Source organism: Tauraco erythrolophus, chromosome 18, assembly GCF_009769465.1.
Source record: "Tauraco erythrolophus isolate bTauEry1 chromosome 18, bTauEry1.pri, whole genome shotgun sequence".
Taxonomy (NCBI): Eukaryota; Metazoa; Chordata; class Aves; order Musophagiformes; family Musophagidae; genus Tauraco; species Tauraco erythrolophus.
This window is the reverse complement of record NC_141482.1, coordinates 9,037,864-9,182,042: the sequence shown is the minus strand read 5'-3', so window position 1 is coordinate 9,182,042 and position 144,179 is coordinate 9,037,864. Positions and strand designations below refer to the sequence as shown.

Below are 144,179 nucleotides of genomic sequence, written 5' to 3'. Positions count from 1 at the left end.
GCCTAATAAGTAGTTCACTTTGCAATGTCATCTTAATCAAGCTTGAAAATTCATTTTTGTAACTGTTAATAGCACTAACAATACTTGTTTCTGGCCCACTACAGATGTGTAGATGACTAACAAAGTAGATCTTAATCGAGAAGTAAGACAAAAGCTGTCAGCAGTTTAACCACATGAAAATTATGTGAGTATCATGAACTAAACATTGTATCATCTCCTTGAAAATGCTGAACAGAAAACCAAAACAAAGATCCCAAGATTTGGATGTGTGCAAGCGGTCTGACTTATTGCAAATCATAGATAACTACATACAGAGAGATGAAATTGATGGAGTGATCATGTCAAGGGAGAGGTGTAGGAAAAACGTTATCTGAACAGTGAAACTGAACAAGAGTTTCCCATTTTTTTTTTATCTTGAAGACAGAAAAATATCACATCGATATTTTACTGCCAAAATGAAGGAAGGGGATGAGGGGAAGCTGTTTTAGAGTCTGATTTAGGAGTGTCTTTTACCTTGACAAGAGAAAATTTTAAATAATCTGCCCAAAGAGAATGTTACTCACTTTACATCACCATGAGGCTCAAGTGGGACAGCAGATACTTACAGGTCAGAAAGGGGCTTAACTCCTGAGTGCTCTCTGCTTCGGCTTTGCAGGCTTCCTCTCTCTTTGCGGGGGGGTGAGTAGGGAAGCGTTTAGCCTACAGAGTGCAACTTTAAAACCTCTCTTTGCCCTCAGGGATCTGAAGCTCCTCCTCCCCATCACCAGGACCGTGACAGTGCTGTGCAAGATCACCACTGTCACCATCCTGATTGGGCTAAACAGCCAGATTCTGGTAACTAACCGCACGTGAGATCCTCCAACTAAGCATCATTCCACTTCAGCGCTCTGAGCCTGACAGTCACCAGCAGGCTCGGTTTCCACAAAAACCAGTAACATCCTAGCAGCCACAGTCGTTTTAAAAAAAGAAGCATGGAAACACTTCTTGAGCTCTTCGAGAGCTCAACAGTAGCTCAACTTTATCCCACACTGCATCTCAGACACGGGAGACCTGAAGACGCTCCTTAGCCAGAGGGAACGCGAACACCCCGCTGCGTCCAAAAATACGACAAGGATCACGGGCAGCGGGCCAGCCCGGAGGGGCTCCTCGCACATCCCCGCCGAGCCGGGCTCGGGGGACAGGGGCAGGAGCCCCCGAGCTGCTAACGCCTCGGCCGGGGGAAGCGGCCCCGGCAGCCTCCGGCCGGCCGGCGGGACGCGCGAGCAAAGGCTGGCTGCCTCCGCGGCGGCCGTGCCCCGTCCGCTGGCAGCCCCCGGCCCGGCGGCTGAGCCGCCCCTTCCCTCCCTCAGGGACCCCCGGGCCGCTGCCCAGCGAGGCCGAATGGAACCCGCCGGCTTCTCCCCCTCGACCGCCCCCTCGGGCCGTTACAGCCGAGCCCGCCCCTCGCTGCCCGGCTCACGGACCGCCCCCGCCGGCACCCCATCCCCTGCGCTTACCGCCTCCGCGGGCGGCGGGCTCAGGCAGCGGGCGAGCCGCCGAGCTCCGCTCTCCTCAGCCGCCGCCCCTGCTGAAGGTTCCGGCGGCTCCTCCGGCCGCAGCATCGGCGCCGCGGCAGCTCGCCGCCGGTGCCCGGCTGGGCTCAGGGCAGCCGCCGCTCCGCCCCCGGCTGCCGCCCCGCCCCTCGCCCGGGCCCGGCGCCCGCCCAGCCAGCGGCTTCCCGGGGCCGCGCCGCCCCAGCGTTCTGCGCCCGGCGACGCCCGGCGGGCCCGGGATGCTGCAACCGGCGTCCTTGTGTTCTACGTGAAGGTCTCTCTCCCGCCGGGCGGGAGTGAGAGCCATAACGCCTCTCTTTGAAGAGACAAGGGCCAAAGGTTTATTTAAACAAAAAATTTAAAGTCATGACCCTTCACTCATGGAAAAAATGATTCAACAAAACTAGCACCAAGTACCACACCACAGACATGAAGCTTCCTCTCCTATTCCATTTGCCATGCTTGAAATCAGGTTTTTCTAATAACACATTGCTTTAACAAGCCTGTACTGCAGCCTAGAGGACAGAGGCTAAAATATTCAGCCATCAGATGCACCCAACTCAGATGTCTAATTTTGAATCACTGTGAAATTTAAGGCTGCAGCTGAAAACAGCTTTAAGGCGCTCAGAATTTCTCTATGCCTTCTCAGCAAGCTGAGTATTTAAATGACTTGAGGTTAGAGACATTCAATTTTATATTAGGTAGTGCAGAGCTGCTGAAACAGTGCTCAAGTCACAAAAATATCCTGTCCTCTCTTAAGATGGAACTGTGAGAGACTCACTGTGGAAGCCTGCAGTTAAAGAGACTCTTCTGGGATGCTTCTTCACTACAGAAGATGCTCTTCATGCAAGATACCTGCATAATGACACTCAAACCAAAGCAACACTTTAGAGGAGGACAGATGATCAAGACAGCAGTTAAGAGTTGAGACAAAAATAACCATCTCTTCCCAGTTCATTCATTGTTCTTCCTCCTCTAAGCAGGAAACAAGACCTACTTCATAACTAATGATCAATCAAGGACTGGTAGATAGAATGGGAAGGATTTTTCAATAAGTGTGTTTCTTCTCAATAACAGTGTTTGTTTTTCTCAGTTGGAAGAGGTCAGAAGCAGCCTGCCATCAAAAGAAGTTTGGCCCTTGCATCTTGTACTCCTACTCGGGTCAAATGGACTCTGTAGTAGTGGGGACAAAGCAATATGCAGTGTTTCCCACTAATCAGTTGGAGCCATTATCTAATTTTAGAATCTTACACTATATAAAACTACTTTTGAGTGCTTGCAGAGCAGATGGCCACAACAGGCCTGCAGTGTCATCCAAAGCTTTTCTTGGCTTTGGATAACACCAAATTATTGCTGAATAACAGGAGAAGTTTAAGGTTGGCTTAGCATCCGTAAAAAATTGCCAAATTTATAGTCTGTGGTTTGCTGAGAAGATCAAAGCAGCCAGGCTTATAGAGGTACTTGAAGCAACAGAAGAAAGAGCTGATAGGTTGCAGGGTTTCTCCAAATCTTTTCTCAAGAGTAGGGACATAGTGATCTGAATCTAGTCTATGTCATCCCGACCATAGCACCAGACAGACCCTTTTATGCTATGCTTGTGGTGACTAAAACCCTCCTATCTGAAAAATTGTAAGGTATTTGCAAAGTCTGATCTTCCACTGACCAGCACTGCACAGAGGAGAAACACACTGCATCTCTGAGCACTTTATTTCTCATTTCAGTTGCAAGCTTGCCAGGTCTGGGCAGCCTTCTCGCTGTGTATTTGCAGAGTTAACAACAGACCTGTTCTCTGCTGTGCTACTCAGGTACCATGTATGCAGTAGATCCCAAGGGTTTGTAGTCTGTATCTTTGAAAGAAGTGTTTCTATCAGTCAGAAAGATACACCATAAAACTTCAGTGAGATTTGGCAAGAGTATTGGGGAAGCTTTAACAGATCAGAACGAAGTATTTCTAACTTCTTGTATATCACAGATTAACTGTTACAAAATTAAGCTATCACAGGAGGAAGAGCATGAAGAGGTATGTTAAGAAACACAAGGAGCCAGGGAGAGTACTTTAAGTGCTTTAGAAGCGTAACACCAACTTAGATTCCTCCTGATTACTTCACATAGACTATGCCATCCCTGTGAGCTTTAGAACTGGCATGAATTATTCACTGTAGAGGAAACCTCTCAAGAGAGAACAGTGCTAAAAAGAGCCGATCACGCATTGTACGCGCCAAATGGCTTTATGACCTCTGCATCTCAGCTGTAAGGTTAGGATAACCCCTCTATCTTCACTAGGCTAACAGTTTTATCAGTACGAAGCACAGTCGAAATACAGGGCAAGACACATGGTGAATTACTTTTTTTTTTTCAAGATACTAACTTTACAGGATGACTCCAAAAAAAAAAAATTTTCTACATTATACAGATCCAGTTACTAACCACCTTAAATATTTTTGAAAGACTGTTAATAGCATTTCAATGTTTACTAAAACGTCCACATTGTCTTTTGCAAGTAGGTTTTTTGCATGAAGCTTTAGCTCATTTATTCATAAGTTTGCAAAATACATCTACTTTTTTCATTTTACAGCACAAGATAGAAAGTATGAAGGGCAGACATAACGTTAAGGGTTATTTAAGCTATTAGGATTTAAAATTTCTGAATTACATGTGCAAGCATTTTATGTAGCCTTATGCAGCATTCAAAGTCAGAGAAATCTATGTTTATATATTCAATACTTTCTCTTCAACATTTTAATAACTCCAAATCATTTGCATTCTCCAACAGAAAGATGAGAACCCCACTTTTTTTTTTAACTGCATTCACAATATCTAGAACAATAGCAAAGCATCAAAAGGAAAGAAAAGGCCTCACAGGAATTCCAGTGTCTCACAACAGGAATACCCTTTCCGTACCTAGAGGTTATTGTTACAGCTATGGAGGGTCTAAAGGGAGAGGCCAGGCTTGCAGGCAGAGACAGTATCTTTTATTTGACCATCTTATACAGCTTAATATAATAGACAAACTTTTGGCTATTGCAAAATTAAATATTCCCTTCTGCAGTATGCCAGGACTCTTAACTCCTTCATTAGCATATCACCTACTTGCTTCCAACATTTTATCCTCATCTCCATTTTGTCTAGCAGCTGTGAATACCTAGGCCATTTATTTTCAGAACTGATTTAGACATGCCATATTATGATACACATCAGCTTTGTTGCAACCACACAAATAAAATGTGTTTGTTTTTGTTTTGTTTTGTTTTTCATACAAGCATCAACTCCTGCAACTGGATCATCTCCCTACCTTCTCTAGCTCCTTTCACATTATCTGCTGTTCTCATCTGTCCCTCAAACTCTTGCTCCTTGTTTCTGAGCATCGCCAATGCATCTATGATTACAAAAAAAAAGCTGTATCAGTAACTAGGTATTACCAGGTGCTCAAAAGAAAGCATTCTGAAGAAGTCATTGCACGAAAGAACCATGCTTTCCTGTGGAAAGCAAATATGGGGCAATAAATATGCTCTTACGTAATTTCTTAAACGTAACATCACAGAGCCTGATGCAAGTCTTTCACACCAACGAAATGCAAGGTATTTCCTTATACTAACAGATAGTAAAATGGTAGTTCAAGTAGAAAGGAATGTTAATTGGAAGGACAGGAAATTATATCTTATTAGTAACACTTCGAATTGCTGTAATAAGAAATGCTGGTTAAATAGTACAGCACTTCTTCAAATCACTTTGTGCTTCATATTTCTAAAGCACTTTTAAAATCAAATATACTACATTAAAGTCCTCAGAGACAAATTTATCTCCTATTTGAGTGGGAAAGTACACAAGTGATCTATCGTAGCTGCACAAGGAGTCTGAATTCCTAAATCTTGGCTACAATCTCGCCTCTCCAAGAACCAGCTGTACCATTTCTTGCATACTTCTACAGCATCCAAGAACAATATTGTTACTGTCCAACACATTTTTCCTCATGCTAGCATTGGAAGCCATTTATGAAGCTACCTTGAAGCTGATTATTCATCTCTAGCATTACCACACCCAACTACTACATAATGGTATCTGAATATTGATACTTGTATTGCCAGAAACACATCCATCAGAAGTAAATGAGGCTAGTCTGAAACTAGAATGCCACAGCTAGTTTTAAGATTAGAAGAAAACTACAAACAAGTATTTAGCACTAGTCTAAATCTTATTCCTATTGTTACACCAGGGAGAGGATTTTCAATTGATTACTTATGAAAATCCCAGGAAGCCTTTGTATCTGCAATCATACATGAGTTTTCAATTTCATAACATGACTGAAGTCTTAACACCTTGTTAAAAGCCCATCACCTTGATAAAAGTTAAGTACTGTTGGCATTTAAAGGACAGACATGTTATTGCATGGTATTTAACAGTTGCATTCCTTCCTCAAGGAGGCAGCAGTAGGGAAAGTTACAGTCTTCCTTTACAATTCTGTTTCTTAGTTTAGGAAAACTACCAGTAGGGATTACAGTCATTTGTAGAAACAGGGTTGCTGACGTGCATGAGTATGCATTTTAGTCTCACTCCCTTAAAGCATCCCAGATTAGCTTCTGTACTGTGCCTCCGCTGCAGATTCAGTCCAGGTCAATATTAGCATCAGGCTCCTCTTTCAGTTCTTGTCCAATCTAAAGTGCCCTATCAAGCTTACTTTATCCTCATGGATAACACGCGTTTCTGAGGACATGTTCCTCAGTTTTTGCTCCTGCAATAACCCACCCCTTTGATTCTTACAGATTTTACTTAGGACAAGTTGTCTCACATATAGAAGTTTGCTGGAAGGCACAGAAACATTAATGGATACTAATTGCCCAGCTGAATAGTCTGTACTCCTGCTGCAAAGAGCAGGTCCTGCCTCAGCGAAAGTACCCCCACACTTGGTGTCAGTCCCAGGCCAAGGAACATTGGAGGAGATGCATTTGCAGAGAGTTCAGGTCAACACCAGACTAATTCCATGGAACTGTACCTTACATGAAATAGTGTTCTCTAGATTCAATATATTTTTGACCTCCCTAAAAATGACTTCTTAGGGACGTAAAATGCCATATGAATCAAATAACTCAAAGCTGGTAAGTGGAAATTATATTCAATCGCACTTTTTCAATCCATCTGTTGATATTAGTATTCCTCATACAAAGCTGTTTACACACAGCTTTATTGCTTTTTACAATCTTTTTCAGGCTCATCAGTCCTCTACTACTTAGTTTTGTTATACTAAAAACATCCTATGATGCAGATGATGTTTTTATCAGTCTGGTATCCTTTTTGAAAATAAGCAATTAGAACAGCACACTATTAAAAGCATTGCTGAACCACAGTTTTATACAGTAACATTGTTATCAGTTTTGTGCTTTATTCCTTTCCTAACACAGTTGTTTGTTTTTATGCTAGCAAGTATGGGGTTGATATTTTCACTAAACTATCACAGCCCAGGATGGGCTCCTGAGAGCCAGGTCTGCTTGGCATTCATCATTACATAAGCAAAATTAAGACAAGATTTTTCCCCACACATGCACACTTAAACTACACTGAATTGTTTGCCATTTTATTGTCTAATCTTGCAGTCTGTCTGCAATCCTTCAGATTTTGTTCCTTTCATTTTTTCATATCCGATTTATTCGAAATATCCAATATCTGAAAAATTTCAGCAGCAATACCAGAAAGATACTCTCTCCCACAACAATTCACATGTTAAAGAGGAGTCAGTAACTTGGAAATCTCTCCCTGTTTAAGAGCTTTATGCAATTGGATAGAAGTTCCGAAGTTAGAAAAACACTACACCTGAATTTTACTACAGGCAGGATGACTTTTTAAGCCTCACACCATTTCAAGAATACCATACCAGTTTCAGCATTCCTTTAGGAAAGGAGTGAGCCATCAGTTTCTGTGCAAAGTAAAGAAATTTCTTCCAGCTACAAGACATTCAGGCTCGAGTGCACAGAATAGGTAGGCTGGGTTCCTTCAGCTGCATACCAATATTAAAATACTGTAGTGCTGTTCTCAGCCTTTTTGTCACCTCTCCATAACTACACAGGCAAGTATGAAAAGTACTGAACCATACAAACGAAACTAGCCATGCATATATGTAGGAAGGTATAGAAGAGAAGTCATATGATTGCCCACAAGACCTGACGTCACAAAAGGGCTAAACAAAACTCAGGTCTTTTGTCACTAGGTAAATGTTTACAAGAGCTGCCAAGGTATTAGATATGGGAGAAAACATTGGCAAATGGAACGGGTCCAAAACTTAAATATTTAAAACTTTAAATAAGTTAAAACTTCTATACAGACAGTTACACCAAACACTTACAGTAACAGTGAAAACCTTCACATCACCAGCAGCACTTGATAAAGGTGACGGAGGATGAGGAACCATCTCCCAGGCCTCACGACCTAAACTTTGCTACGAGCAGTCCTCAGGCAAGCGACACAATTGAAGATTCATTATTCACAGCTACTGTAGGAATAAGCACATCACAGGTTAGTCAACAGGAGTGAAGGACAAATGTTTTCAATCCTTGCATACTTTCCACGTATAGCAATTTGCTCCAGAGAAGGGAGCAGAGGAAGAAAATGTTTAAGACTGCTATGAAAATAGAGCCCACTTAGCTGTCCAAGAGAAAAAAAAAAAAAAATGAAGCCCATCTACTTTCACACTTGAGAATAAGATATGTTCTTCCTCATTTTTATTTATCCGACAAAGTAATTGAGAAAAAATCAGTTTATTTCTATTATCCATTTATTATTCCAGTCTGTAAAAATATAAGACTAATATACAACTACATCTAGCTTGATTTTGTAAAATCAGTCTTCATTCAGTGAGATACAATGTACATTATACATTAAAGTTGTAAGAAAAATACTGATATTTGACATTTTAAACAAGTTCATTCATGTAAAAATCACGTTGCAAGTAAAATTTAATTAGAAAATACATAATATTCACAAAAATACACGTTAAAGACAGCTTGTGAGAACATTGTCCTACATTTATAATTCAGCTGTGGAAAAAAAAAAAATGTGATTCACAGTTAGGCTTGACTTATCCAGTACCATAGCAGAACTTCAAAGTAAATGCATCTTAATTCTATTAAGAATTTGTTCTTTTTCCTATTAAGGTGCACTTAAATCTCCCAGCCACAAGTAAGGAACGAATTGTCCCCCCACTGTGCATGTACACAACATATAACACTAGTCAAAGGAATTTTAGTTTTCCGTTCCATTTTGAAATAATTTGGATATCTATAAATTATTTTATAAAATCTGGATTGAAAATACAATTTACACATACAGGATACTTCATACACAAAGATTACATTAATAGCAGCATAATATTGTCAATCATGCGTAGCATCCTCACTGTCACTTTTGGATTTTTTATTTTTTTAGCTAAAGATAAAATTTATATAAAACAGTCAAGCCTTTAAGTATTTTCTTCCAGGGAGAAAATTGTAAAGATGTTAAAAATTTAGGAGGTAGTGAATGAAAGGCTAACAATACCAGCATATTTTAAAAAACCCTATACTGAACCCCACAGTGTCATTTATATATAAAATTAAGTTTAGCCACTCATAATCAACCATTGATCATTCTGAAGTAACAATTTAAAAATATTTCATAATTAAAAGTGTATGCATTAGTAAGATATGGAAGAACTTGAGAAACTTTATGGTAACTGCAGCATTAAGCAACTACATGCTGTGCAGTCTGTCATTGTAACTGTAAATACACACTTTTAAAACCCCATTTTTAGGTTTATTCTTTAACATTTTTACCAAGTCTCAACTGCTTAGTTTTACTACATGTTACCAAATTTCTGTACAACAGAACGTGATATGTGTCAAAAAGAATATTATCTCACATTTAGATTAATTGGTTTGCAGGAAAGGTCCTAAGAGATGACTTCTCATGCAATTTAGAATAGGACCCTAGTTAAATTTCTCCAAGCCCTGAATACTGGCATACATATTGAAAATATTCATGCATGTGTTGTCAGTACGGACTAGGTGACACACTGAGTTTGTCAGCACACTCACCTTGGGTGTTGGCAGCTAAGCAAGAAGTTACCTCGCAACACTAGCACTCTCAGACCCACTCCTCCTGTGTAAGTTAACAGCTCAAAGCTACTATCTAAGCTGCAAAATACTCATGTACCACATTAGGCCCATAATGTATTTCCACTGAATGAAAACACGACACCTGTATTAAGTGCACTACCAGTTCATTTTCTGTACCTGTGGACCTCATTTCTCTTCTCATCCAAGTGCCTTTATTATTTTGATTATTCACAATACATTCAAGTAAACAAAAGGCACAGAAGTGCAAACCAGCATAATAAAGGAAAGTCACCTTCCACTGATTATTTCATACAGGAAGGAAAGTCTTTTGATAAAGGAAAAAAAAAGACATTTTAAAGTAAACAATCTTCCTTAAATAAAGGAAGCTTAGAGCAGCACTGACAGAAAACATGTCTATGTAAAATCTACATGTTGTCGAATGAACTTTTCCTCGTTTCACACTAAGTGGATGTAATTACTTCATTTTTAACAGTTATTACCAAAATAAGTAAAATACTTCAAAATTCTTGCTCATGTTGGAAAAGATTCCAGGGCCTCTCCATAGGCACACTGAAAAAGCCATAAATAAATCTGACAAAGCAGAACTATAACCTGTATATGCAGAGTGCCATTGTCTGTTATGCCAACTCTCCATAAATCAAAAAGGGCATGAATATAACCTTTCTTGACATTTATGAGACTTGAACTCCAATGGTACTGAAGGCTTGAAAATACTACTGCTCATGAGACATGAATTTAAAATTTGCACTTAGTAAAATTAACCAGCAGTAATAACTGAAGCAATTTTGTTTACATCATTACAAAAAAAAAAATCTTAGATACAGTTTTAGCTTTTGATATCCTATAAAGACTTTTACAGATGCCTTAATGCTAAACTTACAGTTAGTATTTTGTTAGTAAAGTTACCAGAGGTAGATGTTTCCCCAAGATAGACTAAGAGGAAAATAAGGAAGTGGTTGGTCTCCTTTCCCGCTCCTCACATGTTCCCCACAAGGTAGAACACGCTTCCAAGAACCCAGCTACCGGCTCTAGGAAGCACAGTACCACAGGACGGAACTGGTAGCATGCTACTTCTTTCCTAGAGGTTGACAGAGACTGCTGTATCTCCAGTGAAAGCTCCATCCATCCTTCTCCCTGACCCTGTAAGTAGCTGTCTTATTTTCCTGCCACAACTTATGCTGCCATGGAAGGGTCAGGTTGGGAACTGAGTGCCAAAGTGGTAAAGCAGCAGATGCTAAAAGAAGAAAGGGCAAAAAGGATGCTAGCAGCCTCTCCTTGCAATTCTCCTAGTCATTTTGCAGCTGATTACACTCACCCTTATGTGCTTGTAGCATCAAGACCTGTCATCAGTATTCTGTTTTACAAATAGTAACTTTGTCATATTCAAAACACCCAGCCAGTGGTACACAAAAAGACCAGCATTTACAGTTTAGTTCATTATAATGAATAATTTAATATCACATGGCTCAAGTAAGTTCTAGTAAAGCCTAATTCTAATTTAAAACTTAATTTTTTTAATCCAGGGATTTAATTTCAGCTGTTCTAACTTGTTTAGGTTTGAAGAAAGTAACTTTTTACAGAATTCAGACTCACTACCACAAACCTTACCTAGTAGAAATGTTTACAGTTTCTATTAGGACTGTGATTTTAACATAATTATGTTATATTATTTCCATAGCATTAATTTTACGTTCGATTTCTTTCAAATTTACTGGGATTATAAGTATTGCAAACTAGAATGAGAACAGGTCTTTGAAACATAAGTGTTAAGACTTTCACATTTGAATTTCAAAATCCGTCATTAAAAGTAAGCTTAGCTGGCCATGACAGCCAGCAAAGGTGCATGACTAATGAGCCTGTGGTTGCACATTCTCTTACAAAGGAACAGTCAACTTCAGAAGCCCCCACCTTCAAATCCTGACTGTTGTCAAGTTGCTGACCACTATCAGTATCACTGTTGCTCAATGTGCCAGTCAGGGAGCTACACCAACCAAGAACAACTCTTCTCACCCCATCTACTGCTTATTCTTCTGTTTCCTCATAACAGAGCCGCACAAACAGCTCTACCAGCTAAACAGCAGTACAGAACGGGAAAGAAGTGGCTTAAGCAGCTCCATCATACCTAAGCAGCACTTCAGATGAACGTGAAACCACAGTACATTAGATAGTCAACCTCACGCAATCATGGAAGTTTACTTCTATAGAACCAGTAGTATTCTACATTAAAAAAAATATCAAGTACCCTTAAAAGAAAGCTCACAGCCATCTCTTAGCTATCCTTCATTTTCAATTTAAGTTTTCTTCATTCCATTTCAGTCATTTATCAATTATCTTCCATCTTTGTGAAGTATTTACATTGAAGTGCAGAATTAACCGAAGTTAGTCAACTTACATAATTTTTAATTTCTTCTATTTACTTGTTTCCCTCCTTTTAATTTAACTGCAGTGCTCTGTAGATGGAGAGGTATAAAATGTATTACATATTCAGCCAAATTAAAACATGTATGGCATCCTTACTTAATACAGAGTACATCAATGTAACTTCATAGAGTTATTATAGTTCCATCTTCTTCTAATGGCTTATGACCTGGATCTTGTACTTCACATTCCATGCTAATGCTGCCTGCTGAATGATTCAAGTTCATCTCACTGGAAGGCAGGAATCCATTTTGCGTAGACTCAGGAAGGAGTTCATTTTGTGTCAACGACTCTAGGCTTTCACTGGTAGGTGCGGCTTTTGGAATCTGCTGTGGCTCACCACTATCTTCAATAATAATGTCCTCTTCATCGCTCTCCTCTTCTCCTTGCAAGAAGTTTGCTAAAATATTTGGCGTGCTACTTGGAAGGCTAGATTCAGTAGACTGACCGGAGCTGCCAGAAGTCCGACTGTTCCTCACAACGTTATTTCTCTGGTTTGCTGGTCTTACTGTAATGATCAGGTTACGGCTGTTTGCAATCATCATGTCTGTAACCTGATCGAGGCTTTTTCCTGAAACCTCTATTCCATTCACCTCCAGTACTTCATCATTAACAGCCAGTAAGCCTGTGCTTTGAGCCAGACCTCCAGGGACAAGCCTAGATATGAAAATCCCTGGAACTTTCTCTAACCCATGTGGTGTTACTCTGACGCTAGAGCCATCTCGTATATAGAATCCAAGGGGTTTGTCAGTTCCGTATTTGTAAAGTCGTACCCTGCGATGGGTTTCTGGAAGAATATCCACATCTATAATAGAAGACACTGGTCTGAAGTCTTGTGGCATGCTAATGACAATGTGTGGCTTCTTCTTGTGATTATCCGGACGTAACACGTTTGATAAGACATTTTTCTTCCTCGTCATAGTATCCGTACCAAAGGCACTGTAGTCTGCATCTTCTGTAAGACATAGCACATTGATGATTAGATGACTTTATACATGGCCTGTATCACATTGCTATTGTGTTTTAGGTTGGCAGAATGAAATATCTCATCTAGAAGGTTTCTTGTTTGCTCTAGTAGAAACATTTATCTCTGCACATGAAACAAGAGCTTTAATGTTACGAGAGTCAAAGTTTGTAATATTTTTTGTTTCCTACTACCAAAGGAAAGACAGTACACAAGAAAATTAAAGCAAGTTAGCAGCAGTAGACACAAAGAACTATATTCTAGCTGCTTGAGAGAAAGGTTAGAATGGAAAGACTGAGTACATTCCTAGAAACATTTTACTTTTATTCAGAGTAATTCCATTTGTTAGTTTTCCCTCCTCAGGTTTCAGATCATTGGAAAAGAAAGAATGAAAAAGGGAAAGCAGCCAGTGTGCCTATTATTGCCTAGTTCCTGGAAGCTAGCCAAGTGACCTGGATTCAAACTCCAGAAAGCTTATTCCATTCTGCACTCTCTTCCCTGCCCCCATGCAATGTAGGTAAAATGGCTGTGGAGCAGAAACAAAGAGAACTTGCACACAAATACTTGAAGCAAAACTGTTCATACAAGCAATGCTGTAGATGCCACAATTTGATACAGAAGTATGCAATGGCTTAGAATTTTAAAAAAGAAAACATATGCAAGTCATACAAATAATTCAAATGGAAAAGAAAACATGTTCTGCAGAAGCAACTTGATGTCTGAAATGCCTTTTTACCAAAGGAGCTTCCATTTTTCTTTAATATGCTATAACTCTCCAAAACCAATGAACCAAAACATATTCAGATCCAAGTTTCCTTGGATTTACACTTCTATTATTGCATTATTGCATATTTTTTCTCTGCAGTGAACAAAAAAATAATCAAGCAGAACTGGTTTGCACTAGCTCAGGGACTCAGAGAAGTTGGGATTTCTTTGTATTATCACATTAAGATGCCACTGGTATAGCCAAGAAAGTAGAAGAATTGCTGTACATTTCAATCTGTGAATCGAAATAACTATGGAAATGCTATCCTAGTGTGAAATTTCAGGAGACCTGTCAATTGCTGATGGAAAAAGTACACAGTGAGAGTTGGTAAGTCAGAAGATTATTTTTCTAGGCTAAGATGAAGATATACAGACATGCACCAGTTATATCTGGACTCTTCAGATGCTTTAAGCAAAACAGAACAGAGAAAGTAGCTCCAAAGCAAGAGTCTAACACTATTCCAACATGTAATACTAACCTCTCCCTTCCCCAGACATTAGGGCTGCTGAAAAAAAAAGTTTTAAGAATGATTGGTGTACTAAGGCAGCCTTGGACTTGGTATTCTAAAAGATAAAGGATAACAGGAAAAGAAACAAATTTAAACTAGCCCAATAAAAAGCCCAAAGGTGTTTACTATAAATTCATACCTTGTGTGTATGCAATAGTAATAAAATAGATCATGAACATAGGTAAAAAAAATGTATCCTGATGATGGCCTCATTTACATTTCTTCATTTTTTTGTTTTAAAAAAAACAAATCACACCTTAAGGGAGACGAAGCTGTTTGCTAAAGACAGAACACTTTTTGTATTAAAGTTTACAGAGAAAGTTATTCCACAATTTAATTGACACAAACAGGAATTATTTCTGAAGACAACCAAGTCCACACAGCTGTACTATGCTCTGCAGTCACTTTTGTAACAACCTCAGTTACTTTGGCAGGACATGGATGCCTCTCTAGATTATATCCACCTTAGTTAATTTTTAAAATTAGTTAATTTTTACTTCTACTGTTTTTCAGATTTGGCAGTCTTTTCACCCAGACTGGTGTTTCTGCATGAGTTACTGAATGACAAAAGGCAGCACTAACATAAATTACTCCACTTGTTACTTTAGCACAGACACCTCACCATGCTCTCACTTTATTGGAAAAAGTGCATATTGACAGCACCCCAGTGACTTTCCTCTTCCATTTCACCCACTGACAGCCTCTGCAAAACCTGCTTCCCTGGCTTCTTAGGATCAGCAGGTAAAAATGAAGCTAAATCAAGACTGGGCCAGCAGGAACAGCGTGAAGTTTAACACAGACAGGTGCAAAGTCCTGCACCTAGTATGAGATAAACAGAGAGCCCAACACAGGCTGTGGTTGTGTGGCTGGGGAGCAGCCTGCTCAAAGGGGCCTGGGGGTCCTGGTGGACAAGCTGAACAGGGTTCATCAACGCGCTGCTGCGGCAAAGGCAAAATGGATCCTTGGGCTGCATCCACAGGGGCATTACTAGCAGAGATGGAGATGTGATCCACCCACTACACTGCTTGTCAGGCTGCACTTGGAGTACTACGTCCAGTTCTGGTCCTCACAATTCAAGAAAGACGTAGACAGACTGAAGAGAGTCGAAAGGAAGGTCATGAAGATGATCAAGAGACTGGAGAACCTGCCTTATGAGGAAAGACTGAAGGAGTTGGGTCGTTTCTCTGTGGAGAAGAAAATACTCAGGAAGAACCTCACCACAGTATTTCAGTAAAGGGTGGCTGCCGAGAGGACAAAGACACATGAAGACAAGGAAATAAGTACAAGTTGCACTAGGAGAGGTTTCATCTCAATATAAGTCAGTTTGTGGGTTTTTGTTGTTGTTGCTAGATAATCGCGAAAAAAAAATTAAGAGAAAAAAGTGTAATTTAACATTAAATTAAAACAATAGATCTCAACATCATGCAAGAAGACTTTAGAAATAGCCTAAAATCTGTTCTTCAGATGCCCAAGAGTGTTAAGTCAGTTTTATTGAAGAGTGGGCTGATTAAAAAACAATCCAACCTCCCAAACCAAAGCGCATAACAGGTGGACTAAGTCTGAAGTGTAACACACCTCCAAAAATGCAAATTTAACCATCTTCTCTGTAAAATGTCTTTTGGGATATAAATGTATTTTGGGATATCTAACCGACTGAAGACCAGCCATTAAAAATCCTGTACTCCATTGCTGAAAGCATGCTGATTTTTCAGACAACATGGAACAATTATTTTAATGTTTGCTTAGAATTTATAATCAAAAAAAGTAAAGTGTGAGAAGTTCTGCCCTTATCTCTACCGGCAACTCATCCAACCAGTTTTAAGTCAGACATCTGGTCATTACATTGGGAGGATTTTTGCAATTCAATTAGTTGCAATTGCTTCTCTTTTTTATTTGAAACTACAATTGCTTACAAAACTTGGAAAGGACAATAGTGAAATAAGAAACTAGACAGAAGGGCCTTGCTTTAAATATCTTTTACTGTTGAACACGAACTAACACAATGGCAGCAAGAAAGCAATAGTATAGGTGAAGATTTTAGACAAACAATAGACAATGGTGACTTGAATATTAGAATTAAGAATGTTAACAAGTGCAAAGTTTTTTTTATGTTATGGATTTCCTATTCCCCCACCTGCAGCTGGTATGCATCTTAGCATTCTCAAAAAATAAGTAAAAACTTTGCAGTGCAGTGCATGTTGAAGTAGTGTGTATCTCTGGTACTTCAGAACTCTGGTTTTATGGCTGCACAATCAACGGTAAATTCAACAGGACTAGAGAAAAGTATTCCACCGACCAGAGAGACATTGTATGAATAAGTATCATTTTGCTTCATTTCAAGAGCTTCACTTCTTTTTTGTTTATAGTGGTGACATACATTTCTAAGCATTTAACACCACATTGCTCCAGAAGAGCTCTGTTCTTTGGGAAGTTCTCCAGAGAGCCAATGAGTAAGCTGGAAGCATTTCGACTGATCAGTTCCATATGAGGCACAATTTATTTGTGCTAGAGGGCAAGTTGCTGATGGAAACACTAAGATACAGGTACTAACGTAGTGGTACCAGTGAAGCACTAGGTTTCCACTGCTTTTACTACAAGAGTTGGTTCAGAAACAGCACACAGGAAAACAGTGTATCAAAACGTTATTAGTATTGATGTTCTTACAAGCACTCTTCTACATGCAGTGCAACAGCAAAAGGTATTCAGTTGGGGGTTTTCTCCTTAAATTCAAAGTGCACACATTCAGATGTAGATTTACCATGTCCTGCAAATATCCCAGTAAGTTTGTGCTCTTTACCCAACAGTTAGGTCCAGACCTATTCACGTGGCTTTTAACAACTTCCTTCCCCAACAAGAAGAGAGTTCACAGAGATCATCACCCAGCCTGCCTTCCCACAACCACCAGCTGATAAGGCTTAAAACTTTTGTCCCAATCAAATTTTCCACAGTTAATAGAGAAGCATGAAGATCAGTTGCAAAAGGACTGGCTTTGAAAAAAAGTATTATGTAAACGTATCTGTCTGAACTAACAGATACAAAAGTGCTTTTAAAACAAAAACTAAGATGAGAAAGATATTTATTTGCAGAGATATGAACCTTAAAAGTCTCTTTCAGAAGACAAATAAACATTCAGAAACCTTAACACTGAGCTGGTGCTTTTGCTTTTAGAATCTTCTTAAGTTACATGACACTATGAAGTAAAAGCATCCCAAAATTGCAGGCCATACATCAAAACACTTAAGCTATAAAGCACCAGAGGGTAGTTCTTTTGCATTATAACTAGTCTTAGTAGTCTAAAAATTCACAGCTAGCACAAACCTTAAGATATACAGCCAGAGTTACACAATTTGGGGGAAAAAGAAACAGTGAAAGGTTGATGAAAACTCGTCTCTCCAAATCTCAGCCCAGCAGCATGACGCTGTTTAACCTCTCTTGCACTGCTAAACAAATTTTCTAAAGCAATTTCTCAAGTACAAAAGTATCTTTGTTCTGGCACCTAGCTAATCAGTTTAAAGCTGCAATGGAAAATATTTTGGCATAAAGCCAAAGGACAAGGTGTTAACTACAGATAGCGTTAAGGAGAATGTCTACACAGTGCAAGAATGATTTTTTCCCCCAGCAGTTTCAAGCTCAAGGTGGCACAAATCTGTATATACTTACACATGAAATCTAAAACAAGAGCCCACAAATGCCAAATCTGGTTTCAATTTAACATTGTTCAAGACAGATTATTTAAAAATGTTTTCCTGATCTGTCTGCAAAGCAATGTAGAGTTACCCCCCAAGAACTAAATTTTCAAAACCCTCAAATGATTACTATATATTAATATAGGTGCATTTTTTTAAATAAGCCCCAACAAGTCTTGTCTCTTATTTAGTCGCAAGCTGTACCAAAGCATGACTTTAGGAAACTAACCCATATTTTTAGGAAGAGGACTCAGAACAACTAGGGTGTTCCACAGAGAGCCATTGAAGAAGCCAACTCCTCTTACTTTTCACCAAAATAAAGCTTCTCAGTGAAAAAGTCTCTCTCAAGAGGCACAAATGAATTAACCAAACCATCCAGTTTTTACTACATACAGCCACATACACAGAGAACTTGCAGGAATTGTATATTGTCATTTAATATCCTGCAAGTGAGTTTTAAGGACATTATAATGAAATACATCTTTTATTAAGTTATCATCTCTATTATTCTTGTATTTACAATGCAAAGTCCCCCACATCGAACTGCCCTTCAGGGCTTGTGCAGATTATGTCCCCCCTATTTTATCTTCAGTAAGATTTTTCTCACAGACAGAGCGACTCCCACACATCTGGATTTAATCATGATACATCAATTTAACCTTTAAATTCCCTATGTCAGCAGTACCTGTTAATCTGTTAAACTGCAGAATGAAATTCCAACAAGCAACTGTTTTCCACAAACTGATCGGCATTCTTGACTTGTGCAACATCAAACTCCAGTTTAGATTTAGAACTGGAGTGGTTTAAAATATTTTAAAGTAATTTAGTTAAATACAATTCGAAGAGTCTAAGGGGAATAATGTGATTTGATTTCATTTCATTACAGGATCTGTAGGTTTCTCACCACGTTAACCAACACACACAAATGCCTGGGACAGACAACTTTCTAGCTTTCATGAATTAGGAATCAAAATGGAACAGAAGAGAAAAGAGTGCTTACTCTGGTATAACACAATTTCTTAAGTTTCAGTGTCACGTTATCACAATTGTCACTTAATAATAACCCTGCAAAAGCATCTTGTTGGTCCCATTTCAACGCCTTAAGATGTTTCTCGGATGCAATATATTAAGAAGTGAATACTATTTACCCTAGATTTTACTGTACTCTGCTCATACCTCATGTTAGCTTTCCACAAACTGCATGTATCTTCTAAATAAGACAGTATAATAAAATTACCAATCTTTTAAGACAGAAAAAACTTTCTCTTCCCCACAGTGGCTTTTTTTCCAAAGATTTTAGATTCCCAACTACTATTGCTGCAAATACAAAAAAGGCAAAGTTCCATTAGAAAACCCGCAGAATTTTTTCCGGATGATTTAAGAGAATGTATGAAAGTCACAAGAAGCCTTGCAGGTGGAAAAGTAACTTATGTCACTTACTAAGCTGTACTTCCAAAACAGCACAGATCAAAGCTGCCCCACCAATACCTGCTATTTGTTCAGACATTTGATTTTCGATTCAGAGGTACAGTCATTAAAGACCTGTGCAATCAGATGAATTAATCACACCTAAACAGATTATGCCACATCTAACTCTGGCAATTCAGCTTTAGTTACAAGCAAATTATCACAAATAAAATACAGAATCAAGGTATTGCCTTATTTTCTGTCAAACAAACCTCTGTTCTATATGGAGAAGATGCTAATGGAATCAAAGTCTGAATTTAATTAACAAAAGCAATCCAAGTGGTAACAACTAATTCAGAACAAAGTACAGTACTGGCGGTGTTGGATTCAGATGTCAGCCTGGGTTCTTTATTTCCTAAAACTCTTTAGCCAAAAGACTCTAGTCTCAGAGGGAAGGTTATGACAACCGATACTTTCTGCATAGCTTTTCCTGTGAATCAATTCTTGGCATGATAAACTTCCGTGGGTTCATCTTATTTCTAGTTCTGTGCATTATATCAATTCTATTATCAATTCCTCACACCAGAGTAATAAGAAATAATCCATCGTGCTTTAAATAAAAGTACAATGGTATAAGGTGTTACAAATTTAACACTAACAACAGCCAACATTAAACACATAACACTCTACAATCTAACACATAACACTTAAAACAATCTAAAAACATATGGTGTTAAAATATAAACTCAATAATCCCAGTCTGACAAAGTGGCTTATCTGTTCTCGTCATATGGCTACTGTAAGAGATTAACTGGAATCACAGACCTTTTCTATCAAAGCAAATAGTTCATTTATTCGGCAATTCAGGCCTGATAACACAGGCCTTACAAGACTATACTATCCTCAATACAAACGCAACAAAAAACATTTTGCCAGCATCACAGCAGCTGGCAAGCAGTCACACTTTTTGAATACTGTTTTTGTGTCAGGCTGTTGTTGAGCTTATTCATTTTTTGGAGTGGGCAAGCTGATAAAAGCTTCCAATGTCCAAGTATTTTCTAAGGAAAATAAGCCTGTCTTAGCAACAACCAGAAAACAGGTATTATAAAATACCTAAGCAAGAAACCATCTGCTATTCAAAGATCTGTTGACTGCCTTATTGTGTATGAATTGCACGCACGTGTTCATATGTACTCACATCTATATGTAAGTAAGCAGAAAACCAACAAGCGCAGAAATCAGGTTTTCTTTACTTCTCTGGATTAAAACAATTTCAAATCACATCACTAGATTTCTCCCCTCCCCTTCAGTTCCGTATGTTGAATATATTCTCCTCAACAAGAACAAATACAACCTAATTTGATTTTTTTTTCTTCATGAACAAAAGCAGACACTAGAAAAAGACAACCAGAACCTTGTGCCTAGAAGACATGCTATTTTTAAAGGCAAACCAACAAACTGAGCAGCACTCACATTTTAGGTTTAGCTAACTGAAATAAGCTTGTAACTTTGACAGCTTCAGAATGTTTTATTAGGAAAGTGTGATAAGAGTAGCATATTACAAAGTTAGTCTTTAATTTATACTGACATTTAATACTTCATGTAATAGGACTTTCAAGATTCCTTTCCATCTTGTCTGATCAAGATCAGAATTTTAAGTGAAAGGCATCCAACATACAGAGCAGAAAACCCTAGAGGTTTAAAGTTTATTTTAATTTGCTTACATAAAACCAGAAAGAAGCATTTGCTAGATATTTAACTTGACTTTCTCTAACTGAACTAAACACAAGCAAAAAAAGCACAAAGGATAAATAGGTTGCTCGAGGAAGCTCTTGCAAGAGATGAGTTGTGAATGCCTTTCACGTTCCATAATTATTAGACGTCAACAGAATGAAACAGGACTGAAGGGTTTTTTCCTCCATACGTCACACTGTTTACTGCAACACGGTAAAACTGGATAAATAGATGATTCACACACTTTAAATGCACTTACCTTTTCTCTGAATGAAAATCCTGAGTAGAGGATTGGCTGTGGAAACTGCTTTATGATAATTGTCATCGTTATTGATAGGCAGCAGGTCTCCGTGAATGTCCGTATATCCCACCAGAACATCAACATTTGGTATCTTGTGCACATGCTGCAATAATCCATAGAACTCCTCAAACTTCCCAGGTTTGGATCTCTCCAGAGAAAATCGTCGAAATTCTGCTCCAAACTACAACAAAATATATCTCATATCATTAATATGGAAATCTAACATCCTCAAGCAATAGAATTATTTGAATGTTAAACCAGAAATGTTATGGAATTAAAAATGCACTAAAAAACTACAATCAATAAAAAGGTCAGTTTAAATAGTTGTGGGTTTTTTTCCAAAGTTATAACTACTTTTGGTCTTGATAAAACATGTACTTTTGCATATGCAGAAGTTGTTCTCATTGTCCTGTTTAGGTCAAAGCATTCACTAGCACAGGAGTTTCTCAGTAAGGTGACAAACTAGTGAAAGAACAATTGCAGAGTCTTACACGCTTATGAAACACTCAGGCTCTCAGAAAGGGACAAAATTCACGCCTGACACTGATATTGGTGGTTCAAAAACACCTGGACTACCTGGAACTTTTTCAAAGACATTTCAGTGTAATTTAGAACAGCATGTATAGATTGTTATGCAGCTATGGTTAACGTATGCAAGACCGAGCAGTTTTCAGATTCCCAGTTGTGGCTTTTTCATTTCTTGCCCTTTTGACCTGAAGACTACAAAGAATGGCTGCTGCTTTTCAGTTCAAACTATGTGCAGTAAAGCTTTACTGAGATGATCTCAAGTCAATTCTGCTCTTACCTAAAGAGAGATTTAAAGAGAGACTGGAGGCAACCAGTCACTACTCCTTAAGAGGACTCATAAGATTTGCCTGCATCATCAAGACTCAAATCTTGATTGCATAGTCTTTTAAAATGTGGTTGTATCCAGGGTATAAAACAGACAAGATTCAGAAGATATGCAAAAAAACATTTAATCACTTGCACTGTACTTTCAGGAGTAGGATTTGCATTTAGTCAGTATGATCATTCAACAAAAAAAAAAAAACAACACAGTTCCCTAATCCCCTCAAGATTCAGTCTCCTAAATAACAAACCTACATAACAAACTTAGCAAAAAACAATGCCAGCGATGATTCAGTGGTCACAGGTGTAAGACCAAACTGGCTGCCAATAAAAGAGTAATCATTTGATGCAGACTAGACAAATTGTAATTTTAGCAAACATAACTAGTAAAATCAGTGTTCTGCCCAACATGGGCAGGACTCAAAGCAAATAGAATACTGGAAAAAAATTACTCTAAAATCTCCATATTAGACACACACAACACACCAAAGATGCTAAAGAGATTAAGAGATAGCAGCAGCCAGGTTACTAAAAGCAGAGCAGCTTGTATATGAATTGCAACAGTAAACTAATCACTGAAAAATAGAAAACAGACAAAAAAGTCAGTTGGTGGCATTTTTTTGTGAATTCTATTGCTGACCTACAGTGAACATAAACATACATTTATGCAGAACAGAAGGGCACACGGAACAAAATACTCATTGACTGAAAGTTTGAGCCTCAGTATCACACGCTTGGGTATGTTACCCACAGCAGATGTGAAGATGTACATTACCAAGCCTCCAGACCAACCCTCACCTCACTTTTGATTGCAATCTTATGGAGAAAAAAACTTTAGCTTCTCACATACAAAGGAATGAAAATAAGGAGACAAGGACACCGTTGTCAGCACATCAACACCGTGCTAACTCAAAACACAGCACAGTAAAACAAGCTCCACTTTCTAACACCCCACCTTCCTCCAAAAGTTTAAAATAAAGGAATTATCAGGGAACATTCCTGTTCTAGAAATACTCCAATTACAGTAACATTAACTACCAATAAGGCAGAAGGGATGATTCATACCTGCTGACAAACAAGCAAAGCCAAGCCAAGCCTGCAGGAAGTACTCCCATCACGTCAGAGCAGCATGCTTAATCATGACGTCAGTGAAAGACTATCCTGTCTCTCTCAAATCTTTTTCAGCTATGTAAAGTATGAATGCCACAGGAATTGTCCATGCATTGCATCAATTTCAATTGTTTGGCTTCGAAAGACTACATAGTTTAAACATAACTCAGTAATAAAAGTTTAAAAAGCCAACCACCTCACCGTCAATTTGGAGTAAATGTGAAATCCTATTGCAGCAAGCAAAGGGCCAGATTTTCAAAATTCTGATTTTATTTTTTTCCACGGTTTTTGTACATAGTCGGTACAACAACAAAAGGCTAATAATCTGGCTATTATTTCCTAACATGGTTTGCCGTATGTTCAATACTATGATAAAGCAGATAAAGGCAGAAGTAAAACCATGCAATTTCATAGTTTATTTTAACCCCCTGAAATGTTTTCATTCTATGTCAAATGTTACACTCCATTCCATTAAATGAGCTGCACTTACAACTTATAAGTTTAGAGGAGATGAAAGATGGGAAGAGACTAACTTGAGAAGAGAATTGTCACCCGAGCTCCTTAGAAATGCATGCTGTTACACTGGTAACCCATCTGGGAAAACAGCACAAGCGACGTCAGCATACTAGGAAGTTACTAGAGATACTCAAGTCAGACTTACTTATGAGAGATATCTCGAAGTCCTCTGTAACACAGCACACTGCAAGTCTCCAGCAACAACAGAACATGAACTACAGTAATCGTATCTGTCTTATCAGTGCATTAGATCTCACTCTGCAAAAAAATACTATTCCAAGTCACAAGAGGGAGGGGGGGGAACCTGCATTTCATATTGAGAAAACTGGAAATTTATTTTGAGGCTTTCATACCATCACCAGAAACTCTAGTTTGGGGTATAAAACTTGATTTTCTATGAAAGAAAAGGGCTAACTTGAATTAATATACTATGCGGATTCCCCAGGCCAAGTTCAGACCAGTTACCCAAATTGAATAAACCAGACCAACAAAAGGATTTTTCTCATCTAACAATTGGGCGGTGCTGGCACAGCTCCATCAGTTGGGGCACAACTATTGCTTTGGAGTATCTAAATAAAGAGCTGTATATCGCTGATAAGCCTTCAAAGCCTAGACCACTCCACAGTAATGGTCCCCTCCACCTCCCACACAAGCCTTTCTTCTTTCTCTTCAGGATTTGTTATTTTCATGAAAGGAAGACAACACCTATGCTATATTAAATCAAGGTGCTGTTAAATAATGCATTAGCGACAAGTAGTTCTAGAAATGCCTTGAAACCTGCTTTATAGTATGCACTTAACGCTCTATTCGTTAGAACTTCTACACTTCTCCATACAAACACTAAAGAACACATCACAGGTGATCCCTGGATTTTTTTAAATCAAGACACACAATGGGAGAACAGTAAGCCTAGAGTTTTGGGCTGAGGTAACAAGTATTTTGTTTATAAGCACATTTTACTGCTCGTGTTCAATCTTACCAGAGCATTGCTGAAAAAAAGACTTCACTTACCACAGTAACAGCTATGCTTAACTAGTACTTGAAATCATAGCTACCAGCTATTCCTGTGCTTTCTGGTTTTGTCCACATGAAAGTTGATTTAACACTTCAAAGAAATCATCACCACTCAAGCTATAGAGACCAACCATACGTTTTCTAGAAGTTTCAGCACTATGTTACCCTTAAAAAACCCCACAAACCACCACAAATCCTGACTGCTTCACCTGTACTGCTGCCGTAACATCTGAGGAGCAGGAAAGGAAGGTACAGAATATAAACAGACTATAGATCAGTTTTAAAAAAGCTCACAAGAGACACATTTTTCTATCAATGGAAGAAAACACACTCCCCTGTAGGTGCGCTTACAATTTGCCTAGACAGCAAAAGGGAGTTTTAACTCAAGTTACACACGTTTAATTAACTAATAGGTTGACACTCAACTTATACTGCATATCCAATACTTTCGCAATTGTTAACTGCGGGATAACATGCCAACAAAATATTACATAAATAAAAATCTGATTTATTTCGGAACATGAAAGTTTTGTCAGCAAAACTTTGGCTAACTGGCACATGAAAAATTAACAAAGGAATGACGGATGCAGATACACCCATGAGAGAATTTACAGAATTGTGCAAAGTTTTGACAACAAGAAATTGTTGGTATAAGCCATAACACACAGATACACACTCATAAAACAATTGCTGGTGTAAAACCCTCAGATAGCCTCTAAACGATAGCAAGCTCTACTTTAAAATAAGTTACCCAGGGCTTACCTCTACCAAGTAATGCAAGCTCTGCTCTACCCCAGCAAAAAAATGTAAAGAAACACAGCCGTTAAATTAGACAAAAAAAAAAAAAAAGCACAGAAACAGTAACTAAGTCAAACAAACGTACTCTTTCACAGACGAAGAGCAAGTTTTGGAGTTTGAATCATAACTTTAAGTGTTTCTTTTGGTGCAGATAACCCAATCTCTCCCCAAACACCTACTTCTGTGCTTTTCAGTCCGTGCAGAAACTAAGGGGCCAACTCCACTCACTTGTTTTTGCAAAACGCTTCAAAAATCCTTCCCCCCCACACACAACCCCTGCACACAGCGCGCCCAGTAAGCGACACGACCAGCTAATTCCCACTGCTTCAGCCTCTGAGCAGCTGAGCGGCCTGCGGAGACCCGGCGGCAGCAGGGACGGGCAGGCGGGGAAGGGCGTCCGCCCCCAGCCCAGCCCGGGGACCGTCACCTCCCGGAGCCCGGCGGCCGCTCAAGGGACACCGAGGCCGCGCACCGGCGCATGGCGGCCCCTCGCCCCCAGTGCCAGCTCCGCAGGTGAGTCAGCAGCTCTCCCGGCCCCCGGCCCCTCACCGCTCCTCTCCGCAGCCGCACCGCGGCCAGACGCCCCCGCAGGGCAGGGCCGGGCCAGGCCGGGCCGGCTCCTTCCCGCCCCGGCGCCGCCGTCGCCCGCGGCCCTGTGGCGCGGTGACCAGCACCCACCTTGCTCTTCACCTCCATGGTGCCCAGGCCCCGGCTGCCCGCAGCCCCGCGGTGAGGCCGGTTCATGCCGCCGGCGGGTCGGTGTCTCGCCTTGTCTTCTCTCCTCTCTCTGCGCCGAGTGCCCCCGAGCGCGCTGCGGGAAGGGCAGAGAGGCAGAAGGGAGGGAGCGCGGCGCGGCCCGAAGCCAACAGCCTCCGGCACCCGCGGCCGCTCCGCCGGCTCCTGCCGCCGCGACGCCTCCGCCCGCAGACAGGGCAGGGGGCGGGGCCGCGGCGGCTCCTGGCACCTGCCGCGCCGCCGACAGCGGCCAACGCGCGGGGCCGCCACGGCGCCTGCGCCGCGCCGGAGGCGCGGGCCGGCGGAGGGCGGGGCCGCGCACCTGCCGCTGCCGCGCATGCGCAGTCTGGCCGGCGGCGGGGCGGGGGGGGCCGCGCACCTGCGCCGGGTCCGGCGGGGTTCCAAGATGGAGGTGGCCGCTCGGCGAGGGTGAGGAGGAGGAGGGGGGGGTTGTTGTGGATAAGGAAGCCTTTTTTTTTAATTCTTCCTTCTAGGGAGCAGGTGTGGGATGTGCCTCGGCAACCTTTGCCCTGAAGTAGCCGGCTCTGCTGTGCACGCTCAGGGCTGCAGCGCCGTTCCGCGCCTTCTCCTCAGGCGCCTCAGCGTGTCGCTGGGGCCGGCCTGGCCTCGGGCTGCGCCTCTCGCTGCGGGGAGCCACCAGCTCGCACCTCCGCGCCGTCCCACGGCGCTGGGGAGGCGGGTCCGTCAGCCCGCCGGGTCCCGGCGCCTCGCAGCCTCTGTGCGGGGAGCCCCCGGGGCCAGGCTGCCCTGCAGGCGGGTGGCATCGAGACACACCAGGTATCTTGGGATCCTGCGACGTGAACGCTGGAAGTGCACCAGTGTTAGAGTTATGTATTGGCAGATTACGTAAAATAAGTCTCGATCAGGCTGAAAGTGTGAACTCTCTTACTCTCAGGATGCATCTGTGCGCCCATCCTGGATGTCAAGATATTCATGGAGTTTGTTTTCATTTTAACCACGAATAATACTGCAGGATCTGGTAACATGCTAGAGTGGTTATCTTACGTAACCTTGTTTATTGGTTTAATTCTGAGATAGATCAATTGTTTTCGTATAAAGGTCTGCTTAGCTACCGAGAGAGGTACTGACAAACCTCCTTAGTGGAGAGACCATAAACACCTCACAATCTGAAGAAAAATTACTTTTAACTTACATAGTTTGTCAAGAAGAAAGCATGTAGATTAGTCTCGTTATGCCGACAAACCTTTGAAATACAGGTTTCTCCCTAATCTATAAACTTGATAGAACTCAGTGCGAGGCATCCTTGTGTAGATGTTACCTAGATGGCTGTGAAGGTAGTTCAAACAACTCCTTGCAGTTGAGGCAAGGTGTGAGTGTCTAGTCAGTTCTAAAGTCTGTTTATAATCAGTAATTAAAACAAAAAAAAAATCCAGTGCTAAATCACTTTTAAGTTGATGCTGGTTTTTGTACAGTTGATCTTACTCCCATCACGCCAAAGGCAAAGGAATTGCAGCTATCACTCAAGCCAAGCCAAGTTGTAATTAGGACAGAGGATATGGTTAATTGTTAAGTATAGTTTGCTGTCAGACAGTGTCTAGGCTCATTCAAGTCATCCCATCCTTTATCTAGTGCGTTTTGGTTTTGCACTGCAAAAGGATACATAGAGAACTCTGTGTAAATTTAGATAAAATCTGTGATCTTGGTGTGATAGAAGATAGATTACAGCTATGTGAGCAAGACTTGGATAAAACCTGTTATTTTGTCACTTTGCAATTGCAAAATTGAAAAGACTTTGGGCTGCTTTCCATTTCTGTTTTAGACATCATGCTTTGCTTAATGAGCTATAGGAAAGCACAGAGAAGAGTGCGAGTGACAGGAGAACAGTGCCTTCTCTGGATTTTTAAAGCTATTGGTTTGCCTCTTTTCTTTTGGAGAGAAGGAGCAAGAACCTTCTGAAGATGATTTATGCTTGAAGACGTCGTGCAGCTAATTTTATTGTCATAGATTTCTGAAGTATCGTCTAAGATAATTTTTTTTCTGTTGTGCATTCCTAGCATGGTTGGAGTGCCATGCAGTGGGTGTGGTAGCATGCTTAAGGAGTCAGGGCAAATTCATTTCAAGTGACTGGAACAGACCTAATAAAAAGAATTAATCACTGGCTTGCTTTCATCACAAGGAGCTGATGTATGAGGAAGGAATGTGATAAACAGTTTGATTTCAGATAAAGGTAGGGAGAGAGGCAGGCTTTTGTGCCGGTTGTAACACGGGTTTATAGAGCTATTTTAGTCACAAGTTGTGTAAAACCTGTGGTTCAGACTTCATCGAGCTATTCATGGCACGTTCAGTTCAGTTTCAGGTTCTGTGAAGTTGAAAGACAGGTTGAGTTCCCTAATCTCTGGGCAGTTGGGGGAGTTTTTTGAGAGGCCTTTTTTTCCTTTGTTTGTTTTGGTGTAGAAATTCGATCACTAAGTCCACCATGGAGTATAGGGAGATTCTACTGTAATGATGCTTTCACATCCCGAGACCTGCCACTTTTTAAGTGGAATGGTATTCCATACAGCCCTCCTGAGGGTTGAAAGAATGCTTCCAAGAATAAAGCATAGAAAATGGCTGCCAGTGTATGTTGACTGTTATTGATGATTCACCTGAACTTGTATAATTCAGGGCTTATGCTGTTTTTGTAGTTAACATAAACTATTCTTTATTTACACTGTCAGTGCTAGCTCAGAAGAGTGATTGTTAGTTCAGTAATCTGATTTTATATTGGAGCTGATGAAAGGTGTGGGTTTTTTTTGATGAGGAGAGAAAAAAGGGGAAAAGAGAAGCTTTATTTAAAAAATGCTAATAGGAAGGTCATACACAGATCTCCTGCTTTCTTAAAAAAAAACAATGAATCTGTACTTACAAGCTTTCATTTGGATACCTTCTGCAATTTTGATATCTGCAATTTTGAATCTTTCACAGCAGTTATATTTCCCTTCAAAGAGGGGAGTGTTCAAGAACAGTGTATACACCCGGATAACTGCATTTTCAGAATATTGGGGCACACGTGACCTCAAATTGCTTTTACCTTTCCCTTAATAATGAATTGTACAGGTAAAACATTTTTGTCATAAAGACATCCAGTGTTCACAAATGCAGATAATATTGCAGAGCACTTCCATGAAGCCATGGAAATATATTTCATAACATTCTGTTAATACTCCTGATCCTGGAGCAGGAAATGTGAGTTTACAAATGTTGCATTAGACAGAAAGAATTTGAGAAGCTTGTTGCATTTTATCTCCATGAAATACAATCCATACCAACAGCACTATACAAACACGAGACCAAAGCTCCTGAACTGAAACCCCATTACATGGCAGTTTAGCTAATTTATTAATAATAGTAATATGTAAATAACACCTGTATAATAAAAACTAAATTTCTTATCCTGAAATTGTGACTATTGTGGGATTTTGCGGCTTTTAACTTTGGTTTGGGGGTTTTTGTTTTGGTTTTCTTTTTTTCTTTTCTTTTCTTGGGCGGGGGGAACCAACAGTTGGTTTAGTAATGAATGTATTTGTTTTTTAACTGTTCAGCTATAAAATTACTTTCAGCATCGAAGTAGTGATGAAAGTTTGTTGCTTTTCTTGTGCAGAAATCAGCAACACAATACAATCCTACAAGTAGTATAGTGGCTGTATAGGTACAAGTACATGAGTGTAGTTCAAAAGTGCTGTCCAGCTACGGACTGCTTCTCCTTTTCTGGCTAGATTTTATCAGTGCATTTTTTGTACAGGTACCTGGGAAGGCTTGAGAAATATTTCTGTATTTAAAAAAACCCGACACAATACTGAAGAACTGCAACACTTGGTTATAAATACCTACTGCAAAGAAGCTGGGAGCATGTAAGTCCGAAGCAATGTACACTTCAAATAATGTTTTTGCTCAGTAAATAAATATTACAAAATACTTACATTGTTAACTGAAGAGCTAATGCTGCTTCACCTGTTAAAGGTAAGATGGACCAGAGGAGCAGCCAGAGAGTTAAGATGGAAGATTTTCTGTGTTCTCATTCTGACTCTGCCTTCTCTTTGGCTGTCAGCAGAACAATTAGCCTTTTTTTTTCCCCACTCCTCCTCCGGGCACCTTTAGTCGTTATATTGGTGCAATGTTTATTTACCTGTAGGTGACAAAATAAATTGATTATTTTTAGAGCTCCTATATGAGATCTTTTCCAATAAAATATTTGTAGTTTCCTAGGATTGTGGGTTTTTCTTTCAATTCTCTTGTTTTATTTTGTTTAGCTTTATGGGAAAAGTTGTCTTTGTATCATGTTGCCTGTCAAATAAACGTTTGTTTCTGATGTGCTGTAAATCTAGATCCGGTTTTGGAAACACACTTAAACCTATCAACACAAAATATTCCCATTCATTAAAGTCAAACATAGGCATCATACCTAGGAGTCTGCCCAAATCCAGTAAGAGTTGTGTGGGAAGGAGTGACTAGCAGGAATATACCCTGGTAATCAGGGACACCAAAGCTGTCACACTTCCTGCTGCAGAATTGAGATGCAACAAACTGGGAGCACTGTGAAAGCCAGCTCTGGTTAGAACTCCTGGGATAGGTGTGCCTGGTGGGCTTGAGGGTCCACTGCTGAGGAAATCCTCAGAATGTACCGTTGCAGTTATTTCTCTATTAGGCAAGAGAAACTGCTGATTTTTTTCAGATTTTCTATCTTCTGCAGAAATTCTTGCTTTTCATTCTCAATGGGGATTCTGACTTCCAGCGACCTGTAACATCAGACCCTTCATGGAGGTTGTGTTTCAAGTACTTTTTAGAAGTATTGCTTTTGTCCCGCTGGTGGATGGTCTGCACAATATTTCTGTGATTTTTCTTGGTTAGGGGGTTTAGTTGTGATAAACTTCAGAAGTTTTTTGGAAAGATTTTCCTAACAAGTCAAAAGCTAATCCTGAGGTATGAATTTGTACTCTCCAAAGTTTCTAACTAAAATAATTAAAAGCTTTTAAAGCTCTTTCTTCCCATTCATCTAGTAATCCATTTCTGTTTGATGACTCCAGATTACTTTTAAATTCTTCCTTATTTAAACACAGTAGTACTAATCACAGCTGACATCTTACACTTGCAAACGTGTGTAGAGTTTAATGATTTAACTTCTGGCCAAAATGTTAAAAAGAAACCATGCTGGTGCTCGAGCTGTATAGGTCAATAGATAACACTTCAGTGTTTCCTTCCTCAAAGTAGTTTGCAAACATTACTTATTTGTCTTTCCAGTACTCACTGGGTATTCCTGATCTAGAATTTGGAAAAATTACAACAGATCAAAGGAATAATTGCTCCAAAATTTCTTTTAAGCTTCACTTGCTACAGGTTAGAACTTTAATTTTATCTTTTTCTTAGAGAATTAGATAAAAAGCTCCACCTAATAAACCTTTTGGAATAAAGACTTTGCTTTTAAGCTTGTCTGGAGAGCGTGTTATCACTATTTGTGGGTAAAACAGTGCCCTCTGCTAGTGGCTGTGACCTAGAACGATACTTGAAGTGCCATCTGCTGAACGATGGGTACTTGTACCTTTTATTACAAAGGAGTGTTTTTATACAGAATGGTGGCTGATAGATCTTAAATTATTTGTGACTACACACAGGATGCTTATAAAGCAGATTATTAGGCTTTGTCAGTTGTCAAAAGTAATTTCCTATCAGACAAGGATAATGTTTGAGCTGTAAAGTGAACAAGCTACTATGGATTCTAACAGTTTAATCTTTTATAAATATCCAGTTCCTGTGACACAGTACCTTGCTTCACAGCTGGATCGGACCATGTTGTCTTTCAAGTCCTCTTGTCCTCCAAGGTATGACATTTAAACTCTCTGCATCGTTTATCGGTGTTATTTTGACATCACTTAGTAGTGAGTTTGTATGTCACTTGTGAGCAAGTCCCTCCTGCCTCACGCTTTCTCAGAAACTCTTTCAGAAATCTCGCATTTAACTCCTTTTTCCTGAGCTTGCATGCTTTTCTTCCGAACTGCTAGGAACAAGTTTGTGTCCTCCAAGGTGGCCCCAGTGCCGAGTCAAACTGCTTTGGTAGGAACGTTGGAAGAAGGGGAAGTAGTCGCAGGACCCGTTATGGTTCTGTTACTTGTCTGGCTGCAAAAAAAATAATTAATTTTACAAATGGTACTTGCGTCCTATTGCAAAAATAATGATAGCTCTTTATAAATTAATTCTTTATTACTTGTTGTGATTGAATCATTATTGGCTAAGACGCGAGTCGTTCAGCATTGCTCCCACGCGCTCAAAGCCAACGCACGGGATGCGCCTGCGGCGCGTGTGATGTAACGCCGATCGGGCTGCGTTACGTGGAGCGGGAGGCGGATTGACCGGCTGGGAGCGGAACCCCGTGGCCGTTGTCCGCTTAGTTCACGCGTGGGAGCTCCGCGGCGCTCCCGGAGCCCCGCCAGCGGGAGCGGGAGCGGCCGGCAGAGGGCGCCGTGCCGGCGGCGAGCGGCCGAGGCGCTGTCCCGGGGGGCCGTGGGGATCGTCGGGAGCGGGGGTAAACGCCGTGTTCAGCTGGTAATTACAGCATTGTCCGTGTCTGTACCAAATGCGTCTGGTACAATAGCCGCCCTCGTAACCTTCCATGTGTTTATATATAAAATTGATCTTACAATGGCTTCGTGTTTCATTGATTTATCGTTGAAATCGTAAAATGAAGTTAGCAACGTTTTAGGAAAATGTAGAACAACTATCAGGAACCTTTCTTAGGAAAATATAAACTGATTATTGTATTTAGACAATTCAAATTAATTTAGGCCTTTTCTCCTCAGTATTTTTGTGCACCCATACACGGACAAGACAAACCCACTGTGGGACTACAGACTTTAAACAGGCAGACGTTTATATACTGACGTAATAGAACTGTCACTGTTTATTAACCAACTAGCACGGATGCAGTGGTGAGAAGTAAAAATAGACTAGTACAAGCCAAGGGGCGTAGAAAAGCAATTCAATTTTTCCATGTATGTCGCATTTGGAAATACTGAATCCATGTGAGTTCAGCCACTGTCCCAGTTGCTGTTCAGCTTTTAGAAGATCCTCTTTGCTTCTGTTGGCTCAACTCTTAGTTTCCCTCCTGGGTTATAATACCATGAACTGTAAACTCCGGTGCAGATAGATGCACAAAGAAGCAAAAATAATCATATGCTTAGAATTCTGGATGTGTGTAATTACAGTTTAATCTTACTGTAACACACCCTCAGAAACTCTTGAGTAAATACTCTTTATGAAGGGATGGTTTGTTATAGCATGGTCTGAAGTTTGTTGTGTTACAGTAATGAAAGTGCCCAGTCAATATATGGATAGACTGACAGATAATCTACTTCTATGCAGATTACTTCATATTTATGAACATTTAAGTAGCATTCTAAAATTAAAGGAATACAAAATAAAAAAAGGTGGGGTGGAGACACAAGCAAATGTTTGCGTAAGTATTGCTGGCATTAAAAGCAGCAAAAAAAAAAAATTGTTTTCTCTAAGTCAGCCTAGTGTAAAGGATCATATGAATAGGCCTAACTACTGAGTTATTAGCTATTGCTATTATAAACAGAGTCATAGTTTGTAACAGCCTTTCTAAAAGTCAGTTTAGTCTGGGTCTTCCTGAGAAGCCTGGTCTTCTCACAGAGTTTGCTGCCTGTAGTTCAATTGGTTTAGAAAACAAACAAAAATTACTTAATTCAGTATTTAAACAATAATCTGATTATGCCAGAACACTGGTGAGGCTGAAACACTAAATGTATAATGTTGTTGCAACCATTCTGAATATTTAGTTGTAAAAAGATCTTTGTATATCACTGGCATACTACTTGATAGATGTTGAGTGGCTGAATTTGTGAACTGCTTTCGAGAAGTGCTTTGAGATCCTTGGAGGAAATGTACTAACGTTTTTTTTTTGTGTCCCTTTAGGTCTAAGAGGCATCAGAGTGTTTTATTTTTTCATTGTAAATATTATAATGGTGCCAGCAGTGGAGTATTTACTGCTTTTCATATGCGTGAGAATACTAAACATATGTATTTTTAAAGGAAATTCCAGGATAATATGAAACTAGCTTGTAGCAATAATTTGTAGGTTTGTGTCCATTGTTTTCAAGAATATGTAAATTGTTACATTATAGAACTCGCTTTGAACCCTGCTGCATAATTAGCTGCACTAAACATCAGTGTTTAATTTGGAAATTCTGTAGCCAAGTGTTTTATTAGAATTGCATGGAAAAGGAGAATGTGAGCAAAACGATAGAGCAAATAATCTGAAATGCAGTTAAAAATAATGAAAACCAAGCACCAGCCACATAAACATACCAGATGAAGACACAGCAAATGAAGATCGTAAAAAATAAACTGGAATAAAAACACGTAAGGCCAATCTTCGGCTGAAGTAAATAGGGACATCTGCACTGGGAGTGGTGAGCCCTGGTCATTTGCGCTAGCCGAGGGTCTGGTCTGTGAAATTTATTATAAGTCTCATGTTTAGGAGGAAATGACAGTAACAGTAAAGGTTTTTTGGTCAACTGGTTGCGTAGGACTCCTGCAGAGATTTGGTGTTCTGACAAACGTCCTCCTGCAAATCCAGTTAAGCTGATTTAAAATAGCTCCTGTGTGCTCCACCCTGCCGCGGGGCTGGCACGCGGAGGCACGAGTCCGCACGTGAACTGCTGCAGTTCACAGTCCACGTTTTATCACAGTCCTGTCGCTGCACGAGCTGATCTGATAGCGTTCACACTGGTGGATCTAAGGCTGGAGCACACCTCCCGCTTTGCTGACTGTCCTCTAAGGGTGGAAAACCTGAGCAGAGAGGCAGGACATGCAGCTGTCTGCATCTTGAACTGCTGTGGTTATATTTGCCCAGGGGTGTTCTTCAAGCAGTCAGTGTGATTGATCATAAAATCCCAAAATAATAGGAAAATCAAGAGAACAGTTAGTAGAGTTACAGTTATTAGAATATGTCTCGTACTTACCTGCACAAGTCCATGTCCATGTATTTCAATCTCCTTGCTTTGTCTTGCTAGGTACACCAGCTCTGATACTAGTCTTTTCCATGGTGTATCACCACTGCCTTTTTCAGCCCTCCAAGCCTCAATCCGTTTCAAGATCCGATATTAAACCCATTTTCACTCGCATCTCAGCACCGTTCTTTCTAATGTGTATAAAACCCAAAGCACTTGGGTTGTATGCCAACTCCATCAGCCCATCTGTTTTTGTCTCTTCTTGCGCACTTTCATGTGTGTCAGTTCCCGTCTTCTTAAAAACATATTCAGCTGTGCAAGACATCTTCCCTTGCCTCTTTCAAGACTTTCTTTTAAGCATGTACACAGAAAAATACAAATCCTAATCAACTTCATAAAGTACCGCAAAAGAAAACAGTAAGTCTCTTTCTTGTATGTGATCTCTGGTCATCTGGAGCTTTGAGAAATTTAATTTTTTTTTTTTATCCTCATGGAAGAGTCTGGTATCTGTCCTAGATGTTGCTGAGTAGGTCAAAAGGGGAGCAAACACTATTAGTAACAAAGCTGTCATAAGAGCATGTCCAAATTCCGGACGTCAGCTCATTTTTCTCACGGGGAGTGTCCAGCTTCCTGTGCTGTCAGTCAGCAGGCTAACCCCATGGGGAAATGGTGCTAAAAAGCACGAGGGCAAATGGAAGAGGGATGAGACATGCTGTGATCCAAGGTGCTCTGCCCAAGGCGGGAACACCTTCCTGTGGCGGTGTTTACGAAAGGCCCGGCAAGGCATTGTTCAAAAGAAAAGAGGTGGGATTGTGTGGGTTCGTGTGGTGAGGCAAGGAACCCGGGAGGATTTCAGCCTGCTTTCTACATCACAGTTTCACTTCTTTTTGCCAGGATTATCTGGAAGGTGTCTAGAAAGCTGGCAGAAGGGAGCTGGTTCCCGAGGAACAGTACTTGCCTGAAGAAGCAACAAGGTCAGTGGTGGGTGCATGGAGTGGGCTTTGGTTAACAAAGGATCAAAGACACAACAAATTACATGTCTTCAATAACACAAAACCTGTGGGAGGGCAGGACTGGAAAAAAGAGGAGGCAATGAGAGAAAGAAGTATGATGATTAGGGAAAGACAGGCCTGTCGGAGGAGGGAGTCTTAAAAGGGATCATGAAGCGAGTGTGGGGAGAGGAGGAGTGAGCAACGGACGGGCCAGATGGGAAGGGAGGGAATCCGGGCACGGGAGAAAATGCCTGAGAAGAAGGGAAGGGGGTAAGAGCTGGGGGGCAGGGACGGGTGCCCCCGCGCGGGTGGCCGGTTTGTCATTGCCCTGCAGCGCGGCCGGGCCGGGAGGAAAACAGCTGGAGCGAGCGAGGGGGCGCTGGGGACGCTCCGTGATTAATAGCAGAGGGTCCGGGCCGTGACCGCCGGCTCGGCGTGTGCTGCAGCCGCGCTGCGCTTTCCCAGCCCCCCTGCCAGGATGAGGGGGGTCGGAGGGAGGGAGGAGGGAGGGAGGGAGGGAGGGAGCGGGACGGGGCGATCGGCATCCAGCGGCAAACAGGCGCTCCGGAGCCGCGGTTCCTGGAAAGGGAGCCCGGCTGGGTGACAGGCAGCGGCGATAAGCGGCGGCTATCGGGGCCCTCCCGGCGGGCCCGGCGTCCCCGCGCCGCCGACAGCTGCCGCGGGAGCGGTGCGGAGCCGCTCTGCGCGCCCCGCCGCCGAGAGGGCAGGTAGGAGACACCTGGCCGCGGAGGGCCGCGGAGCGGATCCCGCCGGGGACTCCCGGGGGAGCGCGGGGTGCCGGCTCCGGGCGGGCAGAGGCGGCGTCCCGCCCTGCCCGGCGGCGGGAGGTGCGGGGCGGGGGCGCGGCGGTAACGCGGCTTCGGGCACCCGGCAGAGAGACGAGTGTCCGAGACGCGCGGGGCAACCGGGGAGACAGCGGCACCGCACCGGTGGGTGAGAGCTGCAGGGCACCGAGAGAGGGGGCATGTCACCTGGGGGGGGACATGTCACCTATGGGGGGGACATGTCACCTGGAGAGGAGGCATGTCACCTATGGGGGGGGGGCCTGTCACCTGTGGGGGGGGCATATCACCTGTGGGGGGGTGCCTGTCACCTATGGGAGAGTGCATGTCACCTATGGGGGGGAGGCATGTCACCTATAGGCGGGGTAGGCTCCTTAGGAGTCTGCGGGAATCTGTAAATAGGTGAGCTTCGAAGGATGCTGATATTCCTACAGGGGCTGCACCGGCGCAAAGAGGTGCGGTAGCTTTTTATCCAGGGGTAAACATATTCACACCAGGAAACACCCAGGAACCCCCTGGGAGGTGAATGCCTGGCTGGAGCAGGTGGAAAAGTGAGAGGAGCAGACAGTGATTATGCTATCCTGTAGGGTTTGTGTTTTGGAGGTGTCATTGTATGGACTGGTTATGTTTTAGTTAACTCTTTTTGTCTGTGCAAAGATTACATTTTATTTGCTCATAAATACGAATTGAGGTTTTGGGTCATAGCCCAGTTATATTTTGCTTCAGACAGAGTTTAATTTCCCCTTTAAAAAGTGTTTTAAATAAGTTGGGCCATATGGAAATTGAATTGTTCATCAACCAAAGAAACTTGAAGGAATTTGAAAAATAAGGTTACATATTTTTTGAGCCGTTTCTTGATTATTGAATCAGAGCACAGCACCAGTACTTGAAACTTCTGATTCAGTCATTTCCTTTGTTGGGATCAAGACTTAATCCGTCTCTACCTGTGTTTTCACAGCTGTAGAATGGGAGCTGCACCTATTAATGAGGGGCATTACATACTCTTTTTGGAAAGACCTTAATTCAATAACAGCAGAGGAAGATCATTTGTAAGGATAGTAAACAATGCAAAAGGTACCCTAGGGAACATTTGGTGTTGAATGGAGAGATACATCTGAGAAAGATGTCTCTGAAGGAACATGCATATTAGAAACTTCTGCTCTTGTGCAGTTGCTCACTTACATGCTGCTGCTCTGAATTCTGCAGAGTGGATGACATAAGCACCACATGTAGTAGTGCAGGAAAAGCTGCACAGACCTGCCAAAGTGGAACGTAGCTGTTATTGAATGGCAGGCCAAGCCCACTTTGTGCCCCAGGTCTCGGGAGAAAGTTGTGTGAAATATAACACATGCATTACGGTAGTGAACAACTGGCTTGGTAAAATTTTCCTCTGATTAGTGTCTGGATACTGTTTGGAGGAATGACAGAGCTTCCCTGAGAGGGCAGGTCCTGTGCTCCTATCTAATGCTCAGTTCTCAAGTCAGTCAGTAACTGCAGGGAAGCAGTGGTGTTTCTGTTAACAGCATGGAGCCAAGAACGGGGAAATATAGGCCAAACAGTGAGTTATGTAATGGCATTCCCTAAGGGGTAGTGTAAAAATGAGATTATTTCCTTCTGTCAAGACAAAAAGCAGCAGTACAGTTGCTCTACAATGTTCGCTCTAGCTCTGGGTTCCTTAGGAGCAATCCAGGCAGGGAGCTGGGACCCTGTAATATCAGATCCACCAGTATCACTTTATTCCCTTCCACAGCTAATTCCTTCGCAAATATTCCTTTGCAATATCCTCATAAAGAACCTGAGAAATGTAATAGAGCCATTATGGCTAGAAGGGGAAACCAGACTCAGCCTTCAGGGAGGGGAAAGTTATGATTTTAATGTGTCTCTTTCTCAGAGGTTTAAGGAGTGATAATGTGGAGTTACAGTGCACCAGGACAAAACAGAGGTTCTGTGTGTAGAAAGTTACACAAGATAAAGCAAGGGCGTAAGAACTGTCTCAGAAGGTTTGTTAATGATGCCATTTGGGTGAAATAAATAGAAAGGCTAGACTGGAACTGAAGAAGATATTTTATGTAAAATAGTAGGTTTAATATTAGTTAAATATACACACTTGATCTTAGCCAAAAGGCTGAGAAAAGGGGAACAGCGTTGAATTACCCATACTGTTACTGGCCAGAACTGGGTTTTGGAAGGTGATTAGCTGGTGGCAATCCAAAATTATACAGACAGCAAGCCTTGCAAAGGACATCAGCCGGCCTTTAATGTCTACAGGTGCTCAGGATCCTGGGTTTAATTCTGATCCTGAGATAGCACCTCCAGAAGTATAAAAGCGTCATACATATTTATGAAATACCAAGTTTTATTCACTTTTTTCAACTGTTCCATTTCCAGTTTATTCTCCCTGAGCACAGATTGCTTTAAACCAGTATGTCTTCAAAGACAGAATTCCTGAAAGCCATAATTTTTATTCAATTCAACTTTTTAGGGAAAAAACTTGGTTTTCAGCTAATCAGTGCATTTAATCATTAGTAGTTTAGAGGATCAGAACACCAAGACGATCTTGTCATCCTTGTCACTAATACAGCAAGTACTGTGACTGTAGTTAGCAAACAGGTTTATATGTAACTGATCTAGATTTGAATTTAGCTCTTTCAAATTAAATAATAAAATTTGTTTCATGGGGAACTTAAAATGCAATTATTATTGTAAAAGTGACTGTGTCAGTGATATTTTATTGTTCATCAGGTATGTTCTTTCCATGAATTTATCCCCGATCTGCTTGATGGAGTAGCAAAAATCCACTTCATTATTTTTTTAACTCCTGCTACTCCAGGCTGAGTTAGGTGAATGCACTAGCCCTTGCAAATTGCTCTGGCCCTTGTATGATGAATTAAGATCCATGGTAGAGTTTGTATCTTGAGGTGTCAATCTCAGTTGCACAGTAAAATACCCATAATAACTTTCATTGGATTATAGTCATATGGTATGGCTTTAAGATTTCAGACCGATGTGTCAGGATTGTTAGCGATTAAAGAAACTGTTCGCTTGTTGACTTAGCAAACTGAATTGGAGCTGTAAGCTTTTATTCTTGTTTTTCTTTCCTTGCTCTGCAACTAAATTGTTCAGACTACAAATTCTGAGTATACTGGTGTGCTTAAGCTGGGATGTCCAAGACTTACATTAAGCATCAATAGGTTCCTAAAATTTCAAGTAAGGCCAGTAAAATCTGTTGGTCCTCAAGGGGACACAGAGCCAAAGGCTGCGTGTTTCAGTATGGGTAACTAATAGGGGCATCCGAATTTAACAGACACTTATGTGCCTCTGACACATCTGGTGCAAATGGTGATAACAGAGTAATGTTTACGTAGCACTGGGAAGATAATAAATCAGCATCAATCTTTCTCTGTTACGTAGGGAGAGTTGTATGTATAATTAGGGAAGGAACCTTGTTCCTCTTAACTGAATACTTTCCTCACTTATTTCATATGGTAGGAGCAGAGGTAACTGTTCCTTGTCATGTTGTTCAAAAAAAGCTGGCTTATAGAATGTGTGCTCACCACAAGAGTTTTCTCTAACCATTGTAGAAACATTTTTAAACTTGTAATTTTAAACTCTGCGTAAATATCAGTAGCTAATATTCTGTGCGCCGATGAAGGCAAAAGGGTTATTTGATTACATGTATTTGTAGATCTCTTGCTGTTTCACATTCTTGCAGACCAGAACAACAACATAACTTTCTTCTTTCAGGATAGTTAATGTTCTGGCCCAGAATTATAGCACCAGATGTGTTGCCACAGAAACAATTTAAAGGGAGAAGGAATTGCGAGCAAATCGTCTTTCTAGTGGAAAATGTTTTAGAGCCTCTCATTGGTTTCTGTGTGTGTTATATGTGTGTGCACAGCAGAGAATAAGGGAGAATTTTGCTTTTTTGTTTCATATATGTTAGCTTTTTAAAGTTCTCTATAAAGGGTTGAAAATTGAAAAAATAACTCTATTATGGGCGTGAGTTTCATTCTTCAGAGACATTTTTTATTAAATCCTGACTCACTTTTAGAAACTTTTTGCTTGAAAAGTGTGCAGTATGCTTGCTGATTTACTTAGCTCCACTTGCAACATGCTTTGGAAAATATTTCCAGTAATAGTTGTTTCTGTAAAGTAAGGAAATATTTGACTATAAAAAATTATCCCAGATTTTGATGCTGAGAATTAGTAGCACATTCTTACTTGCTACAATTGATGTGCTGATGAAAAGAGGGAATGTATATAGCAAATATTTTGATTTAATCTTGCCTGGGAAGCCTTAAAGCAGCCAAAGCCCTTGATTACAGCTAGCATTTATTTTTCTCATAATAGCTGCCACAGGATACTCTGTTTAATATATCCTTTTCTCAACTATTATGAATATACTTGTCTCAACAAAATGCGACATGAATTGCCTTAGTATCCCCTTCTCACTTTTTTGACCACAGAAGGGCATCTTTATCCTACGGTTTTGCATACTGTTTGGGGTAGAATAACGAGAAAAACATCCAGGAAGGCCACAGCAACAGCAGAACAGGTTGGCACATGTAATAATTGTGTCAGAAACTCTCTGGATATGGATGCCTCTAGTATTTGCAAAAAGATATTTTTCTTGTAGGATTTATGCTAATTTTTGACCAATTTAAACTGGAAAAATGCTGATGGAGTTATGTTGATTTTATCATAGACATACCATAAAATTCAGCATCTGTAACTAACATTGGTGGGCATTTCTTGTATAAACTTTAGTGAAAAATCTGGGAAAATTTAAAAAAGGCCAAGATCTATGCATAAAGAGACCTGTTTCCTCAGTTCTTTGTCAGTCATGCATTTGGAAGGTCTTTCTCCCTGCAAATTTTGAAATACTGCTGGCTGGGTGGTTGAAGGAAACATGATTGCATTTATCTTATGAAAAGCCAGGGTGATGTTCGTGTCTCTTCGGAGTGATGGAAAAATTTTACCATATGCATCTGTATGCATAATTCTACCCTGTGATTTTAGGGGATAATGGACATACAATGTTATGCCAAGAAGCTTTATTTTATTATTTGTTTGTTTTGTTTATTATTTTCCCTCTGTGAATTTTTTTTTTAATCTTTTTTTCATATAGCCATACTTGTAACTGTCCCTCAGTTTGGAGGTACATAATTAATTCCCTTTGTTACTCATTTTTTATTCAAACCTGAGATCTTCACTTTTCCATTGACGAAAATTGTTTAGAGCAGAAGTATCAGAATATATCCAGGTATTTTAGAGTTGGGAACAGTTTCTTATTCTTATGAGAATATTTTGACCTTATTTTAAGTGTTCTGCAAGAGTAATCTTTTGAAATCTATCAGTTTTGGAATTAGACTACATGCCATGTCACACATTTGACTTTTGGCTGGTTTACAGGCATGTACATCACCAAACAAGATCTGCCATAAAGATAAGAAATTAGTTTCTCTCTTGCATTCCTTATTCAGGCAGAACTCCAATTCTGGGTGTGGAAGGAATGCAGAACTGGGCCTAGAGCTTGTGTCTGCACAGGTTAGAAGTGAACTTTCAGTGTAAAACTGGGTCTGAATCTGCATCCGTGTTTTGCTAGAACACCACAGACATGTGAATCCAGGTTTCTGGTTTGGGTGCTCTTTGGGACAGAATCAGTTCTTATGTTTGCAAGCGGATACAAACATCCCCATAATTAGTTCACATCTCTTTTGTTTGATCCCATGAGAAGATAGATTAGTCTTTCTTTAGGCGGTAGAGCTTTCCCAGACAGACGTTGTAAACTAGAAATATAGGTACTTAGCATTTTCTTAAAAATGTCCTTTGGGCCTGAAATTTCTTGTGCTTGGTTTCAATCCAGTATTGAATAAGAGTGGAAAGTCTGAATAATGTCAGTTCAGCTGCATTTGAGTTATTCAAGTGCATTTTAAAAATATGTACTTTCCACTTACATTTTTTCCATAATTCTCTGCACTTACATAACTTCTGTTTTATTATTTAAATTGCCACAGACTTGAAGAGGGAAAAATCATTCTCCAGTACTAGTACTCAACAGATAAATAAACAGGGAGACAATTCAAAGACCTCAGGGTGCTTTAAAATCTTAGTGTTTACTGCTTTAGTGTTCGCATTAATATGTTTATATTTCTACTAGTGCAGAGAAAATACAGTGTAAATAACCTTCAGTTTATCTATGCACTGAACTTCTGCAGTTTTTACATTACATAATTGAAATTTTGCAAAAGGAGTTTAGGTTTTTCTGGATTATAAGGAAGGATTTTGTTTGATGAGATCTGTAGGCTCAGGGTTTCCAAAAAGATTGGACACGCAGTGGTATTATTCCAAATGCATATGCAGCTGTGAGCAATTATTGCAGTAGGGTGTACGTATTGGGTAGCTGTGTGCAAAGATGTGATCTGTACAGAAAGTTCACAGGCTTTTCTAAAATTTTGAAGATAACTGATTTGTAGAAAATTAGTTACCTGTTTTTTACAATGGAAGATAAAACAAAAGTGCAGTTAAAAGGGATGGATCATGTCTAAAAATGCGTGGGTTTAATTCCACCAGTAACATCACAGCTTCAGCATGGCTGTGTGTTTGTTGTGTAGACATATGGAGCTGCACATTACTGAGTGTCTTTTTTCATGCTCTTAGCACGATAGTATATGCCCAGGCTTTATGAAAATCTGTCACTAGGCTTTTGTTATTCGTTGTCTGCAATGGAAGCCCACACTGTGATCTTGATCTTGAAGGTAATGCCATCTTTGAAGAGAGTCCTGCATGTAGAAAGCTGACAGGAAATACTACTTTAATTAACCACAACTCCCACTGAAACAATAGAGCTATCCTTTGTGTAACTGAATGGCTGAAGTCATTGGATCTTGTTCCTAATTCCACGGAGGCTGAGTCGTGCCCCTCCTTTTTTCTGAAATGTTCACATGCCAATGTGTTGTGCAACCAACCTAATTTGTTAACAAATAAAGAAGAATTTAAATAACCTTAGAAAATCAGTGCAGACATCCAAGCTGCCTGCAAACAAACATCAGAAGTGCAAAACAAGTAAGCAGCAGTGCAAAGTATCTCAAAATTACTTGAGCCTGGGTTCTTCAAGAGCAAACCAACAAGCCTAAGGAGTATGTGCTTTGTAGGAGAAGGCTTTGGATGAGAACATATACTGCATCTTCTGGTAAGATCTCCAGTCTAGACATAATTTCTGCGTCTGCCCAGCCTAGCTTGTTTTCTCCGAAGCTGTAGCGATACATGATTAATGTTTCCACCATATGTGTATGAATTTGACTGCTTTTAGTTTCATTTAAAGCAAGCATACTTTGACTTGCAATTGTCAGATTGTCTTTACAATACAGTAAAACTGTAGTTTATTGTAAAATATCTCTCTTGTGTAAGCCAAGGCGCATGGAGCAAACCACCATTTTTTTTATTATAACATTGAATGCACCGTCTGCCATTGCTGCTGTAACTGTTCAGGATCTGGATTTAATTCTGAATTTGAATTAGTATATTGTTGGAATCACATGTCAACATGTATATTTTGTATCTGAATGGCCATTTCTGAATTTTGAAGATCACCCAAGAGTGATTTTCTGCCAGGAAGTTCTCTAGGCTGTGCATTCTCAATGACGATCTCGTAGAGGATCACAAATGTGAGTTTGTAAGATCAATGATCCATGTGCTGATGGTTGGAGGGTCATATTGCAGGTGTGGGAAAACTGCCAGGAGACATAGAACATCACAGGGACATTCTGTTCCATCTACTGTCCCTCCAGCCAGGCATGGTCCCTCATTAATGGGAAGGTGTATTGCTGTTGTGCTTGTAGTACCTTTCAGCATTCTGGACACTGCTGCCGTCATCTCAGGCTCATCTGCCAAGATGCGTGATGCTTTTGTCTTTCACAAGTCGTGCTTGTCTGATGCCAAACAAGCAATCAGTACACGCGTAGTGCAGAGCCTTTGATACCACTGGAGTCATCACAATTCTGTGATACTTAACTGTTTTGTCTATATATTGTCTATATATTGTCCTGAAATTTAAAGTTCTTTGTTGCTGATCTCATCCATCACCAGGACTCCTTAAATGATCAGTCAAGCAACAGCTATGTGAATACGGACTGTGCATTTGACCATCCATTTTTGTGTAGATATCTCTGCAGCTCTAATAACTGTAACTTAATGCAAACCTGACTGGCATTTCCCTACATACCACATTCTGAAAGTGGCTGTTGTTTGTCCTCATTCTATTAGGACCATAGGAGCTGATGAACTAAGGATTAGTGTGTGCAGTGAACTGGTGATGCCTTGAGTCTTTTGCTCATTGGTCTTGGCTAAGAGCTCTTCAGACTCTTGAGTCGGCATGTATATCAGCATTACAATTCACTCCATCCATGTTGAAAGGGAGTTGAGAGAACTTTCTTCCAGGGGGCCCAGTTTTGTCAAGTGGCACAATACTATTCCGCAAGAGTGGTCTCAATTATAATTGGCTCATAGGTAGGTAATAGACTCTGGGTAACACAGACTAAGTCAATTTTCATCACAAAAATAAGTCTTGTTTTATGAGGCATGAAGGACTTACCCACAGATTGTTTTATAAACTGAGAGTTGTAGTTGTTCTACAGTGGCCATGTAGCCATACTAACCTTTGTTCTGCGCTTAAACGTAGTACTGCTGTAGTTTTGTCTCAGTTGAGGTTTTTTTTTAATGATACAGTCATATGACATTAAAAGCTTCTGCAGCTATATTGATATGGCACTTTTGTATGCTAGTACAATCTAAATTTAAAGCATCTTTTCCCTGATGCTTTATAACGGTACATCTGCAGTAGCAAAGTCCTTGTAGTACCTAGAGAGACACGAGTAGCAAACCCCTCTCTACAGCTGTGAAGTCCCTGTCTATGTTAGAGATTCCTGTCCTCAGCTGAATTGGGTAAGGACTGTGAGAAATGGTTTCTTTTACCAACATGGCTGGATTAGCAAAAGATGCAAGTACGGAAGCAGCTATAGTGCACAGTGAACTGGTACATGTGTTAGTACTAATTGGTTTAGGTCTGAGGGATAGTTTTAACTATGCTGATAGCACAGGCTTGCCAAGTTGCTCCATTCACTCTAGGAGAACTTTTGCAGTAAGTAACACCAATATTCTAATAGCAGTGAGGTGCTGGTAGTGTATATATACAGAAGGTGTTCACATTGAAGTATTTTTTTACATTATCTGCAGGCTACTAATATCTTTCAAAACTGTACTACATGTATTAGAACAATAAAGCTCTCTTGTGTAGCTGTGTAGATCTATGTTACAAAGTTTCTGGCATAGCTGTGAGCGCTAAGAAGAATACTAAAAAATGAAACCCATAAAGATTTAGCTATGCTGGCAAAATACTCGTGTAAGAATACTTCTTTTGCCAGGGTTGCCTGTGTCTTTTGGAGACAGAGGTAGAAAAACTGACAGAAGGCCTCGGTTGTCTCTTCTGTTGGAGTTTTGTTGTTGTACTTCTTACACATAGATGCTGCGTGAACCAGTCCAAAGTCTAAGAAAAACTCCTTGTGATCCTGAAAAATTCATGAAACACTAAGCAGATGTGACTGCTAGTTGCAGTAAAAGCTTTGAGTCCTCAGGGAACAAACAACTGGGTTCACAGTCTTTGCAGAAGTTTGAGACAGAAAGCTGATTGATTTTTTTGTGCACAGAACTGAAATCCATTTTCCTGAGTGACTCTTGCTGTGTTTGTTGATGTTGTTCGTAATATTTCAAGGGACCTTAAAATTGAATTAACTTTTGGCCTAAATGTTGGAGTGGTTTGATTTCAACTGATCCTGCTACTGAGCAACTTCTGCTTGACACTTACAGTTATGTCTTTTTTTTTTCTCCAGTGAGCAGCTCTCTTGTGCGTGGGCTGGGTGATGTAGAAAAGCCTGACATTTCCAGGAATTTATTATCTCTGGCAGAAGTCTTGTTAATGTCAGTTATTGATAAGTGAGAAGTAAACATGTGGCTGATTAGGCAGTGCACTTTCAATGGCTTACCACTAGTCTGATTTCACGTCACAGCGCACAGAGATCCTCCAAAGAAAAATTCTTCTCCTACTAATGAATTTTTAAAATAATTTTTACTTTATGATTTTGGTCATAACTCACCTACTTCTTGCTCCTTTCTAATGTAGAAATTTTTTTCTTGTTTACAAATTTCAGTCACGTTACAGATACCATTTTCTAGTCTTGCTAGAAATACTTCTGATTTAAGAAATAAGTGTGGCAACTGTATTAACCTTTAATGCGTATCAAAAGGGAGTTTTCACATGCCCAAACAGACTCCTTCTATTGCTGACTGTGAAATACTTGAATTAAATAGCAGTAACAAAAACACAGGGCTGAAGAAAGGAAGTTTATAGAGGCCAAGGCAGATCTGCAATCAGTTATTCTGATGGAAGGCATCACCACTCTCCTTTAGAGATGTGTTGTCAGAACTGTTTATATGAGCTCTCCCTACCCAACTTCCAGGAAAATAACTGCTTTAGAAAAAACACTTGAAACAGTAGCCTTTGCTAAGCTATATTTTTTTAGGCTGAAATAGGTTTAAGAGGCACTCCATGGAGAAATGGTCATTGTACATTTTGTAGTCTTTCCTGGGTAAACTATGTCCAGAAGTCAGTACACAAGTTTGACTCTTCTGATTTTACAATTTTCAAAAGAGTATTGCTATAATTCTGTTTAGTCTTGAAATAATCCAAAGCTGTCTTCTAGGCAGGACCAGACTGACAAAACTTTAATATCTGGATTAAAAGTAAATGTAGGCTGGTTTAGACTGCATTTTGCTTAACTGCTCACTTCACCATATGTATCCTAATATACGTTAGTCTTTCAGCTGTTTCCAAAGCCATCTCCTTTTGAATGTTTAACATTTAAGAACCAATTAGTTCCATTTTGTTTTGTTTGGATCGTTTGCAATTAAGCATTCTTTCAAGTGGGCTTTATTTAGCTAATTCCGTCACAAAAATAAGCTCTAAGGGAATGAAGAGAAGTTCAGGCTAGCCAATGTTTATTTTTATTATTAATAATTTATATTATGGTAGTCCCCAGGGGAACTAGGGCCCCACGAAACACAGTTTCCTCTGCATGTAATGACTGTGTCTCACAAAGCCTTATACAGCAGAAGATTCTTTTTTGCTGGGGTGGCTTGGTGCAAGGGGACCTGCTCTACACTGCAAGGACGTGTGCTAATGAAGAGCATATAAAGACAAATCAAGAATATTTTTTAAAGAAGCTTAAGCTAGGAACCAGAGGGAAAACCTGATGCATCTTTTTTATAAAAAGCCATCACTAATGCATTTTTCCAGTGTGAGCGCCAAATCATAACTACAAAGGTTTTGTTCATCCTCTCTCCGAAGTTATGGCAGTGCTCCCAGTCACTTTGATGGGAGCAAGATTGGGCAGAGAAGCGATGGTCCTAAAAACCTTATCTATTTCTGAACTAGCAGCAGAAAACACTTTATATTTTGAGAACACACTGATGGGCAAAGTTAGTTTAAAATATTTTCATATTTATTCAGATTTCTATCAGAAGTTACAGTTTTCAAAGCATCTGATCCTAAATAATTGGTCTACTTTATGTTTTACAGAAGTCTTGAAAGAAGTGATTTAGAGTCCTTTCACACCTGCTTGATGCAAAGGAGGCACAGAGCCAAATCCTGGACTTCTGTAAACAGGTTGATTCGGACAGAGTTTGTATAAACTGAGGATCTAGCTTGCTCTCTATGTGAGGCTTGTGTGAGTTAAGTGGATGGAAGTGACACTGGGATGAACAGGGCTGCGAAGTGGAAGTGCCTCGAAGTTAGTGTAGCCATGCAAATTTTCATCATCAGTGGAATTACCACACTTCTCTGCTCCCCTTATGTGGCAGCACCAGTCTTTTCTGTATTCTTTCCGTGATTTCAAATTCAAAATCTAGACAGGAGTTTTCCTGACCTATCTGTTCCATATTCCCGTCCTCATTAGTTCAGTTTAAAGGGGGTAAAACATCTGTTTCCAAGTACAGCTGTGTGGTTAGTATGTAGGCCTTTTTTTTTTTCCATACAAAAATCACTAAATCTGGCCATTTAAGACACAGATTTTATAGGAGCTAGAGTTGGGCTGTGCAAAGTTCACCTCATTAAAAACAAACCCAAACCAAATAAAAGCAGAGAATAACAGCATAAAAAATGCGGGCCATGAATGTCAGAGCATATGTATTAGGAATTGGTAAGAAATGAAGGGAAAAGTACATATATATCCACATATATTCAAAGGTTCTTGTTTTTTTCCACAAGTAAACTTTACATGCTTTGGAGCGCCTTCAGAAAGGGAACATTAGTACAGAACACGGTGTTAGGATTGCTATGACAGCTACCCTCATTTGTTAGAAAATACAGTGGGTTCAGGCCTGTGTTAGAAGATACAGAGTAAATTCAGCCTAGATAAAATATTCAAACACACCAAATCATTTTTTGACACCTCGGCTGTTAGCTAGCCAATGAGAGACATTCTCAATTGTCTTGCTTTTGCTATCTCTTTTTCAAAAATACACCCTTTATCTTGAGAAAGGTACTGAGATTTACAGATCGATAGTGGCAAGATTGACTTTGAAGAAACTAAGTCTATGTCTACTCAGCATTAAAGAAAATACTTTGCTTTAAAACATAAATCTTTTTCTCTCTCCTATTTCCCTCTTATATGACATGTTGTATGTTTTTCCTTTTTTTCCAGTGTTCTTTGGGATACTGATCCTAACTTAGCAACTCCGTTTTTTCTGTGGCACAAGATTGTCTTGGTAACACCTAGACGTACCTATGGGAATAAAACATGGTTCCCATAGGAAGTTGGCTAAATGGTTTAATTCTTAATAAAGGGACAATTTTCTTGATCACACAGCTAATTGACAGATATTTTCTCCCACTTCAGAAGCGTGCCCCAGGACACATATGGTAAATTGTGACTCGCAGACTTCAGTTTTTGAAGATATCAAAACATCCCACATACTGTTGGACATAAAATTTCTCTATTACTGGAAGTTTGTCATCTGTTTTGGTTAATATGTCCTTCTCAGTGTAATAATCAAAACATATATCTGTCTATCATGGTGGTTTCTATTGAAGCTTAGACTTCAGACTTTCCGCAACCCTAAGGCTGAGATAAAAGACCTTCCTTATTTCATAACTGACCTGGAAATAGGCTTTTAGGAGGCTCCTGCATTAGACGATGGATGGAGACATGATCACACTTGATAAGTCTATCTGTAACATACATTCAGGCATAGACTGGGGAGAACAAGGAGGATGGGATATGTATTACAGAAGAATGTTCCTTGGGGTTCCTAATTAAGAAGGAGGAACCTCTCAAGGACAGAACTGGCAGGATTCAATGCCTTGCTGCTAGGCAAATTTTCCTTTGTCAGAAGTGGAAGAGCCTGTTCATCACTTGTAAATTGCTCTCCCTCAGTGCCATCTGCTTCTTCTCTTGTTAGGAATTTGTTTTTAAGTATTCATTATAATGTAGCTAACTGCAGACTCTAATTCTGCCAAAGCTGAAAAAGCTGCAAGTCAGGCTAGCGTGTGGAGCCTGCCACATTCCTGAATCTCCGATTCAGGCTTGCGAGTTTGTCATCAAGTTTGAAATTGAAACCAGAGGAGCTAGCAGCAAGCCCTGTGCTCATAAATCAGCTGATAATGGGTGAATTGTTCTGTGCCTTCCCCTGAAGAGGAAAGCAAAACTCAGTGCAAAAGTGCTCATAGCAACTAGAAGAGCTATGATCCAGGCAAGCATGCAGAAACTACGTGTGGCTGTGTGAATATGCCACATACTGGCAAAGGAAGTACATGGGGATTTTGGTTATATGTAATCCCTGATTACAGTGGGATTTACAGCCAACCTGGATTCCGAGTAACAAATTTCCATAAAAGAAATAGGCGCAATACATCAGTGTGTGATCTGTGGCAAGGTCTCCTTTGCGCTTCCTTTGTTTGATGTCTGCTGCCACTAGAGGGAGGTACAAAATTGACCACAAAATGATGTCTTGAAAATAGTTTCCAGGTCATTAACTAAGTATGGGCCAACATTTGCTGCTGGGATTCCACTGGAAATCTGGAATAAATGACTGATCAATTTCCTCTGGATGTGCACCAGTGTCACTGAGAATAGAACTTGGATCTGTATGCTTAGATGAAAACTAATTAGAAATACAGTAACATTATGAATCGCAGCCTTGAAAAACAGGTTGTCTTGGACTTGAAAGTTGAGTCCTGTGTTCAAAGAACTACACTAGAAATGGTTACATCAGAGACACTACCTCCAGCACAGGAGAAGCTGTCTGAGGGGACTGCTTATCATATTTTAATTTATCGCTGCATAGGAAACCTGGACTGCAGGACTTCATTTCCAGAAGCTGACCTAAAGCTGTAGAAGGGCCTAATGACTAAAGCAATAACTTGGATCAAAGCCATTTATCTGATTTTCTTTTTATGGCTTGAATATGGCTAGGAGGAAAGTATGTCAGATATGTAGTATTTAAGAGTTGAATCTGCCTGGATAAAATTTTCAAAAGTACCCAAATGAGTTACATGCTGAAGCCCCATCCTTCTACATAATGTGAGCTATGAATGTAATTCTTATTGAAAATTAATGGAACTCTTAAAAGCCTAGATTACTTTTGAAAATGAGATTCTATTCCTAAATAATTTGAGATTTTGAAAACACACCCTGACAGATGTAAATTTGTTGCAAAATAAAGGACCCATCTAATAATCTGAGTTAAACAGGTTTAGGCCAAGAAGTTCTGTGGAACACGTGCAGGTTTGTAGAGCAGCAAAATCTTCCACTTGCAGCAAAATTGCTGTGTAATTGCTCACATTGCTCAGTCTTAAAGCAGCAGGAATGTCTGGTGAATATGAGTGGAAGAATGATTGTTCATGGCTGCGGACGTAGCTGCATGGACGTAGCCATGTCCATATCCAATGGACTTTACAGCACTGCAGCAAACGTACCTCTTTGGTAAAAGGAGGTTTCCTCATAGATTGCATTTTTCTGCAAAGAAGGCTGAGCACGTTCAGCTGTCTACATTGGTTTGTTCCCATTACAGGAACCGAGGGGGGAAAAGAGATGAGTAGGGGTGAGATAGGAGAGTGGGAAGAATGCAAGGAAGAAGCAAATTTACCTCTTAGTGCTTCATAGGTGGATGGTAAAGTAGGAAGGGGAAAATTTCAAGAGCTCATCACAGGCAGCCATTTGTCTCTATTTCCTCCATTTTCATGAATCTGTTTTGCATGTCAATATGATAAACAAAATACCAAACGTATTTTCTATATCTGTAACTGCAGTGGCTCTTCCCCTGTCTGTGTGGTGGACTAGTTACATGTTATATGTGTTGGTGCAAGACACCACTTCTAGGTAGATGATATCCACAAGTCAGAATTCCTATTCCAGTGAATTACATATAAGCTTTTCAAGTTCTGCTGTGAATCCTTGTGCTGTGAGTACTTTCCACAGAAAGGATATGTCTGAAGAAAGGATCTCTATTTGAGTGTAATCCTGTGTTAAAATGCCTATATCAAGATGTAGCATCAAGAGCACTTTCTGTCTCCCTAATTCAAATGACTTTTCATGTCTAGAAAAATAATCAGAGACATTTTTCTTAGTTCTGCCAATAACAGTATAAATAGAATGTTTGTCTAACAATTGAACAAAAATGCTTAAAAGTTTTAAGGGGCTTTAATCATAAATTTGGAATGTTTATCTAGCAAAGTAGACATTGCTACTGAGGTCAATGATTTTTCTAAGAATGCTCGAGAGCAAAGATTAAATATAGTGTGTATTTTCCCAGTGGATTCAACACTGTGCTGTATGCAAGATGGTTACTTCATTCTTTGTTCAGTCAGCCTTCATCACATCTACCTTTAGAGAATTAGGGCTGAGTCATGATGTTATCACATCTCAGGAGTTTCATTAATTTTAATGGTCCGGATTCTTTAGATGTCCAACACTGCAGAGTGAGTGCCAAGGTCTGGAGATTTCCAGCCTGTTCCAGGGAACACTGAAATCACAGAAAGCTTCAGTGGTTCAGGCCCAGATCAGCTGTAAGACTTTGTTCAAGAAGTTTGATGGTATTGTAATACATTGTGGTGGTCTGATTTTTTTTTAATCAGTGTAATGAAAGACTCAAATGCCATTGTCTGCCCCAAGTGTTTTCAAATGGATACCACCCACCATAAGCATCCAGAAGTGTTAGTTAATTCCATTGTTCCTGAGTTTTAAAATAAATTAGAGGAAGAAGAATAATTGTGGTTACATCAATGTGATGGTAGACAAATGTAGCCCAGTTTGCAAAATCGGTCTTAAGTTTGATGACTTGTGCTGGAAATTTTCTGGTGTAATTATGTTAGGGTTGCCTTTTCACCTATTAAGTGTTTGGAATATATATTTCTGTCAGCTAAAGCCCTAATACAGATGCAATTATAGCAGGTAAACAGTTATTGTGGTGGAGTTTGTAATGAATTCAGGGAAGTGAAATGAGTAACTTAGCACCTTTGACTGAAGGTTTTTTTGAAACAGCAGATGGTTAGTTGGAATCACAGATCATCTCTAGAGTAAGTCCAGAGAATGTCTCTAAAGTCCCTAAAATGTTCATCTACTTAATCACGACTGATTTTGGTTACGTACAGTGAAAACTGAGTTTCAGTAGAAATGGTATAGAACCGGTACACCTTAATGGCAAATTTGCTTGGCTGTCATAGAACTGAAGTGAATTTTGTAAAACTATGCTCTGAAAAGACGTAGATTCTAGGTGGCAACCCTACAGGAAAATCTGTGTACCATGTTGTGCAGAAATCCACTTGCTAAGAGGATTCTCCATATAGGCACAAATATAAGCCACGTATTTTAGCGTCAAGGCTGCAATCCCTCCAATAAAATGTTGAGCACATCTGATACTGAGAAAAGGATTATGTTGTGATAATACAAAATGAAATCACCTCTGGTCATTTTCCACAACTAGCAGATAGAATGGCTCTATTGTCCTTCCAAGTAAAGCTAATGTAATATTTAAAAATAAAATTATGTATAAAAATAACAACAATAATCTAAGAATGTGAAGAGAAAGTTAGCATCAAGGGGCATAAGACAAATGGTCGTGATCCCATAACGTATCCAGAATCACAAGCACGATCCTAAGACGTTGAAGTGATTGGCGTTTGATAGTTTGTGTTCAGTCATTGTGGTTATTTCCTATAGTCACTAATAGTTTACTTGATTTCAACCTGGCTTTTACTTTGTTAGGCAGCTGCTGCTTGCTGAAGCCAGTGAACAGTGGACACGGACATCCTAGTGAGATCTGTAGCCACTTGATGCCGGGGCTGTCAGCTCGATGTGCGTGTTCACAATCAGCCGAAGGCAGCACGAGTCTAGTGCAGCTTTTACGGACACAACTAGAAGCAAGTGTGTGTCTCTTAACCAACTGGTCATTCACAATCGAAAGACTATACATTTTAAGGAAACAGTAATACCTCACTCTAGCAATAGTTCACCAAGTTCAAGTGACCCTCTTGGAGACACTAAAAGAAAAACATGGCGACTAATTTAAAGTACAAAACACAAGCAGAAGTATTTTGCAAGAAGTCAGTGAGTCATATTTTCCTCATAAAATTGTTGAAACCATTGTGCCCAGAAACAATTAAATATGTGACTAGGGCTGGAAAAGTTTAGCCATAAACACAAACAGACACCAGCTTTTTGTTTGTAGAGGATGAAGGTCATTTGGCTTGAGGAATATCCTAATACTAACAGAGACGAAGCAGAAGATGGAATTTTGAGTGAACTGGCTGCTGCAGAGAAGCTCAGATGTTTGGCTTTACATGCCTGGATACTTGGTAACACTGAAGGTTAAATGCTGATAGTGTATTATGACAAATCATTGGCACATCACTGAAACAGGGACAAACAAACATACTCCTTTAATTTGAAAAAAATACTCTTTAGATTTATATTACAAATACCTTTCTGAGACCTGAAGTCTCAATCTGACAAAACTGCACGTATTAAAATGTATGGGTAGATTAGTACCTGGCAGTTTGGAGGTCTATGTAAGACTCAAAAAGCTTTATAAGGCTTTTTCAAGACTCCTTCTTTTTCCTGGTAGTTGAGTGTTTCCATCGCCCCTGGTAACAGACTCCTTCAGTTTGGCCTGGTATTTTTGCACTCTACATATGCCAGCCCTTACCTAGCTACCGTATTCGTGTTCTGTGCTTTTTGGGAAGATTAAAAGTGAGTAAGTGCCTCTGCTCCCCAAGGTATAATCCCTGTATTTATGGGATTTGGAGACATTGACCTACACAGCAGGTTGGAAGACAGAATTGAACTCAGCTTTGTCGGGGGTCCTTATCTAATTTATTTCTAGCCTACAGGGAGAGTTGAATTTGAGATGTGTCCAGATGCTTTTTCTCAGGGGCAGTTGTAACACAGCTCAGCACTTCTATACAGACACTCTGGCTAGCAAAACTCTGTTTAAACAGCAACATTTATAAATCTTTCTTACAAGTAAAATATTATCTTGACATCCTACTTATGGTCTTCTACTCAGAAGTGAAATGAGCTGTAAGATTTCTAGATAGCTACAAAAAATATATATATGCAGGTGTGTACCGAGAGGTATTTGACTTTGTTGACGTTATTTCAAAGTAAGAAAGATAACCCCTTTAATGGTGCTTTCCTAACATTATTTAGATTCTCTTCGTTCTTATAAGAGGGATCTGTGAAATGTGCTTGTGAGTTGCCTCTGAGCGTGGCTGCGCGCTGCAGCGGGGCATGGCCGGGTCAGTGGCCCTGGGGACTGAGCTTCGTGCGGTTAAAAAGCACAAACGACCCGTGAGAATTTTTTAATGCTGTGTGCAAGTGAGGTCCAGTTTATCTCTTGTTTGGACTAATTTGCAACCGTATCTTCTTGAAGGCCAGAATTATATGTGATTTGTAAAAATGCATGTGGCAACAGAATCAAGTTTAGGCAATTTAAGCAATTTATTTCTTTCAGCAACTGAGTTTTGGGGTCTGTACATTTCCAACTTAATCATTCACATCTAGAGTTCAGTAGCGTAGGTTTTACTTCAAGAGCCTTCTCATCATTTCCCACTTTCTATTCCCTGTCAAGGGTCTGCCTGGTTTTGTTTGTTCCATATCTATATGCTTCGAAGGCTTTCAGTCTCATGCTATGCAGGCTTTAGGAGTCCTGTAAAATCAGACAAAATTTCCTGTGCTTTCTTCTTCCCTTTTACTCATGAACTAACTTTCCCAGGTTATGGAGCTGAAGAATACATGCTGGGAATCTGGCTTAGCCTGGGTGAGGGATGTGGTCAATAACCATGAGGCTCTTCCTTTTATTTCTTCCTTGAACAGCTTGTTACGCAATTGCATTTTTCAGTAAGTTGTGTGTTTTTTTCAGTCTAATGATCCTTTTGATGGAGTGACTGTTCACAGACTTATAAGCATCTGAAAACTAGAGGAAAGAATGGAAAATATTTTGAAACTTCAGCTGTGTTGTGATGCAAGTACAGTCTCTGATTAGGGGTGTTAAGGAGGCATCCTTTCACAGCAAGAGAATGTAAGTGCTGTACAGTTTGATTAAAAGGAGATTAAGATGCACCTCAATTTTTCCATGTAAGAGATTTCTATTGATACTACTGAAGCTATGGAGTCGTGTAGACTTCGATGCACTGAGATACCTAGCCATGCCCAACACCTCTTTTGACAAACTGTGTTGCTTGCAAAGCAGGTAGCTGGTTGGCTCAACTTTATCATTTTCACATCTTCTTCTGAAATATTTTGCCTGTTTTTCACAAATGTGTTCATGAGCTTGGCACAGCCTGTAAAATAGGCACAGAAATGGGAGTCTTAGACCTCAGCCCAGGGAACTGACTGAGCAGCTTCTAATGAAACAGTCCGGTCTCGCTGCAGGGTCTCAGCTTGCAGAAGTCCATGACTTCTGTTGCTGCTTTGGTAGATAATGGTACCTAAAGCAGGGTCACTTACAGCAATTCCCTGTACTTGTAGACTAGCCCAGAATTAGCATAACACTCTCAAATCTCACCCCTCTCGGTAAGTATAGTTCAAACAATCAGTTCTTTATATGCAGTCTGGAAGAGCATTGAGTTATGTTGCTCTCCAGGTTAGTGGCAGAGCCAGGAAGAGTCTTATCCTGACATTTCTGGGCTTCTAGTCTGGCTAATTGTAGCCATGCTGGTGGGATAATGTCAGGCATAGGGGTTGAGTGTGGATGTTTCTTGCCAGTATCTACTCTGATAGATTAAGAGCTCACTGTTCTTCAGAGCACATTCTGCAATGTAGGACAAACTTCTACACAGAGCGTCTCCATGTAGAGCTTTTTACTGGAGTTTTAACTTTTCTCTACAAATAGATACTCCAGCTTTTTGTTTTACTCAGTTTTACTCAGTTGTGGTGTTTACATTACACCAGATTGAGGGGGGAAGGAAGGGAATTTTTCTGTATATTAACTGTCTGGGTGATTTTCTACAGCTGCTTTGAAGGATGTGTCTGTTACTTATATTATAACTTGGATGCTATAGACATATGGCAGAGAACACAATTCTCCAGAAAGCAAAAGAGTTTGACTGATGGAAAACAGAAGAGAGCAATCCAAGAGAGATCCTGCCAGAGGAGGAGCATGAACCTGAAATTCACTGTTGAAATCAGACTTCTGCCTTGGGCTTAAGTACCACGCTCAGCCAATTCTACCGTTTACTTCAGTGTGGCTCTGCACAGATGCAGGGAACTGCTTTTTGGACCTGATTGAGTCTGGAGCTTAAGTATTGCTCTGGCATCCATATTGATTTGGAAATACATCGGTTGGCCTGAACTCCTTAAGCAGTGGGACAATTGCAGGGTTTTTAAAAATCAGAAGTGTGGAGAGCCTGTGAATTGAGGCTGTTCTGGCTTTTACATAGTGAGTTTGTAAAATCAATCAGAAATTGAAGAGGGCATGGGAGATTTCATTTTAGACTATTCAGTCCCCTATTAATAGTTTTGTGGATGGCAACAGAGGAAACGTGTATAGCAGACAAGTCTTTTTTTCTGTTCAATCTACTCTCTGTTGTTCTGATTTTCCACTTCCATGCAGCTCAGCACTCGAAGCAGCACAAGTCTAAGCCTGAACTGCCAAGAAGATTTTGACTCATCTGTTTTTCTGTTTATTTCAGAAGCCGATAGACTTACTGACTGGCAGTCATGTCGGTCAAACTCACGTTTGTCTCTCCTGGTGATGGAGGTGGTATCAGCAGGAGTTGTTCCTTCACTGGATTCAGCACTGTGCAAAGCAGAAAATTAGCGTAAGTAATACAAAAAGAAAAGCACCTGATCATTTGGGCAATAGACATTAGGTACTGTGAGTGTATTTTTTAACCTGAAGCATCTATGTGTAGAAGTTGTTCCTTATTTTTTATCTTAAAACTACTGAGTGTTGTCACGGTTCACTGATAAATAGCTATACTTCACACCGTACTATATTTCTGCTACACACACTGTACTTCAGAGATGGCTGGATTTCAGGGGTTGTGTATCAGACTGTTAATAGTGTCCATTTCTTCTAGAAAAATGAAGGACTGTGACCCTTCCTACTAGCAGCCTAGTTGTAACTGATGTTTTCTGACTAAAACCTTCTGGACAGTTTCAGTTATTAAAAATCTCACAGGCCTTTAAAAAATGAGGATGTTCATGGTGAACCCTGGTAAAATGTGTAGCTGAACCCAACTCAAGTTATTCTGGAGTTATTTAAGCAGAGCAGCATTACATGAAAGGAAAGGCTGCTTTCTGGCAGTGTCACAAATGAGAGGAAGGGAGGAATACAAACAGGCCAAGGTCACTGCTGTCAGTAACAGTATAGTAGAGCCAAGGTTGCAGGCCAGTCTTCCAGTCTTCAGTCGAGCTCGGTATTTTCTAAACCATCCTGCACTGTTTTTCCCTTTTTGCTTATTACAAATTGTTGTGTAGCATTGCTCTATGTACACAGCTGTGCAGAAGTGCTCTTGTTCTTTTTCTGAATTCAGTGATCCCTGTATAGCCCATCGAGTGCTTTTAGAAGATATGATATATAAATGGAAAATTAATGTGATCTCGGACTGCCAATACATGCTAGGATAATAACAAAGTGAATTGTTTAGTGGTATCGTATAGAAGTATTGGAAAGTATGCCTCTAAAAGTATTGTAGTCAAAAAAAATCTATTGTGTAAAATACCTGACTCATGTCATAAAAGATATAAAATATATATAAAATATATATATTTATATATATAAAATATGTATATATTAAAAATATATTTTCAAAGAACCAAATGACTGAATTAACCTTTTAGTTAAGCACAGCATGGTAAACTGTGAGCAAAAATGAAATTCCAGCATAATTGTGATGTAATCAAGAAGTCTTCACATTTGAATGAATTAATTTGTTGTGGAAGCTGAAAAATATTATTATACCTAGCAAAGATCAGGTATCTAAAATGACACCAATCGCTAAGATCTTGAGAAAAACACTGTTAACAAATTATATGAACAGACTGGAGCTTACGTACATAGTGGGAGTTCTAGCAGGGAAAGGATCTACCAGGAAAAGTGTGGAACAGCTGTTTCTCCAACAAAGGTGCAGTCCAGCAGGGTCTGCATGCTCCAAACAGAAGAGTTTGTATATCCCTGAAGATTATTCTATTACTTTTAGCAGCAAAGTTTTTCTAACAAATGCCTCTCTCTATGCATTTTTATGATGTTGCTTTTCGTTATGTAAGTGTTTAGACAGACAGTTTTGTTCAGAAATCACTGCAATAAGGAAAATTTGTGTACTAGATAGTCACAGCCCAGTGAACACCGAGAGCCTTCCCCAGCATAGTGAAGAAAGTTTTTAATCACCCTTTCCTAACTTATCTCTCCCTCAGGCACTGTTGCAAAACACAGCAGGAGATGGCAGGGGCCCTGTGCAAGGTCTGTCCAAAGGATGACACACAAATCAGGTCCACATGGAGATTCTTAAGCAAATGCTAAATATACTTTTGCATTTCTTTAGCAACTTCCTTTTGAGGCTTTCAGTCAGACACGTTATTTCACTTTTCCTCACAATGGTCTCCACAGGAAGTAAATATTATTACTGTTATCTATAAAGTGGGAAATCTGATACTTAAATTATTAAGTTCACAAGGGAAAGCAGCAACACAGCATCCAGCGTTTAACTACTGTCCCTAAAGGCCCATGTCAGCCACTTAACCTTCCTGTGAAATGCATGAAAATGGGATTCTTAACATCAGTGCACTGAATACGTATGGGCTACATCAGTCAGTAGGAGACACTGAGGAAAATGGTGAATTTTGAATCCTAAGTTATCCTTATGCAGTGCTTAGATACTACACTTTAACTGAAGGGAAATGATTTCCTGAATTTAGGATTTGCAGCCCAAAACTCTGAAGGTAAAAATCAAAGTCCTTTCCTTTCCAAAAATAAACAAAACCTAGGAGTAATTTGGGCTTTTTAATTTCAAAAGATAGAGTTATCTTTTATCTTCCATATGGTATCTTGCTAATTAGAGCACTCATCTAAAGCATGGAACTGGATGCTATTTCCTTCTTTGCATGAAAGAATTTTAAGTGAGGATCCTTTCAGGAGACTCTTTCAACTGCTGTTATTGGCCAGACTGTCCCTTCTAGTGTTATTCTTGTTGGAACCCTTTCATTTTGCATGGAATACTCAAACGTTCATTATCTTACAAAAGAAAGCAATATTAATTTAAGCTTCTAATTTAACAGTTATGTTCCTCGTTATAGGTAACCTGAGCTCCAGATGGTTTGGTTAATTAATACTGTGCATTAAGCCATCATAAAACCCTAAGATAATCACTGAGATGAAGAAATAAAATGTCCAGTAATGTTTGGCAACATCTAATTTTATCAGATTTTTTTCAGATTATATGTTTAAAAATGGAATTAAGTGGAAATGTAGCACCAGGATAATTAAAGTAGTTACTCAAAGGTTTCTATAATAGGTCTGGGGACAGCTCTCAGGTGTGCTGGGTCTAGGATTTAATCTCCAGGCTCAATAATCTCTTTAGGCTTTCAGTCACATGCCTAGAACTTGAATCAGCCAGTGGCGAAGTATTAAGCCTGTTGAAGTTCATTATTTCTCCAGGTGAGCTGAATTTACGATAGAGATTGTAGAAAAGGTGGAAAGCTTCTCTGAGAGCAACCAGTTGGCTTGGTGGAAGGGGAAACTTCTTTAATGTTTTTTTAGAGGCTTGACTTGTAGAGAGTATTAACAAAACTGCATAAAAGTAACTAAGGCCTACTGGAGTATATAGATAAAGGTAAGCTAAGCAGGAGTCTGACAATGTGAAAGAACCAGTTGTGGAGAGCTCATTTGCTGGTTTAAGTGTTGCGGGTATATGTATATGGCTTGGGATGTTTTAACTCTTTAGGTTAGCACAAAAAAATCCTGTGAGGGAGGTTTCTGTTAGAAATAATATTTAATTTTGGTTTTGCAGTTACTTTTAAAAGTAAGTGATGTGTTAGACTCTGAAAACCCACCTTGATAAGTATATCTTGTATGCAATCTGGGCTTGCTAGCTTGCTTTTCTAAAATGTAGTAGGGTTCTAAGCTGTCGTTTAAATGAATGGTGAATGCAGGCAAAGAAATAGCTATTTCTAAAGGCTTTTTTTGTCAGCTTTATCAGTTAGGCTTTGAGCAGATCAAAGTTTGTCACCTTGTTTTCCTGAATTGCAGGTGAGAGTGAGCACAGGAATGTCCTTGTCGCGTATAGTGATTTACGTGACTGGTCATGTAGTAGACCCAACAACTGGTGTGAATGTGCACAAAGAAACAGGGCCTTAGCTAGCTGCCATGTGTGTCTGTTAAGACAATTGCTAGCAGTATGAACATTAACTTGTTATTAACCTGTTACAAAAAGGACCTTTTCTTTTTCTTGCTCAGTACCTGGCCTCCCCCCTGCCTCCACCTTCCCAAGAAAATGGGGACCCGCCCAGTTTTTCTTTATTAAAAAAAAAAATAAAAGAGAACCACTAGGCTTCTCAGAGTCTCTGTCAATCTTGGAGAAGGAGAGTTTGTTATTGAAATTATTGTTGTTGAAGTCACAAAAAACTCGCAGCTCTTCTGCAGTAGGTATTTACGGCTGGGACTTAATTTTCCATTGTTGTCTGTGAAATTATTCTCAGTGTGTCCAAGAGCTTTGCTCTTTTGAGTAAAGGTATATGGGATTGGGCATGTAATTTATAGCCTGGAAGCTTTGTGGATTAGGCATCTCTCTTCACCCAGGTGATGGGGTTTGCATCTTTCCAATGTTTTCTCTTTCTACAGAAAATCTCTCAGCAGAAGCTCAGTGAGATCAAGAATGTCGCTGAAGTCCCCCAAGGCTTATAATTCCCTGCAGAAGGGAGCAGTCATCTGGGATCCAAAGCCACTGCAGGTGAAGAAAATTTTTGAAGCTTTGAAGAAAGGACTTAAGTAAGGACCTTTTTAAATATTGTAATTTGCCTTACCTGGTCATGCTGCTTAAGTCTGTGTATCGCTCTTCTGTCTCCATCTGGCATTGCTAAACATGAGTAGTGACTTTCCCAGACACTGGCTTGGGACCTTGTAAAACAAGTTTTCATTCACTCTCAGGCAGTCTGCTTGCAGACAAAGTGCTCTAATGTTTTTGTTTGTTCCTTTTTTGTCACACTTCTCTAAAGTCAGTGAGAGGTAGAACTCTGCAGAGGTTCTCCCATCTCCTTGGGAGCAACTAAGCTCTCTTGAGGAAGGAAGGCATTCAGACCATGCAGGGTGGCAGACAGAAAGCCTGCAGATCAAGGAGAGACTTGGATATGGATGGGATAGCCAGACCTGGGGGGGTGATTGGCAGAAAGTTTGTGGAGATGGAGCTGTGTGGAGTTTGCTTTGATTCAAAAAGCTGACTTAAAATCAACTCTGAAAGTGAGGGTGTGAAAGCCCTGCAAAGAACACAATGAGGAGGCTGGTTCATAAACCATTTCTAGTCTCTTTATGGTAATTAGAGAACATTTAAAGTAAATAGTTAGATATTCTAGTGGAATGGGGTTTTATCTTTTTTCTTTTTTTTTTTTTTCCCCCCTTTCCTTTTCTTTTCTTCTAATGGAATTAAACCCTGGAGCTCAAAAGTCCTCTTTCACTTCTGGGTGACTTGTTGTAAGAGAAAGGTCTAAGCAGATCCACCTGAAAGCTTCAGCTGACTTGAGGTGATGAGACAGAGCTGTAGTATAACTCCATCATCTTATGGCAATGTAAATAACATCATCTTGCTTAAAATGTACCATTTTTTCAGAGTCTTTATTATGGTTGACTGCACAGTCAATGTCAGTACCAACTTGAATGAAAAGTCTAAAGACCAGTTTTGTTCATTGTCTCCATCTGGCAGATGTGTGTATGCAGCAGACGTAATATAGATCAAAGGATGGGCTGGCAATCTGAATTTAGGGTGTTCTGGCTTTGAGGAGGCTGTCAGTTGCTTCATAGAAACACTGATGTTATTCAGTGCTGAAATGGCAAATAAAACACGGATGAGCTTGCTCTCATGGTGTTGTAGACCAGAAGGGCAGTGGTGCTAGGTGCTGTTTGCCTCCATCAGTGATGGAAACCCATCAACCTTTAACTGAGTCCTTGAAACTTTTTATATAATAATACGTCTTAAATTGTTACAGTTGATGTTGATTGGCCTAGTCTAATATCATAGGAACTTAATTTACACCCTGAAGCTACTACTGGGAGATAAAATACTTTTCCTTGGATTTGTAAACCCTGTAGCTCTTTCTACTGGCATGCTACTAACTAACAGTTCCTTCATCTATGTTGCTGCTGTCCTCAGAGTTTTGCTACTGTAACAATTTGATCATAGTTTGTTTTCTTAAGCAAAGAACGTAAAACACTATAATAATGCATTGTAAACGCAGATGTGTCATGTTTTTATTCCAATAAAAGACTATAAAATCTTAGCCCTAAAAATATCTGTCAATGTCTTATTAGTGGATTTAGATTTAAAACAAATAATGAAACCAAATGTTTTTGCAGAGTTTATAATTTATCGGAGCATAGAGAGACGAAACCATAAAGTGGATCAGAACTTGTTCCCAGTTCTGCAGGGAATGCCATATGACCAGGCTCCTGCCAAAACTGAGGAGCTAACTGATTGACTAAAGTAACCTACAGAAAGCCACTGTATCAAATAGCAATGCAAAGTCCAAGTTTTAAGTAGATGCAGACTAAGTCCACTTCGTGCTGGAGTGACTTGAATTTTTAGTACAGAACATGTTTTACGTGCCTGTTTCTTTATAGCTACAGCAAATAACTTTATCTCATTAACCATCTGGGTACCATCCCAACAACTCTTTATTCTGTTAACCATTTGGGTACCATTCCATCAAGCTGACAACTCTAATGTGCTTAAATCTAAAAGCCATAAAGCTCTTCCAAAAGGAAAGCAAGCCCTTTTCTGCCACCAGCCTTGGCTACTTTTGCACTGAGCTGTTGATAGGCAAGTGTGAAGAGCAGACAGCTGAATGCTGGAGCCACTGGGTGTCTTGGGGGAACTGATTCTGTAACAGTATGAAAACGAGATGCATCAAAGCAAACGTGAAGAAGTGCAGCTGTCTAAAATGAAGTTACTTTGACTGCTCAGAGACTGTGTCTTATAGTGTAGTATTTACCAGGTGACTCTTTTTCCCTTTTAAGTGTAAGAGGAAAAAGCTACCAAAATCTGCTCTGTATTAAAGGCAAAGTTGGAAGCAGATAGTCTCAGCAGAAATAGTTTAAGGCCCTGTGGGAACTCCTGAGGGACAGCCCTTGCATGCAAGCAACTCTATAGAAGCCAACTGGCACCAAGTGCTTCACACCTTGCAAAATAGTTCCTGTTCTGGAAAAAGTAATGGTTACATTAAGAAACTGTCTAGCATGCTGAAAGGTGGTATTCAGCGCTGTTTGCTGAAACACTGAATGACAAGTGCCCTGCCTATGATTCCTCATGTACAGTGTCCCTAAATGTTAGGTGACAACACTCTTTGTGTACAGAGGCTCCTCTGAGTTTGCATTTAGGGCAAATATTTGTCTATGGAACCCACCCTTTCTCATCTATGACCCATGTCCCTTTTTATAGCCATTCACATCTCTAGAGAGTAAAACAAGAGAATTCTTCTAGAGAAAGAAGTTGCTTTGTAACACTCTGCTGAAAAATTCTTTGAGGAGGTGTTATAATGAGTGTACCAGAAGAGGGTAACTCTGGGTTTTCTTATTTTCCAGTGGATACTTGGAAGCACATCAGGCTGAATTGGATTATCTCTCTGGTCGACACAAGGATACAAAAAGGAACTCCAGATTGGTAAGATAATTTTAATGTTAAATACTTAAATGACTTTAAAAAACAAAGTCACAGAAGTAGATGCCCTCTCACATCTGGGACTTCCAGGGGTTTTCCAGCTAAAGCACTGAGGTGAGATCCAGCAAGGCATTGCAATCAGAAATTTACCAAGTTAGCTCTTGATGTGAGATTTAAACTTGGGATTTCTCATTTTCAATATCCAGCAGTGTTCTTCAGGTCATGTTCCTTCACTGGGATGGTATCTCCTTGTGTCTGTTTAGTGATCAGTGTTTATACCTGACTCTATATGGATAGAAATGACGATAACGATCGAGCTTTGTTTTCCATAGTCAGTGAATGTGCCCTAGCAATGTAAATTCTGTCATGTTCACAACTCCCTAGAAGTAAAAGTGCTAATGAAAAGACAACTCGCAGATTCAACTTTGTCTTTCATTTGGGAAATAATAGCTAGATTAAAAATAATGAAATCAAACTTCCCTGTACCATGACCAATGTCCAAGTCCTTGTTCTAGCTGGTGATGAGACTCTTACTGTCTCATTTCAAGCATTGGCGAAAACAAACCAAGCAACCATGCAAAGAAAATGAAACTACTTCTAAAAATGTTGAACTGTCTCCTTGTAGAAAACGGGCATCTCAGTTTAGTGTAACTTAAGATATGGATAGTGAGTCTTGCAGTTCATGTGAAAGTGTCGTTAATATGTACAAATACACGTGGTCTCCTGTTCAGCCTATGCTGTTTTTCTTTCAGGCTTTCTACTATGACCTGGATAAGGTAAGACTTGTGAGGATGAGATGAAATGTTGCAAATAGAGAAGAACTGATGATGTGTCTGCAGTGTTACTTAAAGGCATGTTTAGGAAATAATTTCTCAAGTCCCCTCTCTCTTTCCCCTCTTCAAAAGCAAATCCGCTCTGTGGAGAGATACATCAGAAAACTGGAGTTTCACATAAGCAAGGTAAGGAGCCTTAGCTCTTGTGTGTGTAAGGCTTACACTGCTATTTGAGCGAACTATCTAAAGAGAAAATACTTTCGTTATAATCCATCTGAAGAGGAATAACACTAGGTACTTTCTGAAAGCTTTAACTACTCTTTTTGCAGAAGGAGGGGATTTTTATTTATTTATTTTTCTTGAATGGTTCTATTCAGGCTGAATGTTGGGTGCAACCCAACCTGAGTTTGCCTGTGAAACCAGTTTGCATGGTCTGCCAGTTTATTCAGAAAATGCTGCTGTGGGAAGACTTGCATGTTCTCCTCCCCTTCCCACAAGGGGCCAAAGGGGCAGTTCTGTAGAGTGCGCGTCTGCCATCCACTTCCAAAGGAATAAAATTTTTCCTCTGGCATAGCTAAGGTTATAGATGTTTCAATCTGTATTGAGGGAATTGGTTTCCTGCTCCTCAAGTAACTTTTGCCTGAACAGTGTTACTCTACTTCTTGTCTTCTAAGCTGATAATAGAGCGAATTGTTTCTCAATATCCCATGCTTTTTTGCAGGCATGTCTACAAACTGTTGCACTCTAATCAGTCTGTAAAATGCAGAAGTTGCAGCATTCTGCAATACTATGATAATGGGATTTGGTTGGGTTTTTGGCCAGGAAAGACTGATAATGTTCCTTTCCAAAACTTATTAAAACTATAGTGGATTAATTCTTGTTCATTCTTCCCCCACCTCCCAAATCTTAAAGGTAGAAGAACTCTATGAAGCTTACTGTATCCAGTGCAGACTACGAGATGGGGCCACTAATATGAAACATGCCTTTTCCTTGTCTCCTTCCACCAAAGCTTCCAGAGAGAGCCTAGTGGAGCTTTACAAGAACTTCCAAGAATGCACAGAGGTAGGAAATACGATACACATGTAATAGACATGACTGTTCCTTAGCAAAATATTTACCAGGACTTGCTACTGGCTCTTTTTTTTTTATGGTGTGGGTTGAAAACTTAACATGTGACTCAGATACAGGTACGTAATATGAACTAGAAGCTTTTGAGATAAATATCTTACAGGCAAAGCTCTTGAATTCTGTGCCCTTCTTTTGCCCCTACTCAACTTGACTTCGTTGAAGACTAGTGAAAAATCCTTTGAATTTCTGCTTTGTTACTGGGGTCCATTATGACTTCCACTGGAAGTAGTGGGATGAGAATTAAATAATGAATAAGCTATGCTATTTTTACAAAACAGACAGTGGAAGGTAACTTGCAGTGAAATGCTCAAGCAGTTCCACTCTTCTGTGGTGTGGCAGAACACAAAGCCCAAGTCCTTTAAAGATGAGATAAGAAAATGGCGTGTATGAGAAGGCAGCCACTGCTTTTCAATTGTAGTGACTATTCACTCTTTCTTCCAGGACATGTGCTTTATAGAAGGGGCATTGGAGGTCCATTTGGGAGAGTTTCACTTGAAGATGAAAGGTACATTCCTTTCTTGTTTCCTTCAAGACTCATCAACTGATTTGGAGTTTCCTGTGTAGCAATCTGATCCACTGAGTCCGTTTGTTCAATGTCAGTTGCTTTCTCTGGCTTTCTGGATCAGACCCTGAACACAATTTCGGCAAAATTCTGTCTGCTTCAGTGCTTAAAACAGATTTGCAATGTTATTTTATATTTGAGTACAAAAACTGACAAGCTTTCTTTCCTCAGCTCAACTAAAGTTTGTCCTTTGGGCTGGTGGCATGTCTTCTGCACAGAGGGGTGTTAGCCAGAGAGTCACATTGTTTATTGCAAGCTGAGGCTTTGTGGGACACTGTAAAACTCTACAATTAGGAACTTTCCTTCTCTTTTCAGGGTTGGTGGGCTTTGCACGTCTCTGCCCGGGGGACCAGTATGAGGTGCAGTATAAAGCAATTCATTTTGTCCTTCATTTTACCGCTGTGAGTTGGCAGTAGAGGAACAGGAGAGCAAGGGTGCAGCGTGTAGAAGGGGAACAGGAAACAGACTCATAAAACCGTGCACTGTTCTGATGAGAACGGTGCTTCAGCACGTTCACTAGCTGCTCTCTCCTTTGAGACTGAAGAGGGAAAGATGTGATTCAAGTGTTAAGGGAGGGTTTAAAAGATGGCAGCAATTGTCTATCAAAACCAACCTGTCAGATCTTTGTCTTCAAAGTTGCCCTGGAATCAAGGAACGGTTGCTGCCTGTTTCTTAGAGGATTGCTCTTGGCATGATTTCAATGCATCTTAGTATCTTACTGGGTTGCTTTCCTACTTCCAACAGTTCCAAATGAATTCCAGTGTGTCTTGTATTTCAGTACCGCTACACTTGTTATGCAACATAGTTTTGCAGCTCTTCTAGAAAGAGTGAGATGTGTCATTTGGCACAGAGTTAAGGTGTTAAAACCTGCAACCTGAATGCTTGCCTCCAGTCTTCTGGCTTTATCCAAGTTACTAAATGTATTGTGATCAAAGGAATGGCTTTGCCTCTGCGATACTGAAACAGCGCGAGGCCTGTGGACTGAAGGGAACCTTCTGGGATATGTTGACCCAATATCCTTTTCTTTTTGTGGTTTCTAGGTGTTTGTGAGACTGGGACGCCAAAAATGGAGGTTGAAAGGCAAGATTGAGACTGATGACAGCCAAACATGGGATGAGGAAGAAAAGGTTTTTATACCAAATCTCCACGAGAAGTTTGAAATCAAGGTGTGGTGTATAATGGTTGGATTGGAATCAGTGGGCTAACATGTCTTCTGCCATACTTCTGCTTACCTGTTAGGCTACCAAGCATTTGTCAAATCTCTTAAGTAGTTTTCTTTTCCTAGTCAGGCAAAAATGGTAATTAGTCAATGTTCTGCTTACTGAACAGATATCTACTGTTTTTCCCTTGCTGCTTGCACTCGTAACTCTTCGTGCACCTACTTTCCAATGTTCTGGAGTCTGATATATGTGGTGGTTGTTCTTTTTTTTTTTAAAGAAAGGTCAATATCTGGAATTTTTTAGGGTGAAGTCTAGATGTGGAGACAAAAAGATGTGTATGTATATATATTTTTATATCACCTATGTGGAATATTAAGTACCTGGAGTTCTGTTCTCTATTGAAAAAGAGAAATATGTATATGGAAAGCATATCATTGCACATGTGTATGTTTTGAATGTATAGTTCAAGTTGTCTCTTTATCTGGGTGTGCTGCAGCTTCTTTTCTTGTGTTCTACTCCAGATATGCTCCATATCTGCAAAGAACCAATGGCATTTATGTGCTGGTACAAACTATCTGCTATCTGTGCTTTGTATCTTTATTCAGAGTTCTGACACTTTTTTGAAGTGCCTTGGAAGTGGTCATGTCTTTAACAGTAAGAGACCAGTGCTAGTGGCTTGTGATACATAGTTAACACATTGTGGCTACCCCTGAGGGGTAGCTTGTGGTCTTCAGAGGCTCTTGTGCAGTTGCTACTGTCATTGGTTCTGGCACTTACCTAGCAGGTGGAGTTAATCCTTAAACAGCATTTCCGCTGTAGTCTTGGCATCTTTCATGGGCTGGACTCCTGGCAACCTAAAAGGAGCTGAGATGGAAGGCTGTGCTGGATCCTGTTCTACTAGGAAACTCTGCCAGCGCAGGGTTTCTAGGTCTGGCAGCTGTGTTAAAGCAGCTATTGCAATGTTTCCCTCCTATCTGGCTGCAAGAACTGGGTTACAAGGGAGAGACTCTTTAGCATCTTGCCAGCACAGCCTTTGAAAATGTGCCTATAATGTGCTTTTTTGCTGCCACTATGCAATGAATATCAGGTGAGAGGCTAATTAAGATCCCTGTTTTCCCATAATAGTTGTAAAAACTGGTATTACTTTGTATGACAATGATAGTTTTACTCTTTTTGTCAGCTTATGAAAGTCTACTGACTAATATTCTCCACGCCCTCCTGCTGTTTCCACTTTGTACTTAATAATTTTCACTCAGTACAAATACATAGCTGGTTTAAAAAAAAGGGAAAAAAATGAGAAGTGCCAAAGATTGTTCCAAGAGGAGCCTAGCAACAAAATTTTTGCGAGCTCTTAATGAGATGTAGGCATGTAACTAATTCCCGAAGTGGACTTCAGGCATTTATGCTAAAATTCTGTGCTGAGTCTCATGCCTTATGCACTTCTAGAACAATTTGATCTCCAATTGCAAGTATGTTTTTATAGCAAATGTTTGATTCGTTTTGTTTTTTCTTTTAAAGTAGTGAAGAAGCAAAGTACCAGGCTGGAAAAAAATGCAGGCCTGTAACTGCATCGATAACAAACTTGGAGCTACTTGCAGAGCTAGAGGAAAGAACTCACGCTTACAAATTCTGGTTTTTGGTCCACAGCTGAGCTCAGGACAGTTAGGAGAGTCATAGTGGATGCGGACAGTTGTGCTTCCAGAACCTTTAGGCCAGTGAGAGCTGAAATGGGCTAGTGTGGGTAGGCTAATATACTTCTCTGTAATATGTTTTCAAGACAATGTTGTTCTGATATGTAGCCAAGCCAGACTGTGCTATAAATGACAAGTGCTTGTATGTATACCAGAGCTAGAATTTCCAAATTTCAGACTAATTTTTCTTAAAATCAGTCTACCAAATTCTGTTGTCAGAAGTGCTGTGCAGCTCTGTTTCTCCCCAGCTCATAGAACTTCTTTCTTCTTTGCTAGCCTGCTCTGACACATTCCATTTGGGAATATTGGCTCGCAACAGTTTAAGAGCCCAGAACTGAGTATCAAGATTGTAAGTTTGTTGTGGGCCTCAGAGCAGATCTGAGCCTGGGGTGTTCTCCTTTCCGTGCATGTGACTTAGGATTGTCTGGTAAGATGAAAGTTGATATGTTTGTCTCTTCCTGCAGGTGACAGAGCTGCGAGGACTGGCCACTATTCTGGTTGGTGTTGTGACATGTGACACCATAAACTTCTTTACAACCAAGCCTCAGGCAATCATTGTGGATATAACTGAACTGGGCACCATCAAGCTACAGCTGGAGGTCCTCTGGAAGTAAGTACAGCTTCAAATGAAAAAAGCTGGAGCTAAACATTTGAAATAAATTAAAGGCTCCAAAATATGTCACTTAGTAGTGTTCAACATCATAGTCTTCTTTCTGATTGCAGAGCAGGTGCAGGATAGATAGCAGCCACATGCTTCCTCACAGCAAACCCAGCTGCTGTGCCTGATCTCTGATTCTGTGGACCAGTTCTAAGGAAGAGGAGAGGGGAAGGGACAGAAGCTATTTCTGTGTCCCTTCAGTTCTTTGTGCTGCTGTTATCAGAGCCACGGGTAGCCACATCCCTGGCTGGTTGGCTTTTCCTTATATTACTAATCTCCAGAGTGAACGTTCAAGTCCAGCTCCAAGCAATGTATGTACATCTATAAAACATGAACAATAATCTTAAAGATGATGAAACAAAACAGAAAATAGTGGCTCCTAGGCACAATGAAAACATATGTAGTTGAAATTTTAGGACAATCACTGTTACCCAGCCACAATTTGTTAAAAACAAAGCTTTCCCAAAGACTTAGCACCTTCCTATTTGCACTACAGTTATGGTTATCGATACAAGGCCTGCTTGTGTACTACAGGGAAGCTTGGTTACAGATGCACTTTTAAAATTAGCTGAGTATTTTCATGGTGCCTGTGATTTGTTTGAATTGTTTTATATTTAAATTTTGTAAATCGATTATTTTTCTTGTAGTGGATTATTGATGTTATTAAAAGCAAATTCTCTCTTTTGTGGCTGCTGCACTGGAACTTCTTCCTCACTTTAGACACACCACCATGGATTTTTGAAGTGGTACTGTTATTTCTGCTTTATGGGACTGTCAGTCCATACTGAGAGTCTTGTCTGCAACAAATCAAAACTTTGTAACCTGTTTCCATTTACTGCTGTCCAGAGGTTAAATCTTGCCATCTTAGTGAAGTGCCCAATGGGCACTGTTCGCTAGTACTTTTTTTTTACATGGCTTACTGCAGTCCTCAGTTCTTCCCAACCCAACATGGCAGAGAGGCATGTGAACACACCTCCATGGACCTTCTTGAAAGGCCACTTTGTGCTGACTTGAGGATCTAGGCGCTCTTCAGGAAAAGCAGGACCTGAACAATGTTTAGATTAGGAAGAGCAGGGAGCTATGCCTTGCAGGCTAGACTCACCTAAGGCCTCGGCCTTATACAGCTGCTCCTCTGTGGCCATGCTGATTTCTTGTTTTCTTAAAAATTAACCAAAAATAAAAAAAAAACCTTTTATGTGTTGGATGTGTGATCTGCCAAGTGTGCCCAAGAGTCAAACAGATCTTTCAGTAAGAGTGAAGTCTCCCTGCCCTTAGGGTAAAGTAACCAAACGTATTTTACAATAAGATTTGATTTTTCAGGTCTTAATACCCTGTTTCTATTTACCTTTGGAAGCATCATTTGAGTTAAACTTTCTCATAGTCTTTTAAGCCACCAATAGGAGAAATGCCACAAAGGTATTCTGTTGCAATTCCTGTTCAAGTGTTCATAGTTTTCAGGTTGCATTTCTGGGTTTGGAGAAAGAAAAGCTTTATTGATCCACACACTATTTTCTGAATGTCTTTTGTGTATGCTGTGGTTCTTGAAATTTGCTGTAGACTCGTACATGCAATTGGGCTGAAATACAAGTCTTGGCAACAGCATCTGAAAATTATTTTCAAATACACACATTGCTCTAAGTCAATGAGAAATAAATTCATGCAGCAGAGTTTTGCCCACACCTGTTGTTTATGACACTTTTTTCTCCTGAGATCTAACAATAGGCATCAGTATATATTTTGTTTTGGTGAGGTGCTGCAGCTGCTCTGAGACTTTTGAGGCTTCTGTTTCTTATTTGAGAAGCTGAGCCACTAATTAGTTGAGTAACAAAGCCTTGTTCCAGAAGCTTGCTGTGATCTTGCATTATACGCTCTATGAAACTTCTTGCTCGTGCCAAGTTACGTACGTATTCTCATTTGAATCTGAAAGCAGGGATGTTCGTGGTAGTTATGGAAAACTGTGTGGAGCGGGGATGGTGCAAGTTGCATTATACTTTTGTTTAAAAAGTAAAAGTAGCTCTTAAAATGACAGCCTTTTAAAATGAAGGTCAATTAAAATATTCAGTGGCTTGACATTTGCATGTCTTAGTATTGGGGAAGGAAAGAGAGACACAGGAGGATATACAGGCTTTTATATCCCCAGCAAAGTCTGATGCCTTTATTTGTCATCTCTCACCCTGCAACAAATGCACACCACCAAAACTTGCATTGGCTTTAATCTGAATGTAAAGTGATAAAAAGCTCTAGATGTAGTTTGGGAGCAGAAAGGACTGCAGGTAGAACCTTCTGCTTGCAGAGATGCTTTTCTTATAAGGGAAGTCCTTCTACCCTGTGACTTTAACCTAATGCCTTAAGAAGCTACACTTGTGCAGTGAAGGAGACATGTTTTCTTTATTGAACTGGGTATAAAATCTGTTTTTGAAGATGGCACATTCATGGTGGAAGAGAACTTCTACTCTTTTCTTGTAACCCCCACAAATGGAATCTAACAGATTCACTTTGTTTACTTTTGCTGGATCAAATTGCTTGCCTTTCCTCACTGTCAGTAACTTGTACAAATAATTATGCATGTAAATTGTTCTTCCAAAAGGACTGTATGAGGAAAGCCCCTTCCTATTCTGGGATACTGCATAGTTTCTCAGAAAAGAGATTTCTAAATCTTCAAAGCAAATGATACTTGTGACCAAATTTTCTAAAAAAAAAAAAAACCAAACAACCCAAACCCCACAATTTAAATTATGTTGACACTTGATCGTTGCAGTAGCTTGCAGCTCAGAGTGCAGCTTTTGATTGGCAAGATGAGCACTTCGATGGTATTTGGGACAACCATCACCCAACTTTTAGAGCTGGCAACAACTGAGTTGGGAGCAGCGTTAGTGGTGACGCATTTTCTTTGGGAATTAATCCCCACTTGGAATTTCTTCCAAGTGTATAAGAAATCCAGCTGCGTGTCTCTGCTGCGTTTAAGTTTTGCGAAATGTGTTGGTATCCTACCAAGTGGATTCTCCAGAGCACTTCTGCATGGAACTGGCAGGCTCCTCCTCTTTGACAGCCCGTTTGCTGAAGTTCTGTACGGAAAAGAGTAGTTGTGTGGTGATAACTCAGGGTGTTTCTATTTTCAAAGACAGAGCACTCAAAATAACAGCTGCTTTTTTCTTTAAGAGTAACTGAACAAATCCAGCTGACTTGCCCAAACTTCCCTGAGAGGCAAGTTTTCAATCTAGACCTGCTTTGTGAGAAATCCAAATGTAGATCACTCTTCCACTTCTAAATGTATATTTTCTTTAAATAGGCCACCAATCTTCTGGGCTGTAACAAAAGTTCCTTCAACTCCTTTATAGATTACGCCATGAGGAGTGTGAATGAGCTTGGGCCTGTTGCAGAACAGCTTAGTTGGCCAGTTTGGCAGAAGGCTTTTGGTTTTTTTGCCAACCTAAACAACAGTCTGAATTCTGTCTCTCACATGAAGGACAGAGAAAGCCTGTGTTCTCTTTTCAGAACTTCAGTTAGCACCCTGTGCTGGGATCTAAGGGTACCATCTAGCCAGAACCACTCTTGTGATTTCTGCCTTCTTTGAGCATGTGCTGGCCTGGCTCACAAGGGTTTGTGGAGTAGGAGGAAAAAAAAAAAAAAACCTTAAGGGAGAAGAAAGAAGGGAAGTCTGATTTATTTTTAACTTTTTTTTATACATACCTGCAGATAGTCTTGTTCTTATACATGAAAACTTACCTGCATGTGTAACTGCCTGTTCGTGTGTCTTTAGGCAGTAGTCCATCAATGCATCTCTGCTTTTGATGGAAGTGATGTTTCATAGCTTAGTCTTGTGATAAGCTGTACTACTAACCTTGAAACTGGTGTTTGTTATGCACAAGCTTATTATGGGTAGGAGAAACCTAACAACCACCACACTGTTAGAATTGCATAGGCATTTTCACCTGTGTTCAAAAGGGGGAAAAAAGAAATCTCGATACTAAAAGTGAGTCCAATCCAGTTGACCAGAATTGCTTTTTTTGTATTAATGCAAGTCTGGATTCGCAGGCTTAGTAATGGGATTCAGACAGGTCTATCCACCAAGAGCCCCTCTGGCCAGGTGGTGTTTAATGCATGGAGTGACTGGACAGAAGGGGAGTGATTAGGCCAGTGTTGGCAGCAGGAGAAGGGAATGCAGGTCCTCTGGGGCTGAGTTCAGCTCTTATATGCTCTGCTTGATTACTTACGTTCCTCTGAGAACACAAACGAGGCACTGTCCTCCTTAAACACCCAACAGAAAAATGCAGCAGAGTGATAGAAATGGTAGAAATCTGAAGTATTTCATCCCTCCCCAGATTTGGTGGTTATGACAAAATAATATCTTACTGGGAATCCGTGCTCAGCGCTGGCAAGGCCGAGGCACTCTGTGTGTGGATGCAAAGCTTCTGATGGTCGTAGGAGCTCCAATCTAGGAAACCTGAGCTCTGATGAATTGTAAAGCCCTTCAAGGTCAGGCTGGGCATGTGTGTTTTGGACCTGAACGCTGAAGTCCTGTGCTGGTGCTAAAGCAAGCTAAAGGAGAGTTACGTGCTGCGTTTACGTTGGGCTTAACGACGATGGCATTGTGGTGTTTAATGCCAGTATTGTAACTTAGTGCCAGTGTTGTAGTTAGTCATGCTAACATGCCAGCATGTTTGGCAGTATAGAAATAGAATGGGGACAACAAAGATGATCAGAGAAGTAGGGCCACTTCCATTTTTTAATCGAATTTTTCAGTCTTGAAAAGGTGTTGATGGATAGTATTGTACAGGTATATAGATGTTCGCTGTGGGGAATGTGGAAAGGAAATGATTAACCACCTCTTCTCTCAGTACAGCCACAGAAAGCTGCCGAAGTCAAAGTACTTGTTCTACAATATAGAGTTAAATAAAGAAGTTTTGGCATGCTTTTGACCTACACAGAGATTTTGCATCAATGATTTCAGGAAGTGACTAGACAAACTAAGGCGAAGTGTGCGACAACTAAAGGCAACAGTCTGCTTGCAAAGTCTGGTGCATGACAGATCTAAGCTATGGATTGCCTCAAACTGGAGTATGTGTCTGGGGAAAGCCTACTATGCTTGACTTATTTCCTGTGCTTTTCCTCTGAATATCCCCTACTGGTTTCTGTCAATGTCAAGGTGCTGGGAGAGATGGATTCGTAGATCTGTCCCAGCATGATGTTTTGTTTTCTGTACAGATGTGGAACAAGATGATAGATCATGCCCAAAGAGCTCACAACCAAGAAATAATAGATGCTTTAGAGCATACTTCATTTTTTTTCCTTCACCCTTGGCTTTGCTCTCGCAACTCGTTATCTTGCAGTAACGGGGAGCGTGTGCTTGTTTGGAGGGCAGCTGAATAGCTCTATGTTGCTAGAGGGTTTTAGCAATTGTCAAAGAGGCAAAACGGATTTAGGTTGTTATTCCTGTCCCTTTCCTCCAAAGTGTCATTTTGCATTACTGCATTGCTATATTAAAAGCTAAAAATGGAAAATCTGAGGAATGGATCCCTGTGATTCTTCTTTAAGAAATGCCATGGGTGGAAGTAATTTGCTTCCATCAGTAAACATAGCAGGCTTTGGCTAAAAGGCTCTTACTGTCAGAAACCTGATTTATTTTCTGCATAGCGAGATGACGCAGATGGTTGTTGATGTGACTCCATGAAAGTGGCCTGTTTGATGAACCCCAGCTGGGTGACACTGGTTAATTTGGCCAATTAACGTGTATTAGGCGAGCCCACAGAGTGGTGCCTCCATGCTGAGGAGCACGGCAGTGTGTTGTGCTGCAGGATGCTGTTGAGAATTGTCCCTGTGCAACACGAGAAGCTAGGGAGAATTGAAGCTCTATTTTTCAACTTTTGCTGGAGAGCAGAAGTTCATTTCCCTGTAATCGATTACTCCTTGTTATTCTTTGGCTCTTTTCAGGCTTCTAGTGCTTCTTGTATTATACAGTTAAGTGCAGCTGACTTTACCCTGCTGTTTGGTCGCTATATTCATATCTATGAAATCAGATTTGTTACAACCAATTCACTTTTTTCCAAAATGCCAGTCCTTAAGTGGAAAATCAAACTTTTATTTTGGTGCCACAAGGCATATCACTAGGGAACAAAAGTAACATGCAGAAAAAGCAAACTTGCTTTACTTAACTTTAAATATGTTTTCCCTCTCCTGGTTAGCTGAGTTGCATTTTGGGAGATAGTTTGTCAAAATTTCCTTAGACTGCTTTACAAAGGAGCTGGGAAATCAATGGCTGGGATGTAGTAGGTAATTGGGAAGTCTTTAGAGCGGGTCTTGTCAAACTCTTGTAGACCATAGCCAGCGTCCTCTGGGACTACAACTAAGCTTGTCCATGACTGTGCGAACCACAGAACTTGCCATGTACCACTGCTCAAGCTTGCTCTGCCAGCCAAACGAGTTGTTTGTTAACATTTGAAGGATGATGAAGGTTTTTTTAGTGGCTTTTCCAGGTGCCATGTGCTCTGCAGGAGGGAAATTAGTGACAGTTTTCCTTTATTACATGTGTTATATTTCCTTCCTATCTGGTATGGTGTGTGTCTTCCTAGCTGTCTGGTGGCTGTCAGCAAGCAGCCTGTACTGTACTTGGCAGCACTGGTGTCCGTGTAGGACAGTGCAGAAGGACAAAGGGCACCTCAGACTTGAGGCCTGTTGGACTCTTCTTCCAAAGGCTGTGGCACAGGTCTCTGTCTAAAGGGTGTTGAAAATTCTATGTAAAACCTGCAACCTTTTTGCCTACCTCTTTCTCTGCTGGTACAATTGAGGATATCAGTCAGGTAATCCCTCTTTCCTTTTATTCTCTGTGTTTAGTAAATGTCACAGTTCAAATCCTAACAGCTGTTCCTGCTGCTAATCATATCTGTGCTTTCTGGTCTCACTGACACTTAGGCCTTTGTCTTCTGCTACAGCCCCTTTGATACAGAGAACCTGTTTCTGTCACCTGGAACCACTGCCAAGTTTTCTGTGAGTAGCAGGAAGAGCTCTTTATACAACTGGACTCCACCAAATACTCCCAGCTTCAGAGAGAAATACTACCTGGTGAGTATGCTGAGGAAAGCAAAATGCAAAGTGCAGATCAAAGACTCAATTTTTTATTAGATTAGGCTATTGAAAAACACTCAGAAATGTGAAAATGTAGCACTCTAGGGACATTGCCGTTTATTTTGAGGCTTTGTTGTTTTTTTTCTTTTAACCTCTATTCTTTTGAGTTCCATTTTAGATTTTGTAAAAGCAAAACACCTGCCAAATAGTTTTCTTGGCAGGCAGAAGGGTAGAGGTGTGGGCATCTGCTCTAATAGTCTACAGTGGGAATCAAACTAGGAACCAATCTGCTTCAGTATCTGTGGAGCAGAATGGTGCCACAGAGGTGTGATGTGAAATAGCCTTCCTCTTCCTCAACGCCATTTTTTGCAAAGTGTAGCCCATGGGAATAGAAACCCTGTCCTCTCTCATTCATTCAAGAAAGTTTTGGTTTAATGGTTGTTTTGTGTGATCCTGTTAACTCTGCCATCGATCTCAAATACTGAAAACATCATATAGATGTTCCCCTAACATCAAGTCTAAGTCGGGTTTGGCGTTGCCTCACCAAGGCAGCAGAGTATGTAGCCTTCAGAAAGGTTTATTATTTGCACAGAGTATGTTGGACCCTTAAAAATGAACGTTTCCTCTAACCACCACCTTCACATCCTGTCCTGATCTGATGTAACACCAAAGCTGCTAGGCAAGGTTCTTTTTCCAGAAACAATTTTTTAGCTGTCTTGGTAACTTTCATCCAAAAGATCTAAAGCACAGTTACTTTTCTACTTAGTTCATGCAGTAGGCTCTTAGAACTTTGTTTCAATAGTTTCTTTTGTCCAGTCTGTTCTGGCCTGGTTCCCTTGAGAAGAGCCCTGTGGTTTTGAGCAGTTTCGGTGTGTATGTTTCCAAGAAGCGGAAACCATGGTTCTCTATCTTAGGTGGTATCTCATGCTTTTCAGTTGTGTGTGTGCTCACTTGTGAATCTGTTTGCTGCAGTCTGTTTTGCAACAAGGGCAGAACCAAGGGGATGTAAGTGATGAAGCTCAGCCTCCCAGCATATTGAGCTACTTGGCTGCTTGTGATTTTGATGTACGTGGGAGAAGCAAGCCTCACACTCCTGCAGAGACAAGTGAGGCAGACTCCTTCAGCTCTGAGGATCAAAAAGGGACAGAATCCAGAAATACAACTCCAGCCCTGTACCATAGGATGTTGCCATCAGTGATTATTCAAGAGACTTGTGCAGAAGAGCGACAGCATCCTGTTCCAAATCACACAACTCTAGATATCCTGAAGAAGACTCCGTGTATGGATGGATTTCCAAATAACCCATCTAGTTTTCTGAATTGTCACAAAGGTGGTAGAGATTCTTTCAACCAGACCAGAAATAGCCGTCTGACAGACAAAGAAGACGTTGGTCAGAAAAGCTTGAATGCTGCACATGACCTAACACTAGATGGACATACAAAGTCAATTGATAAGACTCTCCAAGAAGTGTTAAATTTGCTGAAATTACATGATGTGGGGCAAGCTCAGCTGGAGAAATTGCAGTACCAGGTTTCATCTCTGAGGGATAAATTAAAGGTATGGCAGTGTTTTACTCTTGGTAGATGGTGTAGCTTCCACAGTTACTCCTAAACCTGTAGAAGTTCCATGATCCTGTGGTGGATTTGACTTAACAATGTATCGATGGCATATTCCCAAAAAGTAAGTTTGGCCACCAGAGGTCAGGCACTACTCAGAAAAGGCAGCCTGGAGCGCCAACTGCACAGGAGCAATAGTTGCACAGCATCTCTGAGAGCCTTTGGCTGCTGTGTGCAAATTAGTAATCTGGAGAAAGCAATTAAGAAACTGCATGCAGTCAACGTGGAAACTAGTCTGGGCTAAGCAGAATCTGAGTGGTGTGTCAGAGCCTCTGCATCTTGGTTTGCTGCGTCTTTTTTTTGTGATTTTCAGATTTAGTACACCTTGAGATGACTGCATTGGTTCATCAAACCTAACTTTTCTCCAGGATCACCTAGCTTTTGCAGGCAGTTTAGTTTGTCTGACAAGTTGTATGACGCTGAAAACATTTCTTTCTTCAGAGGAAAGGTCCTGAAGAAGAACTTTCTGCAAGCACTGGGTTATACTGCAAATTTGGTAGCTTTGTAGTACATGGGGCCAGTGTGCAGACTTGGGAGAATAAGATACTGTAGGACTTTATGTAAGGCCTAGTGGTGGAAGATGCAGAGAACATCACCTCTTATACTGAACTTAACAGGCATGGAAATCCACAGAGGAATATAAATAGATTAAAATATTGAAGCCTGTTTTGAATTTAATTACCAACATTATTTTGGGATCAGAGTGCTGTACCAAGAGCTAACTTTCCTGAAGTGTTAAGAATGAAATCAGAAAAGCAAATTGATTTGTTGTTAAGAGTGATTTGAAAAACAGCAAAGAACTGATGCAAAATGGCTTGATAAATACAAATAACAGTATTTTTCCTTCCATTCCACCAACAGCCAAAGACACTTCATCACAAACATTCATCTACAGAAAGTTTAATGGTGGAGACAGTACTGGAAAGTTTTGACTTTTTAAATGCTGACTGTAGTGCTGATGAGCTTTCGTTATTTGGAAGCATAAGGACAGCCAGTATCAGGTATGTACCTGCAGCACTTTGTTACAGGGGACTGGGAAAAAGGGGTAAGGAGGGCTGATCCCAGGAATGCTTACCAGTGCATCGTGCTTGGCTAAGCAACGGTTGTGCAGAGCTGCTGTTGGTATGAACATCCAGGAGAGAAACCAATTTTTTTTAAGTTCTCTGAGACTGATAATTTGGAATACCTACCAGATGGAAATAGCAGGAAACTTAAACTGAACTTACGGAAAACTTTGCAGAATGACACCCGCAGGATACGATAGAAAGCCTGACTTGCAGGACTGCTGGAAACAGACTGCAGGAAACAGGCTTATCAGGATGGTGCTGAACAGCTCTGCGCTGCCAAGGAAGAGAGCTGCAAGTAACTCACAGAGCTCTTCTACCTGTTCTTGCTTTGGAATTTAGTTTTGCATTTTGCAGGTTGTGTAGCACTGAGACTTAGGTTCCAGAAGTACGAGCCCGATCCCAAGAGACTTAGTACACTCCCAGTATCATCGAGCTGGGAGAACACCAAGGGATTGGTCTTACGTGTGCTGCTTTTGCAGTTCACTTGTTGCAAATGACGCAGCAACTCAGTTCACCTTATCTGGAAGCATCTTTTCCTAGTATTGATTCTCCAAAATGGAATTTTGTGGAATCAGCTGATCTCCTGTTACTGTCCTGGAATGAGTTTTAGAAATAAAGTCCTCATGTTTTTGAGAAGTGTTTTAAATGCAATAAGAAATGATGTTACCTGTTAAATGCCTCTTGGTTTATACTTTAAGACTGCTACTGAGGCTGCACGCCCTCGTGTTCATTTGGTGATGAGGTGAGATTTAAACTCCTTTTTCCCCTCATCTCAACAGCACGTGCAATGACAACACTCTTCAGTCCCTGAGCTGTGACATGAGAACAGAAACAAGAGATGTAACTACTGGTGACGACAACTTAGATGCACTTTTGATAACTCATCTGAAGCTGTGCAAAGGCCTTTTGCAGGTAAGGAGTAGCCTGTGGGTTTCCAGGGCACTGGTTTTAATTGTTGATTCTGATTATGGACAAAAGTGAGTCTGTAGCTGGTTCCTTTATAAAAGCAGAAAGAGCCAGAATAGAAATTGAGTCCGAAAAATGCAGTGTGTACATGTGTGTGCGCAGAACATGTCATACAAAACTCTGCTGCTTTTTTTCAGCCTCTGAGTTTTGCTGAAGCTCCAAGTAATACAGTTGTGCCCAAAGCAGGCTGCTAATGCAGTAGGACAGATTTGAGTTGAATTGTAACAGGTGATCAATTTTTTAATGAACAGAAACTTGCTACTACTAGAAAGAAACTGGTAGCATGTAGGCCAAGAAAGAAGTCGTCTTATCTCCTCTGCTGAACTCATTCCTCAATTAATTTCAGTTATTGTGCTCAAGCTTATTATTGTCCTCAAAGTACTGCCTGTGATGGGGATGGGCAGCGGAGGACAGTGTAACTGTTAGTATTGATCTGCTATGGAGTTGGCAGGGGCAGAGAAGAACGCCAAATGCTGGACAGCCTGTTCCAGCATAATATGATTTACTCATCCTGTTCTGCTGAGCAGCTTTGTGCTCAGAAGTGACCTCTCCATGCTGTGATGGGAAAAGAGGCCTTTTGAGAGCAGCTGGTGTGTGTTCTCACAGATTTTAGAAGCGTGATTCTAAGAAACAAATCTTCATTTATCTTGAACTGTATACTGCCTTTGTTTCAGCTACTAAGATAAGCATGTTGCATTTCAGAAACTGAGGTCACCAAACGTAGCCCAGGTTATCCAGGAGAGCATTTTGGAAGAAGTATCAGAGCAGACGCGAGTCCTGGGGGATGTCTTGGATATGTCTGTTGAAGAAAGTGAGTAACTACGTTAGTCCAAGGCGTGCCAGAGTTCTGAGAGGTACAGATAACTCCACCTGAGCTTCCCCCAACACATCAGGGTTTCTTTCTAAATTCCTTACAAACATTCACATAATTTAAACACCTCTTATATCTAGATTCTTAGAAAAAAAACAGGGCTTACTGGTTTTTTTTTTTCCCCTCTGCAAGGAAGGAAAAGACTTGAAGTTTGGCTCAAAGAAATAGTAACTGAACTGGTATGTCTTAGAAACAGGGATGTTATAGATGGAGTTTGCAGTCAAAGAACAGCGGAATAGCCTTAATAAAATCCTTTTATATCTGCTTTTACTTAGTAAGCAAACAGCCCAACTTCTGTACACATTTCCAAGAAAAGTTTGGTGTGCAATTCTTCCCATCACAGGCCTTCCCCTACTAAATTCTTCCATTGACTGTTGGATATGACAAAATGACAAAGGCACCATGGGAGACTTTGAGAGTTTTTGTTCTTGTCTTGGTTAATGTAGTGGCAAGAATGCAAATTTTAGTTGGAAGCACGTGCTGATAGATTTTATCCTGAAGGCTGTGAGAATAAACTGTTCCCTAGAGCAAGGCTCCGAAGGGCCTTTGGCACAGTGTGCTGAGGAAAGTACAGGAGTCTCAAACGCAGAACACAAGTTCAACATCTCCACAGGTAAGAGTGAGAAACGATAGGGTTTAAATACTAGTGAGAAACCACAGGGTACTGCTTCGAGTGCTCTTCTGAAGTGTTTAATGAAAGAAAGCCTGCCTCAGCCTGTGCACTGAGGTTGAGTTCTCCACTTGTGAAGGTACATATGACAGGATCTCTAAAACACTTGGAAATGGCACATCTCTTGCTGGCAGAAGTGGAAACAGTTAAACTCAGGAAGTTCTTCTGAAGGTTGACTCAGATGCTGGGATAAAATGAATGATGAGAGGCAGGAGAGCCGCTAGGCATCTCATTCAGATCTCATAATGACAGTTTAGGAACTCAACCCAAACTTGGTGAAATCAATGCTTGCACATGTTAAAATACTGGCAGTGAATCTTCAGCTTTGAACAAAGCCATCTATGTAACGCAAATACAAGTTATGCTGACACGGCTCCAGATATGCCATCTGGTGCCTAATTTCTCATTTAACATCCAAAATCTGCTAGAGCTCACTAACTTTTGGAAATGTGATTTTTTTTATTATTTTTTTTTCCCCCCAGTTATTCAGAAGACTAAAAAGAAGAAGCACTATCTGAAAATTTGGAGTGATCTTGCAGAGCCTGGCAGCATCTTGTTTGCTTCAGCAGAAAGATTCCGTTATGCACTAAAATACACACTGACGCTCAAAGTGAAGGAAAAGTACCCTGGTCAATTAGAAGCAGGTACTAGTCACAGAATGTCAGGGATTGGAAGGGACCTCAAAGGATCATCTAGTCCAATCCCCCTGCTAGAGCAGGACCACCTAGATCAGATCACACAAGAACGTGCCCAGGTGGGTTTTGAACATCTCCAGAGAAGGAGACTCCACAACCTCTCTGGGCAGCCTGTTCCAGTGTTCTGTGACCCTTACTGGGAAGAAGTTCTTCCTCATGTTTAAGCGGAACCTCCTGTGTTCCAGCTTATATCCATTTCCCCTTGTCCTATCATTGGAAGCCACTGAGAAGAGCCTGGCTCCATCCTCATGGCAGTCACCCTTTACATATTTATAAACATTAGTGAGGTCTCCCCTCAGTCTCCTCTTCTCCAAGCTAAAGAGACCCAGCTAGTCCATTTCTTGAACACAAGGCCACTCTTGCTTCATTTTATTTCATGGCTAAAGATTGTCCTTGTGCATTTTAAAAATAAACTAGAACTCTTATTTGTTTTAAGCAGCTTCCATCTAACCAACCTTTCATTTTCTCATTTGTTCTTTTCTGTGTTGCTTTCAGTACTGCAGAGGTTGCTAGAGCAGATCATCACCTGTGATGGGTTGCTGCCCTCTCTGTATCTCCAAACAGAACCGATTACTTTATTCCAATTTTACAGCTACCTGGAGAAACACCATATTACCAGCCTGGAGAAACACTTGGGAAAACTTGCTAAAGAAGGTAAAGGCAGTCCTTGGCTCCTTCGCTTGGACAAGCCCAGCAGCTGGCTGTTGCTCTCCAGGTTACTACTCAGATACGCTTTCAGGGCAGAAAACAGCCCAACCATTGCATTGACAATTTATTCCCATTTTAATTCCCCTTATGACCATGTAATTTTAATTAGGACAGGAGAGACATGCTTGATTCCCATATCTAACCAGGTAGAAACAAAACAGAGGTGTGAAGGATGGGTTTATCTGAAGTGCCCTAAAAAAGTGAGTTCTGTGATATTCTGAAGTTAAAGCAGAAACAAAGTTGGCAGCGACCTACAGCCAGGTTCAAGGGCTGAGTGAGTGCCTGGAGCTTTGTGTGACTCCAGCAGCTGTAATCGGATACAGATCATAGCAATAAAATTTCAGAGGTTACTAACGTGCGTTTTCTAGCCTGAGGTAGCTGTGTCTTGCTGAATCCGAGTCCAACATATGAAAGTAATTTAAAATTTAGTCTGTATCAGAAAAGAATTATTTTAAAAATACTCCTGATATTGGCTGCATCTTTAGTCTTATTTTGATGCAGATGACTCATCTGGTGGGGAACTAAGAACTTGTGCGTTGCTGGTCAGGGAAAAGACCTGGAATATTCTTCAAATTGAAACTGTCAGTCCACTGCCTGATTTCTTATTTTTTCAAGGACAGAGGGTTTTCTCTTTAACCAGTACAGCTAGATCTTTCGGAGAGTTTAAAAGCATTTTGCTTGATCGTGTTATCCTTATTTTTGGAGAAGCCCACTTGTCCTGGTGTCCAAAGGTTTAGGGGTCCTTTTGCACTGTCTGTTGTACTCAGTGCACCCACACCCCATGAACTAATGTTGTGAAATATTCATCTCTGCACCATTCCTCAGACAGTCTTGGCATAGGAGGAAATGAAACAATGACAGGGAAAGAAGACAGGATGGTCAAAGTGGCAGTCGTCCTGATTTGCTTCCTGCTGTGCTACTTCTTAGCCTGGGAATAACCACGGGTGGCTAAAGGAGACTGGCTTAGGGAGGAGTCTCTGCTCTCGGTAACACCTTGGTTTGTCAGTGAAGTTGAGTCCTTTCGCTTGCAGTGATGCTGATTGAGGAGCTGCAATGCCCGGGACGGCTGAAGACTCTTAAAAAACTGAAAGGGAAGCGACTGAACAGACTCCAGCCTCTACCACAGACTTTGCGGCTACTTGGGATTTTACAGCTGGACGACAACCACCGCGTCAGCAAAGCAGCCACATCCTGCCTCTCCCGGGCAGCAGCAAACAAGAGCTTTAGGGAAAAGGTAAAGCTGCAGCTTTTTTTTTTTTTTTACAGCCTTTCTGAATAGACTCTGAAATACATGGAACTTGTTTTATCCTCAAATAGCACTATTGTCCTCTGGCACTTCGTTAATCTGCTAAGCAGAACCTGAACTACATCAGCAGTCAAGTGACTTGTCTAAATCCTTTAATCAATTTAAGACAGGTGCAGCAGAGCTAATGTCAGTCTGAACTTAAAAGTGCTCGATTACACTTAAGTTTATAAAGCCTTTATTCTTCTTTTTGTCCTCTTTTTTCATTTAGGCTCTCTTGTTTTACACGGATGTTTTAGCTGACTGTGATGCAAAACTTCAGCAAGCTGCATGTTTGGCCCTTAAAAACCTCAGAGTAAGTAGTTACAGCTCTACGTTTGCTGTGCGCGTACGGCCAAAACTGCTTCTGGAATTAAAGGATTATTTGACTGCCCAAGTTCCAAACTCTTAATGCTCTTATTCAAAAGGCAGCAGGCAGAGGGAGCTGCAGGCATCTTGGAGTCTCACTTCGATCTGACAGGCACAGCACGATGGCAAAGGATGTTTTCTAAGTTCCACCATGGTGTCAGTGGTGAAGGACGATGCTGACTGACATGGGGACGTCTGTAGAAAAGTGAGCAAGTCAGTCACGTAGGGAGTCGGTTCTAAAGCTTTAACTATAGAAACTTAAATCAGTTCACCTTTTTTGAACAATAGCTGATTATAGTCAGAAAATAAAAGTAATATTTGCATTGCTATTATGAGAAACTGTCAGAACAGATTTATTGCAAGACAGGTCAAACAAATCACTCAATCTCAAAGTCAGATTTGCAAAGCAACTGTTGCTTTCCTACAACCTGCATTAACTCTTTCAGTGAAGGTCCTGATTACTTTATGCTAATTTAATGGTACCGCAGCAGTGACCTGTACCTTAGAACTTTTACACTTTTTCATGCCTTAAAACAGGAGAGAAAGTAGCAGAGGTGAGATCATGCTCAGAAAAATTACCTGCAAGCTGTTACGCTGGGGAGAAAAGAAAGGTCATGGTAGAATCCAGACGCAAGAAGAGATGGGAGCTATTTCGTATGTGTTTACCTTGCAAAAAACGTTCATCAAAATGCTTGCTGAAAAGCTCCTGTTGCAAATTTTTCTGTTGTCGAACAGGGTGTGGAGAGTATTGAGCAGGTTGCCCACCTGTGCCAGTCTGAAACAGAGGAAGTTAGGAATGCAGCCAGGGAAACAACACTATCCTTTGGTAAGTCTTTCGTACAACTATAAAACACAGATTCTGAAAAAATAATGTGAAATAGTGCAGAACCAGCAGTTCGACCTGAACCCATCTAGGACAATGGAAACATTTCATAAACAGCTGTTCCATACCAGTAAGATAAACTTTGTACCATGGGTAATAACCAAAGGCTCCCATTAAAGTTTGTAGAACCAGACCAAGGACGCTGCTGTAGGATAAAGTGCTTTAAGAACCACTAAACTTTTTAAAAAGGTGGGAGATAAGTATCGAAAGTGCTGATGGTGCTGCTGGAGTCCTTCATAGCAGTACTGGCATCAGCAATTGTCTCCTCCCAGGTTTTGTAAAAAGGACATTACAACCTGACAGATGACAGTACGGCCCCTTCTCCTGGGATTAGCCAAGATGATTTAAAGATCTTGTTATGTATCGAAACAAGGACAGACAGTTCGGGTCTGGTAATCTTTTCCAGCTGCCTACAAACTGACTAGTTCCTTCTGATTCGGCTGTTCCTATGCTTCAAATGGTTCCACTCAGCATACTGGAGGGGTAAAGAGTACAAACAAAATGGTTTTATTCTGATTCATTGCTTGTTACTTCACCTGAGTTCAGCAGATCCACAGTGGAGCTGCTAGTGAAGTGTCAGTGTTCCCAGTTTGCTACTGTCCAGTATTTGCACTTGTGCTGAGGGTGAAGGAGAACTGCCTGAGCTGAACAGCTTAGAGGGGGTGTCCAGTTTATCTGGGAGACAGGAATTTCCCCGTTCTGTTCTTCCTGAAACCACTTGGATTCATGCTTTGTTTTGGGGATCTCCAGACTTGCTTCACAGAAACACTCAGGTTCACATGGATTAGAGAACAAGGTTTCCAACTGCAATGGGTGCTCCAAGTCAATGCTCATGTGGAAATGCTTACAGAAGACCTGGTTTTCCACGGTGGCTTCTAGCAGTTTTTGGAACACTGTTCCCTTAGAGACGTTTGTCACTACTGAGAGTTCTCGTTAGTTATTGTTGGTTCTGAACGAGGTCAAACCAGAAGTGTTTCTGGAGTACCACTTTCTCAGGGTGTTTCTAACTGCCTTCTCGTCCTCAGTGTGGGATGTTTTCTCTCTCTCTTTAGGTGAAAAGGGACGGCAAGCCTTTGAGAAAATGGACAGGATTTGCTGTGAACTAAGAGAAACTGTACAACAAGAGGCTGAAATCGAAATCACAGTATTTTAGTTGTGGAATATGAGGAGCTGAATCATATTGTCCTCATGGCCACACATGGGTACTTGAGGATTTTTTGTTGTTTATCAGTGTCTGGTTTACTTATGCCCTGCTATGCACATGCTGCATGCTGAGAGGACAGGTTTATTTCCAGAGAGGAGAGTTTGCCATCTACACCAAGTGGGCTGGAATATATTTTCTCACTGTCTGTGAGCACAAAATGAAATACTAAGTGCTGGATGAATAAAATCTAGGATCTCTTAGAACAAGGAACCAGGTAGTCACTTGAGTTAAATTCTCCATCTCATTGGAATTATCTGTCCCTGCTCAAACCGTAAGTCAAACATGATCTGTTTTCCCATAAATGCCAAATTAATAAATTACTTTCTCAGAGGAGAGAAACGATCACTCTCCAACAGTCCATCATTTGCATCAACGGCCACAGACAGGAGAACAATCTGGCAGCACTGCTTGGTGCTTTGCTTTCCTTTCCTTGTACAATTTAGTTGCAGGAGGAAAGCTTGTTCCTTCAGAAGCTGATTTTGTCACAATCATGGCAACTTAGGCCAGGTTGGAGCAAGGACTGACAAGGATATGTACTGAGTGTGTATCCACAGCACAGGCTGTGTGGTATTTGCCAGGTACAGGTCTGACGGACACACGGATAGCTCTGTATAAGTTTTGTTTGTTGTTTTTTTGATGTATTCATTTAGTCATGGATCAAGATTTCTAATAATCATATGCCCATTGTCAGGCTCCTGACTTGACCTTTTTTTAACTTAGTGGAGGGGAGCCATACAGAGAAGCCTGGTTTCAGGTAAAATACTTGAAAGGGTTTGGCTCATATGTATATATTTTTTTATATATATATATATTTTACTTTTCTATTCAGTATTTATTTGTTGGATTTCATACTGTTTTCTAAAATTCTAATAAAACATTTGAGACAAGTTCCTGCAGGTGCTTGATACTGATGTGCTGGTGTTGTGAACAGGTTTAAGGCAATAAAGCCCTGAAGGGAATGAAGATGCTTAATTGACACATGTCTTAGCCTGATATGCAGGATGTCACACACCCTGATGTGTGCAGAGCAGGACCACGGTGTTAGATCCTGCTATTCCATAGCAAAGGAAAACTGAAGAGGCTGCTTATCTGTGCTGGAACTCTGCTTTTGGTTGGCAGATTTATTTAAAAGCAGAGGAAAGAAGTTGTTCTACATGGGTAAATTCTCCACTTCCCCAGGCCCCTCTCCCTTCCTCTTCCCCTTCAGGAGGTGGGGGAAAGGGAAACAGCTGGTGCCTTCCAGGAGACGGGGCAGCCCCATCACTTTCTCGGAAGGCAGCCTGAAGGTTCAGGTACTGACAGTTTCTGAGGGGCACTGCATGGAAACCCCCCACAGCTGTTCTACATAAACTTGTGACAATCCTCTCTTCAAGCACCTCTCCTCCCTTTGTAGCTTTAAAAATAGAAAGAAAGAGGTAAATACTTTAATCCAAACAACACGGCAATGTGATGGCTGCAGCTGCTGTAACAAACAGGTACACAACCCTGTCCCTACCAAACACAGCTCCGTGTTAAGGCACAACTGAAAGTTGCAAAAAATATTTTTGCTTGAGAGTTACTACATTTTTTTTTTATAATACACTGATTCCTGAGCCAAGATAGTTAAAACTTAACGTTTAAAGTGAGAGACTAGAGGAGGGAGATGTATGTGCCAGGAAGAGACACAGACTACTCCTGTCACTTACTTGTAGGTCGGAGCTCAGTAAAAGAGAGTAAGTTCTTACAGTAACATTTAACTCACTCTACAAACCCCCCACCAACTGTCACACTAGCCCTGATCTGCAAGCGGCTCGGAACAGGAGTCAGTGGCTCCAGCACGGAGAAGACAGGAAGCAATGACACTCAGGTATGTTCTTTAAAAAAAGATTTTATTGTTACAACTAAAATGAGAACTGAAAACTTGTATGGGAAATTGAAAAACTGTACAATTTTACTATGACCTGTGAGGTCTTTGCAGCGGCTTACACAAAAGACAAGATACCTGAAAATGTATTATACCAAAACATTTAGCTTTTTTGTTTTTTTCTTTTTTTTAAAAAAGTTTATTCTATGGCAATCTGTAAAAAAGAAAGACCTGATGAGTAAATATTTGCTTAAGGCATATAGCAGAGCAGCTCACTAACTTTCTAACAAGTTTAACATGGATATTTGTCCATTTTCCAGGAATAGGTTAACCAATACACCCACTTTGAAACGCTACTGTATATACACACCCAAACTACTACATACAGATACAGGACATCAAAACAAAAGTGTTTACAGTTCAGTATCACCAGCCTTAGACACACCTCACCGGGCTCGTGGGCTGTTCCACTGCCTATCCTGGGACAGTGCAAGTTCAGGATTCGGAACAGATATTCTGAATGGCAAAATACCTGGGTGGAAAGGGGGGTGTTCAAAACATTTTTTTGTCATCTGCAACTTTCTCTTGTTAGAATAATTTGCAAGTGACTTACTCTGGATTCAAAGGAAGGATACTTTGCTTTTCTGTCAAGCCTGAAATATAAAATATTCCCTCTTGGGAGCAGTATCTCTGTTCATTTTTCAACGGGCCATGGCATCAGGAGCCTCTATTTCTGCAGATCAAAGCGCGCTCCTGCGGAAGAGGCTTTTCTCTCCCTCCTCCAGAGCAGCGTGGACAGCAGCACAGCAAGTCCTACCCTGAAATCATGGAGCTCTCGCTTTCCCCAAGCGACCGGAGGTGAGGTGTGAGTATGGCTGCTGAACTCTCTGGAATGTCTGTACTACACTTACGCAGCTGAAATGAACCATGCCGAACAACCGGGTTACACTGAGGACGCAGAAATTCCATAGGAAGTCATGCCAAGGATTAGGTGAGTACAAGTTATCTGATAAACACCAAACCAGTCTATCGCTGAACGAGGATACTCCAGCAACACCCTTTGAACCACAGCCGCTTAACGATCAGTTCATGCAAATTTAACTTGGGCACATCAGGAAGCAGAAATAGAAGTTCTTTCACCCTTCAAGCACGTGGTATTTCATCAGGACACGAGAAGACTTCACATGCATTTTAGTACAAATGGGTACAAATATTGCCTTAGAACAATGTTCTACCAGCTGATGGAGAGGATAGTGGGGACGAAGCAGTCACATACTGTATCTTAAATACACGGATGAGCCATTATATATTACCATTTTTCTATACTCATTTTCCATGTTTCCAATAATATAACTAAATATCGACTGATTACAACATTCCTCCTTTCAAGTACTGGTCTGACCAACAGTCTCACAGGTAAAGTATCCATTCCCAGTACGACCTGAGGATTATTTATTGTACTTTTGAAAAGCCCTTGATGCAAGCTTAACAAAACACAAAGTAGAAATAACTTCCGCCCACCCACCCCCTCCCGTTCACCAACTTATCCACTGAAGGAAAAGAGCTACACCTACAGCCAGCTTGGGAAAAATAAATACGGAGTGGAGAGACATGTAAAGACACTCCACAGCCATGTCTGCGCTGAGAATGGCAGCAAAGTGCTATAAATCTACAAAGCCTTTGAAAATAACAAGAATGGATTAGTAATACTTGCAAATTAGCTGCCATGGTTCGGCTTCCATCACTACAACTTTCCGTAGGGAGTTTACTCGGACCCTCTGCCCCATGACATGAGCAAAGAAAGCTTTGCAATTGCTGTTTAAGCTGTTAGTAATTTAGTACTAACCAGAGGAACAGCGTTGACCAAGGCCGTTCAGTGCCACGCCGGATTCCAGTCGCAGTTCCACCAACGCACCCAAATCTGTGTTTACAAGCACTCGGCGTTATTCAGGCCCCGGATCGAGCGGAGTAACAGGCACAGCGTGGCGCAGGACAAACCCACCCATCACTTCGCCCACCTCAGGGCAGCAGCAGCCCTGGCTGCAGCCGTGCCAGGCCTGCCCTCTTCCACCACCACACCCGAAAGCTGCTGAAGGGCACATCTTCATGCCAAACCAAACCAGACCAGCATTTTAAGTCTTAAGCAGCACCCACACCCGCCCACATCATGAGCCAACCAACACGCTCGCAGGCCAACGTGTCTCTGTTCAATTTTTATGCCTTAAGGAAGCTGCCACAGCGTTAATTGCTCTGGGTTCACTGAAATGCTCTCCTGTTCGCTGCCCGCAATGCTCCGAGTACGTTACCTCCCTGGCCCGTGCAGGAAGCGCGCTATTCCCTACGGAGCAGGTGTTGAGTGAAACTGCATTTTACATTCCCAATGATGAGGTTTAAGAACTGGTCCTTCTGAACGCCAACTGCAAAATGCTGGTGGACGTGTTTTGGTTGAATTTCCCTTCCCATTTCTCTCCCTCCCCTCAACCTCTCCTAACCCAGAATATAAAAGTAAAAACAGCTTTACAAAGCATGGTGCAATGTAAATAGGCATATGTGCAAGTAGAGTGCAACAAAAGTCAATGAGGAGATATACTTATTTAAAAAAAAAAAAAAGAAAAAAAAAGAGCTTGACATGTTGGGATACCCTGAGCAAACGCAGAAGCCTGTTTCTCTAAACACATGTAAAACAATCAGCTCTCTAGGAACAGTTACACCAGGATTAAATATCTCAATACCACAGGCACTGCCCACAACTCAGTCTTTAATGATGAAGCAAGTTAAAAAAAAGAAAAAAAAAACAACAAAACAACCCAACCACAAACACCTCTCCCCTCACCACTCTCCCCTTCTAAAAAGTTTACATTCTTCAGGTATGTGGGTTTCTTTCTCTTTTTTTGGGAACTCATCAATGTAAGTCATGTATTTGGTTACAACACTTGGAGAGTACAAGCGAGTTTCACTTGTGCCTAGTTTTTCCGAAACACAAAAGAAAAAGAATCAGCTTTTTAAAAAAGGCTAAAAACAACAATGTGTTGTAATTCTATTATTTAGTTTAAAAAAACAAAAAAAGAAAAAAAAGAAAAGAAAAAAAGGAAAACAGACTATTTGGCATTTTCTCTGCTTACTCCTGAATATTTTCAAGGCCCTGAGATTGCAATATTCTGTTCTTGGGACCACAGGGCTGGATCAAACCCTAGTGCATCAGCTCTCCCTAAGCCCTAACCAAAGTTCTGGCCTTTCACCCCATGACCTGCCTCCGCTGAGACAAGGCTCGCGTGCCCCAGGCGCTTTCCTTCCAGAAGCTTATCACAAACCGACCGAGTGGTGGGTGCTTTCTGCAGGGTGGATCCTTCGGCACGTCCGTCAGTGAAACCACACCCTGTAGCAGAGGTAAGCTCCTGCCGTGAGGAAAGCGAACATGCACATGTTCACTAGGAACGGCTTCCAAGTCGTCACCATGTTCTCATCCTCCTCGTCGGAGCTTTCTGACTTCATCGGCTCTTCTTTGTGGGGCGAGAGACGCAGATTTTCACCAACAGTTCTCCTCCGAATTTCAGTGTCTTGACTAGTGCTTAAGGACAAAGAAATAAACATTCAGTGTTGGATTTTCCGTTTAGGAGAGAAGCCATGCAGACTCTACAAGAGCACGGCCTCTCCCACCAAACACCGCAGACGAAGCGGGAGATCTATCAGGGCTGCTATTAGGAGCTGCAGCAGGTGACAAACCAAAGCCTCTGACGAACTGTTACAGTTCTGGCGGGTAAATCACAGGTTCAGAACAGCGCTTGCCACCAAAAGCCTCGCTTAGGAGCGTTATGTGCCCTTTGAAGAATAAGCTGACTGAGTTTTCAACACCACCTACTTCCACTGCTTATCACAGATCTGCTCCCTGCACTGGGAGAGGTGCTGAACCAGCACCAACCAAACCTACATCCAGGTCAGGAGAACATTACGGTTCTAAACTCAAGCACCCGCCCAAGAGGTCAGAGAATGATGGAACTGTGGCTGCTCATGCAGAGTGGCTCAATGCAGTGCCAAAGGCTTTGGTGATGGAACTGGAGATCTCTTCACCTTTTAATACTCTTTCAGCATGGTTTTGTTTCTTCATACTAGATCTGCATCCCATGGGCAGTACAGTGACACCCAAAGAAGCTTCTTAACTGAGCAGGAACTTTTCTATCTACTGTACAAGTTCTTCCAGCTGGATTTAGAAAGCAGAGCATCGCCCTGCTGGGAGACACAGTGGGTGGTAAGCAGCAGGGAGGCTTCCTTGACATCTGCTGACAGCTTAAGCATAGAAGAAAGGAATCTTCCATTCCAGACACTAGAAGATCTGGGCAGGAAAATAATGGTGCTCAAGGCTTCTGCTTCGTGCCTCACCTCTGCCAGCACAATGCCTGTTTTCTACCTCTCCATTTCCTCCAGCCTCGCACTGTCCCATGTCCTCTCACATCAGGCAGCTCCTCTCCTCTCCATTCCTTCCCCCTCCTGCCTAGCAAGTTTCCCTTTCCCCCCTTCTAGACGCACTGTCCAGGACGCGAGGACAAGAGGGATGATCACAAAGGAGGCCTGATCCTGCAGCAACAATACTGCTGCAGAACAAGGGCACTCAGGATTCAAATCCTGGCCTTTCCTGGTGCACCTGGAACATGCACAAGGTAGGATTTAACTTCGGCAAGGTCAACCGTAGATGTCTAGTCCAAGCCAGCCTCTGCAATCAATGAAGACAGGCAGTTCCAGAGGATGACTGGACTGCACCCTCAGACAAGGGACTGTAATAAATGAAATTAATCTGAGTCTGAGCTCTTTAGAGCTGGACGTGTCTTATGTTCGTTTACACTAAACTGTGTAAAGCATTTCCAGGAAATCACCTATCCCCTGAGAAATTCAGATTTGTGTAGCTAATGAGAAGACACAAGATACCAGCTTTAAATCCATGCTCTTCATTAGGCATGGAAAGCATGAGCTGGCATCTTGCGTCCCCAGCAAATATTCTGGTAACAGAACTATATTGTCACCGAGGGAAGAAAGAGGGACGTGCTACCATCGCAGCATTTCCTCCTTTTGTAGCTAAGCCTCCATTTGTGTCCGTTCAGATTTCCAAGATTTCCTTTCTTTTTAGTAAAGATGTTTGGAATTTGAGTATTTTACTTCCAGAATCTCCCCTGATTAAGAAAAATCCTGATCAAAATGTTGTTTCACGTTGGGCAGGGAAACAGTTCTGGTTTATCTCCTCGCCCCCAGCAGAATTTGGAGGGAGACAACAGGTTCAGCTCATGGTCTCAGCCTCTCTGCTATGTGAAATTAGAGGAGGTGTATTTTGAAGAAAGACTATCGGAAACACATCTCACTGGTCTCCTGTTCCCAGAGTCACACGCTCCCCCGCCGGCTGACATAAATAAAACACATCAAGCCTGCCAGCTGCATCTGTTGGAAAGGCTCTAGTTCTGAAGACAATACTAAAACTTGGTATTTAGTTCCAGTATTCCTACGGGAAGCTGAAGTTGTCTTGTTAGACCACGTAGTAGGGGAACTTTAAACCTTCCCTTGATTGTCTCTGGTGAGTGCAGGGGTTTTTACTTTATTTTTTAATTTTGATATTTTTTGATTTTGTTGTGTGTGGTATTAATTTGGTTGTTCTGAATAAAACCAGCTAACACGCAGGACAACAGCCACACCAGGGCGTGTGGATTTCAGCCAGTCCCAATCCCTCCAACACACCGGGAGTGACCTCTAGAGGTTACCCATGCAGCAGCCTCGGCCCCTCCACTCTCCCACCGCTTGTGCGCGGAGTGTTTCTGCACGTTTATCAGCCCTCACAGTTTGGGTGACAATAACAGGTAGAAAAGTTCTCTGTTCGTGAGCCCCCTCTAAGCCTTTCACCAAAAGCAGCTTTGCTTGCAGTTCACCTCACGTTTCCAAGTGTGGCGAAAGCTCGTTTTCAGCTACCTGAGTAACACTGTCTCCGAGCAGTGGAAGAGCTCATCTGTACCTCGGCACGTGCTGCACGTCAGTCAGGACTAAGCCACCTCGTTACGTGTCACCACTTCTTTCACTCTAGCAGGACGCTGTAAGGGGCCCTGGCTCATGTGTGAAGTTGAGTGAACATGAGTGTTACGACCTTTAGTGAAAAGATTTGAGCTGGAACAACTATTGCACTAATTCCATCAAGGTCTGCTCAGACCCTTCTGTATGAAAGGCCACGTGTGAGCACGTGTCCTACCACTGTTCAATGCCATAAGCCAACTGGACAGTCTTCCTGGGACAATTAAAAGTGGAAAACCACATGAATTACCTGTCTGTGATCAGTGGTACAGATGAATGAGCTCTGCCATCTGGAACCATCTCTTCCACACTGCTGACCGAACACGTGATCTCTTCTTCTACTACTTGGTGTTTAGGAAAGAATTCTGTGTGTTCATGCATCCTTCCATTGAGCATTTCTGAGGTTCGCTTTGGTGGTCTGGGAGGTGGTGGGGTATGTTCAGGCGGTGGGTCCAGGTCTTCATTGGAGAGCTCTTTCCACTGCTCCTTCAGGGAAGGAAAACCCCTGTTAATCTTTTCTCTATTTCTTTTATGTAACTTTTAACTTAAACATGGCAAGGCCTTTATTCTCCACCTCTCCTTTCATTCTTACAGTGGCTGTTCATTTCCATCAATGAAAAGGGGAGAGACACAAGAACTCCAAACCTAAGCTACATCCAGTACACAGAAGACATCAGCTATAAACACAAGAAATTTTAATCTACTGGAAAATGTAAATAGCACAAAATAGAATCTGTCTTGCTAGAGTTCTGCTTACCATTAAACGAACTTATGGGATTTAATGATAATACTTAAATTTCTTGCATATTAGAAGATTTTTTATTATCTAAAATGAAAGACAAGGACAATGCAGCGAGTCTACACCCCAATTACAGTGCTGAAAAGTACACGAGGCCACCTGTTATATCACAGGTACTTTTTTGAACGTTCTTAAATACAGTGCTTTTGTCACAATCTAAAGCATTGTATCTAAGAACCTCATAATACAAATATTTACTGAAGCCGAAGCAAGCCTGAAATTTAAATTCTTTCTATTCTGTTCGTCCCACATGTTTGCTGCAGTTACACCAGAGCTGCAGCCCACCACCTTAGGCTGTGCAGTCAATAGCACTCACTTGCACTGAAGCATCTCCCATAATGAATTTTGCCCCTTCAATAACAGCTAAGTAGGAGAAACGGAGCTGATCTGCTGTCTGTATGAGGCCCATTCTGTACTTCCTCATTTCTAGGAGAACCTGTTTAACGTCCACAGAAGAAGGATCTTTCCGTTTGTCCATCTGAAAATAAAAATTTGAAACATGCTTTATGCTCTGATGAGATCAAATGCAACTCATTTTGTAGTAGAGCTTCCAGACTACCCTCCGTGTTACAGAAATAATGTATTAATAAAAAATTGCTATCAGCTATTTATTTGGTCCCTAAAAAGGCAGAGAAGGGAAAACACTCTGGGCCTTCAAAATATTGTACGTTTCTCCCTTTTTTGTCTTCTTGTTCTGAAAGTATAATTAGGGAAAAAAACAAACCACACAACAACATGTTAACCTAGGCCTGACTTCTGTGCATTAGCTGCTCTCACACAGTGACAGAATAAACCCAAGGGAACTCCAGTTTTATCCTAAAGTCAGGACAATTTCCCCTTGCCTCCAGGCAAAGTCAACCCTGTAAAATGAAACACATTAGACATACTTTGCATTGTTCCAGGATGGTTCACACTATTACTTAGCAAACATCTAGCATCTTTTTTCTTAACCGTGAGGGCAAAGCCCATCTTTGCAAATCACTCTGAAAACCAAAGACTTTTCTTCCCCAGACTTGAAGCAGCCAGTTAAGAACGAGTTCTGCCTTGGAAAACAATCCCAAACCAGAATACAAGTAAGACTGTGGGAAATAGCAAGCAGCAATACTTCACAGAACAAGCCTGCAACAAGCCATTCCTCCAAGCAAACAGAAATAGTGTACCATCTAGAGTAAGTAGTTCTCACCAGCAGAAGGCATGTATCAACCAAACAAAAAGTTCCCGATCGCCCAATTCCTGCGCTGCAGTGCACGACCACGGGCCCGTGCTCAGGGCTGAGCGAGCCAGACTCTCTCACTTTGAACAGGAAATTGAGGAATGAAGCGGGTGACTCCGGGACGCCAAAGTCGGGCCACGTAGTATAATGAAAGTGCAGAATCTCTCTCGTTTCCTGTGTCTGTAAAAACAGTATTTAAGAAGTCTTTTAGGCTGGATACACACAAGTACTTAAAGCACAGTTGCCTACAACAATGTTCTAATCAGCAAATACAACTCCTCATCCAGTTTCCTAGCCAATAGCCACCTATACATTTAGACATACAGCTTTAGACATTAGGTATTTTTACTTTTAGGTCAATTTCAAATTTGGACCTTTGGAAAAATTTTAGCTGCTTCGAAAATAACTCTGACTTACATGGAACGGAGGGGTGTGCTCCTCAGCTTCACGTGCTACTCTGACTGCACTGCTTCCACTACATCTTTACAACAGCTGAAAAATTGGAATGACAAAGTTCCACTCGTCTGAGGGAGCTTTCACAGCTGTCCAGCTAAGCAACTAGTTACAAATAACTATCTCTTGTTGTTTCAAGACCTTGTTGATGAGGAGGCGAATCCCAACTCAGACTGAAGAATCTGACTGGTACCAGTTTCTGTACTTACTGTACGGTTTTCCAATTCCAGCTGTCGTACTGTGTAATATGATTTTATATCTTCAGATATCAATGTTAATTTCAAGTTTGTATCTTCAAAAAACATTTCTTTCTCCTCCTTCCGTGGCCAATACTGCGCACACTTTATCTAAAAACAAACAGGAGATATTTGTGTGTCATTTATGTTTGCGCAAAAGGCAAGAAACAAACATCCTTATATAGAACATTTACTTATGGGACAATTTCTTCATCTGCTTTGATTACAAGCAGGACCAATTCCAGCGTGAAGAATATCAGTCTTCCTTTAAGCTGCAGAACCACACCGTCAGTGGATCTTCTGTATGAGACAAATTATTTTGACCCTGAATGAAGTCATGAAAACGCCTAAGGATTGAGGATAGCTTTGTTTAGTTAGCGCTCTTTCTTCTACATGTAAGCTGAAAGTGTGTGACGCTACAGAATCTAATCAAAATCACCAAAGCCATTATTTGTATATACACATTTGCAATTTGTGTACGCTGAAGAGAACTACATTCGATACCTAGGTTAGCAGTAGAGTCCAAATATTTGTTTGTGTGGAGAGTCATGCTGTGTTCATTCATTATTTCATCCAAATTCAGAATAAATTAGGACCTACAATTAAAAACTGAATAACTTTCTGACTGCACGAAGATTGGTTCACTGAGTGTTCAATTCTAGACATGACTTGTTAGGTAAAATTACTTATGGTCATCTCCCCCCTCTCCATTCTTTGGGGTAGTTTTTGTTGGTTGTTTTTTTAAAAAGAAAAACCATAAACAATGCAATGAACACATAGCTAGAACCACAAAAGTACTTACGGATCCCTTTTCCATCACTCTGTTCAACATGACAACACCACGGCTTTTCTGTTCCCAAACCATCTCCCAAAAGTGACCACAAGTATTTGGCAAAGGTCCCTGCAAAGACAGAATCCCCACAAATAAGCACAATTTTCTGTTCATGTCAGTGCAATGTTTCTCAGTAAAAGTTACTGCATTAGGCGATAAATTCAGACAAGTAACAAGCAACTTCTCATTTCAAACTGCAAAAAAAAGCAGTGATACAGCTTTAAGTTCCATTTTCCCACTATGAAAGCATGGTTAATCTTTTCGCCCATTCACACCAGGAAGAGAGAAGTAGTCTCATTTGAGAGAAGAGAACTGGGAGTGAAAACGCTGACAGAATTTTCTTAGGAAAGGTATATGTATAATGGGGAAATAAAACCTCATTGACCAAGAGCAGAATTAACATTTACGTTGAACTATTCTGCAATACATCACTGTTATTTGTAATACTCGAAAATTACGAGACTGAATGGACAAACATTCAAAAGACTGAAACAATGCCAGATCAGTAACAAGTTGTATGGTTTTCCAGAATCTTTATGGATCTGCTCTGGGACTGAACAAAACAGTAACTCCTTTCAAAGACTAAGATCTACTCACCCAAGTAGATTTCCTTACAACTTTTTGCCTGTGCTATATTGCTTTGCTATTTTCTACTCTAAAACCATTGCTTTAATTTTGGGCAACAAACCCCAGCATCATTGTGCCTCTTATATTTGTTATCCATCACTTTGCTCAAACAAAACAAAGGGCCAGGGTCCTCAGGAAGAATGACTGGGTTTAAAGTCATTCGAATCCATTAAATTCTGGATCAGAATAGGTAACTAGTACCAGTTAGCTGCACACTTGACTATTCCACACACAGGTTTATCAGTTCAACCCTATGATCAACCTCCCCTGTGGTGAATAAGCGGAACAAGAGCTGTGTGCACAGAATCATTTTCATATTGAACACTGCACTGTCCACTTCGTCCTTAGAAGATTTATCTTTATTCTCTAGAAACAGGAAGGAAGAGCTGCTGCATGAAAATATTAATCCCAGTCTACCATTATCTGAAGTGTGGGAGGAAGGGGTAAAAAAATACGTCAAGATTAGAGACCAGGACAGTCTCCAGGGAACCAAACATTTAGAACAAACAAGAATTCTGGCACAGTTGCTAGCTCTCAGAATAAGACAACAGGGTATCTGGGTATTTTAAAATTCGTTATATAGATAGATGTGGAATTCACAGATTCAGTGAAAAACAGCCACTTCCCTCCTGCTCCCCGTATTCCCATCGCCAAAGACTGTATTCATAGTTTTCCTCTCTCACATTACAGGTAGAAGCATCAGCATTGTCCAACTGAGACCTTTTACAAGCTGTGTTCTTAGGAGGTACGTTATTTGTAAATACTACAATAACATCACTTTCAGAAGGATGTTTAACAAGAAACACGTGGTGGAGCATACTGCTTATTTGAAACAGAAGGTCAGGTGTAAGAAATTCCCTAATATGTTTTAGTTAACGTCTTCCCCACTCAACGTAACACATAAATATCCGTTATATTTAAAGTATGTTATTTCAAATAGATTTTGAACATCTTTAAGTTCATATACAGAGTTCTGTAAACATGAAGCCCTCCCAATAAGTGAGGTTCACGTCTGTTCAGAGAACTTATCAGGCAACTTAAGAGTGTAGCAGTCTCGAGATTGTGCTGTCCTTCCATCTAGGAGAAGTGTGCTCCATTTCAGCCACACCTAAATGTTGCTTGTCATAAGCCAACAAGCAGATTTCTAAGACTATGTGAGCTTCTCACCTAGATGGACCTAAAGTCAGACATACAAAGTGTTCAAAATATTCTACAAAAAGTCAGTCAGCGCTGACAGAAAGCAGGAAGAAATATGCAGCATTTCTATAAAATTGTTCTACATATATGTTTACGTATACACAGAGATGTTTATAGACACTTAACTGCCTTTACAATAAAGAAAACAAACATAATAGGCTAAAGAAAACCTATGAAAAACAACTTCAATCACCACATGAGTTTTCTTACCCACTGCCAGCAATTACCTGGGTAAGGATGTAGCTCCTTTGGGCCTCTTCCATTTTTATCAAACTAGCATTGATATAGTCATTGTCACCCTGGTTTAGCTTAATTCGACTGTGATCGACTGCAGCATAATCAGAAAACACTGGTTAATGTATATGGCAACACAGCACAATCCATGCACAATCCATCAGACGTTAGGATCAAAAAGCTAAGTGGCGCTCTATCTTCCAAGAATACGTTTCAAGAAGGGAAGTATTTACATCTGAGTAATCACAACTGTAATTTGCAAAGCAGATCACATTGACCTATTTGTACAGTTATCGAGTTACTGTTTTTAAATAAATCTCATCACATGACTCCTTATCTTTTGCAGCTTAAACATTCAAACCCAGCTTGTTCAAGGTTGTTAAAAGTTTGCCTAAACATATATTGGACAAACAGAACGGAGACTTCTTATTCTTGTCACAGACATTTAGCTACTGCTCCCAATCTAACCACACCTTAACGTACAGAAAGGATGATCAAAATTCAAGAATTACAGCAAAGGTAATTTCACTGCCCTTTGTTAGCCTCAGCTTGTTCTACTTAGGATTAAAAAAACCCAAACCACTAACAAACAAAAACCACACATACAAGAGTTCCTACATTTTGGAAAAAAGTGAAAGAGACTGGAAGCAGTATTATCTAAAAAGCAAAAAGGAACCATTTGTTACTCACAACCCCAAATATTAGAACTGCTTAGTAAAGCAAACTATGTGCAATGTTGTTGTTCCTGGTTGATTGCCTCAAAAACTTCAGTAACTTTTCACCACTAGGTATAAAAGTTTTCTGATATACAATAACATTTGTCTTTGAATAGAAGACAGACGTTTTCCCAGTGATGAAGCCTACAGAAACTCTGCATTTAAAACAGGTGGCAGTACTCCACCCTTAAAGAGGGAAAGGAGTCCCAGAACGGGCATTGTCACTTAGTGCAAAGAAGGCAGTTTAGAAAACCAGCTGAGGACTTTATCTGATGCATCAGGTATTATCTGCCAACCATTTGATTACAGTCCTGTACTTCCCAGCACATCCCAAAACCACAGCACGCCAGGCATATGCAAGTCTGTTATTGTCTTTGTACACAGGATTGTGGAAGGAAAGACAGGCTGCAACACTGAACTGAGCTGTGTCTTGTACAGAGGACATGCACTCATAGATGCACTTCCCACCAGAATTCACCGGAACATGTCATGATAATAAGTTCAGACACGCAGGTCTCACACTAGTATTACCATATCTTCAGACTTTGGCTAACAAATACAGAATCTACTGTATGCTGCTGTAGTATAATCTTATGGATATAATGGTATCCTGTGACATCTATCTCAAAGAAATATATTAACAAAAAGAATTGTTCTGGATGCAGGAGAGAAACCTTGTTCTTACAAAGAACATTTAGCTGTTAAAAGAAGTCATTAGAGGTCAACAGGCTGTTACAAACAATGGAGAAGAAAGTGTACTTACAGGGGCTGACATCTCTGTACCTATTTCTATTTTTGTTTCTGGGATGTTTGGCCACTTTACATGGAAAATCACTGGCTTCATGCCTGATGTCCTGAAACAAACAAACGAAAAGTCTTAGATATGAATCCATCTAATATCATCATACCATTAGCTATTTTAAGACAAATACCCATCTGACTTCGCATCTTCACATACAGGAGTTCTAGACAGAAAGCACTTTGGCCTTCAACTTAAGAACTGAGTTTAAATTTATCAGAATGCAACACTAACATTATTTGTGTGTTAAAACATCGTTAGCTTGCATAATAAAGAAGCAGAACATTCACTAGACATTGTGCCTTTACACTCCTGATGGAGCAGGGTCTCTGTCTCAAAGCCCTTTCATATAAACCGCCACAAAAATTGTTGCTGCTATCAGTGAAGCTATCAATTGTACTGCTGACTCAGCAGCAATCAGAAAACTTTCATTGTGATCCAAAAATACTTGTCTACTCCTCTTGGCATCACACACACATGGAGCAGTGACTTGTCTAAGATCACTTACATCTTGAGTTATCAGCAAGGTGTCATGAAGGTGCAAATGGTGAAGGTTATTTGTATCCCATTCGCATGCTCAACTAAAACATCATCTCAAGCATATCACTACGTTTTCTTTCAGGTTTTTTCAGATGCATATAATCGCTGAGTTATCTGAGACAATTTCAAAAGTTTTAATGAAAAGAATTCTGCTGTCCTTGGACATTAGTCCTGACTTGTAGAAACAGAACTTCACATTGTAAATAAACACTAGGTAAATATGCAATTCTTAAAAATTAAAGTACTAGGAACTTCAGGGTAAAGCTGTTAGATTTCATTGAAATTAATGAAACCTGAAGGAATGGATATACTGTAGAACCAATATTTCAATGACATAATTAAGTTTAAGAAATGCTAAGACAGACATTGTACACACACACACATTAAATGAATAAATGAACCTAGCCCAGAGGCCACTAAAAAAATCACCATTAAAACCAAATTATTGAGTTAAATTCATCCTCCTTACGCTGGATGAAATTAATTTTGTTAAATATAGTCAAACAAACGAAGCAGAGTTAAATATTAATTATCTGTCCAGATACAGATAGATTTGAGCGTGGCGTTGATCCACATCCAGTGTGACCAGAGCCCAGGTTTCTGCGCACACAGAGTTAGTGCATTTGGAGGGCTGCTTGGGATACACGGATCACTTGCACAGAAAGGCTGGGCACTCCTCTATTAATAGTTTCAAATTAGCTCAGGCTCTGGTTCAAACTGGAGTAGTTTTCCAACATCAGAGCAGGAGGACTTGATACCAGCTCAAAAATCTAATCCCTAAAACGTGGCCAAACTGAACTGTTTTTCTGTTCCTCTCAGTTTTGCATAAAGAAGCATGTACAATGAAGATTTTCTTTTTTTTTTTTAAGTAGGCTATCTACTACACCTTATTACTTGTTGATCTTTTTCTACCCCGTTATTCAGATATGCATCAATTTACACTGAATGCTACATGTCGAGGGAAGAGTTCTATTTTACGTATACCTGCTCAAAATTAGTACGGCATTCTGAAACGGCTCCTCACGGAAATAAGCCCTTGACATCAGCTGCTATCTTTTTATAACCTCACACATGGCTGCCAGTATTTCTGCTTAAGAAGAATGCAGTCTGGAGAATATGATCTTGACTGCCACAGTCTAACATCTCAAACATGAGGCAGCTAAAATGGATGTTTTCATAAATTCATCTCTGATGCTAAGTTGGTGACTGTGTATTTTGCAGGCTTTTATTTTTCATCTGCACTGACTGTACAGGATTAATAAGAGACAAAAACAAGGAACTAGGAAAAATGGTTTTCTAGACCTCTAACCGCATTTCCCACAGAGCCTATATATGTTATTTTTTTTTAAGTGTTAAAAAAAAAAATAAAACAAAAGCCAACACAACCATCCCACCATTTAAGCTTCATATTAAAAAAAACAAACAACAAACCAAACAAACGAACCAGCAAAATGCAAACCAAATCAAAAGACCGTGAGGCATTTTTGCTGTAACTATTGGGTTAAATTAGCAGCAGCATTAATCCATTAATCTACACTGTTTCCTTTCATGGTATTAACAAATTTGAAAAGAACTGTCCTCTCTTTTAAAAAAGGAAACAGACTAAATGCTTCATTACAAAAATGGAATGATACAAAGGCATTCTAATAGAAAAATATTATGCTTAAGCATATGTGTGTATGTGCACATACACACTACTCCCAGCCTCAGGGAGTTCCACTGAGTCAAACACCAACATCACCTACTTACGGATCTGAAACTGGTCGTTTATTGCTCAGGGAATAGAGGGCTGGCTATTACCTCACTACCAAACATTAGAGCTTCTTAAAGATACTACAATGTCTAAAGGTACTGAAAGAAAGTTCTAGGAGACGCGTAACTCCAAAAGGCACAGAAAAAAATAAAAAGAAAGAAGTTACTCACGTACTTTCCAGAAAAACAGACAATTTAAAAACTGAAACATATTTCTGCAGCACATTTCAACAAACAGGAAAAAAAAATGGGCTGGGGGTGGTGTGATAATAAACTGAGAAATCTAGATATGGCAACAGGCAAGCTGCTGCCTTGTATGAAAATCCAACTGTGTATAGCACTTCGTTTCTGAATGTAATGAACACCAATAAAACAGAAAATCCTGAAGGGCATGCATGCCTGGACCTCAGTGGTCCATGCCTGAAAAATGGGGCATGTTCTTCTCAGCAACATGGGATAAAAGTGCTTTGGGGTTTTGGTTGAGTTTTAGGGTCTTTTTGGCTATAGCAGTTGCTAGAACATCTAAAGCGACAAAAAAAAAAAAAATCTAAGATCACTTCCAGGATATGAAGCTGACTTTAGTAGAGACCAGACAGCCTTCAGAAGAGAAAATTATTGGAGGGAACTGATCTAATGACAAATGACATATGACGGCCATGTTATAGGCTTTCTTGTGCATTGCTCTAAAACTTCTGTTACTGGTTACTGCAGAAGTCACATAACTATGGATGCTCACTGGTGTTTGGGCAGTTGCAGAACATGTCAATAACAGTACTACAGGATCTCCACGTTGGATAAAGCAGACTCATTCAAAGCACGTAGTTATTATGCTATGAGGAACTTGAAGCCAGTGATGTCATGAGAACTGAAATTAGTGGATGGACACAGGAATTGATAGTTACGAAACACCTTCTTGAATCATGCTCATAGTCACACCGTAGAGATCCTGTAATTTGAAAAGGAAACTCGACATTTCATTGAAAAGGTCATGCAATATAAAACTTTAAAGAGGAAGGGCCAGAACTGAAGTCAGTTTTCCAAAGTCAAATGTGTCTGGTTTTGAGCATGAGTCATTCCATGCCACTCATCTTCTGGTTTTAAGACCTGTACCCTGTGCAAATACCCCTAAAAACTTCAGGAGTGGAAAGAGGAAGTCTGCTGAAGCACTGTTCTTCATATGGAAAGTTCTTATCACTGATAATTTGCAGTAGTGACTGGAATAAGAAGTTCTTTAGAGCTCTCCTGGAGAAGGCCGCTTTCAGTTGCACAAATGGGTTCCACTTGGCCTGACAGCATCACATTTCCTGCCACAAAGAAAGGACACGCAAGTGCAGATGGCAGTGCCGTTCAGACAAAAGGGATCAGCCCCATGAATACAGTCTTACTTTTCAGACTCCTACAGATGTTCATCAGGAAGAAGCACTCATAGTGGCTCTCAGCCACTTGTCTCAAAGCCTTCTGTACCAGAATGCCTGACCCTTCCTCCCTTCCCCCTGACAGAAACCTAACAGTAGTGATTCACTCTGCAGCCCACGGCCTTCTCCTTCCATTACTCTAGCTTTTCAAAAATGACCCTCAGTTCAGTCTTCTAACCCATAACTACCCTGGAGTCCCAGGTCTGCCAGTTCCCCTCTGCTCACTAAGTATGTTGTGCAGCTTGTCTGGCTGCCACTGGCACTCTGCACTGCGCTGTCGTTGCCACGTGCAAACTCGCAGCACAGCAGCACATTTGACTATACTTTCCCCATCCTGTTCACACACCAACTGGACATTAAGAAAGAGAAGATACACCCCAGAATCTTCAAGTAAGTATTAGGTAAGATCACATGAAGAGGTGTTCATGACATCAGTCGTTCAAGCACACTGCGATTTTGCATAGATTTGCATGTCAATATTTCCAGAAGAGAAACTAAATGTCCAGTCTAAACACCTTCAGAGTCAACAAAAAGGCTCCCCGGGAAGTTCGCGGCAGGTCTCAATTTGATCACACTATTTTATTGTACCATAAACTCTGGAGTAGCTCAGACTAAGACATAATGATATGCTGTCATTTTAACAGTTCTGTTCCTATGGGAAGCAGCAATTGCCAAGATCTTATCATGGGCTACAGAATTGCACAGTAATCTGTCTACTGAGGCAGTCACACTAAGGAAAGGAATTCACAACAAGTATATAAAGACTTAAACAAAAAAGTAATTTTAGCTTAAGAGTTTAAAAAAAAAGAAAAATGTTTCCTCTTAAAGCTAGCACTGAGAAAAATGATGACACTGCTGTAAAAGGTGGAAGAGTAAAAAAAAAAGTTACAGTAAAGTCAAATGAAAGTTGCTGTTTTCTGAGATGTTATTACAGGGTAATTTAAGAACAGAAATACCTCTATAATTATATGAGATGACAAGGACCTGTACAGAAGACCACAAGAAAACCGGATGTACTAAGGGATCCATAATAAACAGTTGCTTTACACAAATGGGAAGAGGTCTCCAGATTCAGTGCGTAAGGGAGCAAACTGAGTCACCGAGAAGCAGTGAACTGACTCCTCAACAAAAGAACCCTGCTAAGATATAAAGCATACAGAGATCAACTGTTCATTCTACCCACTTAGGATAAGAAATCCAGTCTTCCTTGTCAGTCTTAAACTTTACATCAGGATATTTGGACAGGGACAAGAAATAAGGATGTAACTTGCTGGTAACAAGAGGTCATCTAAAGACCAGACAAATGAACAGACAATTGCATCACATAACATTAACAAGCTGCGGAATTTTAGCCAGATAAATGAAGTAAATGTACATTTTAATATCCTTTTAAAACATTTTATCTAGTCTCTCAGTTTTGCCTTCAAGTAAACTATGGTAGTATTGATTTGCTTATCAATACCCCTCAAAAAAAACAAACAGGCTGACATGCCAAGATTCTTCCTGAGGTCAAATAGCACAGAAAGAGAGAGAGAGAGAAAGGGACAGGCTTGTTTAAAGTTCAACACCACTATTACGTGAGTTTTATAAACAGATAAATAAAAATCGCACACTTGCAACATGGTTTTCCTAGAAAGCCCCTTGCCAGTTCAGCACTATGTGGGCAATCCGGGACAGGCTGCAGCACCGCAGCGTAAGCAGCGTTTCTGACACCAGTCAGCTGGTCGCAGGCACGGAAATAACCCCCCAGGAGAATGTAAACTGGGCAGGATCATGTTATTAAATCATATCAGCACTTGTGAGAGCGCACCAGTTTCTTCTGGGCCCACGTTTATTGCAGCTAGCAGATATTATGGATTGTTTCTCACCATAGACTAATTTCAACACGTCTAACCATAGTAATTCAAGAATTATGGAAGTTAGTTGTGCAGTACTTTATTGTATCCACTTCATCATGGTAGATAACAGAATGCTGTAAAATCCTTAATTAAACACTTGCACCTGAATGGTTCTTACAGCCTGAGTACATAATTCCAGAGGGGAGAAAGTCATAGACTTGTGCCATTTCCAAATTATAACAGTATTACATTTATTTTGCGTGTTGTCAAAAGGAGGACATTTCTGTAGAATAAATCATTGCAATTCCACAGAACTCAGCTGTTAAGATTGTCATATTGCTTCAGTGTCATTATCTGCAATGAGTAAAAGCTGATTTTTGAATTCTGATTTTTTTCAGGGTTCAGAGCCAGGGTGATCAAAGATCTAAGCTCTAAGATTAGGTTAAAGAATTAAATGAGACTTCTCAAATTTCACTAAGTTCAAAATACAGTTTGTCCTTGAAATTTATGACCCATACAGAAGAAGTTCAGAGTAGCTGGCAGGAATACTCTACTTCTGCTGCTGTGCAGCCATGTACTCACTGCCAAAACAGGAAACAACTGAATGGGAGGGTAAGTATAGAAAACAACTGAAGTTCCCTTCTTCTTCACATCCATCTCTATTTTTCATTCCAGATATTCAATCTGCTCCAGAAGAACATCTTGGACATTACTGGAAGGATAGAGACTTTTGAGAAGATTAAATGGCTTTTTCTTGACAGCTGTTTTGCAAAAGAAAAGCTTTGCTATCTGTATCATCAAAGTCTGTGCCAGGAAATAAACCACAGTCTCATTAAAGTGTCAAGAGGTTCTAACTCAGTTACTCTTCTCCTGTAAGAAAAATAATCACGGAGCTCAGATCCAGATCTTGATTTGCCCAAACATTAGAGGCCTCCTGATAGAGTGTGTTGGTTTAACCTCATCTCAAATAGACTGGTGCATCAGACAGTCCAGATATCTACGAACTCCTAAAGGAATTTAGTCTGTGTAGCAAATCCAGACCTTAATTTGTTTGCAGTATGGGTTTGTATGAGTTTAAAAATGTGTAATTCCTGTCCTGTAGGGTATTCCAGGCTTCACAAACTGACAACCGTGGTTATAAACAGAGTCCTCCTTTCCTAGTTACCTAATATTTTCATTCTGACATCTCATAAGTCGCCTAACAGCATTAGAGCTTTCACAGACCTACCACCACACACACAAAAAACCCAAAACCAACAACGAGGTAAAGACCATGAGTGCAGACTTTGCAGGCTTCAGAGAGGATGGGGAGGGGAGGAAAAAAAAGACATAAAACCTCTAAGTACTAGAAGGTGAGGGATGGATGAAAAGAGCTTCTTCTCACACCTTTTCACAGCAAAATCAGATCACTGTGCTGCATACCCAAGATATTTTCTAGAGCTTAGACAAGCTACAAGTTGCAAATTGGAAATGAAAGGACAAGAGATGCCCTTGGAACTGCTGCAGATAGTTTACAGTTTCTCAAGGGGATCTCTGACTTCATGAAACAGGAACCATGGAATGAATTTTTATTTATATTCACTTTGAATCCTCTACTATCTTTCAGAGATACTACATACAGTGTTAAAAACCTCAGTTAATGTTAAGAAAGCCAGACTACTATTGCCCCAAATTCCTGCATAATCCATTATCACCATTTAATCTTAAAACAAATGAGTTCATCCGATTAAAAAAATTAGATAATAAACCATAAGACTCACTTGTTTCAGAGTGTCCCTTTTTCAGCAAGGTTTGCAACGTGACACAGTGAGTTTCAAGATATCTGCATCAACATCCCTCCTTGCTCACTCTTTCATCATTTGTATAGGTAGACTGTTCACTTTCATGGACATTAGTCACTAATATTTTGAAGTTTTACTGCTTTTTAAAGAAGTTGGATTTGTGCTTTTGTTTTTTGTTTTGTTTTGTTTTTTAAATCATCAAGCAGCTACATATTTCCCCCCCTGCAATTCCCTCAAAATTATGCAACATTTTCAAACACTTGCTAGACTTTCAAGTGTTTCAATTCATTTACATGGGTCTCAGAAAGCTACTCAGGTTAATATATCAATTTGAACATTGGTTAACATACACTGAACACTGAAGTTCAGTATTAGAAGTTTTATGCATAAACTCAGGCTCAATGTTCTGCACAGGAAAAAAAACAAGAGTCTTTTTAAAAGGTTTAACAATCTTTTGTTTAAACCATTTCAAGGATTGTGCTACAATAAGGGCAGAAGACTTCAGATGAAAGTTTATTAGCCTGGTTAATATCAGTAATATGCACAGTTAATACCACTAGTAACAGCTGGCACTTGGGGATGAATTTCCAACTTTTAAAAAAAAATTTATATCTGGCTTGCAGAAATAATTTCTTTTGTAAAAATCCACAATAAAACCGAGATTAAAAACTTCACAATAGCCGTCTAACAGCAGCCAATTGACATCATATCTCTCAGTAACCAGATTCCTATTTACTAGAAGATAGTAGAAGGCAATGGCACATTAACATGGTTTAATCTGTAACAGTTTTATCCAAAAACCCTCTGGCAGAAGGATAAAGTATTTTTTATGTAACAGGCATTTGATCAAACTGATAACTACGTCATCCTTAGTTAAAATCAGCAAAATAAAATCTAGATTTTGCTCTGAATTTAACCAGGTAATTTGGTGGATTAAAATCCTTACAGAGCACACACATACATGAAAAGGATAAACCTACTTCTGATTAAGTTTTTAGGATAACTGGGCAACTAGAAGTACCTACAAAATGATCGTCAATCCATAATCATTTATTTCTAACCTGAGCTACGCTGTTCAGAACAGTGATAAAAGCAGCTTGAAGGCAGTTACAGAAGAATAGTGACAGAAAGGATTTAAAGAGAGCTTCATAAAAATCATGGAAAGTACAGTAATAGGTGTATGAAAACACCACCAGCTGAGTTAAATCTGTTCAATAACAGAAGTACTCAGAAAATGTTGTGATTTGCTTAAATCTGGAGGAGTCAAGCAATTCTGATTGTCTTAGTATTTTGCGAAAGAGAACAAGTTTTACGGTAATCAAGTAAAGCAACATTTCATTCTCCAGATAAATTTTTTGCACTTCAATGCAATACAGCTCTAACATGTCCCTGCATTATCAATCTATGTAGTGTCGTAGCAGATGTTACCTAAACCAAAACTGAAGTAATCTATACACACTATCAACATATTTAAATAATCATAACACCTTTTCATCGTAAAACAATTTCACTCTAATTCCTAAGTCTCAAAGTTTTACATGCTGCAAAATTAAAATTAAGAAAAAAAAAATTTGCAAATTAAATTTCCATTAAAAACAGAAGTAGATACAGGAGAATAAAAAAAGAGTCATCTTCGTCCCTAAATCTGAACAGAAGAGAACCAAAGAGAGAGAAGGAATGAACTGAAGTGTTATCCTTCAAGTTTTTCAGTCCGTTTCAGGACCTATCATCAGGTGGTGGTTCTTTACCTGTCATGATTGACATATGGATAGTCTGCTCTTGGAGACGTAAACAGGTTACTTTACCAGGTAGCTAATTTATTTTCAGAAAATCAAGAAAAGGTACTGAAATAAAGGCAGGAAAACAGCAAGAATTATTTTCTATATAAGCACAAACCAGTTGTAAACTTCATCACCATTACAGGAATTACCCAGAATGATTTTTATTTAGATTTAAATCTCACCTTTAAAAAACCACAGCCTTCAAGAAAAAGAAAAAAGGCTTTATTACTTTCAGTCATTTCAAATTGTGTCTAAAAAAAAATAATAAAAAAATTCACTCATGCTTTGTTAATAACAGAAGTTTCACTTTGGGCAGAACTCAATATGCAGAAAGTGAATCAGTCGAACCCGACTTCCTGTAAATTGATTTCAGTACCCTGAAACGAGCACATTTAAAATCTTAAAGCAGAAGAATGTTCCTGTAAACGAACACAGGCAGGCAGTTCCATTTCATAACTTACCATCCTCTCCCCTCGCACAGAAGGTATGTCTGATTCGATCTGTTCGGGCATCAGAGTGTGTGCTCTGGTGCGGGGATAAAACTTGCTAATAATTATACTCCTACTTCCTGTCAGCAGTACAACAGCAGTAGGAAGCAATGAAAATCATTACCAGACCCCATCTGATGTTCTTTTTTCCCCCCTCCTCCAGGTGTCGACTCTGACAAATTATCCTTAATTTTGGTAAATACAACAAAAAGTCACCTGTGGGTTTATGGGTTGCAGGTTTGTTTGTTTGTTGGGGCGAGTTGAGTGTTTTTAAATCATGTCTTTCCTAATGAAACTACAGTTGCTCGTTTCTTGTCATGTATTTAAGACCTACTCACATGTTTAAATGAAAAAAAAAAAATACATAAGTGATCCTTTAACTGAATTATTGTTTCAGAATTCAAACTTGGCCGGGCACCTGAATTGACAAAAATGAAATATTTTGGATAAAACTGGCACTCCGCATCAGACCCACTTCCATCACTATCACCACCTGAGTGCCCTCATCAGGCAACAGATTCAAGTTCGTATCAGTTAAAAGCTGAACAGATCTTTACAGATTCTTTTTCCTGATCTCCCATTTTTGCCCTCAATGTATATGTCTGCTCCAAGACTTTTGGTTCTGAACACATCCTGCTCTTCTACTTCCCTGGGCATGCTGGCTTACTGCCCACTAAAAAGAACATAGATTTTTCAGAATATCTGGCATTTTTATTGCTACTGTTAACAAGGAAATTGAGAGGCTCCTAAGGTAATAGGTATTGTACCACTATAGAAGGACAATATCATCTTCTGCCTAAGAGATACTCCAGGCAGTTGTTTAGTACTGGATCTACTGTCACTGTTTAGGGCCCTCTAAATCAGCTGAGGAGACTATTAACATGCTCATCTAATGAACTGTAACAGAACTACAACAACCAAAGGACTCAGAGCATCCGAACATAGAACAAGTTCTGTGGTCTTGATGAGTCATATCACACTCGCCAAGTTTGAAAGCAAGCAGCCCTGCATGACTGAGGAGCTGAAGTTCCTCATAAGCCTCGATTAAGTTTTTAAAAAAGAAACTTTATTTCAGATTAAAACATACACTTCACATTCACTGAACTACAAACAAAACCTGTCTGTGGTATTTGTGTCCTTTCACCTTTTCCCGGAAAGGCTTTTGACTAAAAGCCAAACAAACAGCACAGCACTTCAGGTGCTTAATAGACAAACACCACAGCCATTTCGCTCAGGACAAATATTTAAAAAAAAACAACAACAAAATAAAGTTACAAATGTTAGTTGTTTTTTTAAGAAAAGCCAACATTTGTGTATTTGTCTTATCAGCAGTTTAAACTTATACAACTGCAGAACTACCGTAGCATTATTTTTAAACCTTTCATAGATGACATGAGTTCAACACATCTAGATTACTAACTGGTATCTTAAAAATATTGGTCACACCAACAGAAGACCAGTCAAGTCCAGTATTCCTTATCTGCAGCAATATACGCTCATCATTAACATGCAGAGCTGCTTAAAATAATAGAACTGTCAAAGAGAAAAGGGCAGGCTACAATTCCCAAGTGATCTTAATTTTGTCGAGGTCATTTTCAAATTAAGGTATGATATGTGAGACACAGATCTAAGTGTTGAGCACACACCACAACCAGAAGTTACCAGAGAAAAACAAAGTCAGCATTAGTACAACATTTAGCAAGCCACTGCTCAAAGTTTGAGAGACACACTTCCACCACAAGGCACATTTCCACAACATGGCCCACACAAGAAGCTCAGAGAGTCACCTTCCTGATGTGTTTACGAAATTATCCATGAAAGTATAACACAAATCTGAGCTTCCAAACAAAGGGTGATTCCCCAGACATTCCAATTGGTATGACACATGTATGATGTTCCCTCCCCCAGGGGAGGGCAATTTTGCCATGAAGCCAGAGCGCAGAAGTTGCAAGCACGGAGTATGAGCCCACTACTAAACCGGAGGCCTGTCCTGGGAAAGGATCTTAAGGAAAATGACAAGGTGTTTCTACAGCAGTCCCAAAACACCAACCACAAATAAGCTGGGAACACAACCTCACCAACTAATTTGCTTTCTCTTTTCTCCCTAATTGAAACTAATTAGGTAGCATCCATGAAGCATCAGGGATTTTAGTTAGGAGTAAGGCTACGAAGTAGCCCTAAGGGACAGGTAAAATATCTACAAAATACACAAGACCTTGGCAACACTTGTGATGTGGGTAAAACTGCCATCTACTACAAAGTCATCATCTCTCCTAAATCCATCATTTTGCTTATTCAGTAGAGATAAACAAAATTTATTTGCCAAGCTTTGAGGTATTTTATAGTTCTAATCCTCAAGGCAATCCTAACAAGTCACAGAAAGAAAAGTTGTTTTCTTAAACAGTCTCCTAGTGGTAAAGCTGGTTGTTTTTTTTTTTCAGAGAGATTGATTTTACACCCATACATTTCAGAGAGTTTGTTTTTATACCCATACATTTAGCACCAGGACAACTCCCCTGGAAGGCATCTGACTCCCTGAGTAAGATCACAAGGATTTTTAACCCTGGATTTGGCAAATAGAAACAAGCTTTTTACAGTTTTCAGCTTGTTCTGCAGCACTACTTTCTGCTGCAGATGGATGAGGTTCAAATAGAAAAAAACACACATCCTTCTCTCAAATGGTGCCATATCCACATTAAAGTAGTGGTCATCCAGTTACTAGTGATGAAGATCAAAGACAGTTTACAAATACTACTTGAAAATAGGAAATAAGATGACCTCAGAAATTTTGGAAGGTGCTCAAAATGAGTATTAAAACCTAGGTGGAATGAGAGATTGCTACACAGAGACAATCTGATCAAAAGCAAAAAATTCACCAATGTCAGAGAGGTCTTGGAGTACTAGATGTGCCTGAAAACATAAAATCTTAGTTTTTTAAGAGCTCCCAAGTTTTCATATTTACTTGTCAAGCTCTTCACAAATTCAACAACTTGACTTTGCACCTTACAATACCTCCTAGAAACCACAGTTAATGCAACAAGTAACAGGGAAAGCAGGAGACTTTGTACACTCCGAAATTCATCATCAACTTATTTCTGTCATGCTGTTAATGTGACACTTGAATTTGCATGCAAAGGGAAAAGATAGGTTGTTAGATACGCATAATCCTTTGCAAGTTCTTAAAGCTACAAAAATATCCTTCTAGAACTTAAAAAAGGAAAACATCATACATTTTTTTCATATCACTGCTATTGTCCTTCGGATGCCCTAATGTCAAGTTTGTTGTTGTTGCTGACATTACATTGCAAAATAAACATTTATGTCAACTGGGACTGTCAAAACATTAAAGGGTTTCAATGAGAAACAGGCAGGCCTGTATGCTAGACTAGTGATTTTGACCGACCCTATCTCTTCTGAATAGTTGTGTCCTCCTCAAGAGTGGTGCAAATGCACCAGTCAAGGAAGACACCCAGTGAAGACAGTCAGAAGACACTTCTTGGTTGCTATAATGGATGCTGCTTGTGTTCTCCAAGCAGATTAGTTTTCATCCGCAATGCTCAAACTCATTAGGTTTCTAACTTAGGAGTCAATGTTTCTCACTACCATTTTAGGAATCCAACCACTTGGGTTGACAGCTGTGTTGGAACAACTACATATTTCTCCTTTCAGAAGGGAGGTTATTTCTCTAAGCAATTTTTTTAGGCTCTTATAGGCATGTTTTTGTCTTCTGTGGTCCCTAGAGGCAAGGGAATAAAGTTTTAGATTAGCTCCCCAACTCCATCATCAGCGCTGTAAAAAAAAAGAATTGTCATTGGAAGCGGACATCATTCAGAGTCATGGGAGGCAGGCCTGGAAATCACGCGTTTGCTTTATGTCTTTGGTAAGAAAGTCTTTCTGAATACAAAAGCATTTCTAGATTAATTGTCAATGGTCTATTTTCCATGATGACACAAAACCAGAAACAAAAAGATTATTACTCAGGAATCAGAACTTCTGGAGTTTGCCTAGTTTTTATTTTCTTGATTTGAACTGGTCTGAAAGTCTCTCACCATCATGAAAAACAGGAGAGAACAGGATTTTATGAAAACAAGATTAATTTGCAAGCATCATTTTCCACACCCAACAACTAAAACTAAACTCGGATCTCATCTACTGTAATTTAGAGGATAGAGTAAGCAAGCTACTGGTGTTAACAGAAGCAAATAGCAATTAAAACAGTTCTTCTAAGACTTAATTGTTATCTGAAGTGAAACTATTTATATATGACTTTAGAAAGTACAGTCAGATAAAGCAGTTTTAGACACCAGCTTGCCATATGTTATGTTAAAATTAGACTTTAAAAAAAGACTCAAATTTATGCATGAAGTATGTCTATTCAGCACACACAGATTTTGAAGAATGCTTTTGCTCATCCAGTAATCTTTGTAGAAAGTACCAAATAAAGCTTATTAGAAATAAGAAACTAGTTCAGAATTTGATTTTGAGGTTAATCTTGACAACACCTCATAGAACTGTAAACACTTTACACCAAGTAACCTACAGCAGCATTGTTTTCCAAATTTTTGTTAGTGCAATTATTTCATAGTCTGCAGAAGTAAAGTTAACTGCAATGATTTTTAGATCTCTGGATAGAATTTATAGTAATTTTTTAGAAGATCTGTTCCTTCATAATATCTTGAGGATCAACAGAAAAGCATTTTTGAATGCAAATAGCATGCAAGAAATTCTTATATAATGGAGAACAGCAACTTTCTTGGACGGCAAAAAAAGCAGGAATATGTATGCTAGACAAACTATATGTAAAAGACTTACAGAAAGCAACAATTACTTCATTCCAGGGCTCATGCCTCTTCCTCTTAGGAAGTCTTCAGTTTGAATTCATACAAGTCAGAAATTATTTTAGTATAACAGAGCCCAGATGCCACCTGAAGCGTTTTGTTCTGTCTGTACATTCACACTATTTGTTCTGATCTAAAAAGTAACAGACTGATTGCACTAAAAAAAGTTGATTGTGCCTCATTTGTCAGTGGGATGAATACACATTTATATAATTTTTTAAAGTATTAACATAGGTACCATTGAGAACCAGAGACATTATAAACTGGCTAAAAATAGTCATTTGAATTCCTAGCTTAGTCAGCTTGGCAGAAACAGCTGTGTTCACTGTACTGTCTAATTAGTTTGCATATTATAAGAGTTCCAAAGGTTATTTCCCTCTCAGAAACCTACTAAATTAGCCTTCACAGCACAATACTGTTACCATATCAAATGCAACAGCAACAGATTATTCAGACCTGAGAGACTTACCACTATTTTTTCTGTAATATTTCATATATAAAGGCATATATTCTTATTTGGTAAGGTAAAGGCAATCTCCTCTCTATGTGGAGCATTCAGAAGACCCTGTCTTGAAAGGAAAAGAAAAGGTCCAGTTCACAGCTGCTTGCTTATGAACATGTACTCCTTGTTTAAAGAGCTCTGAACTCTAGTTTCAGTAATCAATGGACAAAGGTGTTCATGTAGTTCCTGTATCTATCCAGCAGCAAAAGCATAAACCAGACAGACTTGAACACACTTACCAAACACAACACACCAGAACTGCCAGGAAGGTTTTTGTGAGCCCTCTGTGTTGTAGACATAGAGATCCGGAGGTTGGCATTTTGGAGCCATTTTTGTTCAGATGATGGAAGAAATGCATTAGAAATTAAAAGATATTCTTTTAGCCAAACTGTACAGGTAGTACTGTATGTTGGGCATACAGCCCAAGTTTCTGCTAGATAATCTTCTGAATACATTCCATTACATGTGACTTCCAAAATTCTGACTGCCCCCCCAACAGTCAAAACATCATTGAATTTCATGGCAGAAGTAGCAGCGGGCCAATGTAGAACATGCTTGAATATGAATTAACAGTCAGATTGTCAGATTATAAAACTAAAACACAGGTGGCTCTACATGTACCAGATTCTTACTCTGCAGAAACGGGTACATCAGTAAAGAATGAAAGGTGAGGAACATGCATTATCACAGTGCATTTAAAAATAGCATTCACAAAATAAGTCATATTTAAGTCATCATGGTTTTGGTTTATATGTATTGACAGCTATTTTATTAGTATTTTATTATAGGAAAGGTAAGAGAATTATTTCTTAAAATATATTTATATTGATGAAGGCATATTTTTAAGTCTACTTTTTCTACAGACAACTAAAACAACCATAACATAAAAATCTGTATTAAACCTTTAAAAGAACAGGTAAAAGGGTACCAGTAAATGTTTAATATCAAAAAGACAGGACTCAGTTGGAACCCAAGTAAATTCTGTTCATTACTTTGAAACACTAAGCAACTGCATTCAGAGTTTAAAGCATTTTTTTTCTCTCAGGGGTGTCACTGCAGAAATTATTTCATTCATATTGGGTACTCCAATAATCTAATAGCTAAATAAAACTTTATAATATATTTGCAGAAGTTGAGGAAATAAAGTCACACTGTGCCTATAACGTGGCACACATTCAGATCACGTCACTATTATTTTTTTTATTGAGAATACCGTATTTCTAACTTTCTACTAATTCCATCAAAATTCTGAAAGTTATGAGCTTTTATGTAGAGGAAATACTAAAACACACAAGAAAGGAAGTGGCAGGAATTGTTAAATAGGAAGTTGTGAACTCTGTATTACCTACTTTAAAAAAAAAAACCAAAGAAAAAAGATATCTACATCTTATTTAGTGGTAAACTTCATTTCCTTGAAGATGTTTGTACCATATGTTGGTTTACTGGCAATAAATCGAGATGCAATTTTTACATTAAAAGTGTGAGAGGGATTACTAGATTTATTTAGTATCGAGAAATCCTGTTCATTCAAAAAGATGAACCGTATGTTACAACAGGTACCAACTCCATAATGTAAGTGGGTTTTCCTCCTGCATCTGTGTCTTCCTTACAAATTAGGATATAATAGAAAATCCCAGCAAGTTCTAATCTATGGCATAAGAAGGTTTCATTCTGCCAGCCATTAGTAAGAACACAGGCAATGGAACTATATGCCAAAGCATACTCATTATATTATTAGCAAAAGCTTTGTACGGTTTCTGACACACTGAGATTCAGGTTTAAAGAGAACGTACAATTAACGGGATTGCACAAACCGTGTTCATGCCTCTGCCTGCACAGAAAGGCCAAACTCGAGCTTTGCTCCTACAACAGAACCAGCGAATAGCCGTGCTTTTAGTAGTTGTGTTTTTCAGCACGCTGCCTAAATACCGCTTCAATGCTGCTCCCAGAGAGAAGTTACAAGTATCCTTTCTTAACTCATTTCAAGAAAGACTTTCCGGCTGAAATTCAAAGAAATACACTGGATTACAAATTTGCATGAACAGCTTGTTTCAGTTGGGACCTCTTTAACATGGCTGTTGCTGTTACAATCACAGATGTCCACTTCACTGTACTTATAATATTCAAATTTGGAAAGGAAAATTTTAGTGATGATTAAAAGCATACTGAATTCATTGAATGGTGCAACCTACAGGTTGCCAAGCTACTGCAATGCACACAAAAACCTGCTGAGAACAAACAGTACTGCTGAAAACAGATGTTAGATAAAGCAGAATTAGGATACTCCTGTTTTCTCACACGACTGTCTAATACGTGTTTAGGAAACCAATCTAAGCTAAGCTAGCTTGCTGTTAAAGCTTACAGCTTTCTAAACCTGAGATGAGCAGCTCACAATCTGTGGACCAAACACAGTTTTGGGGACAAGTCAAACGCTGATGCCATCTCCCCTGTCCCCACAAACACAAACCTACACATTTGTTTACCTGCCTATGACTGTCAGGTCACATAAGGGCTGACAGACCCCATGACAAACACACAAGCGTGTTGGTTGATGATGGAGACAGAACAGACTGTCCAGCCATCGCATGGCTCCCGGACAGGAAGACTGGGAATCTCTGTTCTACACCAAGGTTTAACAGAAGTTGCACTTGAAAGCTCAATGTTTACACAACTACTGCCAGAGTAGTGAACTGTTCTAAGAAAAAAAGAGAAAAATCAAAACTTTTTTGGAAAGAGCAACTTAACCTTTTAACGTTGACAGCAGAGACATAATGTTTACTGAACTGACATCCAGAGAAGTAAAGCTACTAAGATCCGAGGTAGGTTTCTGAGCACTTGACGAGCTGACCTTCACACGCAAATAACAACGCATATTAAGTCTTTAGTCACAGTGGATATTAATACTGCATTTTACTTCACATAAGCATAGCTTCTAGTGTGTGTTAGCACTTAGTTCACACACAGGAAAGGAGAATAAAAGTATGTCTTCAGAAAGACAATGGGTAAGAAAAATCTACCTATGGCCAACAAGCCTGAGAACTTCCTGTGGAAAGATACAACCCTTCCCTTACCCCAAAAGGAGCCATATCTTAAAACGTTAAAATTTATTCTATATTTTATTATTTCTTCAAGGTGCAAAGCAATACTTTAAGACAGTGACAGAACCAATCCTTTGTTACTAGAGACTGTTTTAACTGTCATTGCAGTGAGAGAGAACTTTCACCTCCAGCTGTGTAGGTCGTCTTCTTCCCATCCGAAAGCAACTCCGAGTTTAAAAAACAAATGTCAGTATCAAGCAGGCACATCACATCATCAAGATAAGCTTTTACAGACATCCTAATGCAGGACAGATTAGCACTCTGCACTGCAGTACATGAAAAAGACTGCAAAACTCGACAAGCTAGGCCTTCAAAGGACTATTTAATCCTCCGCATGCTAATGAAACAGATTTGTGAGTGAAAGTAAATTGAATGGATCAGATGAGATAAACAATGTTTTGCCACTTCACGCATCTACTACTACTGCTGGTTTAAAACAATTCACTCTGAGAACACCAATTGACTTAGCAAAGCCAAACAACTGTCACAACTTCTACCTCTGTAATGACAGCATCCTCTCTGGAAATGCTCAACTCTTATTTCTTCCCGTACTCCCCATTTCCCAGCCCAGACACAGTGCTGTACCTAACGCACCACACCCCACAGCTCCACTAGACTCTTGCTCATCATGTTCCTCTTCCTGTCAGACGGAGCCAGTTATCAGTCTTGACTAAATATGCTTTATGATCTGGTGGCTATCTCAAATCCTCATTTGCAGTCTTAGCATGTATCTGGAACACTATCAGAGAAAAGGATAAGACGCAGTAACACCCAAATATCTTTAAAAAAACCCCTTCACCTCCATTGCATGCCTTTCAATTCCCCTGTCCCCTAAAAGATGGTTACACTAAAGGCTTCTGAGCTGTGATCCACAAATAAAGGTTATCGACTATTAGAATCACCCACAAGTGCCTCCTATTACATAAACAGCGCTGAGGGGAAAGCATTTTTACTAGAAGATTGGATTATTTTTCTTTAACTATTCCAAGATAGAATTTTGCATGTAGAGAGAGTTTTATAAGGAGAATACATTGTTAGCAGACTTTAGCACTAGAAAACCCTAAAGATGCAGACACTATTACATGAAAACAAAGGATGTTTGAGCGCTTGCTCCGTACTAGGTAGCAATACTAACTTATCTAGCTACTCTTAAAGGATAGAAAGCACATAACAGTTTTACCACCCAAAACCCCCACTTCATGTGGTAGAGGACTCAGCAGACACAATAGCAAATAAGGAATTTCCTGCTGTCAAGTCAGTCACAGAAAAGTAGCCTGTGCACTGGATTGTATGAAGGAATCAAGGAAAGCCTAACACAACGGACATGGCTCCTAATGGCGGTTCTGAATGGTAAGCTTTATGCAAATTGTAAACAAGAAAACAATGATAAGACATAAGTCAGTAGTTTCCACAAAGTCTTTCTGCTCTGCCTGCTTCTTGACAAGCTTTAAAAAGACTTGTAAGATTAGACCTCTCCACTAATGCTCTCATGTCGGCTAATAAATCCAGTAACTTAGCAGCTGTAAAGATTTTACATATTTTCAACCTCCTGTTCCAGTCTTTCACCTCTACTGAAAACAAGATGAGTCTGATGGACACAGAACAAACAAGCCCCAGAACCCAGGGGTACACTCCAAAAACGGCCCTATTCCTGACCCTGCCTCCAGAGAGGACAGCTGACCACCTCCAGCTTTCAACCTCAGGCTGCCTAGACCTTTCCTTTCCCGAGGCCGAAACTACCCACGCTCACCGCGCGTCTGCCTCTGCGTGCCTCCACCAACTGCCAGGCTGCCACATGCTCTTTCACGGTTTAGCTGTCAGTATGTGCCAGTTATTAGAGTGATTATTGAAGAAGTGAAAGCAATTGTTATCTAAAGGGAAATTATTAATGAGCCACCTATGTAGTATTGCTCACTGGAAAATCAAACCACCAACCCCTCCAACTCAGTATTACATTTTTCAGTGCACCACCGATTCGACCACAGCTAATGTCGTAATGCAAGGATAAAAAGGATGAGTTTGTTGGTTCACGACACATGTCCTTCAGATATTTACTGTACTAGTTTTGAAACAGTAGAAGGGCAGATCTGCTCTGGCCGTGAAACACTTCGGGCCAATTCTGAGAAGATATCAATACTGGGAATGAAAACATTGTACAAGTTGAAATGAGGTTCTTGCCCATGTCATACTACAGACACTGCCGGGCACTGCACAGTTGTAGGTAGCAACTGTGATTTACTGTGAAAATTCTCCATTGTCAGAAGTTTAAGAAACAAACTGGAAAGCAATATTGTCACTTAAACATAAAGGGAATAAACAAAAACATTTTCTAGAGTAGGGTAGCTGTCAGCTCTCCCATCCTTTGCTGGTTAAAGCTCTCTCCATTTTTCTTTCATTTCTGGAAATATTCAGAAAATTTCTAAAATGCATGCATATGTATTGGCTGTTTAATAAGCTATGCAGTATTTTTCCAGCTTTTGCTCTCCATTCCAGTAACCTCATCTTTAATTATTTATGTCTGTGCAATGAAGAGCAAGGATGTTCAAGGAAGAACAATTCTACAGAAGGATGGCAGAGGTTTAGTCCTACTTCAGGCAGCTGCAATGACTACAGAAGACAGTGGAAAAAATAGGTCCTACACAGTATAATGGAATCCAGATTTTCTGAACTAGCATGGGTTATTTTTCCTGTCAGAAAAAGGAAGTATACTCTTCCTTAGTCAAAGATGCATTTTTAAAATAGATTTCACATTTTACTTCCTGCGATTACACTAAAAGGTCACACTGTTTATGCTACTGTAACCTGTTACTGTGGGATTAGAAATGATATAAACAAGCAATTCTCATTCCAATGTGCACAAGGGAAGAAGGTTATGAGGCCATTCCTCCTCATGTGTAGACCACTTGTTCTTGTTCCAAATAAATATAAAGAATCTGAGAAACAGAGTGCCTTTTGTAGAACGGCTCACAGCATCAAGCACTTGATAAATCAAGCACTTCACAGAAGCAGCATAAAATTCTGGGAACTTGAGATAAAAGAAAAAGCACCTGAAAGATCACAACTAGAACAGCTACTTTAAGTTCAAAATACTACTATTTAGTAGCACTTTTAACAAGCCATTATTTTAGTCCAAAAAGTATAGCGAGGTTTCTGCTCAGAGGTGACAGTTTCCTCCCTGCCTGCAACAAGATCTGCACTGCTCCACGCTCGCTGCCGGTACGGCATGGAAGTTTTTCTGTAATTGCATATACTGGCAGAATGCAAAACTTGCTTCGTTGTTGTTTTATTTCCTATTTCTACTTACGTAGAAACTGTTTTAACTTTCTTCTAAGTACAGGAAAAAGACTGCACCACACAATTCAAATCTGGTTCAACAATCTCTTAACAATTGGTGAGACAACTGGATCTTCATCATTGATCTCTTCACTCTCAGTGATGAAGGTGACTTTTTACCCCTTGAACCAAAGCATTCACAACAACCAAGAGCTGACACAACTATGGAACTACTTAAAGGCCTGGATCCTAACAGAGAAGGAAACAAGACATCCTACATACAAAGTAGAAATCCAGTTTCAGTCCCTAACAATGGAAATAGGCCTCTGAAACAGGTCTTTGATGTAGGTATCAGTATGCTACTCAAGTAAATTCAATATGAAATTAAGGCTGGATTCAGAAAAAAGTTTTTTTTTATCTCTCTACTTTCTTCCATAAAAGATATGCCCAACTAGAAAGCAGGACTCTCCAAATATTTTTTCATTCCAGAGGTTAACTAATCAGCAACTAAATAAGGTACGTGTTCAGTATCAGTGATACCAAAGAAATTCTGCTTAAAAGTACAGTATAATTTATCATGCCAACAAGGACAGGTAGGAGACAGCAAGAGAGTATACCTTAAAACCAAAAGCCATCAGAAAAAAAAAAACACACACACAAAACCAAAAAACCACACACACACAATTTGTGAGGAATCACGTCTGACAGTGTTGATGATAAATATTTTGAGTTGAAAAATACAGACGGACTGTAGCTTCAACAGTTAGAAACACACATCTCTGAAGTAACCTGGCTATATTATATTGCTTCCACGAGTAGATGCCCTTTACCAACTCGTTACTCCACTACTTACGAATGCAACAACAATAACTGATGGAAAGAATGTGTTTATCAGTCCATATTCTAGGGTAAAGTACTGTGCAAGGTGAAAGCACATGGAAACAGAACTTGCAGAATTAGAAATAAGAAAAAAAATAATTAAAAATCTTTCTGAAAGTTTCATTTTATGCTAGCTCATTTTCCTTCCCAAGAAGGATTTTTCATTGCTGTCCTATGAACCTTTTTTCTTAAATGTAGAAAGCACAAACCCAATTTGAAAGTAGATCAGCTATCACTATTAGCAGAATCACATGAATTTCCAAGAATCACTTTTATCACTTTTTCTTAGTATAATATGACAGGCAAGTTGTTGAATCTTAGCTGTGTTTTGCGTGGGTGAGAGAAAAAGCACATCTAAATTCACAGGGTTTGGTGGAAAATGAATTGGCATTTGTACTACATGATCTACAAAGTGAACACACAAAGGCATTTTGATGCTGTATCATAGTGCCTCTCCCAGCCAAACCAGCAAGGGCATGTCTACTGGCACCACAAAGATAAACAAAAAAATGTTTCTTGTGCAAATCAACATGAAACAAGTTGACCAATGACTAAAACCCACCCGTATCTCCATGGTAAGTGCTGGAAACATCAAAGCTTACAGATGAGACCAAGTTTATATTATTAATTCTGAACATTGCAGAAAATCTGTTTCAACATTTTCAGAAACAGGCTTCTTTAGCAAAAAAGGCACACACTGTTCACTGCTGCTTTCCTCTGGCAGTGATGCTCTACACACTTACAGAGTTGCAGATACAAATGTGCTAGTCTAATAGGTCTAGTCTAGTATTTTAAAAATAACAACTTTTTAAATTTAAGTAACTCTGTAAAACGTCTGAACACTGACAGCACTGAAGATGATATAAAACCTTAGGCAATCCTCTAGTGTTTGTCTTGTATCTCAGTTTACAATAACCTTTTTCCAAATCAGCATTCCACAAATAAGCAGAATTAAGTAAAGTTTAATATGAAATCCCACACTCAGGAACATTCTAACTAACCACTTTAGCTAAGGAGTTGGTGGCGTTTTTTTTGTTTTGTTTTATTAATTTGTTAGGTTTATGGCACAATATGAAATTTATCAATTTTATCAAATTGTTGTTAATAAGCCTCCTACTCAACTCACACTTTGAAAAATTTTCACTCTATGCAGAGATCTTCTATTCCTTCCACTGCAGGACAACAGGCCTCTCGTTTTAAAAGAGGAGAAGAAAATTTCAAGACAGAGCATGGTCACAGGAGAAAATCCTCCTGTGATGCTGAATCGCCTGAAGCATTACAAGAGTTGAGCTTTTTTTCACACAGTGCTAACCTAATTTGCAGATACTTAAAAAAAATCCAAACACACAAACCCCAAAACCCTGCTAGAAAACTACTTAATATATTATCAGTAACAGAATACTGATACCATATGCATGTTTTTGGTTCCTTCCCTTCTGTGTTACAAAAGGAATTAAAGTAGCTTTGTATTTAAAAAAAACACACTCTCTCTAACACTTACTGAATATAAATCTCATTTTGCATATGAGGAGACTAAAGAAAAAACTAGTTTATTTGACTATGGGAAAACAAATGTGGTGGCATATCTGGTGACTGAAACAACCCACCCAATTCTCACATTCACTGGAGTACAAGTGACAGCATGACTTCAAGCTTTTATCCCTTTTTATAGATTTTTTTTTTCCCCCTCTGTCTTTTGTTTGTAAACTCTCTTTCCTCCTGCATTTTCTTTTAATTAAAAGACAACCACTTAGAATCATACATGAATTCTGAATTTTAAGGAATCAGTATCCTCAGGTATTTCATGAGGCTAAATTCACAATCCAAATAGATTATTATGTCATGATAGTGACACTGACCTAAAACTTAAGAATTTATGCGTTTACAAGACAGTAGCTGTGATACTTCAGTGTAAACCACAGCTTAGAAAGTCTCAGCTAAAGAGAACCCTTGGAGAAAGTCCACTTGCAACGCAAGTATTACAAGAAAAGATTTCATTTTAAGGTTTAGTTAACTATAGGATGAACTGTTAATTCAAGCCTACTCCGAATATTTAGAAAGTTATTTTAGTCTCAAAAATACTTGGTCTACCACTACCACATTTTATTCTCTACTTACAAGGGCTATTTCTATTTGAATTTAACATCATTTGGCATGTGGCCAACACTGCATTCTCCTTAACTGTCAGTTTCCTTCTATGTATGTTCCCAGCAAACAGAAAAAGGAATAAATATCATGTGGAAGGACATACTAAAACCATAAAAACCTTCCGAAGGTGCTCAGAAGCAGGTGTAGCACTGCCTGCATGTTGTAGAAATCATACATTTTTAGCAAATTACATCCCTTTAACAGTAAGCCATAACAGGCTCCATTTTTCAATTTTGCACCTACAGCAACACTATCACAGAAGAGTTGGATTCAAGTACTTAGATTTTAAACTCTGGAGTCTGAAAAACAAGCAAAACTAAGCAGCTCAGTAGCCCCACAGCATCAAACTTCCACAATTTCACACTTGCCATCAGTAGACACAATTGGTCTTGATCTGAAAAAGTTTCCAGTACACCTAATGCAGCAAAGTGGCCTGAAACATCCTCAATAGCACAAAACATACTGTCACTCGCAACTGAAAGTAAACTCTGGTTTTCACCGAGGGGATACTGACTTTGCAAGCCACAGAGACTTAGCTGCTCCATCATCATTAGCCTCTCCCACATTGGTATCAAGATTCAGTGTCTGTACAGCACTGGAAAAACATGCAATATCTTTAGCTGCATTGAAGGAAAAAAGAGAGTCCCTGCAACTATGAGTTCTAAAGCAGCTTTCCACAACCAGAGCCAATTAAGCTAAACCTCGAATGAATCAACATCGCATGAATTAAGCAGTGGCAAGGCATGCATGCGGAGACTTGCATTTTCAAGGAGCAAGAACTGGCAGAATAAAGCACAGGGATGAACTTATAATAAGTCATGCTCACGCCACAATTTATCTGCTGCAAAGAAGTCTGAAGTTCTTTTAGCACCAGAGCACAAGAGGAACCCAAACGCTTACGTACTGCAGTAGCACAAAGCCTGAACTCTCACTGCAGCTTACAAACCCAAAACACGAGTAGAACTTCCTGTTCATTTACTTTAAATACACAACAGAAGCACACTGTTATAGACTACAGGGTCAACCATTTCACAGTTTACTTTCAACATTAAAATCTATCTACATATTCTACAAAGATTCTTCCAGAGACAGTGAATACATAGAAAACTACCCATGAATTTTCTCTCTCTCTCGATATCCAAAATGTCTATGATAGCTTCATATCTTCCTCCCATAACCTGGCTAAAGCTTATTAACTTTCATAATTTGTTGTAATTCAGTTTAGCTTAGAGAGGTTTGGAAAAAAAAAAGTAACATTCATGTTAATATTAGTTTGAAATACTCTCAAAAATTAATAAAGAAACTGAGAACAGTTAAGTGTCTCTTACAGGCCTCAAACCAAACTGTAACTACACTTAAGCTTTCCAGAGCACAAACGACAGTATAGCCAGTTCTGTTTTCCGCATACTCACTTCCAAACATACTGGAAAATCTAGACTATACCTTGTTGTTTCTTATTTTATATTCTACTGACTATAAAAATTAGAAGAGTGCACATTTTAGTTTAATTTTGCAACCTTCACATGGAAAACTCTGTATGAGCTGTCCCCGTAGATGTTTCTGTAAAACCAAGTGCCAGCTCTGCCTCCATTCCTACTCTATGGGAACCCTGGTTCAATGGTAGATCAGTAAATAATTCAGTTATCTTTACTGTTACTGATAAGCACAGCAAAGTTAATATCATTAGCCAACATACTAAAGTCAACATACCTCCTTTATATAAACACACGAAGCAAATCCACCTGTACTTGAGTTGTGTTTTTAAGATACTATCTCGTTCTATCAACATGCATAAGAAGTTAGACACTAAAATACCCCCTAAAATTCTGAAAGACTTCTGCATATGAAATTACTATTAAAATCTGATATTGCGCTCACTGTGAGCAAATGAAAATTCAATGTTCCTTTCATATTCTGAACAAATATCTGTATCTTCTTCTCCCCTGATCTAACAACAAGCCTAAGCTGTGTTTTTCCTAGCTTTGGGCTATTGCTTTTTTGTTGTGACATCTCCAGAGTGGATGCTTTTTGTTTCTATTGATACTTCTGATTATGTTTATGCAGGGTGCGTATCATTCACTTACCCTTAAGCATCTGTTTTCTGTTGCACACATTCACTGTAGTATCATACTGTAAAGCTCACATTTAATCTGCTGTCCATTTTCCTTTAACTTACTGTTTTATGGAAGAGGACTTCAATTTGAACGGGTATTTCTTATTCTTAGATCAGGTCTCATTTTGTTAGTTATCTTCTAAGAATGTTTCTCTACAATACAAGCAACGGCCAGAATCAGACTAATCCTTTTTCTCTACTGGATCTCTGAATAACATTTACAGGATCTCATGGTTCAAAGTTCTTACAGTAAGTACATCTACATGAAAGTAAGGAACAGTACTGGGTATTAAAAAAAAAAAAAAAAAGAAAAAAAAAAACATGGAGAAATTCGTCAGTGTTCACCTTGTTTTCACCAGCTGTAGCAGGGAATAATTTCACTAAACATACAGTGTCCAAGACATGCCTGTCACAAATACCTGCATGAGGTTTTCGTTTTGAAATGTTTTTGTCTCCATCCTGTGATTATTTGCGCTTAAAAAAATAATCTAAATTTCATTTTTTCAGAACTATACTATTATCATAGCTGAACATAGCTTCCCCTTGTCCAAAAAAAAAAAAAGAAAAGAAGCTTAAAAAGACAACTCTTAACTCTTCAAAGTCATGTGGCACTCAGAGAAGTATCCTTGTAGCCATCCTTCCACTTAGCTTCACCTTCTGGTAGTATTCATAATTTCCCCCCCTAGATGCTGTATAGTTCTGTATTTCAGGACAACAGATTTAGCCAAGAAACACAAGGAAGCGACTGCTAAATTGCATGATGCTTCACTTGGAATACTAGTGAACATATTTGGATTTTAGCACTTACAATCATAACACCTAGACACGAGAACCCTGTGGTACAGTTAACCTGGAGGAAGACTTTTTCTGCACGAACATAAATTATTCTACTTACTCCATTCTTCAGGCAAAGATTGGTATTTGTAGGAAAACTGCATTGTTAATGTCACAGTCCAGACACCAAAAGCAAGGATTATAGTCAAGTACGTTGTTCTTCTAGATGTACATGATCTGCCAAGATGTCATTTTCAACAGCTGATATTTAAAATTAGAATGTAGTTGAGAAACTGAGTTATATAGTTATATGACATAGATGCACATACTTACTAATCAATCTTAAGGAGGGAACAAAAAAAAACGTAGCAAAAAAACTCACTTCTCGTGCTTGTCAATATTTGGATGCAAATCAAAGAATCACTTTAGTGTCTGTGTTTTTGGTTTGATCTTTTCTTGAGTTGAATTTTAGTTCTCAATCAACTCTCATACTGTGCCACCGTCTGAGCAGACTACTGAGTCACATCATTCAAAGAAAGTAGAAAAACAACATCATTGGATGCTGATCCCAAACTGAAAATATGCCACAGTCCCTCATTCTCCTTTCACATTTCACTTCTGTAATTAAATTCTACCCATAGAATTATACCACCTCCATTACAGAGCTATATTACTCAAAATCATTTCCTGAGCACTAAGCCTGCAACATACCAAATTGTCAAGAACAGTTTAGGAAAAACATAACGTCATGTATGCACATGACTTTCAACTGATACAGTTAGCAAGCACTGAAACTCTGCAGGAAATGAAATACTCTAACAAAAAATGGACCTTCTGAAAAGCATGCTCAAAATTTCATGCTTATTCTCTAATTGCCAAACACTGGAGATGTTCGTCCCGCAAGCTACTACTATTAAAACTTGCCTGCTATGATACTGAAACTGGAGTTCATTTTTTTCACTTTTAGGAAACTTCATTCCTTCTTTTAAATGTCTATTGCCAGAGAAAATCGTAGTGAAAAGGAAGCAAAGTCCAACTTCTACGTTGCAAATATGAACTTAAAACTCATTAGTTTATGCAATATACCAGCTTAAACATTCAAATGGATTTTACAGTAATGCTGCCTGATCCGACTGAACGCATCCGCCCAACCATTCCTGTACTTTATCTTCTCTTAAACTTAATTTTGGACAAATGCACAAAGAACTTTTTAAACAGAAAAGCCCTAATTTCTGTTGCTTGTATGTGTGAAGCTGGATCCAGTCAGCAAATATTCTTACAAGCATTCATGTTTGCTATGCAGGATTTTTAAAACGTGACAAAAAAATCTAAATGTGGTAAACGAAACAACAAGAAATAGTACCAGGGGATTGGAGAAGCATTACTAACAAACTGTTCTCAGGCTCTGTTCTATTATTAAAGTGACTGAAAAGCTAGGTGCATGCGATGCTGCCCGTCACTGGTTTTCTGTTAAAAAAAAAAAGGACAAATACGACACTCAGATTTCCTCCCCCGGGGCTAGGATGGGGGCAGTTTTAAAAGGTTACTGAGAATTCATGCCCGTGCTTAGCTCCAAGCGGGACCCGGAGCGAGAACATGAGCGCGGCTGAGGGATCTCGCAGAGGAAACTGCTCCCAGGCCCCGCAGCGGGACGCCCCCGGCCCGCCGGAGGGGGGTCCCCGCGGCACGGCCGCGCCGCCGCCCCGCGCCCCTCGCCCACGCAAGTCCCGAGGAGCGGGAGGTGAGGGGGGCTCTGCCCCGCGGGGCCTCCGCCTGCCCCCTCAGCGCCGGACGAAAGGGGAAGGAGGGCTGAGCGGAGCGGCGGGTCAGCCCGCAGCTTGTTGCGGGAGGGGAGCGGAGAAGAGGAAGGGAAAGCTCCGACCCGGGGAGAGGGGAGGCGGCGGGCAGCGCTCCCCGCGCAGGGCCCTCGGCAGCCGCGGGGGTGGGGGGGGTGCAGAACTGGGCAGCAGCAGAGAGAGGGCGAGGGAAGGAGCGCTCCCCCCTCAGCGCCGGGGCCGGGGGCAGAGCCGGGCCAGGCGGCTGCCCCTCACCTGGTAGATGGCGGCCCAGCTGGCGGCCTGGTCGAGCCGGTGGAACTCCTTCTCGATCTCCATGGTGGGGGCACCGCGCCAGGCCTGGCCCCCCGGCGCCGCTCCCGCCCGCCGCTCCGGCAGCTCCGGCTCCAGCCGCTCCCGAGGCCGCGGCTCCCTGCTCTGCATGTCGCCCCGCCCGCCCTCCTTCCCGCCGGAACTACGCCACCCGCCCCGGCCACGCGACGTCCGGGGCGGGCCGCGCCGGGGGGCGCGCGGGGGGGCGCGCGGTGCGGGCCGGTTGCGGCGGGCGCGAGCGCGCGGGGGGGTGGGGGGGGAGGCTGTGGGGGCCGCCGCCCGCTTCGGGCGGAAAAGCGGCGCCTCCTTCCCCCGGTACCGCCGTCCTCGCGGCCCCCCGAGGCCGCGGTCCGGCAGAGCGCTGCGGCAGGCGGGGCGGGCGCGGGTGCCCGCTGCCCCTCAGCCGTCCCGCCCGGGGCGGTGCTGACAGGTAGGGCGGCCCCGGCGGGGCGGGCGGGCCGCAGGTGGCAGCGGGGAGTCCCGGCTCGTGCCCGGCGGCGGGCCGTGGCAGGGCAGGCAGCACGCGGAGCCCTCGGTTGTAGGGCTGCGGGCCCCAGGCTGGCGTCTCCCGGTTGCGGGGCTGTGAGGAAGGGCTCGAATCGCGTTCTCAAGCTCTTCGTTTGCAGCAGGAGGGTCGGAAGTTTCTAAAAATTGTCCTGCGGCCATCTGACGGCAGAGGAAGGGCTGCAAGGAGAGCGGCGGCCGGGCAGCAGGTGCCCGAGCCGGCGGTGCAGAGCGCTCGGGGCTGTGTCCATGTGCCCGCTTCAGGGGAAGGCAGCGCCGTTCTCTCGCGCTGCAGTCGGAGATGGAGAGTTTCTCTTTTGCTCTGACACAGTCTGCTGAACGAAATGTGTGTCTGTCAGTTGTGCCATAGCTTTGGTTTAAAGGGATGTGTGATGTGAGAAGCTCTGAGTGGAGTTTGATCATCTGTCCCCTGTTCTTGGATTCCTCCTCTGAAACAGCCATTACTGCCAAGGTGCTGTAGTCCTGTGCCAGGAGGTGTCATTCTGTCCCATCCTTCTCATAATACCGAGCGAAGTTTTAGCATACATTTTAGCATATCTTTTGTTGGAGAGCCAACATCTTTCTTCCTGAGCTCCAAGAGCAAGACATTCCAAACATATGGAGGTAATTATCCCATGTATAATGCTGGAGCACACTTTGTTTCCAAAGTGAGGAATTTTACTCTTCATGTCAGCTAGCCTGTTAGATTACTGTTTCTTGGGCTTTTAGAGCATACTGGTGCTTCTGAGGGTGGGCGCAGGCTTGGCGTACCTGGTGTCTCTGCACCCTGAACGCTGACGCAAAGTAAGGTGGTGAGTGGGCTGTAGGATCAACATTTCTCATGAGTAAATTTGATAACAAATGCCCTAAGCACAGCGTCGAGTGAAAGCAGTGAGAGTGGCGTAGTTCTCAACAGGCAAGATACGTCCATGTCGTGGAAGACAGAAGTATTTCGTAGCTTAGCTGCAGCCCTTGCACCACTTAGCTGTTCCTGCTAGAGGAAGCTTTTCCATTCCTTTCCCTAATTGTTCTACCGTGCAGTCTTTGGAAGAGGCTCCCTTTCAGTGTTCAGCCCCCGAATACCAACCTGTTCAAGAATTACTTATTAGGCCACTTAAGCGCAAACGGATGCTCTCTGAGAAGAGAGGACTAGTCAGAGATGTGAGCTCAGGGGCCCAGAATTTTGAGGGAGGGTTAATAGCAATGCCCACAGTAAAGGTAAGCTGTGGAAAGTGTCTTGATGGGATAAAGGACTTAACCTAGGTAAACAATGAAACATTGTTCTCCAGTCAGCTGCTGCATGTAGCACAGAGGCATTAGCAAATAGTATTAAAAAGATTTCTTGCCTGTCTTACTGCATGGGCTTTCTCTTGACCTGATTTTTGGAACTGGGCAGGTGCAGTATTAGTGCCATGAATGAAAGGCTTTCCACCTATTGAGACCTACTTCCCTATTACTAAAAGCAATGGATGGGGGACAGCAGCTTCTCTCCCAGTCTGGCTGCTCTGAGGCAGTATCCTTATCTGGAGTCCAGGTGGTGAATTTTTAACCTACTGGACCTGGAGACATAAAGACAAATTTAACAACTTTGCTGCTTTCCCCGTTATTTCAGGGTCACGAATTGTGAACGTATGTGGGGAGTCTCGCTCTGTTTCTGTGATTCCATACTGAGATATGACTCTTTATAATGTCACCGAAGAGCAGTTCCTGCAGATGGCCATTTTTCATGCAGGCATAAACCTGATCCTACCTAGAAGAGGTCAAAGCTTGTGATGCTACAACTAAATGCAACTGAATTTCTGCAGTGCATAAGCATTTTATAAGGGAAGATAGCATACACTCTTTTATGCTTATGTCACCTGAATGAACATAATAAATAAAATCAGTACAAGTTCTTCAGTCAATGATTCATCAGCAATATATTCTGCTAAGTGTGTGCTCGTCACAGAAATAATTGCCTTGAATGACAAAACCTCATGTATTACCCTGAACAAATTGATATTCAGCTGAAGATTTCAGAGTAACCCAGAAAAGAAGAGATATAAAAGTGACCAGTGACATTTCTTCATAAATCTGTGTCTATCACAGTTGCAATTAGTGTGGCCAGTAACATTTTAAAATGTGTCAGTCTGGATCAATTAATGATTTTATTAAATAACTGGAAATTTTGGAGGGGATAGACTACAAATATTTGCTTTTACCTATATATGCCTATATAAAAGAATTAGTAAACAATTTGCAGCAGGGATAGCACATTGTGACTCCTGTTTCAGAAAAGCACAGCTAATTGGTGGCATAATTTGATAGCATAAGCTATGGAATTCTTTTGGCTTGGTTTTTGCATGCAATTTCAGCAATAGGCCATGCAATGACATCTGAAGCTAAAAACCTGAGAGCCTTGCGATGTGCAGTTAGATACTAGTGTTTGTCAAATAATGAGCTTCATCTCTTTGGCACCTTGTGGTGCTACGACAGTGTAAAGGGCACGTGGGCCACTTACGGAACCATCCAGTGCATTCTGAAGGTGAGAATTCTGAATTCCTGCTGCTGAGTCAGGGAGAGCACCCTGCCTTTTTCTCTGTAACCGCTGTAGGGGTTTGTAGTAATTTTTCTTTATCCTCTGATGTACACTAGGCTCTAGCTACCTACAAAACAACGTGAAACAGCCCGGCCTTGAGTCTAAAAATGAACATTAGCAGAACAACGGAACTAACTCTATTATTTTTAATTCATCTGAAACCCATAAAATTACTTACTCAGTCTAATCATGTTGAAGTCTTTCATTTGCCTTTCTCCTAACAATATTCAGCATTTTGAAATGACCTAGTTTAAAGCAGCTAAATTCATAAATATCCATTAAAGCGTCTGTAAATATGATACATGTTGTTCTTTCACTGTTTGATTTTTGAATGCAACTTTATAGTTACATTAAGCCAGTTCTAGCTGGCTACATCTCCTGTGGGCAACTGGGCGGCTTGCCATTCACATTCAACACACTTAATGCTATGGCACTGTATGTATTTGTGTCTCTGGTTACCAGAAATATAATCTCTTCTGAAATAGAGCTCAGCCTTGGGTCCACTTGTATGTCCTTTTGGTGTTACATCTTAGCGATTCCTTGTTCTGATTTCCTCTTTTGTTGTTAAACATTCAGGATTATTACCGTGGAAAGTTCAGTTCTGTCTTGCTTTTCCTCTCACCGATATTACAACATCATACACGCTCTAACGATTCATGTTATACCGTGGTTACTTTGAAGTACCTGTAAGTTCAGGGGCAAAATCCAGTGCAGTTGGACATTATCATATGGTGTAGACGGTTTTGCTTCTGATTCTGTTCTGATGTTGGCATCAGTTTTAATGTGATAAAATTATTCTTGGTTTATATTGCTGTATGCAAGGTCAGAATCAAGCCTGGTGTATTCTAACTTGGTATGGTTTCTTCGATTAAAATGTACATTAGCTTGTAATTTTTTGATACTAAGGTTACATACACAAATTGATACTCAGGCTCACCTAACTTTAAAGCTCCTTGAAGATGTAAGCAGTTAAGAGTGGCACTTACGAAAGATAGTGTGCTTAGTGGAGACTCAGGATGAGAGACTACATTAGGAAGTTGCAGAAATAGGAAACGATTAAATATTTTAGTTCATATACTTCTGAGAGGCTTAGGCATATAAGTCAAGGGTTCAGGAAAGTATGTATCTCTGAATTCACAGATCTGAGCTGCTTTCGGGAGTGAGATGCACAAGCCTGATGGCTTTTTTAACAGAAAGAGGGAAAATACTGTAATGAGCATGGGTTCAGGGCAAAATTGCTATAGCCCGAGTCTTGGGCAATTCATCAGAAAGGACAATCAGATTCTAGTCCTGCTAGTGGTAAATGTCTGTGCAAAAGAGTTTCCTTTGTTTTCAAAATGTGGTCTACTGGTTCTTTGAGTATGTCTTCAGGACCGGGTTTCTCAAGGAATGTAAGCGTGGAGAACCTATTTGTGAGTGGGGAGCTTAGACTAAAGAGAAATGCTGATTTATGCAATTGTGCCAAAACTGAGGGAATTTCGTGCATGCTAAGAGAAAACGAGGATCGATAACAGTGAGGAAAAGGAGGTGCAAATAGAAAAAATACATTTCTGACGGCGTAGTAAAGATCGAAACTGGATTTCAAAGCAACGCCGGTTTTCTGAGAAGCGAGTCACGTTCTGACAGTGGGGGTGAGGGCAGTGACGTCACGGCTGTGTTAACGTGTCGGATGGCGTCACCTGCCGGCTGAGCGCTGTCTCTGCGGCGGCTGCAAGGTGCCGTGTGCGCGCCCCGCGGGCCGCGTTTTCCGGCTGAATTCGCCATCGGGGAGGCTGGGCGGCGCAGCGGGAGGCAGCCTCCTCCTCCTCTTCCGCTTCCGAGGGATGGCTCCAGCACGGTGTAACGGGATTCACACCTTGACATGGAGCTCAGCAGCCGCTTACTTAACCCAACCCGCTGCGTAACTCTAATTGCTTCTCGAACCTTAGTGGTTTAACTGGGCCCCAGCGCGATCGCTAATGAAGAGGCTGTTGGGAGAGACGATTACGTGTAGCAACAAGAAATGTAACCGCTTGGGGTCACTCTTTCCCGCAGTTAGCACTGAATGAGGTTCAGGAACTACTGAAATCCTCCGTCGGCGTCTCCTCTTGGAAGCATTACTGTAGACAATTGGGTACGAACGGAGCTGCTCATGTAATGAAACAAATGTTTCATTTTCATTTCTCTTTGAAATGAACTGTTTTCTGTGGTGATAATTCTATTAATATCCTGTACTACTCATTGCGGTGCCTCTGATTCTCCAAGGACAAGGCTGAAATTTGGAATCGGAGTAGATGTGGCGTCTAAGCTGTGGGCAGATGTCTTTGTGGAAGGCTGTGGCACTGCCGCATGTCATAACTGCTCATTTCTTGGCTCCAAAACAAATACTAGAGCAATTGCTGTCTTCTGTATGGAAACTATGACCATCATTTTTCATTTTATGAAAAATACAAAATTTAGCACAAAATTATTGTTGCAGCCGTGCTATAGGGTCTCATGCATAGACTGACCCTTTCTAAATCAGGCTCTTCATGAAAGCAGGATGAAAAGACCATCCTTGACCCACTAATTCATGTTCTATTTTATTTTCCTTCAGTATCGGGTCTTAAAATTGTTAGTGTATTTTTGAAACTTTGCTATAAGTGTCAATGGAAGGTTATTAAGAGTTGAGTCACTTAACTTTTTACACTGTTCTTTTCCGTTAGTCTTTGTGAAGATGCACTTTCCAACGGGCAAAACATTTCAGTCTAAAGTGCTTCTGCAGGGAAAATTGATCCTTAGTTAGCTTGGCTTCTTTGAAATATTTTTTCCAGTGACTTCTGAACTATTTGCTTCTTGATAGAAAGCAGTACAAATTAAAAAACACAATCTAGTGATGATTAGGGTAGACTAGAATAGGTAATAGGAATGACTGGATTGGAATTTTTGTGAGAAGGTCTGTTTTCATTACATTTCCAGTCCTGTGTTGCAATGTAAAAAGGGTAAATTAATCTCTGGATTTATAATTTCACTTGAAGCCAAAGGGTCTTAAATATATTTCAGTCAAGAATATGGTCTGAAAAGGGTCACTTGGAACAGAAAGACCTGTGCCCTACAGATGTCTGCAACCATTTAATAGATATTTAGTCCTGAAATTGCAGTCTCCGCACAGACCTGGAGCAGCAAAACATTTCCTAACAGCCTATATGAAATTTATGATCTACCTTACAAAATACTAAAAGTTGCAAAATCTACAAAGCATTGTGGGAAAAAAAAACAGAAGAGATTAAAAACATTACTAGTGACATAGATCCTTATAATGGAAGATTAGGTAAGTGAAAATGTTCTGCGATCACAGAACACAAGTCTTCTTGCACTTTAGAGAGGAAGGCAGACCCTCTCCAAAATAATTCCAACTTGTGTAACCTGAGGCACATTGCCTTTTCATCGAATATACGCCGATTCAGGGTTTTTAGTTGGTAAATTGTCCACTAGAACCTGGCACTTAAAATGAGAATCCAAAAGAATGGGTTGGATCTTGTTACTTATTCCACTTCATAAAAAAGAGAAGGTTCTTGTCCATTTCATATCCTCTCGTCTTTCTCCGTAGTTCAATTTGATAAAGAAAGAAAGTTGCAAATACAGACTAGGATACCAAAACTCTGCTTACTGCCTCTGCTAGAAGAGAGTAAGAAGAACTTTTTTTTGCACAGTACATCAGTTTATACTAAACTGCACTTACGAAGTAATCTGTTGAAATTCTGTGTGAAAAGGAAAGAGGAAAAGGAAAGACATCTACCTACAATCTCTACATTGGAGTCTGAGCCATCAGTGATGGTGTGACAAAATGTACCTATGGGAGAAGTGAAAAACATGTGTGAGCATGTGCACCGTTTGCTGCTCCTGATATTTTTCAGCCTTCACGGGTTTTGCAGAGTGTGTTTAAGATCAATGTCATGCTGTGGCAGAAGCAGCTAGAGGTAGAAATTTGTAAGGGAGTTGTAGCTGCTAAAGACCATCTTACCATTGGATGGCACCGTAGTCCGTACTGCTCATAGTAATCGCAGCTCTGAATAATTTTACTCCTAAGAATTTTAGGTCAAGCAGCAACTAATACGGAAATAGTTACTGGAAAGACTTTTTTATGGCTAACATGATGTCAGTAACATAAAAGTACGCTTGTAGAGCTGGCTTTAGTTTTGCAGCATTAGATTTTAGGAAGTCTGTGTCGAAATCTTGCCGGGTTGCTTAGTTTTCTAACTAAAGATTTGAAAATGCAGTTGATTCTGTCATATAGGACTCGGGTACCATGTACTCTCTACTGTCATAAAAGACGTTATGGGTATATTTTGTGATCATAGGATATTTTACCCCAAGGCTGTCACTGACTTTTATTCATTATGCAATGTTTTATATTAATGAGAGAATGTTTTCAGCAACCCTTTCCTTAAATAATCCTTTTTCCTTACAGCAGATGTGGCATATCCGAGTTTGGAATCGCCTTCACCTGTATATCCTGGGGCTACAGAACGAGTGAGTGTTTCAGTCTGCGGACCTGTAGTCTTACAAGCATAAGTATTTTTCAGCTCAAGTTGAAGACACAAGTGTTCAAGGGAATGTCTGCCCTTCATTCAAAGTTGTGGCTGCTGTTTTTACACATGCAAGGAAGCATTAGCTTGAATTTGAGTTCTTGATACACCTTTAGTTTAATATTGAGATAGCTATGTCATTGGTATCACTATGACCATAGCATGGCATTTGGTGCAAGCAGGCCAGCTGCAAATTTACCTCAGTTTTCTGTAGGGTTTTGCAGTCTGTTCTGAGTTCGTTGCTGCCAGTACACTGAATTTAAAGCTAAGTGAATTGTATACATAAACTGCTGACTAGACTTGAGGCTGTGTATCCAAAGGAAAAGTGTTTGGCAGCAGTATTGACCTAGCCTCACCTCCTTTGCCACCTGCTGCTGGTTTTTGTGGTATACCACCCCTTCAATTGTGCCAGCCCAACTATTTATGCAGCTGCACTTGGAAATGGAGCTGGGAACTTATCTACTTAAAAAAAAAAAAATGCTAGGTTTTCTTCTGGGTTAGTTTTAAGCAAGATCAGGTCTCCAGTATAGTGAACCACATGGCCACACAATTTTTTCTAGAACAACAGAATACATTCATGTTGGGGCAGGAAGACTACAGAAGACAAATATCGATACCATAAGCCAATATTGCCACTAAAGACTTCATCTTGAGACAGTGTAACTAAATCTACAATTTCAGTGATTTGGAGTAAATTGTGTTTTAAATTAAGAAAAGATCATATTTTAAATGATTCTGTTTGGAGCTACTTCCATATGCCATCTCTTGGTGGCACATAGACTTAGTACAGGCCCTGACAAGTATAGGTAAAGAGTCCTGAGCACAGATCAATGTTGAGCTTACTATTTGTTTTGAAAGTATTCGTTATTTATAAATAGATATTATTTATTTATTTAAAAATATTTTTAAAATGTATTTTGTAAAACCTCATAAGTAAGATCATTGTAATGGCAGAAAATGTTTTATGTGGAAAGAGTGCCCTGAAATTGTTTTTACCTAAGAGTAGAATGAGAGCCTTCTAGTTTCAGGTAAGCCTCTAAGTCGAAAAAATAGTCATAAGAAAATAAGACTACGTCCATTTTAACCAGTATTTCATTGAAAAAAAGTGTGACTATTTTCATGTTGTCCTCTAAAGACCAGTTATTTCTGGAGACATATCCTACTTCTTTTGTAGTGTGTCAGTTTTATCCCTCTTAACTTATTTCCCGTAAAGGAAGAGCTCAGATAAACTCCTTTCACTTAGTCCAAGAAGGGCTCAATATTACTGCTTGAGAAACTAACACCACATCGAGGGTGACAATAAGTAGCTTTGCACATTGTATTTCCCCAGCGCTGTGTATAAACCAGTATCTTTCAGTTGAAATATTTTTCCTGAGTCAGATGATAGAGTAAAAATTGCAAATCTGGCCTAGTTTGATAAGCAGACAAGCCAGAAAAACACTGCTGCTGGGGAAAGAAGCCTCAGTGTGTGGTTGGCCTTGGTGACTACCTGCCAGGAGAAAAGGGACCTATGAAACTTTCTTCTAACGTATTATCTGAATCTTATCTGCTCAAACACTTCAGAGTTCAGAAAGAGCAGCCAAAGTCAATTTTTGCTTAGAGTGTTTAAAACCAAAAATAAACAGAAGGGAGAAGTTGTGCGTGCGCAGGAGGAGGTGTTGGGGTGGAGAATGAACAGGATGGTGGGATTGGGGAGGGAATGTTTTAACCTACGTTGACTCTTCTGAAATCTTCTTGGAAGTATACACTGTTTTCTCAAATGACAATGAAATTGCACAATACGTAATTGTGGTGGTGGAGAGCTACTGGCGTGTATCCAGGGGCCAATATTCTATCTGACCTCAACAGGTAGATGAAACAATAGTTAGTATAAATTAGAGAACAACTTTGTCATTACTGTATGCTAGTTATCTGATTCTACAAAGCCTGAAAAATGCCTTCTGAAATGTATAAACCAGAATTTTCATGTCTTTGTCTATTAATATTTTAAAATACTAAAAAAATAATAATCATAAAAAAAAGCTTTGCTGACTGCGTAGACTCCAAAGTGCCTGAAACCCTGTGAACCCTCATGTTGTGCACTGCCATGCTGGGCCAGACACAACAAAATCCTTAGTATTCCAGGAACATTTTGTGAACTTCCCCTTGTCTTGCTGTCTGATGATTGAGAGATTAGTTATCCACTCTGTGCCTCCACCCTCCCCACCTGAATCAGGTATTCTCAGCTCAACCATCAAGCTAACTTAACCCTGTATTTAAATGGAAATGGTAATATTTCATCCATAAAATTCTCTTTCAGTCTATTAACACCTTATTTATTGAATGTAATGGCTTATAAAAGCTACAAGGGCTGATGCTCTTGGAATAATTTGCTGTTTTAGCAACTAGCCACCACCGTTTTCCAGAGTTGCTCTGTTCCAAAGGAAGCTCCAAGAATGATTGAGCCTTGAGATGTAATTCCTCCCAACTCTGTAGTATCGGTGCAGAGTATAAATTGTTTGGCATCATCTTTTATGATGCAGCCCTGTCCCTTTTGTTATGTGTAATTTGCTCCATGATTAAGAAAAAAGGTCAAGATGCAAGTCCCTGTTTTTATTTTTATTGCAGAATTATGACAGTGTCTTGCCCACATTCTGCTTCTCCACATATCCTATGAAAACTAGGGTTGGGGCAAAACTTGTAGTTTGTGAATTTTCTGATATATTCCATACAAACCGACTAGCCACAATTTGGCTTTATATTTCATGAAAGAGGAACAGTATTAAAGCTTGGTTGGAACAGATCTTGAAGAGCTAAAATTAGGGATCAGCTACAGGGATGTTTCTGCCAAGCGTTTGCCCATGAGATTCTCAAACCGAGCTCTACAGAGTATGTTGGAAGTAGAAGGGAGAATAATATATTGCCAGAGTGGGTGACTGGGAACTGAGTGAAGGATGTATCAAGGAGCTGAGATAAAGGTAATGCTAATCAGCGAATTTCCACTCTTTTGCCTCTCATTACCTTCTCCCAGACACATCTTCCATTCTCTGCTCAGCACCTTATAGCATAGATCTTCCATGGTGGTATCTATGGAGGTATCCCTTTCCCCCCGTTAATGTGAGCACCACTGAGAAATGAGTTGGAGAGAATACTACTAATGGTACAAAATTTGTTGGAGCAGGGAGTGAAAGCATTCAGATAAAGCTAAATAGACCAAAATGGACAAAGATTCTCTAATATTCTCAGACATTCTA

General features: G+C 40.4%; 3 protein-coding genes across 6 annotated transcripts; 1 reads left to right on the top strand and 2 right to left on the bottom strand.

Moving 5' to 3' along the window:
• Positions 1-12,151: 12,151 nt before the first annotated feature.
• On the bottom strand, positions 12,152-26,449 carry PARD6B (par-6 family cell polarity regulator beta). Its single transcript, XM_086622929.1, has 3 exons — positions 26,384-26,449; positions 21,377-21,599; positions 12,152-13,007 (listed from the first exon to the last, which is right to left on the bottom strand). Exons 1-3 carry the CDS (start codon positions 26,447-26,449, stop codon positions 12,178-12,180), a joined length of 1,119 nt encoding a protein of 372 aa, XP_086479055.1. The 3' UTR covers positions 12,152-12,177.
• A 10,640-nt stretch (positions 26,450-37,089) lies between these two features.
• RIPOR3 (RIPOR family member 3) lies at positions 37,090-89,885 on the top strand. Of its 4 annotated transcripts, XM_086622951.1 has the most exons (23): positions 37,090-37,144; positions 48,852-48,938; positions 58,461-58,589; positions 62,609-62,755; positions 65,558-65,636; positions 66,386-66,409; positions 66,539-66,592; positions 67,319-67,468; positions 67,976-68,039; positions 68,412-68,455; positions 69,137-69,262; positions 71,412-71,557; positions 78,535-78,664; positions 79,640-80,224; positions 81,145-81,284; positions 82,130-82,262; positions 83,019-83,127; positions 84,340-84,501; positions 85,048-85,206; positions 86,292-86,494; positions 86,775-86,858; positions 87,647-87,737; positions 88,847-89,885. In XM_086622951.1, the coding sequence occupies exons 3-23, from the start codon at positions 58,489-58,491 to the stop codon at positions 88,945-88,947; spliced, it is 2,832 nt and encodes a 943-aa protein (XP_086479077.1). In that variant the 5' UTR covers positions 37,090-37,144; positions 48,852-48,938; positions 58,461-58,488; the 3' UTR covers positions 88,948-89,885. The 4 variants fall into 4 exon arrangements, with proteins under 4 accessions (XP_086479077.1, XP_086479076.1, XP_086479079.1 ...); XM_086622950.1 differs by lacking the exon at positions 48,852-48,938; XM_086622952.1 differs by lacking the exons at positions 37,090-37,144; positions 48,852-48,938 and adding an exon at positions 37,322-37,366.
• Positions 89,886-92,931: 3,046 nt separating this feature from the next.
• PTPN1 (protein tyrosine phosphatase non-receptor type 1) lies at positions 92,932-133,428 on the bottom strand. Its single transcript, XM_086622955.1, has 9 exons — positions 133,261-133,428; positions 103,954-104,044; positions 102,468-102,568; positions 100,387-100,485; positions 99,558-99,695; positions 98,866-99,075; positions 97,999-98,160; positions 97,134-97,369; positions 92,932-94,409 (listed from the first exon to the last, which is right to left on the bottom strand). Exons 1-9 carry the CDS (start codon positions 133,426-133,428, stop codon positions 94,202-94,204), a joined length of 1,413 nt encoding a protein of 470 aa, XP_086479081.1. The 3' UTR covers positions 92,932-94,201.
• Between the last annotated feature and the right edge of the window lie 10,751 nt (positions 133,429-144,179).

Coding starts and splice junctions, on each gene's coding strand:
- PARD6B (XM_086622929.1), bottom strand. CDS start 26,449: ATGAACCGGCCTCACCGCGGGGCTGCGGGCAGCCGGGGCCTGGGCACC. Junction 21,600..26,383: donor CCATGGAGGTGAAGAGCAAG/GTGGGTGCTGGT, acceptor ATTTTGTTGTAG/TTTGGAGCAGAATTTCGACG. Junction 13,008..21,376: donor GATTTTCATTCAGAGAAAAG/GTAAGTGCATTT, acceptor TATGTCTTACAG/AAGATGCAGACTACAGTGCC.
- RIPOR3 (XM_086622950.1), top strand. CDS start 58,489: ATGTCGGTCAAACTCACGTTTGTCTCTCCTGGTGATGGAGGTGGTATC. Junction 82,263..83,018: donor TGTGCAAAGGCCTTTTGCAG/GTAAGGAGTAGC, acceptor GTTGCATTTCAG/AAACTGAGGTCACCAAACGT. Junction 86,495..86,774: donor ACAAGAGCTTTAGGGAAAAG/GTAAAGCTGCAG, acceptor TTTTTCATTTAG/GCTCTCTTGTTTTACACGGA.
- PTPN1 (XM_086622955.1), bottom strand. CDS start 133,428: ATGCAGAGCAGGGAGCCGCGGCCTCGGGAGCGGCTGGAGCCGGAGCTG. Junction 104,045..133,260: donor GCTGGGCCGCCATCTACCAG/GTGAGGGGCAGC, acceptor TGTTTGTTTCAG/GACATCAGGCATGAAGCCAG. Junction 97,370..97,998: donor TGGGAGATGCTTCAGTGCAA/GTGAGTGCTATT, acceptor CCTTCCCTGAAG/GAGCAGTGGAAAGAGCTCTC.